At 38.1% G+C, this 144,179-nt stretch overlaps 1 protein-coding gene across 4 annotated transcripts; it reads right to left on the bottom strand.

Moving 5' to 3' along the window:
* Nucleotides 1-38,574: 38,574 nt before the first annotated feature.
* On the bottom strand, nucleotides 38,575-127,664 carry MDFIC (MyoD family inhibitor domain containing). Of its 4 annotated transcripts, none has more exons than XM_080666688.1 (5): nucleotides 127,372-127,664; nucleotides 126,692-126,844; nucleotides 105,944-106,066; nucleotides 70,384-70,659; nucleotides 38,575-41,935 (listed from the first exon to the last, which is right to left on the bottom strand). In XM_080666688.1, the coding sequence occupies exons 1-5, from the start codon at nucleotides 127,424-127,426 to the stop codon at nucleotides 41,688-41,690; spliced, it is 855 nt and encodes a 284-aa protein (XP_080522814.1). In that variant the 5' UTR covers nucleotides 127,427-127,664; the 3' UTR covers nucleotides 38,575-41,687. The 4 variants fall into 4 exon arrangements, with proteins under 4 accessions (XP_080522814.1, XP_080522815.1, XP_080522817.1 ...); XM_080666689.1 differs by lacking the exon at nucleotides 127,372-127,664 and adding an exon at nucleotides 127,125-127,258; XM_080666691.1 differs by lacking the exon at nucleotides 127,372-127,664 and adding an exon at nucleotides 126,934-127,127.
* Nucleotides 127,665-144,179: the final 16,515 nt, after the last annotated feature.

Genomic DNA, 144,179 nt, shown 5'->3' with positions numbered 1-144,179 from the left:
ATGGAGAGACAAAGAAACAATCCCAAAAGGAAAGAAAAGGAGGAATTGCCACAAAAATGGAAACTAAATGAAATGGAGGCAAATAATTTGTCAGAGAAAGAATTCCAAGTAATGGTTACAAGGATGCTCAAATGTCCTAATGAGAATTACTAGGTGTACCGGATAATAATGGATTTTGTAATCAAAGAAAACACTATAATTTCAAGAGAAACATCAAAAGTGATTTATTCAAAGAAATGTCCATCGCCAGCTACACTTTTCCCCCATCTTTCAGGTAATTTGTGGATACCGTCCCAATAAAACTTTTCTTGTCTTGAGGCAAACCATTCAGAGACCCAATTTTCCACTTCTTCATATGTTTTGAAGTGCTGCTCAGAAAGTACATGTGTCATATGTGTCATCAATCGGAACAAGTTGTAATCTCGTATGAGATAGTTTGGATTGAGTTCAGAATTTCTAAATGTCTTAGTCATTCAAGCTGCCTAAAATAGTACCAAAAGATATGTAGGCTTAAACTATACAAACTTACTCATAGTCCTACACTCATAGACTTATAGTATGAGATCAAGGGTTGGTTTCTTCTGAGGCTTCTCTCCTTGGCTTGTAGATGGCCACCTTCTTGTTGTATTCTTACATGGACACCCCTTGATCTGTGTATTTGTCCAAATTTCTCCTTCTTGTAAGGACACCAGTCACATTAGATTAGGGCATCCATATGACTTCATTTTATCTTAATCACTCCTTTATATTTTTTTCTTTGAAAAACCCATTTATTTCTCTGTATAGTTTCTCAGGGTATTTCCTGCATTGAATGATCTTATTTCCATGTCTCTTTCATTTTGTTAGTCTCTTATTTTTATTTGGGGAAAATTTTGTTTGTTTTTATCAAGAAAGCATGTTATTCTTGCTTAGATATTTATAATTACATTTATTGGTGTGGTATTAGTTAAAATTATATAAGTTTCAAATATACTAGTATAACTCTATAATACATCATCCGTATATTGTATTGTGTACACACCACCCAAAGTTGAATCCCCTTTTCTCATCATATATTTGACCCCCTTTACCCTTTACTACCCCCACATCCCTCTTCTCTTTGGTAACCACCACACGGTTGTCTGTATCTATGAGTTTTTTGTTTGCTTGTCTTGTTTGTTCTTTGGTGCTTTCAGTTTATATCCATATATGAGTAAAATCATATGACTCCTCACTTCTTCCATCTGACTTTTTTTCACTTAGCACAATATTCCCAAGATCTATCCATGTTGTCATAAATTACAGTATTTCAGCTTTCCTTATGGTTGAGTAGTAGTCCGTTATATATCTCATATCTTCTTTATCCAATCATCCACTGAAGGATACTTTGGTTGTTTCCATGTCTTGGTCACTGTGAATAATGCTGCAATAAGCATGTCTTTACAAATAAATGTATGTGTTTTTTTTTTAATTTGGGAGGTAGATACCCAAAAGAGGATTGTTGGGTCACACAGTAATTCTAATCTAAATTTTTTAAGAAACCTCTATACTGTTTTCCATAGTGCCTGTACCAGTTTATATTCCCACCACCCATTTATCAAGGGTCCTTTACTTCATTTCTCCAACATTTGTTAGTACTTGTCTTGTTGATAATAGCCATTCGAACAGGTATGAGTTGGTATCTCATTGTAGCTTTGAATTGCATTTTCCTATATAGCTAGTGAAGTTGAGCATCTTTTCATATATCTGTTGGCCATTTGTATGTCTTCTTGGAAGAAACGTTTCTGTTTAGATCCTCTGCCCATTTTTTAATTGGATTGTTTTTTTCTTGCTGAGATGTATGAGTTCTTCATACATTTTGGATATTGATCCCTTTTCAAGAGAGCTGTTTGCAAATATCTTCTCCCATTTGGTTGGCTGGCTTTGTGGATTTTTAATAATCTTTTTTACTGTGCAGAAGATTTTTAGTTGGATATATAGTCCCATTCATTTATCTTTGCCTTTACTTCCCTTGCCTTTGGGGTGAAATTCATAAATTCCTCTGTAAGACCAAGGTCCATAAGTATTTTACTATGTTTTCTTCAAGTTATTTATTGTTTCGGGTTTTATATTTAGGAGTTTGATCCATTTTGAGTTAATTTTAGTGTGTGGTAACAAATAGTAGTTTAGTTTTATACTTTTGTATATGGCTTTCCAATTTTCCCAGCACCATTTACTGAAGTGGCTTTCTTTTCTCCAATGGTTGTTTTTGGCTCCTTTGTTGAAAAATTTTAGCACATATACATGTAGGCTTATTTCTGGGCTCTCAATTTTGTTCCATTGGTCTCTGTGTCTGTTATTCTGCCAATGCCATGCTGTTTCAATTATTGTCACTTTGTAGTATAATTTGAAGTCAGGAAGTGTGATACTTCTGGCTTTGTTCTTCTTTCTCAAGCTTGCTTTCGCTATTTGAAGTATTTTGTATTTCTATTCAATCTGATTATTGATTTCTTTTTTAAAAAATGCCATTGGGATTTTGATGGAGGTTGAATTAAATCTGTATATTGCTTTGGGTAATACAGCCATCTTAACTATGTTGCTTCTTCCAATCCATGAACAGAGCATCTTTCCATTTCTTTGTTTCTTCTTCAATTTATTTTAACAATGACTTGTAGTTTTCAGTGCACAGTTCCTTCACATCTTTGTTAAGTTTATTTCTATATATTTTATTCTTTTTGTTTCCATTGTAAAATCAATTTTTATTTATATTTCTGAAATTTAATTGTGGGTATATAGAAATTCAATGGATTTTTGTACATTGCTTTTGTATCTTGCAAGTTAAATATATTCATTTATTATTTCTAATAATTTTTGGTGGAGTTTTTTAGGTTTTCTATATAAAGAATTATGTCATCTGCAAAAAGTGACAATTTTACTTCTTCATTCCCAAATTGGATGACTTTTATTTCTTTCTCTTGCCTTATTGCTCTGGCTAGGACTTCCAGCACTATGCTGAATAAGAGGGATGAGAGTAGGCATCCTTGTTTTATTCCTGATCTTAGAGGAAAAGCTTTCAGTTTTTCACCACTGAGTATGATATTAGCTGAGGTTTTGTCATATATGGCCTTTATAAAGTTGAGGTACTTTCCTTCAATACCATTTTATTAAGTGTTTTAATCATAAACAAATCTTATTTCCTATCAAATGTTTTTTTCTGCATCTATCGATATGATCATATGATATTTATCCTTTATCTTATTGCTGTGGTGTATCACAATGATCAAATTGCATATATTGAGGCATCCTGTTATCTCTGGAATGAGTCCAAAATGATATTGATATCTTTTTAATGTATTGTTGTATTTGATTTGCTAGTGTTTGTTTAGGAATTTTGCATTTTATTCCTCAGAGATTTTGGTCTGTAGATTTCTCTCTCTCTCTCTCTCTCTCTCTCTCTCTCTCTTTCTCTCTCTCTGTGTGTGTGTGTGTGTGTGTGTGTGTGTGTGTGTGTGTGTTATTCTTACTAAATTTCAGAATCAGGGCCATTGTTGAAAAAGTGCTAAATACTTAAAGGAAGTATCAAAAATCTATAATTATTAATGTTCATAGGAAATTGTGTACCAGTGCATTTAATCAAATTTAACTGTTTTACTCAAATAATTTTACAATTTCAGAATGATTTTTGTTTTGCACAATGCAGAATATAAATATTCATTAGTTTTTAAAAATATTTTAAATATTTTTAAAACTGACTTTTAAACATTGCTTGCAATATTTTTCCTTTCATAAAAAGTAGAAATTGGGAAAAACAAATGACAAAAGAACAACAGAAATCATAAAAAGTAGCCTAATATCACCTATTAGAGACAACCACTGCTAAGTGTTAATATATTTCCCTGAGAGAGAGAGAGAAAGAGAGAGAGAGAAAGTGTGAGCAGGAGCAAGAAAAAGGATTTTTTTAATTTGGCATTGACTGAAGAAAAAAACAATGTATTGACATGTAAAAGGTATTGATACTTTACCTATAATATTTGTTGTAACAATTTTCCTAGTCAGTCATTTTGCTTCATGATTATGTATTTGTGCTGTAGTCATTTAACTTTTTTCTGAATTCACATTGGTTCTTTTTCTTAATAATTTCTTCCATTGCTTTTAAACCTAAAGTCACTAAAGATTATGGTACCTTGATTAGAGCTGTCCTTTGGAGCAACAATTCTCTAACATTAAGTTTCAGGATCTCTTTATTGTCTTAAGAATTATTGAGAACTCCAAAGATTTTTATTTATGTTGATTATAGCTGTCAATAGTTTCTATGTTAGACATTAAAACCAAGAATTTTTAAAATATGTTTTTATTTACTCATTCAATAAAGCGACCATAAACCCATCTATAATAATAAAAGTGTAATATGCTAATTAGAACCAACAGCTGACGACCTTCCAGACCTCATTCCAGACATCCTTCTGGACAAAACCACACTGGTGGGGGCCAAAGCAGAAGCAGTTAGGGGTGATCAGGCAGGCAAGCAAGTGGTTAGGGGCGATCAGGCAGGCAGGCAGAGGAGTTAGGGGCAATCAGGCAGGCAGGCGAGCTGTTAGGAACCAGTGGTCCCGTTTTGTGATAAGGGTGTCCGACTGCCAGTTTAGGCCTAATCTTGCAGGGATTCTTGCAGGATCGGGCCTAAACTGGCAGTTGGACATCCCCCAAGGGGTCCCAGATTACAAAAGGGTACAGGCCAGGCTGAGGGACTTCCCTTGCATGAATTTTGTGTACCAGGTCTCTAGTAATATATTTAAACAAGAAGCATGTTTTTGAGAAAAATAACATTTTTAAGATAAAAGTATTCAGGAAGAAAAATTTCATTATTTTATATTTTTGCAAATCTCTTCTATGTCTGGCTTAATAGAAAGTAACTAGAATCTAATATCTGATTTTGTACTCAATCAGTTGCAATATGATGTTTTAGTTGATATATGGGAAGAAAATCCAGCCTCACATAGATAACTCAATAAAAGAAAAAGAGTATTATAATAGAACTAGAGGCCCGGTGCACAAAATTAGTGCATTCAGGGGGGGCATCCCTCAGCCTGGTCTGCACCCTCTCACAGTCCAGAAACCCTTGGAGGATGTTCGACTGACGGCTTAGGCCCTCTCCCCTGGGGGAGCCAGCCTAAGCCATCAGTTGGACATCCTTAGTGCTGCCGCAGAGGTGGGAGAGGCTCCCACCACCGCCGCTGTGCTTGCCAGCATGAGCCCAACTTCTGGCTGAGCGGAGCTCCCTCTATGGGAGTGCACTGACCACCAGGGGTCAGCTCCTGCATTAAGCACCTGCCCCTTGGTGGTCAGTGCATGTCATAGAGACCGGTCGTTCTGCCTTTTGATTGTATATTAGCCTTTTATTTTATAGAATGAGGGGCTCGGTGCACAAAATTCATGCATGGGGGTGTCCCTCAGCCTGGCCTGCACCCTCTCCAATCTGGGATCTCTCTCGCAAATCAGAACCACTGGCTCCTAAGCACTCCCCTGCTGCCTGCCTGATGCCCCTAACTGCTCTCCCCTCCTGGCCTGATTCCCCTAACTGTCTATCTGCTCTCCCTTCCTGGCCTAAACCCCCAACTGCTCATCTGCTCTCCCTTCCTCTCCACACCTTCAGACCCTGGCACAAGAGTGCTGAGAGCTCTCTGCCAAGGCCCCGTCCCCATCCTGACACCCCCTCTGGGCCGGGCGGTGCGGGGGCCTGTGTGTGCCTCCACCAGGGGGGCCACCCCTGTCCTGATGCCATGCCTCCACCAGGGGGACCACTGCAGCCCATCCTGACGCCCCCCTCCTAGCCGGGCAGCACGGTGGGCTTGCGCGCGCCTCCGCCTGGGAAGCCACCCCCAGCAGCAGCCTCATGTCTGGGTGGCGCAAGTCCTCGCCCCCGTCCCTGCCCACCAGCTCCTGTGCGCATGCAGCCTGTCGAACAGTCGTGACTGGGACACTGTTAGGACCAATTAGCATATTACCTCTTTATATATATATATAGATTTTCAAATAATTATGGATTTTTTTTGATGATTCAACTACACAGATACGCACAAAATACCAGTAGTAGTTTCTTAAAGGTTAGTTGAAATGAGAAATCAGAAGCCGTATCAGTAAATTCTGTGCACTTTTGCTTCAAAACCCATATTGATTCCTCTGGCACTTATCACAGTCTTTCACTCAGACATGATTTTTTAACATTATTCATTAGTTTTTGGAAAACGTGGTTTCCTAAGTTTTACAGATCTTCCAAATGTTGACACATCGTATCATAAAATACTTTTTAAATCACATTGATTGCTATATTAGCCAATTTCATTTAAAAAACAAACACATTTTGAGTATCAGATACAAGCTTTTAAAAACTCTAATTTCTACTTACAAGCTCAAATGTTATTATTGGCAACAAATACCAACAGCTGTGTTACCTGAAGTGATTTACTTCATCTATTTTCAATATAATGCCTGCCAGATACTCAAATCTGAATAACCATAGTTTGTCTATTAGATTACTTCAAGTAACAAATGGTGCACCATGGAAAAAAAAAAAAAGTGGCTTTTGCAGCTCATAGCTCAATCACACAGTGTTTTTCCTGAAGGTAATCATTTTATTGCAGCATGTAGTAGTCTAATTTTGTCAGTTTGTTTTAAAATACCTGTACCTAAGGGTTGAGATTTAATACTATTAATAATTATTACTGCTTCATCAAAGAACTTCTCAAGTGAAAATGGCACCATCTTTTAATTTATATGGGGGTTCATTCCAGGCAACCACACTCCAAGCAGATCACTCTCTCTATAGGTTTATAGCATCAGCCTTCCAACTGTCTCCTTGCATCTACTCATTTCTCACAATAGCAATAGTAATCAGAATGATCCTTTTAAAACGTAAATAAAACTTCCAAAGCATTGACTATGCAAAGGCAAAACAGGAACTTTAAGTGGGGGAATGTGGCAGACACTGCCATATCATCACCAATGAGGTCACTTGTGAATATTATACATGCTCTGATATGACATGACAGGATGGGCACTTCACTTTTCTGATATTACTTGCCAAAAATTGTATCTTCAGTCTAATCATAAGCAAAACATCAGACAAACCTAGAATGGGTAACATTGTACAGGATAACCAGGCCACTACTTCTCAAGATTGTCAAGATTATGAAAATAAGGAAGGCAGAGAAACTGTCATAGAGAAACTGTCATAGACCAGAGGAGACTGGGTAGCTATGCCAACTCAGAGTTATGTAGTACCTTGGACTAGGTCATCAAACACACTATTAAAGAAGAGTGTTAATGGAAAAACTGATGAAATCCAAATAAGTCTGGAATGTGCTTAACAGTAACGAAGCAGTGTTGGTTATTTACTTTTGACAAAGATACCATGTAAAAAGATGTTGATAATGGGAAAACTGAGTGAGGCCTATATGGGAACTCTCACTGCTATATCTACAACGTTTCAGTAAATTTAAAATTATTTCAAAATAAGTGCTGCGGGGGGGGGGGGGGGGGGCGGGAGTAAGGTTGATCACTTTACTCTTCTGCTCAAAATTCTCCATTTTGCTACCCCTCTCACTTAAAGGTTAAGCCAAAATGTTTAACAAATCCTCCATAATCTGGTAACCCACAAACTTTCTATCTTTTTGTACATAATCTCTCCCTAGCTCACTTTGATTCAGAAATACAAGGCTCTGTGCTGTTTTTCTAACACATTAAGTAGATGTCTTTCTTAGGACATTTTCACTTTCTTTTTCTTTTTTTTTATTCATCTGTCAGAAACATCCCTCTCCCGGATAGCAGCATGGTTTATTTTCTGGCTTCCTTCAGGTCTCTGCACAGATTCCACCCTACAGCAAATGTCTTCTTTGACCCTTCTACATAAAATAATAACCTTGTGTCCCACTCTAACATTCTTTATTCCATGTACTCTGCCTTATTTTTATATGCTATAGCATCAAAGGCTGATATATTTACTTATCCACTTGTTTATTATTTCCTCCCCCTGGAAGGTAATCTTTATGGAAGTAGGGACTTGGTTCTGTTCACTGCTGTTTCTCAGCATCTAGAACAGAGCCTAGCACACAGTTACTTGTTATTCAAAATAAATAAATAAACATATTTAAGATACATTTTGAATGACAAGTCAGCAATGACATGTTCATAGATTTACTTCCAAATAAGAAATGCAAGTAATATATATTTGTTTTGCCAGAAAGCTGGCAATCATTATTTCCTGGGAAAACCTGTAGCTTATGCTGCCATTATATCTTTGTATGTTAAAAATTTTTTATGATATTAACTACCGTAGTAGGGTTTTTTATTTTTTAAATGTGTTTTCTTAGCAAAACAAAATAGTCTAAAATCTTATGTTTGTTTTCAAAGCTGTTCCTGGAAAGTTCACTGGTCTAAGAAATCCAAAAATTTGGTTTTAACTTCTACATAGTACACGGTTCTAGAGAGATTGAGGAAAAAAATATACTGCTAAATGTCAGTCTGGGACTACATTTCAATAAATATAAACATTAATTTAAATATTGCTGATGTGAAATAGCAAGTTGTATATCTTGTAATTCTGGTAGCTTTTCTCAAGAATCAGGTTAAAAAAAACAAAAACCTTTCAATGAATCTTCTTCAAGGACATATTATTTTTATCTATCCATAGAACAGGAAATATAATCTAGAGATTTTTTTCTTAATACAATAATTTAGTTGAAATACATATTTGTTATGTTTACCTAATTTTTCCCTATATGAATATGTAGGTCTGCTGTTTTAAATATATATTTCTTATTTTAATTCATATTATCACTAGATAAATGATAAAATAAGTAAAAAGTTCACAATATTAGAGAAAAAAAGTCCTTCAAGGTCTGATTGCATTGTCCTTTACTAATTGTGTCTAACAATTTATTCAAATATTGAAAGTTTTTTTAAAAAAAATAAGCTTTACAACATTTATAAATAACAATAGAAAATGAAAAGCTATGTTATTGCATTTTGAATTACCATATTTCTTTTGTTTTTCATGCCTTCAAGCTTTTTTTGTTTTCAATTACAGTTTACATTTAATATTATTTTGTACTAGTTTCAGGTGTAGAATATAGTGATTAGACAATCATATACTTTACAAAGGTTCCCCCTGATATTTCCAGTACCCACCTGGGACCATTCAGATTTATTACAATATTATTGACTACATCTCTTATGCTTTACTTGACATTCCCATGACTATTTTGTAATGACTAGTCTATACTTCTCATTCCCATCATCTTTTTCACCCAGTCCCCCAACCACCCTCCCCTCTGTCTGTTCTCTGTATCTATGAGTCTATTTCTGTTTTGTTTTATCTTTTACATTGTTCTTTAGATTCACATATAAGTAAAACCATATGGAATTTGTCTTTCTCTGATGTATGTCACTTAGCATAATATTCTCTAGGCGCATCCATGCTGTCACAAGTTGTAAGATTATATTCTTTTCTTTATGGCTGGGTAATAATCTATTGTAAATATGGACCACCACTTTCTTTTATTAATCCTCACCCAAGGATTTTTTCTTATTGCTTTTAAGAGAGAGAAGAAGGGAGACAGAGAGTGAGAGAAAAACATTGATTGGTTGCCTCCCATATGTGACCTGAACAGGGATCGAACACACATACTAGGTATATGCCTTGAGCAGGAATCCAACCCACAACCTTTAGGTGTATGGGACGATGTTCCAACCAACTGAGCCACCCAGCCAGAGCAAAACCACCATGTTTTTCTCCACTCATCTACTGATGGGAACCTGGGGGGCTTCTATATCTTGGCTATAATAAATAATGCTGCAATGAACATAGGGATGCATATATTCTACAAACTAATGTTTTGTATTTCTTCACATGTATACCCAGGTGTGGAATGACTGGATCATAGGCAGTTGCATTAAAAAAAAAATTTTAGGACCTCCATACTGTTTTCCATAGTGGCTACACGAAACTGCATTCTCACCAGCAGTGCATGAGGGTTCCTGTTTCTCCACATCCTTGCTGATACTTGTTGTTTGTTGATTTATTCATGATAGCCATACTGACAGGCGGGAGGTGATATCTCACTGTGCTTTTTTCTAATCTTTCTTGTTGAAAGTATTACAGATGTCCCCTTTTGTTTGTCTGTGTGGTTTTTTTTTTCCCCATTGACCCCCTCCACCACATCCCCACTTCTCCCAGGCCTTCACCATTCTACTGTCTGTGTCCATGGGTTATGCATGAATGCCTATCCGTTTCCCTATTAATCACTGCCCTCCCACCCCTTCACCCCCACCTTCTCTCTGTAATTTGTCAGTCTGTTCCATGTTTCTACGTCTCTGGTTCTATTTTATTCATCAGTTTATTTTGTTCATTAGATTCCACATATGAGTGAGATCATGTGATCCTTATCTTTCTCTGAATGGCTTATTTCGCTCAGCATAATACTCTCCAGGTCTATCCATGCTGTTGCAAATGCTAACAGTTCTTTCTTTTTTTACAGAAGCTTGGTAGTCCATTGTGTAAATGTACCACAGCTTTTTTATTCACTCATCTGTTGATGGGCACTTGGGCTGCTTCCAAATCTTATCTATTGTAAATTGCACTGCTATGAACATAGGGATGCATATATTCTTTCCGATTGGTGTTTCAGCTTTCTTGGGATATATTCCTAGAATAGGATCACAGTGTCAAATGGGAGTTCCATTTATAATTTTTTTAGGAAACTCCATATTGTTTCCCACAGTGGCTGTACCAGTCTGCATTCTCTTTATTCCACATCCTCGCCAACACTTGTCTTTTGTTGATTTATTGATGATAACTATTCTGACAGGTGTGAGGTGATACCTCATTGTTGTTTTAATTTGTATTTTTTATGATTACTGATTTGGAGCATTTTTTCATATGTCTCTTGGCTTTCTGTATGTCCACTTTGGAGAAGTGTTTATTTAGGTCCTTTGCCCATTATTTTATTGGATTGTTTATCTCCCTTTTGTTAAGTTGTATAAGTTCCCTATGTGTTTTGGAAATTAACCCCTTGTCAGATGTATCATTGGCAAATAGGTTCTCCCATACAGTGGGCTCCCTTTTCATTTTGTTGATCATTTCTTTTGCTGTGCAGGAGCTTTTTATTTTGATGTAGTCCCATTTCTTTATTTTCTCCTTATTTCCTTTGCCTAGGACCGTGGTCGGCAAACTGCGGCTCGCGACCCACCTGCAGCTCTTTGGCCTCTTGAGTGTGGCTCTTCCACAAAATACCACGGCCTGGGCGAGTCTATTTTGAAAAAGTGGCATTAGAAGAAGTTTAAGTTTAAAAAATTTGGCTCTCAAAAGAAATTTCAATCGCTGTACTGTTGATATTTGGCTCTGTTGACTTATGAGTTTGCCGACCACTGCCCTAGGAGATGTATCGGTAAACATATTGCTACAAGAGATGTCTGAGATTGTGCTGCCTATGGTTTCTTCTAGGATTTTATGGTTTCATAACTTACTTTTAAGTCTTTTAGCCATTTTGAGTTTATTCTTGTGTATGGTGTAAGTTGGTGGTCTAGTTTCATATTTTTGCATGTACTAGTATGTGTCCAACTTTCCCAACACCATTTATTGAAGAGACTGTCTTGACACCATTGTATGCTCTTGCTTCCTTTGTCAAATATTAATTGAGCATAATGGCTAAAGTTGACTTCTGAGCTCTCTGTTCTGTTCCTTTGATCTACATACCTGTTCTTGTGCCAGTACCAGGCTGTTTTGAGTACAGTGGCTTTCTAGTATAACTTGGTATCTGGTATTATGATTCCTCCAACTTTGTTCTTCTTTCTCCAGATTACTGAGACTATCCAGGGTATTTTTTGGTTCCATATAAATTTTTGGAGGGTTTGTTCTAGTTCTGTGAAATATTCCATTGATATGTTAATAGGGATTTCATTGAATCTATAGATTGCTTTGAGTAGTATGGACATTTTAATGATTACCAATCCATGAACACAGTATATTCTTCCACTTGTGTATATCTTCCTCTATCTCTTTTTCAAGGACCTGTAGTTTACTGAGTATAGGTCTTTTATCTCTAGGTTAAGTTTATTCCTAAATATCTTGATTGTTTGTTGCAATGGTAAATGGGATTGTTTTTCAGTTTCTCTTTCTGAGAGTTCATTAAAAATGCTATCAATTTCTGGGCATTAATTTTGTATCCTGCTACGTTGCTGAATTCAATTATTAAATTTAGTAGTTTTTCTATGGAGTCTTTAGGGTTTTCTAGGTACAATATTATGTCATCTGCAAATAATCACAGTATTACCTCCTCCTTTCCAATTTATTTTTTCTTCTGCCTGATCACTATGGCTAGAGTGCTGAAAGTGGGCATCTCTGTCTTGTTCCTGTTCTTAGGGGAAATGGTTTTAGTTTTTGCCCATTGAGTATGATGGTGGATGTAGGTTAGTCATATGTGGCTTTTATTTTGTTGGAGGTATGATACCTCTATTTCGACTTTTCTGAAAGTTTTTTATCCAAAAAAGGTGTTGGATTTTGTCTAATGTTTTTTCTGCATCAATTGATATGATCATGTGATTTTTTCTTGAATCTGTTTATGTGATGTATCACATTTATTGATTTTCAAATATTGTACCAGCTTTGCATCCCTGGAATAAATCCTACTTGGTCATAGTTTATGGTCTTTCCAATGTATTGCTGGATCCGATTTTCTAATATCCTGTTGAGGATTTTAGCATCTAAGTCCATCAGGGATATTGACTTGTAATTCTCTTTCTTTGTAGTGACTTTATTGGTTTTGGAATTAGGATAATGCTGGCCTCATAGAAAGAGCTTGGAAATATTCCTTTCTCTTGGATTTTTTTTTTTTAATTCCTTGAGGATGATAAGTGTTAACTCTTCTTTGAATGTTTAGTAAAACTCCCCTGTGAAGTCATCCAGACCAAGGCTTTTGTTTGCTGGAAGCTTTTTATTATTATTACTAGAGGCCCAGTGCACGAAATTCATGCACGGGGACAGTCCCTAGGCCTGGCCTGTGATCAGAGCCATCCTCCCCAGCTGCCCACAGCCAGCCCCAAAACACGCTGCCACCCACCCCCCACCACCACCCATCCCTGTTTCCCCTTTCACCATAAGGGTGATCAGTGCCTGATGGCCAGGAGAAGGGATTGAGACATCGACTGTTACCGCCCACTCACCAGCCCCACCCCCGCTGTGGGTTGCCTTCTGTGTGGGAGGCAACTGGCAGGGCGGGGGCCTTGGCCTGGCACTGCCCGCATCCCCCACCACCCACCCCCAGTTCCTCGTTCATCATCAAGTGATTGGAGCCTGCCGGTTGGAGAAAGTAACTGAGAGGTGGTCAGTGCGCCTCATAGTGACTGGTCCAGTGGTCATTCTAATTGTTCCTCCTTTAGGGTCAATTTGCATATTACCCTTTTATTATATAGGATTACTGTTTCAATTTCATCAGTATTTATTAGCCTATTCAGGTTTTCTGATTCTTCCTGATTGAGTTTTGGAAAAATTTGCTTTTTCTCCAATGATTAATGACATTGAGCATTTTTTCATATGTCTATTGGCCATATTTAGTGTTTATTTAGGTCATCTGCCCATTTTTTATCTGGATTGATTGTTTTTTAGGTATTGAGTTGTATGAGTTCTTTATAAATGTTGTATATTAATCCCTTATCAGATGTATCATGGGCAAATTTGTTCTCCCATTAATTGGGTTGTCCTTGCATTTTCTTGATGGTTTCCTTTGCTGTGCAAAAACTTTTTACTCTGATATAGTCCCATTGTCTTATTTTTTTTATGTTTCCCTTCCCTTGGAACAAGTATGTCAAACTCAAAGGCTAACAAGGGCCAAATAAACTCAAAGGCTAACACGAGCCGACCACACAAAGCTGAATTTGCCTTAGCAGTGTCTGATGCCTGCTGGGATCTCCTTTTGAATGTGCCACTTCAGGAGCTAATCTGATCCTGCTCTGATGTTGTCTGAAGCCCGCCAGTGGGTGTGTTGGTTTTGGGGCTTCTTGGAATGGACTTTGTGGCAGGTCAATGCCAGATGTTGCCAGAGACTGGTACTGGGAAACCTGTTTAGAGCTACGAAACAATGAACATTTTGTGACTGCTTCTATCAAGGCTGGGTGTGCTTCAGAAGGACCAAGCAGCCTCCCAAGCCACTTCCTTCCATTCTGAGTTTAAGGGCAGTTCAGCAAAAGGCTGGAGACACCCTGAGATCAGCCATTGCTCAGTCACTGAAAGAGCCTCTGATGGGAGCAAGTTGTGTGAGGTAGGTTCTCAGTGAGTCACCAGGTAGGGGTGAGCGGTATACACCAGACTGATACATATGCAAACTTAGTGCCAGTGCTGGGTCTGAGGCAACTCAGCAAAAGTCCCAGGGTGCACTAAAGCCAGCTGACACCCGCTGAATACCTGCAGACCTTTGTGGTGGGGCAGGATAGGAGAAAGTTGCCAGGTTGAGGCCAGCAGACTTTATGAGGCCCCAAGAGACCAAGATTTGACCATGTGAAGGGAGGCTCTACAACACTTGAGGGAAACAACCCTCAGCCTAGAACCACACAACTAAGTCTGTCCCAGATTCTGCTGGAGAGCCTGAAGTTGGCAGGGTGGGGCTGCCCAGTGTTGAGAGGATGGGGTTAGTATATGTCCCGTGGGGGGAGGGGGTCCATGCCAGTCAGGCTCATGGGAAGGGGGAATGGAACTTGCCACAGAACCACACCACTCAGTCTCTGACACTCCCTTAGTCCACCTAGACCTCTACACTCTGGGCTCAGGTCGCATACTCCCAGTTCATGAGCTCTGCATGGTGAGGTCACAGGGTGTCTGGAGGGTGGGGCGATTGCACTCCCCCAGGCTGATGTTCTGGGTTTCTAGCAGACTCCCGTCTCTCCCTGACAGTCAAAATCCCTTTTGATTTTCACAGTCAGGTGTTATTTGGGTTCCTTTACCAAGCTCTGGTGCTCTGGGCTGGAGAGCCTGACATGGGGGTAAGACCCCATGCTTAGAGGTGACCTTTGCAGCTGAGATATCCCTTCCAATTCTCAGCTGCTACATATGGGTATGGAGCCAGTCCTTTTCTTGTCTCCACCCTTCCTACCAGACTCAGTGGGACTTTTCTGTAAATCCTTGGTTATAAAACCTCTGCTCAGGTAGTCTTCAGTTGGTTATTCAGGTTGATTTTTCTATATTTAGTTGTAATTCCAGTTTGGTCCTTGGAGGAGGTGAATATAACCTTCATCTCCTCAGCCACCATCTTGGATGCTTTGTTACCATATTTCTTAAAATACAATTTTCTCTATGTATTTTCAGAATTATCTACATATATATAAAATCCTAATATGCAATAGACTGAACGGCAGAACAACCAAATAACTGCTCACTATGATGTGTGCTGACAACCAGGGGGTGTGTGTGGAACATGGTGGGCATCAGCAGCAGGCAGCAGAGCGCAGAACATGGCAGGTGTCAGTGCAGCGGGATGGTGGAGCAGGTGAGTCGGGGCACCAGACCAAGGCAGGGCACAGATCGCTGTAATCAGGGCAAGCCTCTGGTGGTTACTGAAAATTCTTTGCTCCTGCATGCCATGATTTCACCCGGTGCTCACACCTGCTGGCGGTGCTGGCCCCACTTGCAGCCGCTGCCAGCACCAGAGCTGCCGCTGGCGCTCGCTGCCAGCACTGACCCCAAACACTCGGCACCATTAGTGAATGCGAACGGCGGCTGCCGGCCCCTGAGGGCTTCTCCACCTCCCTCTGCTCCTGAGGGATGATTGGAGCAGCAACTGCCACTCGTACCCACTGACGGTGCTGGCCCCACTCACACCTGCTGCTGGCACCAGCCCCAATCGCTCCACACCATCAGCAGGTGCAAGCAGGACCAGCGCTGTTAGCACATGGGAGTGGCGGTGGCAGGAGTGGGGCTGCCGGCAAACAGGGGACCAGGGGCCATGGCAGGAGGGGCCGGGCGAGGGCACGGAGGATGGGCCAAGACCTGCCCTTGTGCCCACTGCAGCCTCGCGGCCCACAATTCCTTTCAAGGTGCACAAATTCATGCACTGGGCCCCTAGTAAATGATAAAAAGCCTTCACTGGATGCTGAGCTTTATTCAAATGTTATTTCTTGTTTTTAATTGTTTTATTTGTAATCCACAGGTAGTTATGATTGAGCTAAAAAAAATAATGTTCATTTTTATAGAACCCATACACTTAAAAACAAAGCATACTGATTCCCTAACATTCCTTTTTCCACTGTTGCCCCTTCCCAGAAAATTGAATCTAGACCAGCCGTGGGCAAACTACGGCCCGCGGGCCGGATCCGGCCCCTTCGGCTGTTCTATCCGGCCCGCGGAGCCGAAAGAGCGGAGGGTTCTCTTGCTCTCCCCTCCGCTCCTTCACCAGCAGCAGTGTTAACATGGCAACGTCCGGGAAACACGGCCGCAGCTCCTTCTTCGGAGTGGGCGGATTTATATCCCCCCATTCAGTAGAAGGAACAACCTCTCAATCTTCCAGAGGCTCCTTGTAATGCCCGCCTACGTGTCCCCCGACATCACCCTGGGAATGCGTAGTCATGTTATCGTGGTGATGTAGGGAGACACGCCCCTGGAGAGCACAGTATCAGAGCATTAGCTAAAAAGGAGACCAACAACACTGTTCCCACTGAAGTTGATGTTTTAAAGACCAAAAACCTTTCAACCCAGTCTACATTGCCATCTACATCTACGTCCCAGGCATAATTTGGAAGTTGCACTAAAGAAAATGTTTAATTTACTGTTTACACATTTTGTTCTTTTCTATTTGTTTTAGTTTTAAATTATTTTATTATATTTAAGTTTAATTTGAAAGGCTTTTGTACCTTTCCTTTGTTAGGCAATTTTATTTTGCCTTTGCCATCTTCAATATAAGGTATGTTATTGTGCTATGATTCCTCCATTTTTTGAAGTTTCAAATTATAATAATTAGTGTTTACATTCTTCTTGTTAAAATGTTTGAAATGAATAAAACTACTGAAATAAAAAAAGAAGACCGTACCCTTTTATGTAATGATGTTTACTTTGAATTTATATTAGTTCACACAAACACTCCATCCATGCTTTTGTTCCGGCCCTCCGGTCCAGTTTAAGAACCCATTGTGGCCCTCGAGTCAAAAAGTTTGCCCACCCCTGATCTAGACTCTGGGTAATTGTGACTTGGTAGACCTGACAGTACTATTTTATATATGGAATGCATGTGTGTTTTAAGGTAATCAAATTATTAGGGCATTGAAGAAAGTTCTAAGGTTGGAAACACAATCAATAAAAGCTCTCCTATAGAAGAACTCTATTGTACAACCTAGCTCAAAACTAATCCTTAACTTTACATGTCAATTTATAACCTTGTGAAAGAACTACATCATATCAATTTTATATGCACTTACACAATTCTCTGTAAATTAACCTTTTTTTAAGTGGAAGTTTGTATCTTTTGACCACTTTCACCACTTTTTGCCCAATCTGTTCTCTGTATCAAGTTTGCATATATATATATATATATATATATATATATATATATATATATATATCCACCTATGTATTCAATATATAAGTGTGATAAAACAGGATTTGTCTTTATCTCTCTGGCTTTTATCATTTAGCTTTTCGACCTCAAGTCCATCCATATTGTCACAAATAGCAGGATTTCCTTCTTTGTAATGGCTGAATATCTCTCTCATGTGTGTGTGTTCATTGATTTATCAATAAACACTTGGGTTTCTTCTATGTCTTGGCTATTATAAAAGTGCTGCAATGAACATTGGGGTGCAGATACTTTGGCGTTAATGTTTTTATTTCCTTAAGGTAAATACTCAAAAGTGGAATTGCTGGATCATATGGTAGTTTTATTACTATTATTTTGAGGAACTTTCATGTTGTTTTTGACAGTGACTACACCTATTGTTATTCCCACCAACAGTGCACAGGACTTTCCTGTTCTCTACTTGTTATTTCCTGGTGTGTGTGTGTGTGTGTGTGTGTGTGTGTGTGTGTGTGTGTTAGATAATATCTCACTGTGGTTGTGATTTGCAGTTCCCTGATGATTAGTGATGTTGAGCATCTTTTAAAGTACCTTTTGGCCATTTGTATGACTTCTTTGGAAAAATATCTATTCAGATCCTCTGCCTATTTTTCAATCAGTTTGGGGGTTTTGTATTTGTTTGTTTTGCTAATGACTTGTATCAATTAACTTTTATAATGTTCTATTTGCTTCCAGTCAATGTAGCATTTTAAATTTAACATTTTAGGTCTTCCTTTGCTCGAGACAAGCTAAGTTGCTCTGCAGGATAGACCAGAACATAGAATGGTTATACAAAGTGGTATGTGAATCTGGGACTATGAGTTCATTTGGTTCCAGCCTTAGATCAAGATAGCAGGAAGTTCATTTACTGGGATGTAATGCATATTACATCATCCTCACTTCTTAAAACAAAGTTCTGGGGTATTGTTTTCTATCCCCTGTCCCATGTTCCCACTGTAGTTTGAGACTAGAATAAAAATAGCTGATTTGAATCACTAAGGATTGTAGCTTAAATGATGACACATGACTTCACAGCCATGAAGGAATGAACTCAGATTTGAAGGCAAGCCAGAACCCAACTTTACTCAGTGAATCAATTTGAAATATCTCCAATCAGGAGCCACTAGATATCAATCTAAGACCTAATTTTGAGAAGGTGGCTTTAGGAGACCAGATGGAACAATTCAACAATTTCTAAACATTAGAGAGTGAGACCTGGAGTTGAGAGAGAAAAACGAATAGGCACTCAAGAGAGATATAGAATAAGAATTAATAACACATGATAAAGACTGCTATTAAGAAAGATAGACAATAAAATAAAAATGCAGAAAAAGAGTTCCCATCAAAGAAAATAAAAATAATTAAACAAATTGACAATGACTTTAAACATTTGGTTTACTCAATACATTACCCTGGGAAAATAGTTAATCATTTGAGAAAAAAAAGAATTTGTTCTACTTTAACTATTAATGACCACTAATAGGAGATTGGTTAAATAATAATGTCCAAACCATGAAATTGTTTAAATGTGTTTGTTGGAAGACAATCCTCCATTACATCGCTCATGTTTCTGCATGTCTTGCAAGAATGTTTGTATAATGAATATCCTGGGAAAATGGAGGTACTATCTCCCTCTGGTCATAGGCCATGTTTCTTTACTCTCCAGTATATTAAACATGCAATATTCCTGAGGAAAAACAAACAAACAAAAAAACAACAGGTGTGCTTACTGGCAAATAAAAAAAGATTTGGGTTCTCTAAGCTTGGGACATTCAGCCTTCTGCATATGCAGCCATTGCCTATTCTTCTTTGTGTTACCTGTGGGGACAGGAACACAGGGAGTTTATATAAATGCTAATAGTGTGGATATTGCTATTGCTGTTAGAAAATTCTTTGTCTCTAACCCAGGAGTTACATATGTTCTACCAGCATCCATGACTTTGTGGTAGGCTAGCTTTTAACTTGCAAATAGAATAAAATCTCAATTCCTTCATAGTTGTGGACATTGTTAAAAAGTTAAAGTAAGTTTCTATGATATGACATGGGAAGATCTCCAAGACATACTTCTAAGGAAAAATATGTATATATGAATACAGACATATATCTCACAGAGTATAAACCCATATTTGAAAGAAAATTCTGGAAGGGCATATACCAAGTAATAAAAAGTGAATATTTATCTATTGGAAGAGAAATGTCATTGGGCATTGGACTTAGAGGTGGGTGGGACAATGAGTAGGGTATTAAGGAGAAGAGTTCAAGTAGTTGGCTCATGATCCATTCAGTCTCCTTGGGGGTGAGTGAAAGAAAATACAGAAAAGTGAATTGATCTAATCTCCTTGTCAACTGGACATGTATAATAATATTGCTAGGAGACAGAAAACTTAGCCACAGAATTGTCTTGGCAGAATGTTCCTGAGAAAAAGGATTACTACAGTAAATAAATCCAGAATATATCTTATATAATAAAGAGCTAATATGTTAATGGTTGTCATGCCATCATGCTGTAACGACCAATCAGTATGGGATACATGCATGGCAGGTGAGCGGAGCTGTGTGGTTGATGAGGTGCACGTGGGTGGGCAGGGACTTGATGCTGTGTCCTTTCGGACAAAGCCCCAGTGGCTGCCTGAGGCTCAGTCAAGCTGCCGATGGCTGCAGCTGCCCAGGGCCGGCCCGATGCTCAGGCAAGCCGCTGATGGTGGCTGCTGCTGCCCAGGGACCCAAGGCTCAGACAGCGAGGGCCTGCCAAGGCTCAGGCAAACTGCGGTGTCTGCAAGGGCCGAGGCTCAGACAACCGCATGGCTGGCAGTGGCAGCAGCAGAGGCATGATGGGGGCGTCGCCTTCCCCTGATCACCGGGTTGCCTCCCACAGAGGGGGCCAGAGGCAGCAGCAGCGAGGAGGTGATGGGAGCGGTGCTTTCTCCTGATTGGCCATGGGGAGTGGGCCTAAGCCGTCAGTAGGACATCCCCTGAGGGCTCCTGGACTGTGAGAAGGGGCAGGCCGGGCTGAGGGACATCCCTGCCCAGTGCACAAATTTTTGTGCACCAGGCCTCTAGTAGATTTATAAGGCATAACTCCTTGGAGAATGTACAATAAATTATAGAGCTCTCTTGGGTATAAAATTGATATGTTTTATAACTTAAATGCTACTGACTAGTCAGGTAATTCTTCAAAACCTTATTTGGAGACCTCATATGTTATTTTGGGCTAGAGATAGCATGTCAATGTGGAAGGAAGAGCCTAGGAAGCTATGTGGAAATCCCAGCCTTCTCTATTCAATCTGTGCTTTGATTGAGGGTATCCTTAAAATTATTTGTAAAGCTCGATATTGGATGAGATATCTGATTTGTATGAGTCCATTTTGTTAATCAAAACTTTACTCCTCAGTCTACTACTCTCCTCACCTCCTCTACCCAACCACTATACTTTGATTATTGTGGCAAAAGTCACCAAAAATTCAATGAATTCTTTCCAGCGTCCTCTCATATAATTGCCTAGTAAAAACTATCACTTGCTTCTTTTCAAGGTTATTCCTTGATTCAATTCCTTGGAATTTTTCTACTTTTCTGATAACTCATCATTTCATTAGCATTTACTTTATCCTATATACTTTGCACACATTTTCTATTTAATACTCATAACACCCATGTAATCTAAGTGTTGTCTACTTTATTATCTATTTTACAGAGCAGCAAAATGAGGATTAAAGGATGCAATAATCTGCTCAAAATCAAAGAGAGCCTAGATTGAATTCAAGTCTTTATGATTCCAATGCTTGGGCACTTATCACTTCTTTCACCACACTCTCCTCTCTGACCTTTAAATGTAGTTTTTCTAGTGGTTTGGGTCAATTTCTGAGTTCTCTATTCTATTCCATTGGCCTTTATGTCTGTTCTTGTGTCAGTACCAGGCAGCTTTGAGAATAGTGGCTTTGTAATACAGTTTTATATCTGATATTGAGATCCCTCCTACTTTTTTCTTTTTTCTCAGGATTGCTGCAGCTATTGGGGGTCTTTTTCCACTATGCTCAATTAATATTTGACAAAGAAGGCAAGAACATACAATGGTGTCAAGACAGTCTCCTCAATAAATGGTGTTGGGAAAATTCGACAGATATATGCCAAAAAAAAAAAAAAATGAAACTGGACCACCAACTTACACCATACACAAAAATAAACTCAAAATGGATAAAGGACTAAACATAAGACAGGAAACCATAAAAATATTAGAGGAATCCACAGGCAGCAAAATCTCAGACATACTAGTATGCCGAAGCAATATCTTCACTGATAGAGCTCCTAGGGCAATGGAAACTAAAGAAAAAATAAACAAATGGGACTACATTAAAATAAAAAGCTTATGTACAGCAAAAGAAACCATCAACAAAACAACAAGAAAGCCCACTGCATGGGAGAATATATTTGCCAAGATTCACCAATAAGGGTTTAATCTCCAACATTTACAGGGAACTCATACAACTTAACAAAAGGAAGATAAACAACCCAATAAAAAAAATGGGCAATGGACCTAAATAGATACTTTTTGAAAGAGGACATAAGGAAGGCCAAGAGACATGAAAACATGCTCAAAGTCACTAATCATATGAGAAGTGCAAATCAAAACGACAATGCGGTACCATCTCCCACCTGTCAGAATGGCTATCATCAACAAATCAACAAACGACTAGTGCTGGCAAGGATGCGGAGAAAAAGGAACCCTCGTGCACTGCTGGTGGGAATGCAGACTGGTGCAGCCACTGTGGAGAACAGTATGCATTTCCCTCAAAAAACTAAAAATGGAACTCCCGTTTGACCCAGTGATCCCTTTTCTAGAAATATATCCCAAGAAACTAGAAACACCAATCAGAAAGGATATATGCACCCCTATGTTCATAGCAGCACAATTCATCATAGCTAAGATTTGGAAACAGCCTAAGTGCCCATCAGCAGATGAGTGGACTAAAAAACTGTGGTACATCTACACAATGGAATACTACACTGCAATGAAAAAGAAGGAATTCTTACCATTTGCAACAGCATGGATGGAACTGGAGAGCATTATGCTAAGCAAAATAAGCCAGTCAGAGAAAGATAAATATCACATGATCTCACTCATTTGTGAAATATAATGAACAACATAAACTGATGAACAAAAACAGATCCAGAGATAGAGAAGCATTGATCAGATCGTCAAAGCTCAGAGGCAAGGTAGGGGAGGGTGGGAGTAAGTGGGAGAGATCAACCAAAAGACTTGTATGCATGCATATAAGCCTAATGAATGGACACAGACACCAGGGGGGTGAGGGCATGAGTTGGGGGAACAATGGGGATATAAGGACACATATGTAATACCTAAATCAATAAAGAGAGAAAAAAAATAAATAAATGTAGTTTTTCTAAAATGTATTTTCTTGCACTTCCATTCTTGCTCCATGTTTTTGTTTCTTAAATGTTTCTGGATCAAGAAGCATTTTGAGAGTTTGCTGAAAACTTTGCACTTATTTCTTAGAAAGGTGCATATAGAAATAATACATATTTCATCCTTTCTATCGGTTTACTCTAAAATCTGGCCATGTGAAGAGGTGCATGTCTACATATTCACTCTGGTGATCTCATCAAGATGAGTAGCTTTCCCTCAGACCTATTTCTGGTGACCTTTTTCAGCGAGCACATCTAGTGCCCTGACTTACATCTCTAAGTTCCACCTCTGTTCTCAGCTATGAATGGGGTAGATAATTCCAGGTGGGCTCCTATCTATTGCATGCTGACCAAATCCGACATCAAGCTACTAGCTTTCTGCACCAGGGTTTTGAGCAAGTGCAGCTTGGAAGTGTAGGGTGTTGACACCCTCAAGGGCAATGTTAGCCAATCAAGTAAGAGTTCATAGATTAATGTTCCTGCCCATTCTCCTTCAGGTGCACATTTCTGAGAAGCATCCTGTGCTCTTTTTCTGCTGGTACTGACATAATTGAGTCCTATGCCAACAGTGACAACCTCAGTAGAACTTATAAATTGGCTTTTCCTCCTTGCCTATCTGCCTCTCCCTGATGCCTCAGTCCTGCTCTCTGTATCATCTCCTAAATAAACTAAATATAAATTCTTGCCTATCCAAATTAAAACGATGCTCAAATTTACTTCTGTCAGTACTGACCTCATTTTTGAAAACCTATCTCTCATGTCAATCTGCCTGGATATTTTCATTTCCATGGATATGAGGCCCTCATTCTTAGCATATTCTGTCCATCTAGTATTCTTTATTTTAGTGACATTATCATAAAGCAGTTCTTCAAAATAAAAACTTTGGTGTAATCTTTGACTCACCTCTTCCTCATTCTCATATCCCATTACTAAGTTCCACCTGTTTGACCATGACTATATCTCCTGAATTGTTCATTCCCATTATTTTTAACCCCACTGCCAAAGACTTGTGATCTTAGATATTAGACAACCCTTCACGTCTCTAAAACAATAGCATTATATCAGGCCTCACTTTCTCCCTACCCTTTCTCATTTCCAATATATGATTTGCCCAAATGACTTCTCTAAAAAATAACTCTAAAATTGCCTTTTTTTTCCTCTAAATTATTATGCAGAGAGTAAAATCGAAATTACTTGGCATGGCACACACACACACACACAAAAAAAAAAACAATAAACAATTTGGGCACAGTTTATATTCACACTTTCTACCCTGTTTCTACTGTATAAATTGTTTTCCAGATACATTGCATGTTCCTCACAGCTTCATATATTTGTAGATGTTATTCCTTCTGCTTAAACTACCTTTTCTTCTCTCCCTTGTCTTCCAGGGAGACTTGAAATCATCCTTCAGGAACTGGCTCAAATATTTTCATCACAATTCTTTTTCCTGCTAAGCCTTAGTCATTTATAATCCTATACCATTTTCATATTTCTCCAAGTCTTCTCAATGCATTTCATAATTTGTTCATATATTTATTTCCCTTGGTCTACTGTGTGCTCTAGAAATGCAGAAGTCACCTCTGGTTTACTTGGTCATCCCATTGCCTAGAAGAAAGTTGCCACTTAGAAATGTGTTCCAAACTTAACTGAAAGGTACTGAGAATGTCAAGAGGGAATTAGACATTGAAGAAAAGCACAGGGCAAAGAGAATGATGAACTTAGGAGAGGATGTTCATAAACAGGCAGTGTGAGAGAAGTGACGAATGGTGAATGAAAATAGAGCTCAGTGAAAGGAAAGCCAGAGTCATAAGAGGAAAAATGACCTCAGATAGAATTCAAAGAGAAGAAAGATACAGATGATGCAGACAGATGTTCAGGTCCAGGGATGTTGCTATAGTTAAAAGAATATATAGCCCACAGGTTCATAGTGTAAAACTTTCTAAGTACTGTTGCTATTTATACAAACTTCTGTATTATGGGGATTAATTTAACATTTCAAATTATTCTTTAAAAATGATTGTGTATGTAAAGGCAACACGTACACAATAATGTCAAGTGATTTAAATGATAATTTCTACTTTGAAAATGTTTTGCCACTGGAATTTTTCTTTTGAGGATCTTGATTCTCCAGCCTTGTATCTAAGAAAAACTGTTGAGCATTAGTTTGTGAATAACTCATGTTTAACCTTATCTACGAGCCAGAGATGGAGCTCTATGAGCAGGTACCAGGCTGCCAAAAAGTGTCTGAAACTTTCACAATTAAAAATCTCAACATGCTTCATCATACAAGTAACTTCAGAGGAAATAAATTTGATTTATAGTATTAATTCCCTTCTAGACCATAGCAGGCAAGTAGAAAAGATTTGAAACTTTTAAAAATTTTAATAAAGAAGATATGTAGGAGAGATAACAGGTCTCTTATGATATTCAAACTTCCTGAATTCATATGAAAAAGGATTTCCCATGGTTCTAATAAAAAGAACCTTTTCCCTCTGAGTGCAGTGTTCTTTTTCACTGCCCTTAAGCAATATGTTCGTCTATGTGTCACAATTTGAAGTCCTATGAATCCTTTGTTATATATATATATATATATATATATATATATATGTATATATATATATATATATATATATACTGCCAATATTTTCTTGTACACTGTAATTATATTCATCTGTTCTCTACCTAACCATGTCTTCTGTTTATCTGGGCTATTTTGATATGGGTTTCTCATCTTAGAAGAAGACAACTAGGATCCTCATACCTACGTAATAGTCATATTTTGCTTCTTTATTCTGGATGTTCTTCAAGGAGCAGGGGTCCTCAAACTACAGCCCACGGGCCACATGCGGCCCGCCTAGGACATTTATCCAGCCCGCCGGGTGCCGCTGCCTGTCCTGCTTAGCAGCCGACTCATCCCGGACCCGCAGTGCATATAGGAATTTGTTCATAGTTTTTTGTTTTTGTTTTTAAACTATAGTCCGGCCCTCCAACGGTCTGAGGGACAGTGAACTGGCCCCCTGTTTAAAAAGTTTGAGAACCCCTGAATAGAGAGTTAAAACCAAAAGGATTTTTCCTTGTTTTTATCAAAATACCATAAAAACTTTATTGTTTTCTGGGATCTTTTTGTACTAGATCTTATCTTTGTATATGTAGCTTACCTGAATATGATAGAAATTTGTGTTTCTAACTGAATTGGAAGCAACCAGAATATATAAAAGGGAAATTGGAAAATGATATCAACACAGCCTTTAGGCTAAGTAGATACTGTTGATGTGTTGCAGATATAAACTTAGAAAGATATTGTATGATTTTTATTATTCTCCCTTGATGAAGTTTAATATAGATTATTAATATTTCTCCTGTCAGAACTTTTTTATATAAATACTAGTTTTTTCCTATTACCTTGTAAGAGTTCCTAGACCATAAACTATCCCTGTGAATCGATTCCACACTTTCTCAACTATGACTTTTCATAAGCCAACTCCTTTAAAAATACAACACTTCATATATTTCTCAGACTACATGTCAAATCAGTATCATGCAAACATAATACTTTCACTACTTTCATGGTGTTGAGAGGAAAAAATTTAATATATCTGTGCTACATCTACATTAATGCAATGGTGCATATTGAAACTGCTTTTATCTGCCACATTTCTCAAATGAAAGCAGCAGCTGAATTTTATGGTAGTTAAACTATGAACCTTGCACACAATCTTGCCTATGTGGATGTGGCCCTTTGGTATTATTATGGCAAAGTCTTTATTCTGTGCCTTAGACTTTAAAACTTGCCATGGATATAGCAAGCCTATCATGTGGTCATGTACATTCCATAAAGTCTTTCCAAAGTGTGCAGCAAATTTTTGATAGAATTCATAGGTCTTCCACAAAATTAGAGTAAAATTTCCCCTGGCATTTTCAAAGCAGGCTGTAGAGGAGACTGTGGTCTACCAAAGGTAATGGACATGAACTTGTCAATGGTACTTATGTGGTTTTGGAACAATCCCCCAATTGTTTGCATCTCCTGCTGTAACCTTGGACTTCACACACTAGGAAAGTGTAAGTTGTACTACCTATTTTAGGGTAAATATGACCTCTATTAGTTAGATTTCAGGTAAATATTCAGGGAGGCTTACCATTAAGGAAAAAAAAAAAGGGCTGTAGATAAACAACTTTCCATCCAAGATGTATGGATGGAAAGGAATTATGTGGCTTAAAAAGAAATTATGTTTTGCCAAAACCAGTTTGGCTCAGTGGATAGAGCGTCAGCCTGCGGACTGAAGGGTCCCAGGTTTGATTCCGGTCAAGGGCATGTAGCTTGGTTGTGGGCACATCCCTGGTGGGAGGTGTGCAGGAGGCAGCTGATCGATGTTTCTCTCTCATCGATGTTTCTGACTATCTATCACTCTTTCTTCCTCTCTGTAAAAAATCAATAAAATATATTTTTAAAAAAAAAGAAATTATGTTTTAAATATCCTTATTTTTTATGTACTTTGATTATGCTAGAATCCTTGCTGTGATGATTTTAAACTCCTTGTATCACCCACAGTCAACACCATCTTTTCTTTAGCTGTTCTGATGAACTGAGTGACATTCATATTGGCAAATCCCCCATGGAGAAACCTGAGCTCACATGTGCCTAACCACAATACCAGTAATGACATGATTCTGAGGGGATTTGAAACTATACCTCAACAAATTTATTTCTGTTTTTCAACATATATTCAAAGCAATATTTTGGCATTGTAATGTGATTTTTGACAGGGCTAAGGTAAATTCATCATGCTAAACTGAAATGTTTCTGGCAGATGTCTGCTCTGTAACAGTCAAATTGTGTGTACTGTATTGTATGACAACCACAGTGCTACTTCTAGTTATAAAACTTATTACTGTAATACTTTATTAATGTGAACTCGGAATGTAATTATGCAATGTATTATCCTACTGTATTTTCTCATGTGGAAAAACTTTTTGAAGACAATCTGTAAATTCCAAATAATGAGAATTTTTAGTGAATATAGAAAGAATATAACTTTTTCATCACAAAGCTATGCAGACATTTTGATACCTTTCAAAATTATATATTTTTTTAAATTTAAGAAGGCATAAATTTAAAATGTTTTTGCTTATTAAATATTAATTTTGCTACCCATGAAAATAGTCATTTGTCCTAGATGGATGCATTTTTTAAAATCCTATATAATAAAGAGGTAATATGCAAATTGACTCTCACACCATCGCACAAGATGGCCTCCCCCATGTGGTCAAAGATGGCTGCCATAAGATGGCTGGCAGGGGAGGGTAGTTGTGGGCGATCAGGCCAGCAGGGGAGGGCAGTTGGGGGGGTACCAGGCCAGCAGGGGAGGGCAGTTGGGGGGGACCAGGCCGGCAGGGGAGGGCAGTTCAGGGTTACTGGGCCAGCAGGGGAGGGCAGTTGGGGCGATCAGGCCATTAGGAGAGGGCAATTGGGGACAATCGGGCCACAGGGGAGGAGTTAGACATTGATCAGGCTGGCAGGGGAGTGGTTAGGGGGTGATCAGGCTGGCAGGCAGGCAAGCAGGCAAGCGGTTGGGAGCCAGCAGTCCCAGATTGTGAGAGGGATGTCTGACTGCCAAACATCCCCGAGGGGTCCCAGATTTGAGAGGGTGCAGGCTGGGCTGAGGGACACCCCCCAATGCACGAATTTCATGCACCAGGCCTCTAGTTTAGGTATAATTAACAATATACTATTATATTAGTTTCAGGTGTACAACAGTAATTCAACCTTTCTGTGTATTAGAAAATGATCACCATAATGTCTACTTTCTATCTGTCACCACACAAGTTGATACAATACTATTGTCTATATTCCCTGTGCTATGTGTTACATCTCTGTGATTTGTTCATCTTCTAACTGGAAGTTTGTGCCTCTGATACCCTTCACTTATTTTGCCCATCTTCAAACTCCTTCTTCCCTGGTAACTACCAGTTTGTTCTATCTGTCTATCAGTCTGGTTTGTTTTTTTTGTTCAGGGTTTATTGTCTGTTTTTTACATTCTAAACATTGGTGAAATCATATGGTACTTCTCTTGAATTCTCTTCTTTAAAGAAGAAATGATCAAAATACCAACACTGACATTGAAACATTTTAAAACAGGTAGGTTTGGGGATAATGTCTGGCTAATTATATATACCATCTATATACTTCACTACAATTGTCATATTTTAGGTCAAAGAAGCTAAAAAAGTGTAAAAAATATGTAATCCAGATGAATGGCAACCTTTTGACTTCATAATATTAGAAAAGCTCAGCACGTGACTTCTTTATTCTAAGATATGTTCGTTCACTAAAAATAAAATGCTCAAGGAATCAGAATAGACAACATTTTAATAATCTGGCCAATTTAAGTTTTCATTTTATGCTTTGAATTTCCATCGCCTTGTCCTCCATACTTTCAACAATTAAGAAATAGTTTCATGAACAGATAAAAGCCCACAGCTCATATTTTATGATTCAGTTGCCAGATGCAAATCAGAGTTCTGTCTGGGCAGTTGCATTGCACCAGCCTCTACCAGTAGGAACAAAAAGAACCCATGTGGCTTCCTTTTGCCCTGGTGGCTCCCCTTCTCCCTTATTATTCTTGCTGTGAACAGATATTTTAAAGACCTTTTTAAATTTTTATTAGTACTTGCAATGTGAATTTAAATACTTATATTTTAACATAAATATTTTTTAAGAAAATAGAATTTCATTCTATAATCCTTTTGCTTTTAAAAAAATAAAATAAAATTGTTAAAGTAGGATTGGGTCATTTTATTAGAACCAAAGAAACATGATGTGTGATGCACAGAACTTAAGACAAATTAGGCAACCTCTTGGGACCAGTAAACACCCTCCCAGACTAACACAAAACTGGGAACATGCCCAATTGAAAATTTGAATCAGGTGGCGCAGAAAGACAAAGGCTGACAAAATATAACTTTGTAAGATTTACTCAGTATTTTAGAGCTGCTGGAGGCCAACCAAAGAGATTTAGGTCATACATTATGTAAGACTTATAACTGGACTTGACTTGCTTACTAAGCCAATTAGAGAATAACTCAGTAATCAGTAACTGGTTAGTGATCTGTCCATTTTCTTAAAAATGATCAAACCATTGTGATTATAGTGCAGTGGAGATTTCTCTTCTTTTATAGTTATTATGCTAGTTGCTAACTAGTGTGTTGTAGTAATACATATAGAATTTTACACATTAAGTTTTTCATTATATATATGCATATATGTATATATTCATTTATTTTAATATTCATCAATTAATTCAACAAATATATAAATGAACACCTTTTATATGCCAGATACTCTGGAAATCCTTTGTCTATGTCTTTTTCTTCTGTTTTTCCTCAGTTCTTTCCCCCACCCCCTGTATTAGCATACATCCCTAGCATAGTAGAGAGCTAGAAGATTTTGCTCTGCATGTGTCTTACTAGTTTACCCATCTGAACACCATGTATACTACTACTCCCACCATGTAAGTCCTAAATGGAACTCTGATGAGGTTTCCTAATATTGGTGAAACCGTTTACAGGGTCTTTCAGGTTCATTATCTCGCTTAATAAAACCATGGCATTTGTGGCCTGAAACATGAATGTACTTTAAAATTTCTCTAAACTTTACTTTTATTTAACATACATACAGTTTGTTTTTTGTGCAAACAGTAGGCACATTTAACATGCCCATTCTCCTCGGTCATTTGTCATTTTCCTTCCAGAAATGGGTTTAATTTACTTCTCCCTCCTCCATCTGCCCTTATAGTCAGTGCCTTAGTTTAGGTCCTCACGATTTTTTTGAATTTAACTTATCAATTTATATGTTTTTTTGCTCCACTTCTCTTTTATTGCATTTATTGGTGTAACAGTGTTTAGTGAATTTATATAGGTTTCAGTTGTACAATTCTATCATACATCTGCATATTGGATCGTGTGTTCACCACCCCAAGTCATCTCCTTCCATCACCATCTTTTGTGTAAATGAATGCACAATCTTTCTACTTCCTACCCAAGTTTATTCTTAATCCCCACTAGTCTATCATTCATACCACTGCCTCTATCAAGATATAAGTTTGATCTCACCACTTCCTTGATGATCATTCTCAGAAGGCTTTGCATTGCCTACAGGTTAGAGCTCAGAAGCTGTAAGCAAGTCATTCGTGGTGCCACCTTGTTATACTCAGTTCCGCTTCTTCCCATCACTCTCTCCTCTCTGTGCTTCCCCAGAGTACTGCAGCTTTGGAATGCACAAATAAATATTATTCTTTTCCAAATCCCAGCTTGAATGTATACTTCTTCTGGGAAACCTTCTTGCCTCTCATGAAGGCAAGCCTTGTTTACTCTCACTTCTTTGTTCTCATAACAAGTATACCTGTCTCTATTACAACTCTTTAATTCTATCAAACCAGTGTGTGTTCTCTCTCTCTCTCTCTCTCTCTCTCCCTCTCTCTCTCTCTCTCTCTCTCCTTTCCCTGTAAAATGAGAACTCATCAATGGACACCTTGATATCACTAGTACCAGCATATGGTATGACACAAAAAGGTGACTAGTAACTGCTCATTGACTAACTGATTGAATATTGGAGGTGTCAATTAAAATAGTGTCAGTTTACTAACTTAGTGTTGAACTGGATGTCTAAGGTTGATACTGGACTTACTTAAGGCGGGAACTATTTAACTCTAAAGGCATATAGATGTCATAATAAATTGTTTTATTTCTACCGGTTACATTCATATGGTAAGATTAATATCCAGGCTCAATTTTCTACTATGGGACTGCTTATGGTGATTATGATGGTTGAATCATTTTAGGTTGTAGAGAGCAAATAAAACCTCATCATCTCTAGGGATCCCAAAGCTTTGTAAACTCAGTCATAAATTTTGGATACCCTCTTTCCTTCCCTCTCCCAACCCCAGCTTGTTACAGTGTTCAATCTTAGCACAGAAATGTGTGAGCATCAAAACTGTAATTGCTAAGCAAATTTCTAGAGTGTCTAGTGTAGTTCTTGTGATACTAGATTTGACTAACTGTTCATGTTATAGAGACAAACATCTAGGAGACCACCAGGATTTTCATTATTTTAATAAATTTTAGAAATACATGGTAAGAAGATTGGATTCAGACAACATGTACATTTGGGTACACACCAACAGTCTTCCTTACTACCTCATCGTTAATCAGAGTAATGGCAGGAAACAAAGAGCTTAATTGAAGAGCGTTTAATGAAAAGGACTGCTTACAGAGGAACAACCAACCGTAAGGTAGCCAAAAGGGGATGTGAAGTGCTGGGAACCAGCCACAGTGGGAAACTTCTCGGTGCCTGGAGGGGCAAGAGCAGGAGCTGTGGCTGTGGGAGAGGGACCACTGAGCAGGAGCACCTCATATGCAGGAATGGAGCTGTGAAAAGTCACTGCCTGGCAGGGAGGTGGGTAGGAAGTAATACTTTGACTTCACTCTATCCTCCCACCTTCTGATTTCCTGTCAGTACTTGGCATCAGCCAAAGCCACCTGGAAATCAGAATGCACAGGAGCCTGGCACAAAGCAGGCAGAGACAGAGGGCTGGTCTGTAGGAAGAAGTGGACAATGATCAGCAAACAGTCTTGGGAAAAATATCTAACTCTTGACTCCACATCCAGCTTGAAAACAAAACAAAACAACAATAAACAAGTCATTGATAAGTAAGCATAGGGCAGAGAGAAACTGCGGGTTAATTGGCTTTTGGGTCAATTCATGCAATGAGATAAGTAGCACAGCAGCTATGATTTTAGTCTCCCTAAGAGCCCACACCAGGATACCCACTCAAGGTAGGAAAGATGGGAGGTGAGACTTTAGATCCACATGCCTCCACCCCAGCTTCAAGGTGAGCAGATGTGATTAAATCTATTTATTATATTAAGTTATATGTGAGATAACTTAAGAAGTATACTATTCTAATGGAAAGATGTGGGAATAAAAATCCGGTTTCTTGGGTCTCTCAGGAACTGTGTTACTTTAGGAAATGGACTTACACAATCTGTCCCAGTTTTTTCATCTGTAAAATGGAAGTAAAAATATATATGCTAGATGAATCATAGGGCTGTGCAGATCAAATAAGAAAACGGATATAGTTTCCTTTTGAAAAGTTAAACAAGCTCTACAAACAGCAAGGACTATCACTTTTGGATGTTACCTTACAAAGCTGGTCTCTGAGTATATGTTTGCCAATCACCACATCCTCTCCTTTTGGCTATCTTTCCTCTACACATGGAGCACTTCACTTAACTCCCACTTAAACGTCACATACAAAGAGGAGATAAGCAGTAAGAAAATCCCAATGTGTTGCAATATCGCTGCATATTAAAAAGAAAGAACTAGATTCTACTGAACTCTGTTTGCGTGGTGCGTATACCCCCTTTCCATAGGTCCTATTAACTTCAAAGGGAACTTCGTGCATGTAAATGATTATATTTATTGGATGTGCCAACTCCTTTTTATCCTCTGGGCACAATTAGAAATATCATAGAAAATTGAATGTTAGAGACTTGGACCCATATTTGATATTCTATAGGAAATGTCCCATAGTTACAATGTTGAAAATCCTGCCCAATGGTAGGGTTGTGAATTTCTAGTATTTCTTCTTCTATAACCCTTCAAATTATTTTTTCTTTGCTTTTTGAAGATTCCTTTTTACATTGAAGGAAAATAGCTTTAGGTCCAAGTAAACTAGTGATAAAGCATATATACTTGTCATACAACTTGGTATAGTCATAACAATTTAGACTGCATAGCTCTCTCTTTCAAGAAATCATTCATGCTTCCCTGAGATTATATCTTTAGTACTTAAGGCAATCTTGTCCCTACTTCAAGTTAACTCTGGGAAGTGCTGGTAGAGTCTGTTTCTAGGCATTAAATTTCTGGTGGCCCAGCTTAATATCCACTAAACCACACTGTAATTTCAGTGTTCATTGTACATTCAAGCCATTATCAATATTCCTGTTAGGGTAGCTACAAACTTAGATTTTCTCCAGTTGAAATCACCATAATCTATGGAAACAGATAATAGGTGTATGGAGAGCTATACTTTCACACTGATTTGTTGTCTGTTTTCTTTATTTTTAAAAATTTATTTTTCAGCCAGACCAGTGTGGCTCAGCAGTTAAGCGTCAACCTATGAACCAAGAGGTCACTGGTTCGATTCCAGTCAGGGCACATGCCCAGGTTGCAGGCTTGATCCCCAATAGGGGAAGTGCAGGAGGCAGCTGATGAATGATATTTCTATCTCTCTCTTCCTCTCCCTTTCTCTCTCTCTAAAAATCAATAAAAACATATTTAAAAAAAATTTTTTTTCAGTTCCAGTTGACATCTGATATTAGTTTCAGGCATATAACATAGTGATAAGACATTTATATATCCTAAGAAGTGATCACCCCAATAAGTCTAGTTGTTTGTGCTCTTTAAATTCAGTTGTATCAAGGCTTTTGGTGGAAGTGTCTTTAGAACTAATTCTGACGATCAGTTTAATTATCCCATCTTATCAGTGCATATAAAGACCTTGCAAGTGTTATAGAGATGGCTCCTCAGCAATATTATATCTATATCTATATATCTCTATATCTATCTATCTATCTATCTATCTATCATCTATCTATCTATCATCTATCTATCTATCTATCTATCTATCTATCTATCTATCTATCATACTTCCAAGAGAACAGCTTAGCTCTTTAATTGTTTTTTAAAGGGACAAAAATAAAAAGAGAAAAATGAAAGAAGCCTCTTGAATCAAGTATTTAGAAATATTATGAAAGAAAATGTATGCTATTAAATGATGAAAACCTTTACAGGAAAATGTATCTGTGTGTGATGGGTGGTGTGAAAGATAAAAAGATTTTTATAATATTTTGGTAGTATGACTTACAAAAGATTCATTTCAACTAGCCTCATAGACAAACAAATAAAACTATTTCAAATTAATTTGGATGCACTTTACAATATTTGTGAAAAGTGAGTAAGGAGTCTAATTTTAGTAAATATTTAGAGAGAAAAACAATACAAAGTATATATATATATATATATATATATATATATATATATATATATATATAAAATTTCTAGTGAAAATGTGTGTAAGTAGGTTTATTTTGAAAGGAAAAGTTTTACTCCCAGTGTCATAACCAATTAAATTCTCCAGGTAATGATCCCATTTGCATAGCGAGCGAAACCCACAAGTGGGAATTTTAATGGGCATACCACCTGAGTACAGTAATTGAGAGTGACACAACTTGAACTAGTTTTGTGCTTACCCCACTGAAAATTCTACTCATATTATTTTTAATGTCAACCTACAAGTCAAATTTCAATATGATGGATTTGTTCTTTTTTTAAGCACTGAGTTTGAATAAAAGAAAAGCTTTAATTCTGTTATGCATTGCATATCTTTGCTTTAACTAATCTGTAGTTCTGATTCTCAACATTGCTTCATTTCTTAATTTTATTCATTAATATCTGAATAATTAGGTTAAAAAGTCCTTAGCAGCCAAATTGTTTCGGGGTTGCAATTTAACGTCCTTTTACCAGAATATGTATTACAGTTAAGTTGGTATATTAGTTTACTGAAGTGTAATTGTGTAAATATGCTCAATTATTCTTTTTGATGATCTAACAAAATCTAATACAACATGTGTTCATGGTTATTTCCCTCCTTCGCCTCAATAGCAGTAAAACACAGTTCCTGCAGAGCTGATCACACATGCCTTGTCATCTGAAGTTGTTACTTTTGAAAGGTATTCTCCTTATCTCTCACTCACTGTTCACATCCTTGAAAGAACTGTGCATTCTGATTGAGGGATCCACATTAAATTATGTAATAAAAGTGATCTCAGGACTCTAAGAGTCAGACACACAGCATGCACTGTGCTTTCGAGGTTTTGAGATGACATTTTAAAACTTTTGTTTCACTCTAGAGTGCTTGAGAGCCTAACTATTTGTAGGTGTTTGACACCACTCAACCACGTCTGTAATTGGCATAGCAACCAGCAGACAGGCACTGTACATCTTTACACAGCAACCTACCAGGTTAAGAAATGTATTGGTTCAATATAAAACAGCAGGCTGTTTTTAGACATAGTTACTAGTGCACAAGCTTTAATATGGCTTCGCTTCATCCTATAATGAGATCTTTTGGTTCCCTGCTCAACAGGCTTTTATTCCTTCGCAAAAAGCTATGAACTATGTCGTGAATCAGCTGCCTTTGTACACTCTCTTTCTTGGCTTTGGAATGCAATTCCTTTGCTTCCTATCCCTTTATGCATCAGACAGAACTTAAAGAACCTTTTCCATTTCCAAGCTAAACTTAGAATTTGTTTGAATTTGCTTTTCACCATTTTCCTAAAAATTACATTCTCAACTGAAACTCACACAAAGATCTTCCTGGAACTGAACACTTGATTACAGAGCTATACTTTTTCTTTAACACATATATCAATACTCATTAGGAATGGGCCAAAGGATGGTTATCTAAACTTAATTTTTCATGGTCACTTCACAACTAAATCAGGAATCCTATAGTGAGCACCAAGGTAAGTAAGGGATAGAGGGTATAACAGCCAAACAAACAATGGGACTAGAACTAGTAGCCAAAGTCAGTTGGAAGCTACTCATGTTGACATCTGACAGCTTGGGCTGTAGCCCCTGTGGAAAATGTCACACTGTTGTCCCAGTTCAATAAAGAATGGGCCAGCACAGATTTCTGCTTGCCTGAAGATCCTGCTTTCTAGGTGGGGCTGGGCTGAAGCTTTTCTTATATTCCTTTCACCTCCAGATTAACTACTGCCTTCATTAAAATTTTATCATTTATACAATACTTTCATTCCCAGTCCTTTAAAGTAGAGAGAGCAGCCATTGTTCACTTGGGGATTTTGTGACATGAAGATACATGGTAGATTTAGTCATCAGTGATAGTTTTTGGAAAGAGAAAAAAAAAAACCCTCCACATTAGGGCTCATCAAAATGTTATCCCTACTCCACAACCCCTTCCATTTTAACCAAAAATCTCTATAAGTAATCCTAAATAAGCAAGTAAATATTAGTAGTGTCACTGTTGAAATGAAGAATTTTCTCATGGGATGTGCCAAACTTCTTCCATGGTGTGAAACCTCCTGAGGGTGACAGGACTCTTCTGAGATGCCTAGAGAAAAGCCACTAAAAAGTTCCTGCTTACAGTGGGCCATGGAAATGGTTAAAAGGACCCTCCTTGTAGTAACTAATCTTTGATTTAACAATATAAATACAGTGTGGAATAAACCTATCAATATATTTACAGCCTTTGAAAACAAAAACGGTATGCTTCGTTACATTAGTGTAAAGGAAGATAAAAATTGCTATTTTAGTACTTGATCATTTTTTATCGTGCCTGACAGATTAGGTGTAACAAACCTACAGACCTACAAATCACAAGTAATTGTAAAGGGCATAAAGGCATTGAATAATTTGAAAATTAATATTATTAATAAATAAACTTATTCATCAGGTGGTTGGGTAAATCTAAGCATTTAAACTGAAATTCAAGAGAGTAAGCCATGAATCCCCTGGACCTGAGTCTTACTTGTTTTAGGCAGTGACTCTGATGTTTACAGCATTAGAATCTAGGGCACTGATAGGGTTTGTGTGGATGAAAAATGGGATGCTATTTCCTAAGGTTTCCTTGATTACTCCTTGAACTGTTTAGAGCAACAACTTCTTCAAGTAAAGAAAATGAGTATAGTTGATATACTGTAAGGACACAAAAATAAAAGTATTATATTTCTACATAAAAAACCTTCTCCTATGTAATTTTGGAGAGGTTAAATACTAACTGTAAAAAAAAAAAAAAGAAAAAGTCCTACTATTTAAAAATTGTGACAACTGAAAACCCTAAACGATAATATTTCTGATGATTTACTTTTGGGTAAAACTCATTAAATCTAATACCTAACTTCATAGAACTTTCATGTTTAATCTAAGCAATGTACAAAATTACCATGCCCTAGCTGGTTTGGCTTAGTGGATAGAGTGTCAGCCTGTGGACTGAAGGGTCCTGGGTTTGATTCCAGTCAAGGACACGTACCTCAGTTGCAGGCTCCTCAGGGTTTATGCAGGAGGCAACCAATTGATGTGTTTCTCTCACGTCAATATTTCTGTCTTTCCCTCTCTCTTCCACTCTCGCTAACAATCAATGGAAAAATGTCCTCGGGTGAGGATTAAAAAAAAACACACACCACCTTAATTTTTATAAGTTGAGAGATAATTCCAAAACAAATATATAAAAACAAGTTACTTTTTAAAAAAGGTACAAAACTTGCATTTTGACCTATTATGGAATACTATGTTTTGAAATCAATATGTCAACTGTGATTTGCAGTATAAGCTGAACTGATATTTTTCATAGTTCATTATGGGTGTGATTTACATAAGGAGACTAGAAAATCTTCAAAAAAGGAATGAACATGATAAAAGCCTCAGGTTTTAAAATTACAGTTGAATTTTTTCAAATAGCAATTAACATATCAATTACATAGAACAGAACATGTCTACAAAATATTCTAAAGCACAAGAAAGAGGTCCTATTTTTATTTCAGAATAATGTATTCAGGATAATACAGGTCAAGTTTAAAAATGAGATTGTTTCTACATTTAAAAAGAGACTAAGTCTATAACTGTAAACTATATCACTTAGTCACAATGGCCATATCATTCAACAAAACATGTTACATACAGAAATTCTAAAACATATTGAAATTATTTTCACAATTGCTTACTTTTATTTGTTTCCCATTTATTTTTTAAAAAGTAATACAAGTGATACCATTGTAATTATTTAATAGGAAAGGAGTTAAGGGAAGACTGGATGATATAGGCATGCCATTTATACAAGTACAGCTTTGCTAGAAAGCTGTCATTTAACACTCTCCGAGTGTAAGACCCGATGATCAAAGGGGTAAGGGACTGAACAAAGGCAGTTTGGATGCATGCCCAGCGAGGTCTGGGAGGTCTGGGTGACATGGGAAGGTGCTTAGCTGTCAGTCACACCTGGAAGACAGTCAGTGGCCAGAACAGGCATGGCCACAGCAAAGGCGTGAGACCTGAATAGTTAAACTCCTAGACAAAGGGAGTTTCCACGTGTGGCTCCCTCGCTTGCTGTTTGTGCCTGACCCCTGTGCAGAGGGCCATTTCCCTGCACTCGCCCACGTGGTCCACGGCCATGTGGGCTCCCCATGGACTAACGGACTTTAACCAGCCTGATGCTCTTCCGGAATCAGCTGCAACACGGACATTCTTGGCTCTAATAAGACCCTAGCGACACCATTCTCAGGACTGGCTTAAGGGACATGGGAACTTTGGAGGCCAAGGAACGTAACTCCCTGCAAATAGAGCCTTTTTCCGCATCTCATTCTTCTGTGGGGTCTCCTGAAAATGTTTATTGCAGAGGTACCCCAAGAACCCCACTCCCACGAGTGACAGGGAAATCTGGCCCACTAATTTCCCCAGTAACACCAGGTACTTTATGGAATGACTGCAAAGTACACAACAGAGGAAAAGTACTATGGGTACAAATATGAAAAAAAGATTCTATTAGTGTTCTCTGTTAAAGAGAAACATTATTTTAAAAGTGCTAATATTTTTACTGCAAATAGTAGCAGAATATATTTAAGTATTAGACGAACCACTTAGTTGAAAAATTTTGCAGGATAAAAAGTGAAATATTTTAATAATTTTAGATCATTAGAAGGTTTTATAGGTCAATACACAGATGACACACATCCTAATATGGTATATGCCTAAGGTAACTCTGGGTACATGTAAATATTCAGATTCTGGTTACTAAGATGTTCTTATATTTGATGTAACAACTAAAACACAAGGAAGAGAAAGTCAAGGAAGAGAAAGACAGATGTTTACTAGAATTCTATTTAAACCAGACACTTTAAAGTTGTGAGTGTGTGTATGTGTGTAAACGAGGGAGTCAACTACTTTTTAAGCCTAAAGATATAAGTAGAAACTAGGTTTCATCTCAAAGAAAAAACCATAGGTAGCATTGCCATGCTTTAGATTTAAAATTTATCTTAAAAGGCTAGGTTTGCTTAAAAGCTTCCTAAAAATATGCACTTGTTTTTACTCTTAATTTGATATTCAACCAGAAAAATTGAAAATAAGTATTAATCCAAAGTATATTTTCAAAATTTCTACAAGAAATGACACTACATCAAACCAAACTACAACTTCAGGACGATCAAATTTAGGAGACCACGTAGTGTGAACATTTCCTCTTCCTTTTATCTGCCTAACACGGTCTCTATCTCAATAGCAATATACTCCGTCTTGTAATTGACTTATTTCGGTACACTTAAGGTTTCATAACCTGCCGTGTTAGTTTAATTTTACATAAAACCACAATACTGATATTGGTCACAGTAGTGGATGTCGAGATTCCTACTATACTGGAAGAATGGCTTGCTGTTTATAAAATATAACATTGCTTAAGAAACAAACCAAAAAAACAAAAAAAACCATGAAGCCCCTTAGAAAACAACAAATTCTCAAGTTAAAAAAAAAAAAAAAGAAGAGGAAAGCTTTTGAATAAATCAAAACAAAAATACTGGGAGTTTAATATTAAAAAATCTCCTAATTTAAATGCAATTTGTCAAAAGTATTTCTTTAGAAAATATGGTTTTTAAATAAGGCCTTATGTTTTTATCCAAAACTTTAAAATAACTTTTAAATTAATGTAAAAAATGTATATTTTAGTTAAATTTTATAGTGTTTTTTTTTTTTTTAAAGCTATAGGTTTTACAACTAAAGAAAATACATACTTAAGGTCTTTTTTCTTTAACTACTTAAAAATACACACATTTCAAGCTATTCACTTAAAACTTTGCCCTAAATCCAAATAATTCATTCCAGCAGCAGATGAATCACTCATTCGAAGAGGCTTCCTCAAATGTCACATTCTCCTTGAACCTTTTGAACATTTCAGCAGATATTAGTTGTTCTTTTCTGTGTATTACATTTCTATATCCTTTTAAGTTTCTCTCTCTCATAATCCCCACAGTATGCCTTGTGGTTCATTTTTTACAGGTCTCTTTCCTCCACTAAACTCTATTCTCGCGTGGGTGGAAACTGAATGACAGCCATCTCTGCATCTCAGCAGATGACACACAGTAGGCACTCAATGTCTGTTCAACAAATGGAGAAAGTGGAGAACAGAGCATAAAGATAAACTTGGGGCGCCCAACTACTATTTCAATTTGTTTCCCAAAGTTTACTTTAAAGTAAAAATGTCTACTGTTAACCATTAATAGATGCACATCAAAATTAGTCTGCTTTTAATACCCATGAAGAAATAACACATTTGGAGCAAAAGTCTTCTGAAAATGATTAAAAGAAATAGAAATATGTATGAAAAGGAGGAAATATTTAGTTGTGTTTTTTTTTTTTTTTGGGGGGGGGTTGGTCAAAATGTCCTATTAAAGAGTTTAAAAGTAGTTAAAATTTCACATATTAAACCATGTAGATTTGGTTAGAGGGGAAAAAAGGCTTTCAGAGATTACTAAAATGAGTTAACAGTGCAAATACAAGGTTGCTTGTTTCATGAAATCTTACCATGTGCTTTTTTTCTTCCTTAAAAGGAAAATTTAAAACACTCTCCAGTTTTAACACAAACAAAAGATAAATATTTATGAAGGAAAACAAATTCCACAGCATTCCATACAGATTTCCAAACAGTCTGATGATTCACAACAGGCATCCATGATGCCACAGTCCATGTCACAAGGGCAGTTACAGTCATCCCCCATTTCATCTCCACAGCAACAGCAGCAGACTTCTGAGGTACAGATGCCACAGGAAGCTTGTCCCAGGACAATGTTGCAGAGGGTCAGGAATTCACAGAACAAGCAGGCCAGGATACAGTGGACACAGCAATCTTCATTTTCAATTGGGAAGAGACCGCAGAGTGGAAAAAAAGGAGGAACACAAAATATATAAATCATCAATAGGCTGAATAATAATTTGGTCAAAATAAGTAACCCAGAACCCAATGATATGCTTTCCTAGAAGTCTTTTGTGGGCTGAAAGCTCAAAAATAAATTTAAATTCTACATGAACGATCTTTAGAATACTCCATATGAGAAAAAAAAAAAAAGGTTGTAGCTGTCTAGCTGTCTATACATGCAGGAGTGGATGTGGGTGAGATTATTACTGTCACACACTATGCAACAATCCTTGGTACGAGGTTCCCCTTTCTGTATATCCATCTTCCCTATATCCTACTGCTCTCTATAACATAGGCTAAAATGATTCCATGGCATTGAAGTCTTTCAGAAATAGAAAATTCCTTCAACTGGTCCACTCACCTGCTCCAAAAATTGAGAGAAAAATGACATATTCAGTATATTATTGAATAACTAGTGGCCCAGTGCACGAAATTCGTGCACATTAAAAGAGGATTAATTAGAGGAAATAATTTAATATTGCTACTTGCCCCTTCTCTATAATAGAAGTGTCAGAGATGAAAGAAAATTAGTAAAACGTATATGAAAACCTTCCTCCTGTTAGAGTTTGGGGCACACCACGGGACCCAGAGTCAAGTCCCCGCCCACGCACATGCGCCTCAAAATTGCGTGAAACCCAGACCCGGCCCCCATTGGGCTAGATCCAGATCTGGCCAGTTCCACCCTTGTCAAGCCCCGCCAGGCAGGGGAAGTAGCCTCAGGTCCCCTGGCCCAGCGCCAGGATGGGGGCGTGGCCTGAGGTCTCCCAGCCCAGACCACGGCGGGGGGCGTGCCTTGAGGTACCGCGTCAAGCCCCGCCAGGTGGGGGACACGGCCTGAGATCTCCTGTCAAGCCCTGCTGGGTGGGGGACATGGCCTGAGGTCCCCGGTCAAGCCCCACCAGGCAGGGGGGCGGCAGGTTCAGGTCCCCTGGCCCGGCACTGGGAGGGGGGCACAGCCTCAGGTCCCCTGTCAAGCCCTGCCAGGCAGGGGGGTGCAGCCTCAGGTCCCCTGGCCCGGTGCTGGGGCAGGGGAGCAGCCTGAGGTCCCCTAGCCCAGCACCAGGATGGGAAGCGCACCTTGAGGTCCCCCATCAAGCCCTGCTGGGTGGGGGGCGTGGCCTGAAGTCCCCCGGCCTGGTGCCAAGGTAGGAGCGTGGCCTGAGGTCCCCTGTCAAGCCCTGCCAGGTGGGGAGTGCAGTCTGAGGTCCCCTGTCAAGCCCAGCCAGGCAGAGGGGCACAGACTCAGGTTCCCTGGCCTGGTGCTGGGGTGGGGGGCGCAGCCTGAGTTCCCCCGACCCAGCAATGGGGGTGCACCTGAAGGTCCTCTGCCAAGCCCCATTGGGTGGGGGTCACGGCCTGAGGTCCCCTGTGAAGCCCAGCCAGGCAGGGGGGTGCAGCCTCAGGTCCCCCAGCCTGGTGCTGGGGCGGGGGGAGCAGCCTGAAGTCCCCTAGCCCAGCACCAGGATGGGAAGCACACCTTGAGGTCCCCTGTCAAGCCTCACCAGGAGGGGGGCATGGCCTCAGGTCCCCTGGCCTGGCGCCAGGGTGGGGGGCATGGCCTGAGGTCCCCCAGCCTGACACCAGGGTGGGGGGCAAGGCCTGAGGTCCCCTGTCAAGCCCTGCCGGGTGGGGGATGCGGCCTGAGGTCCCCTGTCAAGCCCTATGGGGGTGGGGGAGGGCGTAGCCTCAGGTTCCTGCTGATTGCTCATTAAGGCTCCTTATGGGAACTTGGCTTCAGCTTTGGGTGCAGCCATCTTTGTGATGGTCAATTAGCATATTCCCTCTTTATTAGATAGGATTGAATCAATAGTTAAACTGGAATCTATTAAACTGGGATCAGCATGCTTTACTTATCAATAAAACTGACTCAATTTCATGGTATCAAATATTTTTAGTTTCACAAGAACTAAAGAAAAACTGAGACTTCTGTTTAGGTCCAACCATTTTTCCTGGAATCCAAGTTCTTCTGCCTATTTCTATCAAAGGATTTGTCCTTTAACAAATGTGAATGACGACACAGTGACACTGCTTTCCCACTCCAGTGTGGCAACGTACTTTGCATTTCTATTACTTCCTGAGACATCTCTAATAATCCCTCTTTAAAACAATCTTTAACAAACTTCACGAACTGATATAAAAAGGCAAGAAATCAGAGATCATAATCTAGAGTTTTAGTACCATATTCTAAACTTCTTTCCTTTAGAATAGTGATTTTCAAGCTTTTTCATGCTATAGCTTACATAAACTAATTACTAAAATTCTGCCGCACACCAACAAATATATTTTTTTGCTGATCTGATAAAAAAAAATAGGTATGATTTTGATTCATTCACACTGGACAGTTATTGTGGTGTTGGTTGTTGTCATTTTTTTTTTTTTACAATCAGGTATTGCATGTTTTAAAAATTCTTGCAGCATACCGGTTGAAAATTGCTGCTTTAGAATTTTGTGGCAAGTGAGAGGAGCAGTTGAAGAAATTTTCTATTTCTGGAGGACTTCAACATGCCTCATAAAATTATTTAAGACCAATGTTATAAGACCTTTTTCCAATTTCAGAAATACTTGTGAATTTTTACCAGGACTATTTCTGGGTTTGAGTGTTGTTGTTGGTTGGTACTGTGTTTTGCTTTTTCTGTATTTTATACAATGTGAGCTTGAGGAGGGGATTCTGCTTGCAGGGGCAGCAGCAACAGCAGCAGCAATGCGGAGCCGCCCCACCCCATCCCAGTCACACCCACTGTGTTTCAGTATTGGCTTGAAAACTGAGTGCCTCTGAGGAGTTTCAGGAAACTGTGTGATCATCCCATAATAAGCTCCCCAACTCCTTGAATATGCCCGTTTCTCTATAGTCTCTAACTTCATAGAGAGTCTCTAACTTTGTAAAAGTGGGGAATGTGCAAACACAAGGTCATATTCTAAATGCCAGATGGCAAAGTATGGAGGGTCCGAAGAGATTTCAAAAGAGAAACTCCAGAGCTGTTTGTAGAATTTAAGGCTTCAAAGAACGCAACAATCTTTCCTTTCATTCCTGGGCCCACTCTGACATACAATGGTCTATAGAACAACTGGAAAAAGATCACAGAGTTGTAAGGGTCTGCAGGTTTCTCTCCATCTTCCCTGATGTTTTAGTAGTAGCCGATCATATCAGGAGAATGTGGAAAGCATCCACATGAATCCACGTTCATAACCTTGGAAAGTACTGGGTTTCTAGAGTTTGTCTGTGGTTTATCTCTTTATAAACTTTTATCCTAATATCTAACTTATATATGTCTCTGTACATTCGAGCTTTTACAGGAATCATATTATTATCATTTGTAAACTATTAAAAATGTTATAAAGAGCTAGCTTTATTATCAGTATTATTATTATGAAAATAGTGGTGAACTGGCAGTAAGCCACACTTCTGATCTTAACTTTCTTTTCCTCTGCTGAATGCTGTATTTCAAGACTGAAAGAGGGAGGCTACAAAAGCTCACTGACGCTGAAGAACCTTTAACTGAGTAATTTTAAAACAACACCATAAAATTCCTATGAGTAGCATTTTTGTTCAGAAGTATGTGTTTCAGATTTACCCTTGTTGATTAATGTAGCTTCAGTCCACCTACTTTCCAGGTGTATAGCATTCCATTGATTTAATGTACCATCATTTATCCATCATACTATTTATGAATATTTGGTCATTTCCAGTGTTTTGGTATACTAAACATGACTGTTTGAAACAGTTCTGTGCAAGTCTCTTAGAGCATGAATGCTAAATAAGTAGCAGGATAATGGCTGGGTCATAGGATATGCATATGTTTAATCTTATTAGGTAATTCCAAATTTGTTTCCAAATGACTGCTCCAAAATTTATTCCCACCTATCAAGTATGAAAATGCTCACGAGTGCATATCCTCACCAACCTTTGACACTGTCATAATTTCATACATGCCAATTAGTTGAGTATGAACAGGTGTCCCACTGAGGTTTTACTTATTTATTACTAAGTTTGGACACCTTTTCATGTTTCTGTGCCATTCATGTTTCCTCTTCTTTGAAATGGCTGTTCAGCGTGTTCGTGCTTTCCACTCACTTTTCTATTGATTTGCCTCTTTTTTTTCCTTATTGATTTGTAAAGTTTTTAATATTCAAGATATCAGGCCTTTGTCAAATATGATTGTCCTTTCTCAGTATGTGGCTTTTCAGTTAGAATGACAAGAGACAGATGAATTAATTTTTAGATCATGAGAAATTGAAGTTATCAACAGAAATCCAAATTGTCTTATAATTAGCTGGAGATATGGGGTTGGATGGCTGAGGAAGTGAAGTGCAGATGGACAAGTCTGGCAAATTAGTGAGAAGAAGAGGAGGCATTAATAAGATTTGGTAGCCTAAAGAAATAAAAAGTTTTTGTGTCTGATTCTAAACAAGGGAGTCAGTCCGGCCTATATACAGAAAGGGAGAAGACACCAGTAAGTAATCAGGAGGAACAGATTGAGTGTTACTGGTGTGAAATCAACAGTCTTGGATGGAGAGGTGGAATTGACATTCCAAACTAAACAACTCATTCCATTCATAGGCTATATTCCTTTGAAAATTAAAATATCTTCCAGATTGTAGACAATAATGACAGTTGTCACACAGAAATCAGAAGTCCTAAGCCAAGAATAAAAATCTCTCCAAACTCCTACATTTAGCCAACAAGATCTACAAGTTAATTTAGTTGGTTACTGTCTTTGTATTTTTAGTAAACAAAGAAAAATTTTAAAAAGTTCTTAGCTCTAAATAGATCAAACACTCCTTTTCTGGCCTGTCTCCTATAACACATGATTTCTATAACTAATAGGTATGAGTGATGGTTTTATATACATGGGAAGCCTAGCATTAATGAAGAAAAAGTATTTATTGGCTGTTGTCAGAATTAAAATAGGTGTTATCTTGGGACAGTGATGTTTTCATCACTCGTTCATTAAAAAAACTAAGAAACTTACTTTATACTGAATTCTGCTTTAAGGTCTTTATAAATATTAATTTATTCAATTCTAATAATATTCCTAAGAAGCAGTTATCCCCATTTTAGCAATACCGAGAAAGATTTATAGGAAATTTATCCAACTCATAGAGGCAATAAGTAGCAGCTGCCACTTGGAGGGAGGGGTCACTCCTAATACTCACTTAATCTTCCTGAGGGGACATCAGTTATAAATCCAAAACATTCTGTTGATTTGTCTTGCTGATTTGTTTTTGGCCTTGAGTCAAGTCCCTTTTCCTTTCTAAAGATGATTCTGAATTTAAATTTTAATGAAGAGTTGATAGTAAATGTTAACCTTCAACAAGTAAAAGTTGATGAATTGATGCCAGTCACATTGTCAAAACAGACATAAGAAAGAGATATCACAATCAAAAGAAAGAACTCTGTCTAATTAAAATATAAAAATTAAGGCCTATAGTTATATGAACAAGAACAATGTTGCAATTACATAGGAACTCTAGTGGCAAAACTAGAGTGATAAAATGACAGAGGTCTCAAAATAATAAGCTCTTTATGTAAATATTAAAACTTACAAAAATAGACAACTTATCTAAACATACCTCCTATATAATTTACTGGAAAAGCACTTTGGGCTACTCTGAAAAACCAAACCTATTAACAGGCCCCTAAAAAACCCACAAACCAAAAATGCATTCTAGAGATTAAAGTGATATGAAACAAGGTGAATTTACAGAAACATCTACCAAAAACTTTTATTTCCTGTACTTTATAAGTAGAAAAACACCTCAATATAACAACTAAAAAGAAAAAATGAATCCCTAATATCAAATCAATAATCTGACTTTTCATTCCTTGCCAAAAACATCTTTCTTTTCATCTGTGTTCTAGAAAGAGTAGTTTATTTGTGACTTGGGGTAATAAAAGTTAAATAAACTAAGAAAAAATAGTTGTTACAGTTTCTACCAACACCATCCCCACCCCCTCCCCAGCAGAATCAAAAATCATAAAAGGCATTAAGATGATGGTTTTATTTGAAGCAAAGAGAGGATTATAAGAATTATCAAACTAAGATTTAAATAGAGAAACAAACTGTAAAAAAGATGATTCCTCCACATCCATGAAGTTTTGTTTGAAATAATTTTTTGCCCCATTACTGAAGTTTTTAGTTTTCATGGTTTTATTTAGTCATATTTGCAGTTTATAAGTGTTTAACCTCTGAGAAACCCACTAGATTTTAGGAAGAGGTCCCTGTCCCAAATTGGGCCAACCAAGAACTGCACAATTTAGTGGACGACTGAGAGGAGAACACAGCACAAGATGGAAAATTACTGCAAATTTGGGGGAGGGGGTGGAGGGGTTTATACCAGCAGCCAAGTAGCTAAAAAAAAAAAAAAAAAAAAAAAAAAAAAAAAAAAAGCATGAAAGGAAATCTTCAGCATGATGTTTTATTACTTTAAAAAGTTATAAATCACTGCAGACACAAACCCAAACAAAATCTTTAGGTTTTATAAAAGGTCATCAGTGTTAAAGCCATGTAGCTGGTATATCTGGAAATCAGCTGCTAGCTTCCCAATACCTATGAAGGTAACACTGGGATCTAAACAGCATCTCAGATGACTGACGAAAATATGTGACTAATCCAAGGGGCTTTGTTGTGTTTAAAAATGAGAGTGAAGATTCATTTCTTTAATAGCATGTTAGTTTAATAATGAAATGATCCCCAACTGATTTACCCAATCATATATGGCCAAAGCTACTAGGAAAATATAAGGAAAGCAGTTTGTTATAGTAAAAGAAACCCTGACCAAGAGCCAACAGGAAACTATCTGCAGGGTAAACTCAGCTCTAGTCTAAACTCGTCTCTATTTCTTTAGTTTCCTTCTTTCAAGATGTGGTATGACTTGCTCTTGAATTTCTTTGAACAAAGACACTAAACAATGGAGTACAGGGAAGCCAAAGAGCAGTGAGTTCTGAGAATAACCTACAGCCCCTTTTTGAGCAAAAAGTAAAAAAAAAAGGCAGATGTGCATGTGTCTTATCTTAACTAATCTCAACTAACATTTCCTAAGACTTAGCACGCTTGAAAATACACTCTGAATTAGATCCCTGTCACATAAACTATATATGGAGAAACAGAGGTTCATTCTCCTTTTGAAGAGGCCAACAGTATGCCAAAAAACCAATACAGATTAGAAGATGAAATCGTTAGAAAATGCGTAATTAGTAATTTAGGAAATTGCATGGAGAGAAAACCTGACTCTGGAGCTTCAAAACTACAGAGAACCCAAGGGTGTTCCCATGTCTTTAGTTGTTAACGCTCCTATCTGCCTGGTAAGGGTGCAAGGGGACTCACGGTGCAGAGAAGCTCAACTGGGTGAGGCATTCTTCCTCCCAGAAATTGCTTCATTGTGACTGTTATTTCTCAACACAAAATAAAAAAGCAGGCCAAAAGTAGGTTTCGGTAGTCCTGAATCCTAGCCAGAATAGCTAAGTTCGTGTATGGCCTCTAGGAAAAGCCAGCTGTGAGGAATGAGACACAGACATCCCCAGGGAGTTCTGCTTCTCAAGTGCTCGTGGGGGCAGGAAATATTTACTAAGACAGCGCAGTAGCTCAGCTCCAAGTAGCTCCCTGTCTCTAAGCAAGAGGACTGGCAGCATCTGGCGACCGCCCTAGTATGACCTGCTGCCTGCATAACTGGAAATGCACCTCCCACACAGAACCCTCTGGCACATTGCTTGTCAGTCAGAAAACCATCACCACTTACCTGTTGAAGAAAGTGAGTTAGGTCAGGAGATAAAATAAAGAGCACTACATTTTACACTGCAAAAAAAAAGATGACCACACTTGGCCCTAGCTGGTTTGGCTCAGTGGATAGAGCATTGGCCTGAAAACTGAAGGGTCCAGGGTTTGATTATGGTCAACAGCATATAGATCAGTTGCAGGTTCCCCGGCCCTGGTTGGGGTGCGTGAAGGAGGGAACCAATCAGTGTGCCTCTCTGACATCGATGTTTCTCTCTGTCTCTTCCTCTCCCTTCCACTCTCTCTCAAACTCAATGGAAAAATATCCTCGGGTGAGGATTAATTTAAAAAAAAAAAAAATGACCACACTTGTTGGACAACAACAATAATATTTACTATTATCTTTCATCTCAACAAACTCAAAATAACCTTGGGAAAAAACTGCACCATTCTCCAAGACCCCACAAAATGACTCCTCAGTAAATTTCCTATCACTTGTCCAAACTCTAGAATCCATCCTCCTCCTATGGGAGGTGCATTTGTATTTTAAATTACGGTAAGTAGATAGCACAGCTTCTTTGCTTCTCTTATTCGTTTAATCTGCTGCCTGACCTGCAGCTGATTCATTAAATATTCCAAACTCCCAAAGGGTTTGGTCCAGTAATTGGGGCATGACCTAACTAGAGCACTGATTCAAGTAGTCTTTTCTGAAGAGATGCATTTTACAAAGTTTCGGAAAATAATATATATACCAAGATACCTTTTGTTTCCCAGGTGCTTTACACAGAAATCTGAACAGGAGCAAAAGCTCAGTGAGTAGAGTTGTTTATTTAAAACACTTTACAGCCCAGTCGTTGTGGCTCAGTGGTTGAGTGTCAACCTATGAACCAGGAGATCACAGTTTGATTCCAGGTCGAGGCACATGCTCAGGTTTGGGGCTCAATCCCCAGTAGGGGGGCATGCAGGAGATCAATGAATCTTTCTGTTCATGAATGTTTCTCTCTCTCTCTCCCTTCCTCTCTGAAATCAATAAAAATATATTAAAAATAAATAAAACACTTTACATGCTAAGAGGGGGAAGACAGGAGGGAAAAGAAAAGCTAAAAATATTGATGTACAAATAATCGCTACATTAATTTGTTGAACCTCTACAATACTTTATGATTACAAATTTAATAGCTGGTAATAGAACTGTTCTCATAGTGTTATGGTGAGGATTAAAAGACACAACACATATAAAGTTCTCAATAAAGGATTTATCATGTAAGTACTTACTAGACGTTATTACTGTGATAGCAACAAGAAACCTACAAATGTTTCTTTCATTCACTCTGATTACCACAACAAAATAGGGCCGTTCTGTCTTAACCTAAGGAGAGTTATAAAGGCTTGAATCTAAAAGGAGAGAAGCATGAGGCTACTCTAAGAGAATGTGCAGCTTAGTGGAGGAGAAATCTGCTCAGAAAAAAACTAGTAAGTCTTGTGTCTGGCTACAGAACATTTAAAAATAATAACTTGTTTCTATATTTAAATTATTACCCATTTATCTTCTCAGGAAGCTAGAAAGCAAAATAGTAAGACCATACTTTACTTGAACCTATTCAATGCTGACTGTATTAAAGTTGGCCAGTTGAAGTATCTCTAATCCAAAAAGTTTTATTAATAACAAGGTTAAATATAATTTTGGATTAAAAAATAGTTTAGATGTTGAAAGCATTTTCCTAGAAAGAATAAATGTCTAACATTCTACTAAAGTTGGTCAAAATACCATTTATGGCTAGGACAGCATATAATAAGTGAATCCTTTACTTTTAGTGAAAATATATATTTGTATAAAAATTATCTAAGAAATATCTCCCAGAAGCTTAGTTTAGTATTTTTCCTATTTTTATTTTTGCAACCATGTTTATTTCACAAATCACATTTTAGTTTCACCTCTTAATTGTCATTGTTTAAATACTATGCAAGTGTACATTATAAAAAGAAATCAGCTTTTAAAAAAGACATATGGTAAGCACTGGGGTAATCCTGCAAAAGGTGGTGATAATGATAATTATAAGTTAGCATTCTTGCCATAGTGGACACTTTTTATTGATTTATTTTTATTGAGTTGTAACTAACTTATAACATTGTATTAGTTTCAGGTATACAGAATAACGATTTGATATTTGTAAACACTGAAATGATTACCACAATGTCTAGTTAACATTCATCATCATATATAGTTATAGATTTTTTTCCCTGTGATGCGAACCTTTAAGATCTACTCTCTTGAAAACTTTAAAATGTGTAATACAGTACTATTAACTATACTCACAATGGTGTAAGCTACATCCTCTTTACTTGTTTTATAATGGAAAGTTTGTATCTTTTGAAGTTTGTTCATTTTGCCCACCTCCAACCCCCACTTCTGGCCACTACCAATCAACTATTTATATCTATGAACTCATAGTTGTGTTTCCATTTTCATTTAAAATATTTATTGATTAGTATACTAGATTCCTCTCTATGTGTCTACTTCTATGTATCTACTACAAGTTTTTGCTTTGTGGTCAGCATAAGGCTTACATATAACAACATATATTTCAACAGTTTATTTTAATTTGATAACAATTTAAGTTTTAACATATTCTAAACCTCTACATTTTTACTCTCCCTAATTTTTATGTTTTTAATGTCACATTTTAATTTTTTTTATTTATTGCAGTTATTGGTGAGCAAAATTATGACCTTTTTTTTTTTTTCCCCAACTCTTATCAGGTAAACCACCTATTTCTGTTCAATTAAGGACTATCTTTAGGTTTTGTCTTTTTATTTCTTTTGGAACATATGCTTTGTTTCTTCATTTTCCTTGACTGTGTTGACTTCTATTCATGGATAAAATGGCCACCTCTCCCAGGCTGAAGAAGCAGCCTCATGTATGAGTTGAACTTCCTTGTACAAACCTGCCCCAAGTCTCTTCTGTCTCTCATACCTTTGTGATTGTCCAACCGATATTAATTTTATTTTTTTTAAATATATTTTATTGATTTTTTTACAGAGAAGAAGGGAGAGGGATAGAGAGTTAGAAACATCGATGAGATAGAAACATCAATCAGCTGTCTCCTGCACACTCCCTACTGGGGATGTGCCCGCAACCAAGGTACATGCCCTTGACGGGAATCGAACCTGGGACCCTTGAGTCCACAGGCCAATGCTCTATCCACTGAGCCAAACCGGTTAGGGCCGATTTTAATTTTAGTGACTCCCACTAATTGAAGGTGTGCCACTACCTGTCACTGTCTCAAAGGGGAGGATCTGCAGCAACTACATTCAGACTGATTGGAAGCCAGAATGTCAGGTAGCAGCTTTTAAAAGTTTGCAAATCTATACAGTCCTGTGGAACCCCACACCGAAGTCCCACTGCCTTCCAGGATCAGATGATCTACAGGTGTCTCCCGACCACCATCTGAGTGTAGTTTCCTTTCCAGGGGCTTCCAATGACCTGGAGTAAGGCAGAGGAGAGCTCAAAGATGGCATCCACTGGGCTGTATCCCCAGAGTGCATATCATTAGGTCCCTCACTGTGTGCCAAATCTGAAGACTGCCCAATGCTAATGCTCAGGTCAACCACATAGGCCTCTTTCACAGAATCACTGCAAATGTTTTAGTCTCTATCTGTGCAGTGCCCTATAGGTGACAGTTGTCCAAGCACTGTCTCTCCCAGGAACTCAAGCCCTTGGCCACCAGAACTAGGTGATCAAGTGGTGTCCCTGGGCAGCAGCAGCAAAACTCAGGGCACAGGACACATGTACAAGCTTCTGTGGACCAAAGGGGCCACATGCTGACCTGACAAGCTCAGGGGAGGCCAGCATGGCAGTCTTGCAAACTCAGAGACCTAAAGTAACCACAAAGGATGGTCTGAAATTAAACTTTAACTAAACGCAGTTATGGTGGGCAGTTATGTCTTAGGCTGGTACCTTCACTGACAAGGTCAGCCTTTACCTTAACTGAGCCTTATCTGTGTTTTTGCATCTATGATAACATACCCTTGAAATGTCTGGGTAACTTGTAACTTCCCTTTCTCTGGAGCCCCTGGGGCACAACCAAATGTATTGGGCACCAGGACAGATACTACAAATTCCTTCATTATCATGTTAATTGCTCTTGCACCCACCTAAGTATGTGTCCATCATTTTACTTTTTATCCAATCCCAGGAGTTCCACCCCCACCCCCTGCTCCGCTTTGCTATCAACAATGAATTCATGTAACCCACCTATGTCCCTCTTTTGACTGCAATGTATAAATACAAATGTAACCCACCATTCTCCGGAGCATTATCTCAATTCTTTGAGGTTCTGCTTCCCGGCATATGTCAACATTTGGCTCAAATAAACTCACAAAAATTCTTTACAGGTTTCAATGTGTTTTTTTGTTTTGTTTTGTTTTGTGTTGTTTTTTTTTTGGTTGTTTTTTTTTTTTTTTTTACATTAACACTTCTCTCAGGAGATACTAATAATATGAAAAGTGGCAGAAGAGCAAGAAGATAGTGCCTACCCTCTTAAGTCTCTGAGGAGGATTCAAGTTGATGAGCTGGGGAGAGAGAGAGGGAACATAAAGATGATGCCTGCCAGCCACCATCCTCAGAGAGTACCTGAGCAGGCACCTAGATGTGTGTTAAACTCCTGACCCTCAGGCCAACACGTTAAGATAAGCAAATGAGACTCTTTTACATTAAGTCTTGGGTGTCTTTTGGTTGGCTGGCTCTGTGTTGGGCCCTGGGGGTGGGTCCAAGCCTGTGAGCCCTTTAAGAGACATTCTCAATTCACTACAGCCTTGAGAATCTCAAGGATCCAAGACCTGGTGGTTTTCAAAAGTAGGTGTTTTGGGGCTCATCTCTCAGATGCAGGTCTTAAAAGTTGAGGTGCCCAATGTGTAGTTTGAACACTTCATTCTTTAGAGAGAAACTCCAGGTTTTGAGTTCCCTCCTGATTGTGGGTCATCACCCCAGCATTTGGATTTATGGCAGGATTATGTCTCAGCCTCTTCTACCAGCTATGATGTGTTTGTTTGTTGTTGTTGTTTGTTTTTTCTCATTTGCTTGATGTGTAGGATTCAACTGACTAGATTTTAGGTTTTTATTTTTCAGAAGAATTTGCTCTATATGTAGCTGTAATTGCACAGATGTCTATGGGAGAAGGTGAGTTTAGGTTTTCCCTACGTCACAATCTTGAACCAGAATTCCTCATACCAAATGCTTTAGTTACTAGCATTAACCTACTACAGAGACCCATAGGGTTGGCCAGGTCACCTGTGACACAAGGTCTTCATGGTAGCCTGGGAGTAAACAAACACACTAGGAGGAAACTGATAGTATTCACAGGGCTGGTTTAAGGCACAACAGCAAGAGACCAAAGGGCAGAGGCCAAGCAGCAAATGTTCTGCAGGCCCCCATGAAGGAAGGGGCAGCCTCCCCAGCAGGAGGTACAGGACTCTGAAGGCAGGAGAAGCTTCACCTTGAGAAGGCCCAGGAGGCCCTCCCTGGCTCTGGCCAAAGAGGCACAGAAGTCTAACATATACTCTAGGCAAGATGAAGAAGAACAAACCACATGAAATGTTACAGCAAAATAAGACACCAAAGCACATTTCAAAGGGTGCACAGGAGGTAAATCCTGTTATGTATGGAATTAATTTTTGAATCAATGATTGAATTGTTACTCTTGCCACATCCCTCCCTCTCCAACCATGTTCTCTATTAACACTTTTTGATTTCTTTAAGGCACCATCACAAGCCTCAGATAAACAGGACAGCGTGACATTGAAATTATAAGGTATAAATACCTCCACCTTACTTTACTGTACAAACAATTTCAGAGCTAAGAAAATCTCTGAACATGTTGTTTGCAAGTACTCTAAAACTGAGAAAAGTAGATAAACAGCTTTCTCGTAGAATAAACATTTTTTGGCCTAACTATATTACTTTAAATTGCAGGAAAGAAGATAAAAACCCTCCTAAGGAGCTGTTTCCCAATCCTCTGCACTTCATCAGGGCCACCCCCCATTGAGGTTTTCCTGAATCACAGCTCATCACTTATGATGGCAATTCAGACAAGCCAATGCTAGAATTCCTCCCCCGCAACACCAAAAAAAAAAAAAAATCCCGTAAGTGCCTGTGGTGTTTGTTACTGTCTGTATATTTGGTTTCGGTGAGGCTTCTAACAACAGAAAAACAACATTTTGGGGGGCACAAAAACAAAGATGAATCTTTCATAGCATGCACAAACCTCCTACATAAAAAAAGTTCACCTTGCAAGTGTTTCAGAAATATGGCTACTTTATACCAAAAGCTCCCCTCTATCTTAATTTATTCTATACTAGCTGAAATTTAAACAAATTATAAAGTATTTTCAAAAGTGTAATAGTTTAATACTATAAATATAAGCATTAAAATTTGTAAAAACATTTCTCAGTGAAATTAGAATTTCTCTTTCATTTCAATCATTTTTAGGAGTCAGACAGGTTCATTTGCGAATGAGAATATATATATATATATATATATATATATATATATATATATATATATATATATATAATTTTTTTTTTTTTTTGGTAATCCTCACCAGAGGATACTTCCCCCTGGCACCGCCCCCCCCCCCATTTTTTTTTAGAGAGAGAGAGAGTAGAAGGGAGGGGGAGAGACAGAGAGAGAGAAACATAAATATGAGAGAGACATCAATTGGTTGCCTTCCACAGGTGCCCTGCCAGGGATCATGCCTGCAACAGAGGTATGTGCCCTTGACTGGAATCGAACCCACAACCCTTCAGTCCATGGGCCAATGCTCTAACCTCTGAGCAAAATCCACTGGGACAAAAATAACTTTTAAAAACCAAGTAATGAAAAAAACATATGTATTCTGAAAGAAATCAACTCTAGTACGATGACAATATAATTCAATCTAGAAAAAAAAATAATTATTTAAAAAGTCTTCCATCTTAGATAGAGATTTTTGGAGCTATTTCTTTTAAGCTATGTCCTCATACTCTCAAACACACAAACTCAAATAAATCTGTCTGAAAACATTATTATTGAAAATGTAATGAATCAATGCCATTTGGGTTCTCCTAAATTGTAATAAATTGTTCAATGAAATCAGGCAAAATATCTAACTGAAATGAATCAGGATGTAGAGAAAGTATGAAAAAGAGAGAAATGAGAGGAGGGAGAAGTGGGAGTGGGGGAGAGATGGGGAAGCGGGGAGAGAGACAGACAGATGGATAGACATATAGAAGGTATACTTGGAGTAACAAGTAGGCTTGCAGGCTAGATCTTCAAAGGTGAAAGCTTCTCCGAATAGCACACAAAACATAGTCCTACATGTGAAGGGCACCCTTTCGTTCCTTCTCCTTCAGAATCTTTTTTAAAACTCTATGTTCAAAGTTAATTTTCCCCTAATTATTTATTCTTAAACATTTTAGTGCTATTTAGCCAATTTGAATACATAGAGATAACTGAGGGGATACACACAAAAAGGAATTGAAATAATGTTGTAGTAAAACACTGGAGGCAAAATAAGAAATGTATGAAGGCACTGAAGACAATCATTTAAAAGGTATAAAATATAATATTACCAAAATAGTTTTAGTAAAAGACAAAGGGACATTAATATAATCCTGTTACGCTTATTTTGAATTTTCTCTTTCCTACACTGCCCCTGGGCTGAACACATGGCATTTGGACAGGAATTACAGTATGGATGACACAACAGTATTTTTTCAGTTCATCAGCTGATGTCAGCATTTATATTCTTCTATTTTTTTCAGTTCATCAGCTGATGTCTTCATTTATATAGTTCCTCAAAAATGGAACAAATTCTTTCAAAGGTAAAACACTTTAGCTAAAGTGATAAAATTTAGGTAAAGTAAAATACGAAACATAAAGAAAATGTTCTGATTTATTGTGAGCCTCTGAGATAAAGTTTTACTGTGACTGGTCACCTGAAATATTTGAAGACAAAAATTATACTCAGTGAACAATACTCTGATACTATTTTCCCTGTGTACACACTTCATAAACTACAAGAGACTCATGAGTCATCAGCCAGTTTTTGTCAGAACATTCAAAACATCCTGAATATCCTGTATCTCCTCTTCAAAACTTCCTTGAGAATTATAGTATTAAGCAATGTCCAATGCCATCATTTTAAGTATGAATTAACTTTTTGAAAACCTTCTAAAATAAAAAGAAACTTTAGTATATTTAACGTCATTTCAAATCAGTAACTACAGCAGGGAGCACTTTATAATGTATCTCTGCCCTCTTGCCTACTCAAGGACATCCTTCTCCTGTATCATCAATATCTTCCCTTCATGAGCTCATTACCAGCAACACTCAGCCAATAAAATCCTACCCCTAAAAGCATCCCCCTTTAACTCGCAGCCCTTTCACTGTTCTTCTTCAGGAAAACTTCTTGAACAGAGTAGCCTACACTTGTAATCTTTCACTGCTCTCTTTTCATTCTCTCTGGAACCTACTTCAATCAGGCTTTTATCCCCATCACCAAATCAAAAGTATGAAGGTCACCAATGATCTCCATAGGACAACGTCAGTGGTCACTTCTCATTTATCTTATTGGACTTCTCATTTGCATTTGATACATGATCATTCCCTCCATCTTGAAACACTTTTTTTTCTAAGCTGTCCCTCTTTGTTGGTTCCTTCTCCATCATGGTTTATTCATCCTCATTTTTCTCATGGTTCTTCCTTATTTTCTGACCTCTACATATGGGAGTAGTTCAAGGCTCAGTTCTTGGAATATTTAACTTTACCTACTTCCTGGACAGTTCTTAACTCTGCATACATATTAGAGTGAATCACGTGGGCAGCTTCTAAAGAAAGCTGTTGCCTTGGCCCCATTCCATTGCATTCTGGGGGAAAAAACCAGAAGTTCTTATTAAAATATGCAGGATGCCAGGGTTGAGAACCCCAGTGCCAGGTGACCCCATCCACTGAACATTCTGTACTCTGATGATGCACAAAACGTGTCCCAGGCTGCAGATTTTTCCTCTAAACCTCAGACTCCTCTATCCAACCACCGATTTCACATCATCACTTGAGTAGATAATGGGCAACTCAAATCCAACATGTTCCAAACCAAACTCCTGATCTTCCTCCCAAACCCTGTTCTTCCCACAGTCTGCTTATCTCTGTTAATGGCAACTCCATACTTTCAGCTGCTCAGGCCAAATAAGTTGGAGTCATCTTTAACCCCTGTCTTTCTCTCACACTGCAATCTCATCCTTCTGTTGATCTTACTCTTCCTTCAAAGAACATCCATGTGCAACAACATCTCGCCACTGTCACTTGATCCAACCCTCTCATCTCCCATCTGAATTCCTGCAAGAGTCATGCAGCAGGGCCTCCCTTCTTTGTCCTTGTGCACCGGTACAAAAAGCAGGTGATGCTCAAAAATGGTAAGTCAGATCATGTAAGTTATCTTCTCAAAAGCTGCCTTTGCCTTCCTACTTCACTCAGATCGGAATCAAAACTTGACTCATTAGCTCCCCTATTATTCTCCCCTTTTCATTGTTCAGTTCTTAGAGATATTTAACTTTAGAATAAGATATCAAAGGTATCCAACATCTGTGATTATTTCCAGAAACAACAGAAGAGGAACAGTTTTCTGTTGCCATCTTTCTTAAACACTCTTGTCAGTTTCTCAAAGAAGCCCATGAACCAAAAATGATAGAATCACTGCGTAAGACACTACCACAATTAATCAAAATTCCAGTTTATTATAGGTTAAGTCTTAACCCTTTCAAGCTTTTCAATGTGGCTTATTCTTCACTTCACAAGCAAACATAAATTTACTTTAAATACATTTTTAAATTAAGTTATAGTTTTCTATTTCTCTAAATTATGCAGTTATTTACTAATTCATCTTTCCTATACTTTTTTTCTAACTCTTAAAGTGCTTGTTTACTTGTTTATGTGTTATATCTTTTCTAATACTACACTATGTGTAAAAGCTATTTTTAAATTCAATTAGGGACCCTAACAACCTAAAACATGAGAAGCTATCAATTTCCATCAACTTGTGGTCCAAAACAAAGTCAGAAATTTGGAATTCAGAATCATAAATGCTTGCCCTGTCAATGCCTTCCATTCAAATGCAATTACTGCTCCTGGAATGAGGTGGGAGTAGGACTTGAGATAGGCTTTTAAATCATTTTAAAGGTTACATTTCCTCATACAAAGTTATTCCACAGAAGTTACTCAAAGGCTTCTAAGATTAATCAACCACTCAACCCACACAGAGTAGAGTCATCTAGGTTAACCATTCAGTAAAGGCTTCCCTGGTTGCTCAGTTCTCTTGCTTTGATAATAGCTGTGCATTCACATAATTCAGTATATTGAACTCTATATCTAAATTCTAAAAAAATAAAATGCTGGCTTGTCAAGAAAGTATATTATTACCTTCTTAAAAATCTTCAAATGTTCTCTTTCCTGAATTCCTTCTTAAACACACTCAAACCTTTCCCATATTAAAACAAAACAATACAAAACAACCTCCCTGACCCATGCTTTCAACCTGGACTTTGGCCTTTCTGGAGCTATTGTGTTTCCACACATTCCATAACCCATATTATTCCGGATTCTACATGAGAATAGTTCTTAACTTGGTAGCAGAATGACATCCACACTGTTAAATCCAATGGAATTGTTTCAGTACTCATCCTACTGAAACTGTCAAGAATATCTGATGCAGTATCTGGTACAGTCCTTTTTTTAAAATATAGTTTTATTGATTTCAGAGAGGAAGGGAGAGAGTGAGAGAGATAGAAACATCAATGATGAGAGAGAATCACTGATACACTGCCTCCTGCACGCCCCACACTGGGGATTGAGCCCGAAACCACAACATGTGCCCTTGACAAGAATCGAAATCGGGACAGTTCTGTCCGCAGGCCGATGCTCTATCCACTGAGCCAAACCAACTAGGGCCAGTCCTTCTTACAACACTCTTTCCCCGGCATCCATGACATCACTGAACTTTCCAATTTGTTTCTTCTCTCACCTGTTTCCTCTCAGCATGGTAATCTTCCTACTCTCTTTGCCCTTTGACCTCTCCCCTAGACTGTTTTATAAGTGACACGGCCTCACTCTGACTTACTCTGACATCACCTGTGGAGAAAAGTCTACTCAAGCTGAACGCACATTCCCACCCCACCAGACTGGCTAGCCTCCAGTGATCCCTGAGTCATGCCCTGTTCATCCATCTGACCTTTCCTCTTACATCTCTGCTCAGGAAAGCACATTCAGATTACATTTCAACATCCCCTCTATGAAAACAAATATAAATTAGTATGCTAGCTTCTAACTCCCTTGTTCAAGCTCCAGTGTATATTTTTATTTTCAAATGGTCTTGGATTGTGTATCACACTTGAAATTGAACAGGTCTAAAATGCAACTCATGGTCAGCCTCAAACTATATCTAGCTATTCTCCATAATTTCCCAATTTCTATATTTTCCCAACTAATTGAGCTGAAAGATTAATGACAGTCCTGTTTCGGATGCATGTCTGACTGCTGCTCCACTTCTATTCAGAGTTAGCCCTGGGCTCAGACCCTTCACTCAATCCTGAAACCCTAAAAAAAACCTTCAGAACCTCCATTACCCACACTTGGCACAGCTCTTTGTATTAAATACAAACTTTCATTCTATAGAAGTGTGACTGCCCTATCCACCTAGTACTATTTGACCTAATAAAAACATCATCTCAACCTTTCATCACTGTACAAAGAAAAAATTACAATCTTAAGAGTGTTAATAGGGTCTTAAGACTTGTTCCATTCTTTCCATTTAGCCTATTATTCTGCAGCTGGGTTTCTAAATAGTCTCTTCACTCGGATGCCCCACACCCCAAAGCTTCCTGGCCATTCTATCTGTGTCTCCATTGTTCTATTTCCTCCCCACCCGTCTCCTGAGTAAATGCTAAGCTAATATAAATAGTTTGGAGTACTGGCCTAAAACAGCTTATCTACAAAACCAAAAACCAAAGGTGGAGTCCATAATACATAACTGATAGCATCTATCTCTTCTTCAACATGGCCTGCAAAAGTGAGATATTATCAAAGAAGCACTCAGATTTGAGGCAGATTGGGAGGTGTTTCTATATTACAAATGTTAAATTGTATGTATTTCAGAACCTTATAAAATCTTTACTTTTTGCTCCTCATCAAATGAATAGGTATAACAATAATTTACTGTCGGGCATAAATTATATAGTTAACCTATTTCCCTAAAGGATGTGTTTTTAAATATTTACTTCCAACCCTAAATTAACACTTACCATTAATAAATACTTTGGATAGAAAATTCTTTATTTTTAAGAAGAGATGATTAAATGTTTCAAATAAATAAATATGATTTATAATTGCAGGATGATTTATACTTTGACATACTCAACTTTGATCATGCCTGTTCTCCCTACACATACACACACCCTACTCTTTGTACTACTGTTTTGTTCCATGTAGTGTATTGGCTAAGCAGTGAAATTTATTAAAATCCTAGTTTCCAATAAACATATTCTAACACAGAATAGAAGACACTGTGCCTCAGAAAACACAACAAAACAAAACATCATCCAAGCAAAATAAGTATCTGAGGAATGCAGCAACATATCTTGCCAAAGTCCCAGAAAATTAGTTTCTGGGAGATCAGATTATTACACAGTGGTCATATGATAAAGTCCTAATTATCCTTCTACTAAGATACTAATACTTTTACAGTTACAGGCAAAACTGAGAAGTTTGTTTATTTGTTTAAATATATTTTTATTGGAGGGAGAGGGAGAGAAACATCAATTGGTTGGCTGCTTCCTGCATGGCCCCTACCTGGGATCAAGCCTGAAACCCAGGCATGTGCCTTGACCTGGAATCTAGCCAGCAACCTCTCAGTGCATGGGATTATACTCAACCAACTGAGTCACAGGGGACAGGGCAACACTGAGAAGTTTTTATGGGGAAAAATGAATAAGATTTTGTAATACTACTAAAATTAAGAATGAATCATTCAATTTCAATTTTACTTTCCTAATTTTTTTAGGATTTGGGAATGTATATTTGAAAAACATATAGAATAATGAGAACACTTAATGGGGTGGTCGTCAGGAGTTCTGAGTTCTAATCCTGCCCCATTTGAGTTTCTTTTTCCATTCCTTAAGTTCAAATATTAACACTCTCCTTTACCTCCCTTTGAGGATTTCAGCTTTTCTGAGGTTTTAAACATAATGTTAAAGAATAAGTATAGATGTTCTCCAATTTATATTCCTTTCTTACTTCGGCATTTACTGAACACTCATTATAAACCAGGTACTAGGCTGTGTGCTAGAAATTAAGAGATGAATAAGACGAAGTCTTTGCCTTCAATGAGAGTTTTTAGTGCAGAAAGACCCAAAAAACAGGTCAACTTTAGTATTATTTTGTATGTGGCAGGTACTGTAGGGACCCAAAAGAGGGACAATTAGCCCAAAATTGGGGCATCAAGATATGATGCCTGAGTTGAGGTCTACAAAAAATGTGCACAGATCAAGAAGGCAAAGAAAGTTATGAGAACATTCCAGTCTAAAAAGAAGTAAAGGCACTCAGCTGTGTCACTTAATCATGTGTGCAGGGACCTCTACGCCTTGCAGCAAAGGCACAATTTCAAGTTCAAGGAGTTAGGTCAGAGTTGTAGATGATGTGGAAAGAAAAGGAAGCCGTTAGGTCAAAAATATATATTTTTACCATTTTATACCAGTGATTCTCCAAGGAAGGAGGGGGCGGGAAGTATGTGAACTACCTAGTGGGCTTTTCAAACTGTCCTGCTCCATTGTGGCCCATCCCTTTGATGGCTGTGCACCCCATCTAGACTGACTCCCATAGAGTCATGGCTATCCTCCTCCTTACTGAGGGTATGATGCCTGTCCCCATGGTATGTTGTGAAAAACAGCTACACTATGAACACAAGGGTAAATACGCTGAAAAGAAGGGAGAGAGAAGTTTAAAAAGGAGACAGAGAAAGATCACAGAGATTAGAAGCCAAGAGAATAGTTTAAAGAAAGGGAAGGAGAAAGAACCAATAAAATCAAAGGACTGGGCTTAAGTCTCTCCATATGTCCAAAGACTTTGTAAAGAGCTTGTCAGCATCACAAAGTCAACACGTCTAAAACCAATTCATTGGCTTTATCTATGGTAATAATTCTTACATAATTGAACTAAAGAATTTCTGCAGTATGGAGAGACTAGAAAGTATAATGCTTCAAAGAAATATACACTAAACTAGATATAAAATGATGGGCTTTGCAGAAGTCATATATATCTAGCTATATAGCTTCCTAATACAGGGCATCCCAGGTTGCCTGTGGACTGTCTTTCTTACCTTTCCAGTCTCATTTCTCCTAATTTAGCTTCTTAGCAACAACAAATGGTTTATGGTTCTCTGAACAAAATACATTATGTCATAAGCTCCTTCAGCCTTGAATGCCTCCCTCAAATCCCTAACCTAATCTTATCTTTCAGGTCTCTATGGAGGCACTGCCTTCTCAAGGAAGCGAACATTCCTGACCCCTCCCAGTGTGCTCCTTAATGATGATGATGAAAACAGAAGCTAACATTCCAAATATTTCCTCTGGGCCAGGCTGTGTTCTAACTGGGCTAAATACAATATCAACTAAACTCCTCTCCACAGCAATCCTATGAAGTAGGGACTAATAATATCCCCAGTTTATAGATAAGACACTGACACATAAAGAAGTTAAGAAACCTACCCAAGGACATATCACCAGTCAGCAGTAAAACCCATTTTTGCACCCAAGCAGGCTGGTTCCAGAGCCTCTGTGTGATGAGATATTGATATGTATATAATATTCCTGATTCTCTTGTTCAGCATCTGTGTGCAATGAGCTGCTGGGATTGGCTATGCATTTCTTTATAAATACTAAATCTGTCAACATGAAGTGTATATTATCAAAGATTCCTGAAAAGCATAAAATCTCTTCTAAAAATATCTTTGTTGAAATTTAATTTTTATAAAACTACTAGGGGCCTGGTGCATGAAATTCATGCACGGGGAGGGCGAGTCCCTCATCCTGCCCTGCACCCCCTCTCCAATCTGGGATCCCTCTCGCAATCCAAAACCACTGGCTCCAAAGCGCTATCCTGCCTGCCTTTCTGATGCCCCTAACTGCTCTCCCCTCCTTTTCTAATCCCCCTAACTGCCTATCTGCTCTCTCCTCCTGGCCTGATCCCCCTAACTGCCTATCTGCGCTCCCCTCTGGGCCTGATCCCCCTAAGCAGCTATTGGCACTCCCCTCCTGGCCTGATCCCCCTAAGTGCCTATCTGCTCTCCCTCCCAATTCGCACCTTCAGACGCAGGCACAGGAGTGCTGAGAGCTCTCCAGCAAGGCCCCGTCCCCGTCCTGACTTTCTCCCCTCCAGGCTGGGTGGCACGGTGGGCCTGCGTGCACCTCCTGTGGGGGGGCTGCCGCAGCCCATCCTGATGCCCGCCTCCGGGCCGGGCGGCGCAGCAGGCCTGCGTGCACCTCCGCCGGGGAGGCTGCCCTGGCAGCAGCCTCAAGCCTCGGTGGCACAAGTCCCCGCCCCCATCCCCACCCACCAGCTCCTGCTGCATGCGCAGGCTGTTGAATGGTCATGAATGGGACACTGTTAGGACCAATTAGCATATTACTTCTTTATATATATAGACTAGACATAACTAGATATAGCTCGGGCACACCTAAAATGTGTTATGATTTGTCATTCCTATAATAATTATCTTAGAACCTAATGAAAACCCTTGGTAATTTCAATGCCATCCTATCTTATAAAGATGGAATATGAAAATTGACCATCACTCCGTGACAAAATGGCGGTGCCCACAGCCAATAAGGAAGAAATATGCAAATTGGTGATGACGCAGACATTCTGCCCCACCCCGGCCACTCCGGGCCTCTGGGCAAGCGCATACATGCAGGAGTGGAGCAGCCAGGGCAGGGCAGGACGCCTGCTATGAAAGTGGGGGCAGGGGTGGAGGAAGCTAAAGGAGGGCGGCAGTACTGGAGCGAAGGCAGAAGGTGGCTCTGGCTGGAGCGAAGGCGGAAGGCGGCGACCAGAGCAAAGGCCCAGGTCCTCTGTGCCAGAGAGAAGCCGGTCCTGGCAGCCAGGGGAAGGAAGGCCTATTCTTGCACGAATCTTCATGCATCGGGCCTCTAGTATACTATAATTATTTCAAAGGTCAAGAATCTTAAAACATTTAATCTTAAAACTCTACACCTGGGTGATACAATCAGAAAATTAAAGTATTATGAAAATATTTAATTAAACAAAACAAGTAGAAATCTACTAATTTAAAAACCTTTAATTGTGTATTTTCCTACATGGTACTTTTTTTTTTTTCTACTGTATATAAAGTACTTTTTAAAAGAACATTTTTTAAATGAACATGTGCACACATTCTCTTTTTCAGTGCTAGTTTCACAGAAGAGTAGGATAAAGTGATTTGGAATAAAAAATGTATCACTTACTAACTCCTGGGAAACTCTTTGAAGCTAATGTAATGGGCATCACTGTAAATTAATAACAACAAAAACTTAGACACAGTCCAGTCTTTCAATATTTTAGAGTCTAGTAGGGAAGAAAACAAAACCCAGGTATAGGTGTGAGAATTGTTTTAAAATTTTAGTAGGTAGTGCTTCAAGACAAATCTATAGTAATAAGACAATCCCTATCTCACGCACAGTTGTAACACCAATATCTGATGTGGTGGTGGTATGGCAGATAAATTAGCTTTCTCTGAGGATTTTTATAAGCAAAAATATCAGGAGTTAGTAGCATAGACTGTGGAGCCAGAATTGTCTGGGTTTATATTTCAATTCTATCATATACCAATTGACTTTGGTGGTTTCACTTAACCTCTATGTGCCTCAGTTTCCTCATTTACAATTTGATAATTACATATTGTTCACAGAATTACAGTGCTGTTGGGAGGATTAAATGACTTCATGTGAGAAAGCAGATAGAACAATACCTGGTACATAGAATGAATCTAAGTAACTAACTACATAAACCAAAACAACTTAAAAAGAGACTCTGATGTCAGTCTATATGTACTCAAGCTTTAGTGTACCTACAGTGGAAGAAATATTAAAACATGTCACCAACCCACTATCTCAATCATGGGGCTGGGTCAATCCTTACCTTTGTATAAGCAATGGGCCCACCATATCTTAGCAGTCTTTTCCAAACTTGATCAGCAAAAAAGTCCTTAGTGCTCTTACTAAAACACTATGAAATTATTAAATATTTAATTCCATCATCGGAACCACAAAATGCCCCTCTACTTGTCAACAGTATTTATGTGCAATACAAAATCATAACCAGGAACACCATTTATTCAGAAAAAAAAAACAAACAGGGTCAAACTGGGCATGGTTAGCTAATTTTGAAGTTCTCAGTGAATATTCTTTTACTATTCATTTGCTCATTTTGCTGTAAGAAGAGCAGACATAGGTGATGAAGACTAAAGAAAAATGTAAAACAAAAAGAAAAACATAGAACTGAGAAAATGTTAGCTATTAAATCTCCCCATTGTTATTGTATTTTATTGTTGACAGTATTACAGGTGTCCCCATTCTCCTCCTTTGCCCCTTCCACCCTGCCCCACCCCACCCCACCCTAGGCCTTCACCGCATTAATGGCTGTGTCCATGAGCTATGCATATATGTTCTTTGTCTAATCTCTTCCCGTCCCCCCACCCCCATCACCCTCCTCTCTGAGATTTTAAGTCTGTTCCATGTACCCACACCTCTGGAGCCCATTCAAGACTTATTGTCCTGGAATCAGATCCTATGTCTGTTCATCAAAACCCTTTCTGGTGTTGCCCTATTCTATTCCACAGGTATGAGATTTCTTCTCAACCAAGGACCCCATTCTATACAGTAAGAGACCTGTGTGTAGAGTTCATGAGGCAGCTTTGCTGAAAGAACTGAATCATAGAATCTTGGAACTGAAACTTACTTTGAAGATTCCTAATCCACACCTTTCACACCATTTTCTAGAAAAAGCATCCCCAAGGAAACTCAAGTCCCCTAGCTAGCTGGCAGCAGAGCTGAGACTGTTTTCCTTTTAATGTGCCATCTACCAGTTTTATGCTTGTTTATTTAGCTACAGTTCACTGCCAAGAAAAGAGACTGAAAATCAGAAAAAAACAAAACAATTTCAGGTCACAACCTTAAATAGCAGCAAAGAAAAAGAAAACATCAAACTCTGAGTAAATATGTACCTGGACAATGGCATTTTCATCTAGATTCAAGCAATCAAAATAAAATAAACCTACAACTGGCTAAATTCTATAGCTTAACAGCAAAGTCATGGATAGACACTGTACAATATATTTAGTCATCTTCATTTGTGTTTCATATTTCTCATGCCCCCCAAGCCCTGCCTGGGACAGAATTTGTGATAACGTCAGGATTACAAGGGACTTTCCCATCCATCTATTTGTGGTGAGCCATAAGCGTGAGTATGTATGTAAGAGGGAGAAACAAAGATGGAAAAAAGGAAAAGGGTTTATAGAACTATATTTCATACATATATTGATTTTCCTCTTTCTTCATATGCAGCTTATGAAGCTGCAGTCTTACATCAGAAATAAATTGACACATATTAAAAGTAAGCAAATAATAAACACTTTTATTAAAATGCCATAAGCAATTTCAAGTGGAATTGATATGCAAATATTACTATTCTTTATAATAAGTAAATAGCAAATGGAAAACAAGGGGTTTGAGACATAATAAGCAAATTCAAATGCAAAAAACAAGTGGATTTCAATTGCATCCAATTATTTCACCCAATCACCTAAAAATGAAGATCTTCTCAAGAAAATTGCATTGCCTTCCCAACTCCTTGGAGATCCAGTTTAGTTAACAGCCTAACTATGCTTCAGAGATGACCATGTAGCTAACATGTCAAACTAATTTTAAAGTGTCAATCACGTCCCCTTCAATCTAATTAGTTTGGAAAGTAGTGTCACTGACCTGGAACCATGCAGACCCTTTATTATCATATTATTTGATCACCTAACACTTTACCTCAGTTGAATTTGAGACACCTGTAACCAAAATGTAATATCCTTTCTCCCACACATTACTGGTACCTCTCTGTACAATTTTCTATTTACAACTCAATTTATCTCTATAGATAAGCACAGCCAATTTCACAGAAACATCTGCAGAATGTCCCTTATTTAAGATTTCCTGGCAATTAAAATAGAAATGTAAAGGGAATAACAAAAAAATATACATATTGGGTGGAATATTTAAGATGTTTTGAAGCTCAAGAACTGCTGAAAGTGGAAAAGAGGAAGAATGAAATAACACAGATATGCTAGGATAAATCTGGAACCTTCAATGTGGGAGACGACTATTCCTTTTTTAATATAATACAGCAAGCCATTTTTATTTTAAAAAAAGTCTGTACATTATAAACCCAATGTCATCACATGGGTTTATGTTATAATAAAGAAAAGGTTTCTCAGGCTCATAATATTTAACCTGACTTTAATCTGACCAAGTGCAGGATGAGGCCCAGTTGAAGGAGGTAATAACTAGTTCCTGAGAGGAGCTGAAGGCCAGACCACAGTGAGTCTGGAACGCGGTGGGTAGCTGGAGGATGCTAGTCAGTCAAGCAACAGAGATCACCTGGCCCTCTCCCTGGCAAGAAAATAAAATTACCAGATCTTTTTCCAGCTTTGTTTTGCATATTTAAGAACTAATTTGCAAGCAGGTGATCTTATCTCTGAACCACAGAATAACATATTAATCCAGGAACAAAAAAAAATAATCACATACGTTTGTGTGCCACCACAATGTTGTGTTCATATTTTCAAATGTGGTATTAAAAAAAGTATAGAACAGTGGTTCCCAACCTTTATTTGTCCATGCCCCACCTAAGCATCTCTAAAATCCTGATGTCCCCCCCCACACACACACACTGTAACATATAATTCTTATTATTCAAACAGTGAACTCCTATTCACATGGAGGAAGCCTAATAGGCCATTAACTTGGTCTAAACAAGCTTCCAAAGAACATGGCATCCATGAAAGGGAAAAATAAAAGAACGAAAGGACAGCTGAAGTACTGAGGAAGAAATCACTAAGAAATTGTTTTTAAAAAATCATAATATGAAGTGATATGAAAAATAGCAAATAAAGTTTCAAAACATATAATAGAGAACTGAAATATATAAATATGTCACAATATATATTTATATACTATATTTGAGGCCCCTAGAGCCATAAGAAATGCAAAAAATTCAGTTAATAACTCATTCTCGAATCGCCCCCCTTAAAAATCAAATTGCCCCCCTGTGGGGCATGGGCCCACGTTGGGAACCACTGGTCTAGAAGGTATAGTTAAAGTAATGACCATTCCCTCTAGCAGACAATAAGCAGGATGTCAGCTGCCCAGGCTTCCTTTCATAGCCTGTGTTCTCCTTTGGGGATTGAAGCTGCATTTTACCAAAATTCCCATTTGTCTTACAGATAAGCGAGATTCTTCTTGTATGTTTGCTTGAAAAAATAATTATTAGTGAATATGATTTTACACATGGTCAAGCAAAATATGTATTTATCTCAAACTTACCTTCAGGTGAGGAGCCTGACTTTTGGGAAAAGACTGCATTTACTTTACTCTTCTTATTGATATCACTATTTACAGACAAGCTGGACTGAATTTTTCTATGCATTTTTTGAGAAACAGGTGCTGAAAGTCTTCGATTATCCACAGACACATGTTTGGCTCCATTGTGAATTCCATTTCCATTGCTCAGACTTTTGTGGCAGTTCTTTGTCTTGTCTATGTCCTCCTCACTTGGTCCTTGTGCTGAAGTTTGAAGCTGAGGCAAGCGCTCAGGTTGGGCTAAGTTAAAACGCAGGAAAAGTTTATCAGGTTAAAAAAGAAATTAATATTTTAAAATAATCCAAATACATTCAATAACAGACTGCTTTGAATTTTATCCATGATACTAAAAATGAAATAAAAAAGAAAGTAAAATACTAATACATATGGGTATAATAATGATAGGAAAATATCCTTTCCTATATAATAAAAGGTTAATATGCAAATCAACCAAATGGTGGAACAACTGGTCACTATGACACACACTGACCACCAGGGGCAGAAGCTCAATGCTGGAGCTGGCCCCTGGTGGTCAGTGCACTCCCATAGGGACAGTGCCACTCAGCCAGAAGCCAGGCTCACGGCTGGTGAGCACAGCGGTGGTGGCGGGAACCTCTCCCACCTCAGCAGCAATGCTAAGGATGTCAGACTGATAGCTTAAGCCCGCTCCCCACAGGCCTAAGCTGTCAGTCAGACATCCCCTGAGGGCTCCCGGACTGCGAGAGGGTGTAGACCAGGCTGAGGGACACTCCCCCCCAAGTGCACGAATTTCATGCACCGGGCCTCTAGTGTAACATCAATAATAAATACTATGCTGCGGTAAAAAAGAAGGAATTCTTACCATTTGCAACAGCATGGATTGAACTGGAGAGCATTTTGCTAAGCGAAATAAGCCAGTCAGAGAAAGATAAATATCACATGATCTCACTCATTTATGGAATATAATGAACAACATAAACTTATGAACAGAAACAGATCCAGAGACAAAGAAGCATAGATCAGACGATCAAACCTCAGAGGGAAGGTAGGGGAGGGTGGGGATAAGGGGGAGAGATCAACCAAAGGACTTGTATGCATGCATATAAGTCTAACCAATGAACACAGACAACAGGGGGATGAGGGTACGAGTGGGGGGTTGGGGGGACAATTGGGCAATAAGGACACATATGTAATACCTTAATCAATAAAGAAAAAATAAAAAAATATTTCTGATAAAAACATAAAAAATAAAATAAGTAAAAAAAAAAAAAAAGAATAAATGTAGAGAAAATATCCCTACTAAAGAGGAAAATGAGAAAAGGGGTCATCAAAAGTGACTTTATGAAAGGGCATAAGAACAGAAGGGAAAAGTGTTTTGGTTTTTAAAAAATTAAAGTTAGAAATCTGAAAAAGTAATTTGACACTCTTTCAGCAGAAAAAGTGGATTATTTTCTATGTATCGGGTCTTCTTTCTGGTGCCAGAGACATAGAAGTATTATCTCGCTATCCCTCATAATGGTTGACTACTCCATTATCTTTTGAAATAAAATGAAAAGAACAATGGATTTGGGTGTGAAAGCTGGACCGTATAGAGAACTATTGTAGGGTACAGCATTTGATGCCCACTTCTCAGCAGACCATGGGGCCAACAGTGCACCACTGAGGTTTTCATTAGAAAAACCCCTCTGAACGTAACCCTTAGCTGGCTAACTCTTGGGAGGATCTCTGTGCTGACAATAGATTTATTTTTCATTTAAATTAGCCAAAATGCATTCTGGGTACTGAAGCTTAGAGCTCTGATCTCCCCAGAAAAAGTTATCTGTTTACACTGGTTAAATAATGAAATTATTAAAATCGACATTTACTAACATTCCTAAGCAATGCTATCAATGAAAGCATTTCTTCAGTTAAAAACAACAGCAACAACAAAAACATTCATTGTCAAAATTTCATCTCTTGTAATTTCCCAGAATTTCAGATTCTAAAACTGCTGTTATTAGTCTTTTTATGATTATGAACAATTAAAAAATAAAATTAAGTCTGAATACTAAGAAATCTTCAACTTAGAAAACATAATGTATAAAAGCCACAACAGTTATACATGTCTAAAAATGAATGAGTATCTGTGATCTAGGGACTAGCTAAGACTTGGCATATATTTTTGACAAAGAGGACAGTTTGCATTTGAGTAGGGCTTTAGCACACATTGTTTACTTCTGTCCTTGTTCAATATCAAAATATTCTATTTATGAATGTACAGATTTCAAGAAAAAGACATATTGATTTTTTACTTAATAAACATGGTTTCACATCATCTATTAACATTAATACCTGATTTATAAAACTAATATATGAATCCCTCTTACCGTTTTTCAGTTGTTTAGTAAAGAACAAAGGAGAATAATTGTCAAAAATTAAATATTTGTGAATATCACAAATTAATAGTTGTAAAATATATCAAAATGTTTTGTTTTTCTCCTAACTTCTGATGAAAAGAAGAAGAAAAGGTTACTTCTCAACTTAGAAGCTCTATACACCCTTCTTATAACTAAAATTGGCAGTCCAGGCATCTGCAAAAGGAGAGCTATTTCTTATGGGTGAGTAACCATTTGATCTAGAGATTAATTTGCTGCTCCTGTAACTCCTTGTATCAAAGAGAATGACATCCTAATGACTGCTATTGAACATCAAGCTAGTTATACATATTTATTTAAAGGGATGCCAAAGAAGACAGTTAAAGAGAGTTAAAACTAATTTGGTGTTCTTTTCAGAGCACTTTCCAGTAATCTTGCCAATAAATGGAATGTATTGGGCCACTTTTTCTCTGAAAAGAATAACTCAAGCAATCGGAGAGCTCAGTTAAGTTGAAATGTCATTGACCAGTGCTGGGGAGACTTCTTATCAATCAAAAATGTACTGTCATATTCCATAATCTAAGATAAATTTAAAATCACTATGTAATAGTTAAACATTCTCAATAATTAAAAATAAAAGAGAACTATATCTTGCCACCAAATTCTAAAACTGACAAACTGACAGATCCTGTCTTTTTCTATCAAAACTGACTATATGCAAATTACTGGATATGGCTAGAGTGATATTCAAACACATCCTTAATGATTTACCTACTTTTCAGTTTTCAATATGATACCTATTTTGGTTGGCAGATAAGGAATAGTACATTAATTTTTGTTTCACTGTCACCTAATTATTTTTTACTATAGTTTGTATTATGATCAAGTAACCAAGTATTATCTCTTCATTTTAATTTTTTCACATTAAAACTTCCTTAGTTTTATGATTTTGTCAGATGCATGCACTATGTAAGTCAGATCAAAACTGGATAAATCCTAGATATATTAGTTATCTCAACAGACATTTATTTTCACTTCCATTGATAATTTTTCATGGATATGATTTGAATCTTACAGTAAAATTCACCTAAAAGTCAGAAACATGATTTTATTCTCGGATAAAGATCAAAAACATCTGATTGAAAAAAAAAAACATAACTACTTGGCTTTAGACAGATTTCTTTTTCTTATTGTGTAAAAGTTGTGTATGGCTTTAAAAAAAAAAAACAACACACAACATGCTAATATGGGAATGACAACACAATGCCTCTTAAAACACTAGTGATGCCTAGGGACCCTCGCTCTCCCTTTAACGATCCACTGCTCTCATTCAGCTGTCTTTCTTTTTTCAAATCTTTACATATGTGACAGCTCTCAAAAGTAGACCATAGACCATCTGGCATTTTCAGAGGTGTAACTTGTGCAAATTCAGCTCTATTGGGAGTGCACTGCTATCTTCTGCCTGCGTTATAAAGGGACAATAGAATGTAGAACTTAAGATTTGTTTTGAATTATTCATTTTTAGCCTGTATATTCAAGAAATTTTACAAACTCTGCATTTTGTACTACATAATCGCATGCGTTAAAGGTACAAAGAAACTTTTTGACACCTTTTTTCTACAGATAGCTGGCATTTTGTTTGATATGTGAACATCCGGGCATCTGTTATATCATTCTAAACAGGCTGGAGGCTTCTACAAAAGACCCCATTTTAAACTTACTCTATATGAGCAAAAAAAGGGTATTCTTGATATTCAGTAACAAATGCAAAACACATCAAAAATTTAAATACCAGTTATATGAACATTCAGCATCTTCAAACCTTGATAGCTTTGGTAACCCGATTATCATATGTATTGTAAAGAATTTTTTTAAATCATTGCTCATACAATGCAGCATGATTGTAAGTTTAAGATCCATAATGAATAGTTACAAATGTCTTAAGAAACCCTGTGCTTTCTAGGTTCAAATGTTTTCAATCAGGAAGGAAACCAATAGAATTAGATCTACTGATTTTCAATAATAATAATAAATATGGGAGTAATGAGTCAATAGCATGAAATTCTTTTGATAATTTTTTTTTAAATGTGTGATATTGTAGCTTAGTAATAACTATACTTGGAACTGCGCCTACTGGAGAAGCAACAAAAGCAACATTTTTCCATGGCATATAATCTATTACCATGTGCAAATCATCTGCAGTTGCTGGTCTCTTTACATAAAATTTAATAAAACTACAAAAGAATTATGCCATTTATTTCAAAAGGTCGTTGTACAAAAAAATCAAAATTAAAAGCTTAAGAGTTTAAAATTGTCAGTAACAAAATGATCTAAATAGAATATTTGGGGGGAGGGGAGTAAAAATGACTTGGTTCAAATTGAAATTATTTTTCCTAAAGACAGTTATAAGCTTTTACTGTGTACCCAGTAACTGCTACTCTGTAGTCACTATGAGACTGAGACAAACACAAACACACACATAAACACACGCACAATGGTAGAGATTTTATTTATATACACACACATATAAAACAAAACTGTTTTATCTTATAAATATATATAATATGCATGTATGTAAAATATGCACAAATATAATAAAACTATATTATTGTACTTATTATTGTAATGTAAATTTAGGCTAAAATAAATGTATTAATGGACAACTCTGTTCATCAGCTTGTTGAAAACCTTTCTCAGTGGGCAGACCCTGAGTGGCCCCTGCATCCTAGCACTTACACAGTCTGGAAGATCCTGGCATTTTCTACCTCTGTCTCCTTAGTTACACTCCAAGGGCTTCCAGAAATTTTGTATTTACCTCTTGAACTTCTGAACTCTTTCATCAGATATTGTATCCCATATTCATTTTATTTACTGTATATATTAATATATTAAAATATTTTGGAATTGTGACTTTTTGGGAACATTAACCAATTTGAGAATACCAGTCAAATTCTGTGACTGTATGACTGGGAATTTGTGGGATGGAGGGGATTTTCTTAGGATGATATCATATGTCTAATAGTATTTCAGCAGTAATTCAGTTTTCACTATTTCAGTGTAAATCACTGGTGGCAGGGGTTGGAAATACTTCTTCCCAAAACAAGACAATAAAACTTAAGAGCTTGTTTGGAGAATCAATCATTTTTCTGCATTTGAAAAAAAAAATAGAAAGTACTTAAGCATGTTTAAGTCAAAACTGGAAGGGGGAGACTACTAGCTTTCCCACATATCCATTCTCCTCATTGTTCTGGGCTCTTGGATAACTCATTTCCCAGCTTTCCTTGCATTTGGTTCAGTCATGTATCCATGTTAGCTCTAAGTAATGAAAGCAGAAATTACTTCTGCCACTTCTAGTTCTTGGCCTTCCGACTTGAGTGTGCTCTGCCTTTGCTTTCTTTCTTGCCTTTGGCAGCAGCCCAGCTGTGACCACAACTGAGGGCAATATCTTAAGGGATGCTGGAGAACCCAGACAGAAGGCATCTGCCTGTCAGCGGGAAGGAGAGCCTCTCACCGATGTGGAATGATCACCTCATACTACTGCATAAAAAATAAACTTTGCTTTAGCCATGAGATTAATGCTCGGATTCACAGTTAGAACACATTAACAGCTTCCACCAAGGCCTTCTAACAACCATGTATGGTCTATATACATCTACTTAAACTACCTCTAGCCCAAGTGACCCCAAAAATACCACATTCATTAGAAAATAAAAAAACAACACAGTATATTATTAGCAGAATAAAGGCCACTCCCAAATCTACAGACTGTGGTAGAACTCAGCAAGCAGCAGCTCAGCTGTACAATGTAGGAGCTGATGATCATGAGGGTGGCTAAAGCATCGTGGAGTTTGGAGGAAAGGTACGCAGCCCTACTCTGCCATTTGAAGACAACTTTCTAACTCCCTCAAAGTTCTCTCCTTACTATAGCTGGGAGGAAGCCAGGTAGGTGGCCAACCATCCCACTTTGCTTGGGACAAAGGGAGGCGCTAGGACGCAGAACTTTCAGTTTTAAAGCGAGGACAGTCCCAACCAAAATGCACGAGTTGGTCACTTATATCAGGAGCAAATGTGCACAACTGCTTTCCTCAAACAGACGGTGGGACACGCATAGGCTTTGAACAGGACTTATTATGGTCTGAATTCTAGGGCCAGTGTTTCCTGGTTCTGTGAACTTGAGAAACTTACCTCATCTCCCTGGTCATCTGGATCATCACTGGCAAATGAGAGCAAATGATACAGCCTTACATGAATGGGTTAGTTTAACTTCCCAGTTCCATATCATTTTTTTTTTTTTTTGCCCTTTCCTACTTTTCTGCCATTTATTTCTGATTTACTATTTGCTTTCATTTTTTATTCTGTGTTATCAGGTTTTTTTTCTTTTTTTTCTATACAGCAACCCAAACCTTCTTGTAAATGAACAGGTTTTAAATAAATACAAAAACATTACCTTCATTTTTTTCAGAAAAAAAAAAATCATGACTTGATAGAAAAATAAAATCAAAAGTAAAGATTAAGAAATTCAGTCAGACTTTTTCTTTAAAGATTTGCATGTATTACTGAAAAGTCCCTATACAGTAAACCAATGATAACAAAAATCTTTATTTTATCTTCTCCAAGTGTAACTTTACTCATGCTTGTTTTCTTTTTGTTTTGTTTTTAATTTAATAAATCTTTATTGTTCAGATTATTACAATTGTTTCTCCTTTTTCCCTCCATAGCTCCCCTCCAACCGGTTCCCCACTGCCCTTACCTCCCCCCCACTGACCTCATCCATAGATGTACGATTTTTGTCCAGTCTCTTCCTGCACCCCCCATACTCTTTTCCCCCTGAGAATTATCAGTCCACTCCCTTTCTATGCCCCTGCTTCTATTATATTCACCAGTTATTCTGTTCCTCATATTTTTAATTCACTTGATTTTTAGGTTCACTTGTTGATAGATATGTATTTATTGTTCATAATTTTTATCTTTACTTTTTTCTTCTTCCTCTTCTTAAAGAATATCTTTCAGCATTTCATATAATACTGGTTTGGTGGTGATGAACCCTTTAGCTTTTTCTTATCTGTAAAGCTCTTTATCTGCCCTTCAATTCTGAAGGATAGCTTTGCTGGGTAGAGTAATCTTGGTTGTAGGTTCTTGCTATTCATCACTTTGAATATTTCTTGCCACTCCCGTCTGGCCTGCATAGTTTCTGTTGAGAAACCAGCTGACAATCATATGGGTGCTCCCTTGTAGGTAATTAACTGTTTTTCTCTTGCTGCTTTTAATATTCTCTCTTTGTCTTTTGCTCTTGGCATTTTAATTATGATGTGTCTTGGTGTGGTCCTCTTTGGATTCCTTTTGTGTGGGGTTCTGTGCGCTTCCTGGACTTGTAAGTCTATTTCTTTCACCAGGCGGGGGAAGTTTTCAGTCATTATTTCTTCCAATAGGTTTTCAGTATCTTGCTCTCTCTCTTCTTCTAGCACCCCCATAATTCTGATATTGGTACGCTTGAAGTTGTCCCAGAGGCTTCTTACACTATCTTCAACTTTTTGGATTTTTTTTTTTCTTTTTGCTTTTCCGGTTGAGTGTTTTTTGCTTCTTTGTATTTCCAATCTTTGACTTGATTCTTACGTTCCTCTAGTCTGCTGTTGGGTCTCTGTATAATATTTTTTATTTCAGTCAGTGTATGTTTAATTTCTAGTTGGTCCTTTTTCATATCTTCGAGGGTTTCACTAAATTTATCGGCCTTTTCTAGGATATTCTTGAAAAGCCTTATAACCGTGGTTTTGAATTCTATATCCAGTCGTTTGTTTTCCTCCATTTCTTTCGTTTGTGATCTATTTCTTTCTCTCCTCATTTTCGCTGCTTCCCTGAGTTGGTAGGGTAGTTTTGTGTGCTAGGTTTCCTATATGGCCCAGTGTGTCGGCCACCCTAGTTAACCTGAGGTGGACACTCTTGGTGCACCCCTTTGTGGACTGTGTGTACAGCCTTGTTGTAGTTAAGTCTTGATTGTAATTGGTATCACTGGGAGGGATTGACCTCCAGGCCAGGTGGCTGTGAGGATCACCTGTGTCTACGCTGGGAGAAGTTTGGTGCTGGAGACAGCCTTATAGGATTAGACTTGCAAAATTGCAAAAGCCTCTGTGCTCAGCTTGGATGGGGCGGAGTCTCAGGGCGGAGCAGACAGTCTTGGCTTCCCATCAGCCCTGCCCTTGCGCACACGCCTCCAGACCTCTGTCTTCCACGGCTCCCCTGAGTTTCTGCCTGACAGTCCAAATTCCCCCCGTAAGAGCGTGGGTCCCCAGGGGCTCACCCGGAACTGGGGTTCAGTGCAGTTGGAACTAGGGTTCAGTGCAGTTAGGAGCTTCCGACTCCCTTCCGCTAGGGAATGCCTGCGGCAACCTCCGCATTCAGTCTTCTCTGCGAGCACTAGTGCGTGCGCCTCCAGACCCCTGCCCACCACGGCTCCCCCGGGTCTCTGAGTCTCCATGTGCCTTTCTCTCTACCTGACAGTCCAGACTCCCCCTGTATGAGCCTGGGTCCACGGGGTTTTGCCCGGAACTGGGGTTCAGTGCAGTCGGGGGCTTCCTTACCCCGCCTGCCAGAGAAAGTCAGCCAGGCACTCAGCCGCCCTTCCTCTCTGCGCGCACATGTCTCCGTACCTCAGCCCTTTGCCGCTCCTCTGATTCTCCGTGAGCTTTTCTCCTTCCTTCTAGTTGTAGAATTTCCACTCAGCCAGCCTTCTTGTGGTTCTGGATGATGTCTGTTGTCTTTTAGTTGTAGTTTTGAAATTGTTGTGCGAGGCAGCAGTTTAGGTGCTTACCTATGTCGCCATCTTGGTTTCTCCCTAATGCTTGTTTTTTTTTTTAATTTATCTTTATTGTTGAAAGTATTACAGATGTCCCCTTTTATTCCCCATCGACCTCTTCTAGCTGCAGTTCCCTGCCCCCCCCACCCCCACCAAGCCTTTACCATGCTATTTTCTGTATACATGGGTTATGCATACGTGCACTTAAGTTCTTTGGTTAATCTCTTCCCACCCACCCAACCAAGCTTTCCCTCTGAGATTCATCAGACTGTTACATGTTTCTATGTCTCTGGATCTATTTTGTTCATCAGTTTATTTTGTTCTTTAGATTCCACATATGAGTGAGATCATGTGATACTTGTCTTTCTCTAACTGGCTTATTTCACTTAGCATAATGCTCTCCAGGTCCCTCCATGCTGTCTCAAAGGAGAAGAGATCCTTCTTTGGTGTAAACATACCACAGCTTTTTATCCACTCATCTACTGATGGGCACTTGGGCTGTTTCCAGATCTTAGCTATTGTAAATTGTGCATAGATTCTTTCTGATTGGTGTTTCAGGTTTCTTAGGATGTATTCCTAGAAGTGGGATCTAATGCTTGTTTTTATCCTCAAATGAATGACAAGTTTGGCGTTATTTAATGTCAGCTATTGTACATTATAGTTTCTAGTTAATTTATCAGGATTACATGAGCCTATCAGTCATATATTTGAGAAAAGAATGTTGTCAGTTTACATTAGCAGATTTTATTATGGATTGTTTGTCTGCGAATTTTATTTATACATTATATATATTTAGTATATATAATTTATATTTGCTGCATATCCTTTGTTCTTTGACTCAACTGTCAAAGTTGCCCTCTGCTTAGAATTATTTACAACTCTATAATAATTTTATCTAAATGAATGTATATATACCTATATTATACAGAAAATAAATAGCCTAAAGAGTGTTTTTGTATGACAGAAAATGTATTAATTCAATAAAAGGAGAGCACAAAGAAATAATCTTTCAGCAACCTGTTGTACATACTGAAAATTTTATAAGTTGGTAACTTTACAAGGGATAATATCTTAATGGTCTTTTGAAGAATCACTCTTGAGTTTTCTCATAGGTAATAATGGACATATTCAGGACAAATGTTTTTAAGATATAAAAGGCATTTATTTTGTTTTGAATGAATCAATTAGTGGGCAAGCAAAAGTTTAAAAAGTACTTAGAGAAAACAAGCTGCCATCAGTCCTTGGGACACAGATCCTATGTATAATAAGTAAAACTGGAGCTTTAGGGTAACTCTGTAGAAAACTACTCACATGTCAGTATATTGGACTTCATATGGCTTTCAGTACACAACAAACTCCATTATAACTTGCCAAGGTAAAAGCCAACTGAAAAAGTAGGCAACTTTTAGTAAAGAAAGCTGTTTTTAAATGCAAGCAACATATCCCTAACCAGCAAGTCACATAAGTAAATTGAAGAAGATACTGCCCTCTGTACTGACAAATTTCAAAAAACCTTCCTTGCCTGAGAGCAGGCCTTGGTGAGCAGAGCAAGGGCTGAATTGCCTTTCTGCAATTCACAGATATACAAGCATAAGCAACAGCCCTAGCCCATGACATGGAACCTTTAAAGTTCATATCATTGTACGTGTTAGCTGAGTTTCAGCAGCCAAATTTTTTCTTACATTCTAAATTAAGTGCACTGATTAGGCAAATGTGAAGTGCTGAAAAATGGAATAGGGAATATTAGGGAGGTGCAAGACCTGTGGAAGCCTAAAGCTCCAGGCTCTCTCAAGTGCCTCACCCGCCCACTGCCCATCAGTGTTCATATAACTCATTCACAAGGGATACACCCTGGGGAAGGGGCAGCCATCCTTGGGTCAAGCCTTACCACTCACAGAGGTAGATCTAGTGACAGGAAGCCATTAAATTGAGACTAAAGGAAGCACAGGGAGCTCAGAGCTCAAAAACCAGTGTGGCAAGCAATGGACCACAGTCAACGATCATTATTTGACACAACTTTTGGTGGCAGTTACCAGAAAATGAAGTCCTCTACCAACATGTCCAAAAAAAAAAAAGGATATTGATGCTAATAAAGATGTTAAAGAAATTCTAGTGCTAGAAAAATCCCTAGCTTAGCAAATAAAGGCTTGTGATTGTTCCACCCTAAAGCAATCCCTGAATCTAATCCCTGAACCCCGTATTACCAACAAGAAAAGAACTATTAAGGCCCCTGCAATAGAGCCTCCTGTAGCCCTTCTCAGAGATGGCCGTGAAGTATACCCAACAAGGGAAATCTTAGCAGGTAATCCTGGGGTAACCCAAGCCAAGTTTAAGGAAGAAACCCAGTAAAGAGATTCTGATGATAGTTCAAGGCCACATCATCTTTTATACTGTCCTTACCCAGGGAATATGGATATTCCTTAGACCAGTACTATGCTTGAGAAGTTACAGTATGACTACCTACCCTATACTTCCTTCACCATTATCAATCAGATATGTTTTAAGCCGTAAATTGCAGGATCATAAAGAGCTACATCCAAAATTGATCAAGATCAGATTTTCCAATTATTTCAGAAGAATACCATCACCCAGAGTCTGGAACAATGACTGCCTAACACTAGCTATAGATGCATCATCTTGATGTGGCTTTCATTTGTCTCTCATTAGGGAGAAGCAGAGTACACATGTGTTTGTTGGAAGGATAACTGGATCTCATTAGGTAGGAATATTTTGAAAGTATATGTACAGACCCAAAAAATGTCTATGCAAATACACACACAGAAGTCAGTGCTGGTCAGCCAAGAACTAGACCATAATAAACACCTACTCTTCATCCATCCAACATCATACCCATTATTCTGGCAACAGTATAAATTTAGTGACAACAACTCTTCAATAATAAAGTACTTTTAGTTACATACATTTTGTACAGAGAGCTTAACACTGGGGATTTGCTGACTTGCCTTTGTTATATAGCGAGCGCCTTAAGGACAAGATTCCATCTTCTTAGAGTTCCATCAACCTTATCAGGCACATACCTGCTGACAAAGAGCCTTGTGCAATGTTCAGCACCCAGTGGACACCCAGTGAAAATTAACTGATGATGATGAATTATACCAGCTTTCAAGCTGTCACTTGATCCCAGTATATAACAACCTCTCTGAATAAATCAAGCAACAGTTTGGTATTCAATACCATTATAAACTTCATCCTTCACCTTCATCAGTCTAGGGAATTGCTGTAAAAGCATAATATGTGGATAGTGGAGTTATAGAAATGATTCAAAAATTCTTTCTGTTATAACAAGGGAATTAAAGATTAAGTTATAGATTGCACAGTATGTATAGGGAAATTCATCAAAAATATTAGTTAAGTGACATTTTTTAAAACATCAGAAAAAAAGTCAGTACCATATCATATATCAAAAAGCCCCCCCCCAAATAAAATTAAATCCAACTTAATGTATAAGTAAAGCTGGTATCTCCTTGAGGTTAGAGCAGTGGAAATGCAGATGAAACCTCAGAAGATATGGAATTAGACAGAGGAAAGTATGAATTGCTACCTTAACACTTAAAAAGTAAATTTATTTCCAGTAGCTTATTCAAGGTAAATCAGAAGAAAAGTAAATTTTGTTCTTATGAATTCCCCAGAGCTTTAGTATAGCTCACCTTCAAAGTTCATTGGTGAGTATTTGTTATTAGAATAGCTTTTCACTCTTCAATAAATTCCTTTAAGATATGGTCTGACACCAAGAAACCTTTGTGCTTTAGTCCTAATAGCAATTCTCATTATAGATGAAGTTTTTCTGACATAATTTGAAAATTTATGATTCCAAGCAAAGCTTTAAGAATTGACTCTAAGACAGGGATGGTCTTAATTATCATGGCCAACCTTGATAGGTGATCCTGACACGTTTCCAGTATAAGGAAGTAATGAATATGCTGCTTATCTGATATAATAACAATATCCAGAAAAATGGTGCAATAAAGTTTTCTAAACCTGCAGAGATATATTCACATATACAAACATTAAATTATTTTATTATAAATTGCAGCTTAAAGATAATGGAAAGCTTTCAATATATAAGTGAGTAAGTAACAATAAACTATTTGCTCATTAGTCTCATCTTGTCTTTTCCTGAAATGAAATCTCTCCCTCCTGCCTCATTACAGGGCTGCTTTAAAATCTGAGGAATGTGAATTTTAGATTGTCTTCATCAATGTATCAAGGCCATTTTAACCTCTGTGGGAATAAAATGTTACCCAAACTTCAACACCAAGAAGTGGCTAAACACTAAGGAACAAAATCATTAACCATGTTTAAATATTAATACGAGTGAGACTATTTATACAAACATTTCTTCTTCTAATTTTGCATTAAAACCCACTAAATCTGTCGAGGTAAGTTTGGCTTCAAACTAAAGTTATTACAAAATACTAGCGGCCTGGTGCATGAATTTGTACACGGATGGGATCCAGCTGGCCAGCCCGATGGGGACCCATCGGGCCAGGCCAGGGGCTGCAGGCAGTTGGCTGGCTGGCCCCGCCCCCATCAAGGTGTTGAGGGCTGATTAGGAGAGGGGCTGGCCAGGGGGAGGGGCTGATCGGGGCCCGGATCAGGCTGCTGCAGTACATATCATAGCCACCAGTTGTTCCAGTCGCTGGGCTTTTATATACACTGAGTGGCCAGATTATTATGATCTCTTAATGCATACTAATCTGGCCACTCAGTATATATAAATATATTAGAGGCCCAATGCATGAATTCGTGCATGGGTGGGCTCCGGCCAGCCTGGCCAGGGGGAGGGGACATGGGCGGTTGGCCGGCCTGCCTGCTGGTCGAACTCCTGGTCGAGGGGACAATTTGCATATTAGCCTTTTATTATATAGGATATATACTGAGTGGCCAGATTATTATGAGTTCAGAGAGCCTAATAATCTGGCCATTCAGTGTAGATAGATTTGTTGAGTATATGCTATAGTGCTGGCCACTATTCCTGGCATAAAGGATATTTTCTGACATAATTTGAAAATTTACAAACACCTTGCCCTCAAAGAGCTTACAGATATTTATTATCTCACATAACAAGAAATCCAAAGACAGGCCACCTCTATTATGACTAATTTTGCAGGTTCAATGTCTTCACTGTCATCCTCGGCATGTCAACTCTCCCACCTGACTACCCTCTCATAGTTATAAGATTCTCTGATGCAACTCCAGATATCACATCTAGAGATGATGACAGCCTTGATAAATGAAGGTACTCTTTCTAACCATCTCTTTAAGAATACAAAAATTCCTTTTCAAGAAAGCCTCTAGGAGACATCCCATTGGTCAGCACTGGGTCACATGCTGACCTCAAAGCTCCTTCTTCTCTGCCCCAGAACAAAAATTGTTTCAAGAACTGCCCTCTCCACAGGACTATATGCTCCTCTGAGGCAAGAAGCATGTCATTCACTCATTTGTATAGTCACTCAATGAGCATTTAAGTGTTATATCCAAGTGCCCAGCACTTTCGAATATCTGCTCCAGCTCCTAGAACAGTGGCCACTTAGAAAAATCAACAAAGGAACAATAGGAGGAAAAAATACTATTCAACAGCTCACCATTTCAATCATTTAAATACATCTTAGTAAGTACATATTACTTACCTAGAAAAGTAAACAAGGGGAACACGCACAATTGCCTTTTCCCACACCTCCCTGATAATTGCTTCTGTTTAACCTAGATGATTGTAGACCCTCTAGCCAAGAATCTTCATCCTCCAAACCCCAACAACTATGCCACACACATTGTGCAATTAAAAAGCCAGTTATTATTTGGAATTCAACTGAATTGGAAAAATTATAATGTCATATTTATTCATCATCACAGATCTCATGTTTATTTCATCAACATTTAGAAGATTATTACTCTCTCTGCAACAGTAGACAAAAAGCTATAAATAACTGGAGCTATTAAAAAACCAACAACCCAAACCATAAGAGATCTTAGCACTTGAAAAAAAAAGAGTGGGTAGAAACGTTCATTATATATGAAATATGTTTGTATGTGTTACTCATTCTTTTATCAAATATTTATTGAACATCTACTATATATCAGACATAGTGCTAAGACTAGTTAAATAGAAATATATTAGATATGTAACTAAACAAATAGTAAACAGGATATACAATCTGAAATTATGGTAATGCTATAAAAGTACTACTATCACAAAGAATAGCAAGGCCAACTATGTTGGTCTGGATAGCTAGGAATGGCATTTCAACAGAGACCTGAGGGGAAGAGGCCTTCAAAGAGAATGAGTAACAGGTTTCAGGCCAGACTAACAACACCAGCCATGCCCTGAAGCAGACCAGGTCAGCATATTTATTGAACCTGTTGTAAAGCCAGTGTGGCTACAGAATACTTACATAACCATACATTTACTGCCCAATTAAAATTATAAATATTAACAAATATATTAGAAAAGCATGAAATGTGCTTCTATAAACCCTTCTTGTCAATATTCTTCTGGATATTGTGTTTCTTTACCATATAAACTACTACTATAATAAATTATTTACTTACAAGACCACTCTCAGTATAACTGATCAGAAATCAGCTTAAATAAATACAGTCAATCAAGACACTCCCAATAAAAGAGTTCCTAGGAAGTTATATAAAAGGGCCATCAATTGCATATAAATGTAAACTATAATCACAATTTGGAATATTAAGAAACATTTATAGAAACTTATCCTTTGATTACTTTCAAAAAGAGAAACACATCCATTTCTCTGCAATGTACAATCTATTGATATTGAAATAGGGTAAAAATTGTTCTGAAGCTCGAGAAAATAGCATGAATTTTTTGATGTTCCTTAATAGTAAAATGAATGGTTGTGAGGGAATCTTGCTATTATTCTTATGAATCTACTCCGATTTTAGAAATGAGACTATCACTCTGTTTCGTATTTATCTTCACATTTTTTAATTCCAATTTCCTAAATCAGATTCCTTTATTCATTTAAAACACAATTCTCTACCAGTAGCTCTCAACCTTGTTCCAACTCCACAGGGTTTATTTGAACAACACACACCCTTTAGTGATACCTTGTGTGGTTTCAAAAAATATACTCCCTCTCCAGGGATTACTTTATCTCTTGCCTTGTGCACTACCCTGGAGAATCATAATTCTAATACTGGAACTACAGATGGATAGAAGGCTGACCAAGAGCAATTTTTATCATAAAGGCAAATTCTTAGGGGAGAACAAAATGAGCAATTAGACAGTGAAATGAATAAGTCTGTCTACCTGGGGCTTTAAAAATTCCTATTAATTTCTAGTAACTATTTTCTATTAATATAGCCTTTCAAATGCCACACACACCACATTGTGGTTCACAAATTGCAAGTGATAACTACATGTTCTCATTGATAATCAAAGACCATTTTCAAAAATATAGCCCTGCTTTTGCCACTAACTACCTGGGCATCTTTGGACAAACTGTTTACCTGTTTCTGCTTCAATATATCAACTAAAAAAACACAGAGGTTGAACACACTGATCTCTCAGGCACCTTCCCTAACTTTAATACTGCAAGAGGACAGGTCCATGATTCACTGTCAACATGTAGAAAATAGACTGCAAGGAATCGATGGAAGCACCCACTTTGTTGGGGTCTTGTAATTTAGGATCTAAGCCATCTAGATAATATCTATTGACATAATTATTAAAATTTTCTTTTTCTAGAGAAAAACATAGAAGAGGGTGGAAGGTGTGACACTTTAAATAGGAACATTCATTGGAAAAAAAGATTAACCTGAAGGAGTTAGTGACTGAGCACTTGTCTGTCCACCTGCAGACAACAATTACTAATGTAACAAGGTTCATAGCCCCTGTGCTCTTAGCCAGGTGTCAGGGGCTCAGGGCTGATACTAGTGACAATGGCAACCTGTAGGAAGTAAGATTAAATAGCTTCCTTTTTTTTTTTTTTTTTTTTTTTTTTTTTTACAAAACTGGAATATTAGTGAACAAAAGAGAATATGAAAATAAATATTGTTCTCTATTGGTTTGCGATTTCTGGATCGTGACCATCAATGCTTAAGGGAAAAAGAGGATAGGACTGCGTATGTGTCTCATCATTCAGGCAGTCGATTTCACTGAGCACCCTGTGATCAGAGTGCCTCTCGCTCCCACGCTCTGCTATGCCAGATGCCCAGGGTCTGGAGCCCCTCTGGTTTAATTCTCCAGAGTATCACTTTCTTGTGCCTTGTGAGGGTCAGTGTAAGAGTAACACGGCTGCTCAGATTTGGGGGCAGGAGGTGAGCCAATGTTTTAAGTCTTCTGTACCCAGACTTTCAAATGACATGTTTCTCTAATCTTAAATTCATCCCGGTTTCCACATGCCTATGCCTCTAGATTAGAGCCTTTTGGTATACCATAGTGTGTCACATTAACAGTTAGGTTCTGACTTCTGCTACAAAGTCAGTTATTATTTCTCCATCTACTTTCCATCTTTCAGAAAATACTTAACATTTATGATTTGCCATTGTTTCCTTTTCTGTTCTCTCTCCTTAAATTTAAGTATTTTAAAAATTATTATTAACCTACTATCATTTAGGTGTGATTTCTGAAAAGAATGGAATATATTCAATCTCCCATAGTGAAGAAAAATGTTTCTTCTTCAAAAACAAACAAGAAGATTCATGAAAATTTGGCAAAATGTTACTTGTTAAATGAGTGGTTGATACACAGATGTTTGCAATAGTCTTTTCAATATTTTAATACCTAACATTTCATTATATTACTATTGGAAATTAATTTTAACTTAAAGAGATGTCACCTTGACCAGTGTTCTCAGTGGTTAGAGTATCAGCCTCTGCACCTAAGTGCAAGGGCACGGACCTTGGTTGCAGGTTCCCCGCCACCAAGTGCAGGAGGCAACCAACTGATGTGACTCTCACACCAACGTCTCACTCTCTCTCTCTCTCCCCGACCTGCCCCCCCTTTGCACTCTCTCTAAAATCAATGGAAAAAATATCCTTGGGTGAGGATTAAAAGTATAACAATAAAAAATAAAGAGGGTCTAACGAGTGCAGTGTCTCATTTGTTTCCTCATGTTTTTGTGGGAAACTCTGTTGATGTGTTTTGTGGTTTTTGCTTTTAAGATCATGTAACTCCTCAACTCTTTCCCCTAACTCCTGGATAACCAAGGAGAGAATCCAAAAGGTCATGCTCTACTTTTCTCTGCGAGGTACTTCGTGTAGTATCCCTGGACTAGCCTGACAATGCAATGAGAGAAGAGGTCTTACTCTTGCCAAGGAATAACTAAGGATGATACTGTACTTCTCCCTTTAACTTAGATAACAGGTATTCTCATCACTGTGTATCACTAATATCCACCTAGATACTTAGTCTTAACATTTCCATTTAGGTTTTCATGTTTGACCCTCTACCAACTTCATGAGGTAGCGAGGGCAGGAGTACCTCCACCTATATTCTAAAGATGCAGAAGATGAAGCTGTAAGAAAAAAGTGGCCCAATGCCTCATGGCAAGTAAATTTTAGGCAGGATTAGAATATAAATTATAGCATTTCACACCTCACTACACACACACAGCCTTTTTCTAAGCACTGGCGTTGAGTGCTGCCCTTTAACTATGTCTGACCAGGAGCTGGCTAACAAGTAAAACAAGCTTCTGGCCATTATTTCATTTTCAGTTTTCCTCCATATGCTATTTTATTATTATTTAGAACATGGTGGTTAAGCTAATTGGCTTGGCACATGTGTTACCTTCCCGTACAAAAAAAAAAGTACCATTCTATGTTTGTACCTGTCATCTGTGACACCTCCAGTTCTTCCGGTCTTCATACACAGTCATTAACAGGAGGTGAGATTTTAAGTATTTTAAAATTGTAGGGCATACTAGGATGAATTGCATCAGGCCTGACTGACTGGAAACACTTTCAGTTGAAGCAGCCCTTATGAAGTCTTATAAAAATTAAGTTACCTGAATAACAATAATTTTCCAAGGGACTGAGTTTTAGTATTTTGCCTGAAAAATACTATAGGGATTCATTGTCTCTGAGACACATGTAATAATAAGCCTCTCTTAGAAATAGACCATCCGCAAATATTTCCACATTTGTATTAATATGAAAAAAAGTGAAAATAACACTGTGCCAGCAAATAAAAGGGAAAAGAGTAAAACCATCCTAAAATGTTCAAGATCATACTTGCTCCCCAAGAAATGCTATTCTAGGACTATAAACTACCCATATTTTCAATTCATTGCAATTCAGTGTTTCATGCACTAAAATGAACACTAAAATATGTCATCATTACTGACATATAATAGATGCTATAATCGCACCTACTCAGCCTACCAGAGCTGTAGGTTCTGACTCTGTGAATTTTGTTATCCTATTTTGTTTTTTAGGTCCAAGAAGTGATAGTGGGCTTTTGTGAGTTTTTAGTAAAAAAAAAAATAAAAATTAAATGTGGAAATGAGCACTCCCACACGTTTGTGCTCTTTGCACGTTAAATAAGCACTCTTCGAACTGTTCCATTTATATATTTTTACTTTAACACTGTAGATGTCATCAGAAAAACAAACTAAATTAAAGACTTCTTTCCAGTGAGTGTTATAACAAACGCCTGGTTTAATTTAGGCTTAAGGGGGACAAGGAACTGATCATGTACCCAATGTTTATCCAAATAAACAAACCTGAAAAAGATTCTCAGCCAGGAGTGATGGCACCCTTGGCTAAGTAATGGGCTGTTTCTCAGGAAGAAAACTTCTGAACATATTTAAGATAACAATGATAAACTGCACCAATTTCAGAGTGCAAAAAATGAGAAGGTACAGTATTTTGTTTATGTGTCTCAAAACCCCAGGAGTAGGTGGTAAACTGCTTGCATAATATTTTATACTACATATACTGTGTATATTATAGACTATTTTCCACGATAGAACTGGAAGCTTTGATGGAACTCCCTCAAGGTGAGAATGATTAGATATTCTACAGTGCAAGAACAATTTAGTTTGGAATATTTATTCCTGATAGCAAAGTAATTCCTTCTATAGAGGCAGTTTTTTCAATTTTACTTAATAAAATGAATTTATTCCAAACTCTGTTCCTCCCTTCCTCCCTCATAATATATTTATTCCACAACTCTAAGTCTTCTTACTCTGTGAGTGCTGATTTTTCTGGAGAAAATCCATTATTCAGTGTTTTGTAAAAGAATAATTCTTAATAATTAAATTACCAAATCCTTTTAAATGCTTCAATATTGTGATACTGACTATTATTACACAAGAAATTTATTATTATTGTTTTATTGGGTGCAAACAATGGTGCCCACAATTATATAGAACTAATGTTTTCCCAGCAGGCCTATAAATATGTGTTATTCTTCTTCTTTTAGTAGCTACTCCTAAGTGAGCAAACTATAAACTTTTATACAGTAAGAATGGTTTAAAATTGCCCCTAATAAATCTTCTCAGTGTTATGCTATACTTCCATACCATTGAAAGAAATCGCTGATATTGCACAAAGTTTTGAAATACACTGTTCTCCAAAGTATATGCTTCATCAGCAATTTATTTTAACATCCACATCTTCCTCTCAAAGGGAATTCAAACTAATTATGTATTGTCCCAAATGCCTAGATACCACTGATACCATATGAATTCATATATTATTCAAAAAGCTGATCTTTTTTTTACTTATTAATATGACTCTTAGGTAAACTGTATCTCTATTACAAGAGACTTTGCTTTACTCCAAGAACAAACTCTAGCTGTAATAGTTAAGGAAATACTCTTTCCAATATATCTGCAAACACTTGATTAGAAAGCTACTTATTCCAGAGATTTTTAACTGAAAGAGACAGCTTACTCCAATTCTAGATAGAATGTCAAAAGAAGATGAAAGAAGCAGACATTTATAATTCTTCAGGCAAAAGGACTTTTATTCTTAAAAAATAGACTCATATGTAAGATACTAGTAAACCTTGATTTTGGTTTAATATATCAATGTTCCTAATTAATAATTCCTATAGCTACATCAAGTTTCATTGTGCCACCAACCTCGTGCCATTTAATGAGGCTCCAAGTACAAATTATAACAGTTATTTTCCCAATATTATGAAACAGATTACATTTATACCTTCATACCACAAAAAGAACAGCAGATGCTAAGATTCTCTGTCTTGGAATGAGACCAAGTTTTCATGGAGGCAATGAGTCAATAGTTCTGAAAACTAAAAAGCCCTTTTTCTAAGATATCAAGTACATATTAAATATATTTAGAGCAGAAATTGCCTTGAATTACTTACAACAAAGATAAAATTCTAAAGGAATGGGGTATACCATATTGCAATTTTCCCAACTTTTTTTCTGACCCAACACTAAGGCAGGATACAGTCACATCATTAATAGTGATAGAGTGGCAATAATTTCCAACGAGGGAAATATACTATAGAATTTGGGGCTTTAAATTAGGTAATACTTTGGGAAAACTGCCAACTCCCCTGTGATTTTAATGCAATCGCTAGGAGACCACAACCACAAAGTCTCTACTCTTCCCTCTATTAGCTTGATTTGAGACTCACTGCTGGGTGATCAGGATGCAGCAGCAGAACAGCTACTTGACTTTCTGAGCTCAGTGTCATCTATAGATAATACTTATCCATCTGCCTGATAAAGTTGCTGATAGGCCCAGTTAGATCATCAATTTGAAAATTTTCATTTAAGTATAAAAAAGTTCTAAGTAATAATATTGTCAAATTACTGATAAAAAGCATCCTTTGGTATGAATGAACTGTAGACTGAGAAAATTAGTTCCTTAAGAGAAATGAAGGCCCTAACCGGTTTGGCTCAGTGGATAGAGCATCGGCCTGCGGACTGAAAGGTCCCAGGTTCGATTCTGGCCAAGGGCATGTACCTGGGTTGTGGGCACATCCCCACTAGGAGGTGTGCAGGAGGCAGCTGATCGATGTTTCTCTCCCATCAATGTTTCTAGCTCTCTATCCCTCTCCCTTCCTCTCTGTAAAAAATCAATAAAAAATATTTTTAAAAAAAGAGAAACAAAGATAGTCAATCCACATTTTAAGGCAATTTACTACAGCTTAAACAATTCAAAGTTGTCAGTCTTCTACAGAGAAGCTAAACGTTGTCAAAAGGTACAGATTTTCATTCATTCAACAATTAACATATAAGTATTAGGAACAAACTCTGTGCATGGCCCTGGGCTATGCACTGTGCAGGCTACAGAGCAGAATGAGATGCCAATCCTGCCTCTAAGCGGCCTTCCGTTCAGTGACAGGAAGAGGCCCATCACAATGTACACTGTGATTTTGAATTAACAAGTCCTTTAGGAGAGATGAAGATAAGCACTGTGAGTCCAGACAAGGGGGAAATCACAGAAGGCCTGCCCATATGTCAGGAGATGTGAGGAGACAAGTAACTTGAGTGAAGTTTGAGAGAAGGAAAATACCAGACGCATAGTGGGAAGAGCCAGGGATGCATTTTCGCGATGGCAAAAGTTGATAAAGGAAAGTAGTGGAGAAAAAAAGCACAATTTATTTTATTCCCACAGCCAATCAACCAAAATCATCTACTGGAAGTTTACTGTGGTCCTGGGATGATGCTAATTGCTGGGGATGCAACTTAAAGCCGGCAGACATTAGTCATGGAATAGCAAAAATAAATTTAAAATTGTGACAATGGCTAGGAAGGGAAAGGGTTCTATGGGGAATGAAGAAACTCATTTTAGATTGAGAGGTCTGGGAAGGCCTCTTTTTGGAAGTGACAATTAAGTCTGGAGGGAGACCTGGTATGCAAAAGCCCAGAAACAGAAAGAAACACGGGGCATTGGAGGCACTGAGAGGAAGCCAGTGCAGCTAGAGAAGCAGAAAGGGGAGGAGAGTGGCAGAAGAGGGGTGAAAATTCAAGCAATAAACACATCCTGTCAAATGCTACAGAAAGAGTGAGGACTAAGGGAGGTCAGTTGGGAAAACTGATGCAACAAGTTCAAAGACTATTTTAGTTGTATTTAACCCTTTCAGGGCAGAGATGAAGATGGGCTAATATTATCAGCCATATGCCCCAGAACTGGTGTTAATATACCCAGGTACCGATGAGCTGGTGGTAATATAACTTTAAATGTCTCAGCAATGAAGGAATTAGAATATAATCTGAGTCTTTATAAAACAATGTCATAACAGCAAAAGGCAACAATAGACCAAAAGGGGAAATTAACTAGAAATGAAAATACAGGTGAATAGTAGAGATGACTTGGTTACGATTAGAGAACACACATTTATACTACAACTAATCCTCTGTTATATAACACTAGAGGCCTGGTGCACAAGATTCGTGCACTGGGGGCGGGGGCGGGGGTGTTCCTCAGCCTGGCCTGCACCCTCTCGCAGTGAGGAGCGGGCCTAAGCCGTCAGTCAGACATCCTTAGCACTACTGCTGAGGCAGGAGAGGCTCCCGCCACTGCCGCTGCACTCGCCAGCTGTGAGCCCGGCTTCTGGCTGAGTGGCACTGCCCCTGTGGGAGCACACTGACCACCAGCGGGCAGCTCCTGAGTTAAGTGTGTGCCCCCTGGTTATCAGTGTGTATCATAGCAACTGGTCGTTCTGCCATTCAGTCGATTTGCATATTAGCAATTTATTATATAGGATTTTTTCTCTGTGTTCCACAGTCCTTGGAACCTCAACTGATGGTGGAGTCTGTTACCTTCGTTTCAGCATAAGCTTGGCAAATATGGCATAAGGTCATAGAATTTAGGAGATAATGAAAGATCATTTGAGGTTCTCATAGATGGTCATGAAAAAAAACAAGGCAGATGAAGTTAAGAAGGAGAAAAATTAATAAGGGTTTGAAAAGAACAAAGAAGATTAGGCATAATTATTAAAGCAGAGAAGAAATGAGACAGTAAATGGCTGATTTCAAAATTTTTGAATGGAGCACAACTCTGTGATAACAAGGTCCAAGGTGTGTCCATATTTATAAGATGGCTAAAGTGAAATGGATGTAAGGTCTTTAGAATTAAAAAAGGCAAGAATCAATGTGATTTCAAATAAATTTTTAAAAATCTACATTAAACACTGGGAAGTCTTGACTTAGAGGACAATTAAGATACTCCTTAGGGATCAAATAATTTATGCTAGAAGGTGGAGGAGGCATGAATAAAGAGTTACAACAACATCACAATCAACACCACTTCACACTTCACACAGTGCCTCATTTAAGGTTCTGCCATCTGATTTTCAGTTTCCATGGGAATTAAAGTACTACCAGCATCCCTTTACATCAACTTTTTAGGTACTAGGTTGGCAACTAGTTCAAATTTAATGTTGAAATAATCAGATGATATTATAGCCTGAAGATGTATACCCCGCCTTGAATTAGTCCAAGCAAATTTGGACTTTATGGCAAAAGTCAGTATTGTTTAAATCTCTATAAAATATTTTTATTAAATATATATTTCATTGGGAAATAATATTTGAAATTTAATATAAAAGTAATTCCTTTTGTTTAAAAATTAAAAGGCAAGTTTATAAATATTTAAATAAAAAATACCAAATGGCTTTTCTTCTGTTTCTTTCAAAATGTAAAGTCAGACCAAAAAATCAACCATCTTAAACTAGCTAAAGTAAAAAAAAATACTGAAAACTAAATTTGTAGGAATATGGATTTAATTTTACATTTCTAATAGTAAATATTCATATTCAGATCTACGAGATTTTTGAAAATTTACTGAATATGAGAGAAGTGCAATAAGAAGGACTGAACTCAAAGAAATGGTAGGAAAATTATAATTACACATGATCACACTGTTCCATGGGTGTGTTATTGTCACGGCTGCTGCCTACATTATTAATCACCTTTGTGATTATGACAGCACCTTCGTAGGCTGAAAGAATATGGAGAATATAACCTGCAAAGCTAGGCCTTTACATAGATGATACATTAATATATTTTTCATAAAGACAGGAATGATGGGCAGCATCCATAGATGAGATGTGTAGTCTTTTAACAATGACATCGGCATGAATCAATTATATATTACAATTTGAGATGGAGGGAATCTTTTTTTTTCCCCTTAAATTTCCCAGTCCAAGTTCTAAAGAACCATGGAAAATGTATTTAATTAAATAATGTTCCACAGCAGAACCAATTTCTCCACCCACTCTCTTCTCTGGTTCACTTAATACAATTTAACCCTCTAATATTAGCACTAAGGGTTTTAAAAGAGATTTCTCTGACTTTTGTGTGTCTTGCTGTAGAACTCAGGGATCTGGGAAGAATCCAGCTTCTAGTGGAGCATGGATTTATCACCAAGTCCTGAAGGACTCCTTTAAAGAAACACTGGACAAGTGGTAGTATTTACTCCCAGCTGCGCTATGGCAAAGGGATAATGGAGCTTCTAAGGGGAATGCAGAGGGACTTCCACCAATGTTCCTTGTTCGGATGCACCCCCTCGCCCTCCCGACTGAGCCTATGGAGCTAGCACAGTCTCACCCCTTCTGTGGCTGCATAAAAGTAGAAACCACTACCTTTAAGAATTTGCCACATCGCAGATGCTCCATATAGCTACACAAACTACTCATGCTTCTGACTACAAATCAACTGATTTGCCAAGTCCAGAAAGAATTCCTTCATTCCTGACCTTCGGGAATTTACTGAAAACAATTATAAAATGTGTGCAAGGTATTCTGAATCCTTAACACCCTCACTGTCTCTATGGGCACAAGCCCTGTGTTTGTGCTTAGAAAGGCTTACACTCTATTTAATGTTCTGCTCTTGCCATCTTAAAATTTATAATTTTTAACAAGGGGTCCTGCATTCTCATTGTGCACTGTTCTTCACCTCCAAAATTATGCAGCTGTCCTATCTTTGCAGAACCTGAAGGAAATGAAATCTCCTGGCTTATCTTTCACCTGAAACATTTTCTACAAGTGACTGGGTTCAGATGAGGCTTTGAGAAGTTGGGCCTCATTCTAGTAATTTTTTCTATCTAGGAGAATTTTCTTTTTAAAATATTATTGCTTTTAATATAATAAAACAATTCACCTCGTGGGCAAAAAATAGACAACAAAACCGAAGAAAATATACAGAATAATAATTGAACGTCTTCTTCACCAATAAGTTCCCAATTTTACATAACTCCCTAGAGGTAACTATTGTGAAGAGAGATACGTCATCCATTAAGAAAAATCATCAATTTTACATAACTCCCTAGAGGTAACTATTGTGAAGAGAGATACGTCATCCATTAAGAAAAATCACAAAGACACACACACACACACACACACACACACACACACACACACACATACTGATATATATCTTTTCTAAAAATCCCAATCTTTTTTTGGCTACTGAACTAAGTGGTGAAGACCCTTTAGAATGTTATAATAAAGAAAACCAAGGGCTTCAAACAATATGTACTATCATTCATTCTTTACAGGGTCCTCAGCTCTAGAGAATATCAAATTACTATTCCATTCATCTACAACAGGTAACTAATCTTAGGGCAAAGCAACAAAGAACTGGGTGGCTTCTAAACCATTATGGTTTAATGAGGAATCCAAGAGATGCGCGCGCGCACACACACACACACACACACACACACACACACACACACACACACATACCATAGATAAAGACCCAGATTTACCTGTTTTGGGTCATGTTGATTAGGCGAAAGATCTAGGTTTTTATTTCCACACGTGCTAAATATGGTAATTTTTATGAAGCCTCCAAAACCTCTTCTAAATCTAGCACTCTGATGTAGGAGAGGTTATTTCAGTCACCCCTCATGTCCATACCTTGGTTTAGTCCTCACCTGGGCTTGTTCCACCTCAGAAATCTTAAATTCATATTTCTAATTACCACACTCTATTTTCTCTTTCCACTTATCCCATTCCCTTACTGTAGCTATACCCTTTTTGTTTCTTAAAGTACAGAAATCTTTAGGGACTGTTACCCCCTCTGGTTTTCTTCTTACTTGTAATACCCTTCTTGTGTTTACTTCCTTCCCTACCCATCTGACATCTACCACCTCTCGCTGTAAACTCCCTTTGAACAATGTCCTTAAATACTTGGCCCCATTGTCCTTTTATCACAACTACCACTTGTCCCTTTTATCACAACTACCACTTGTCCAAACAAAATCTTGGCCTCCTATGCAGCAACTGCTATTCCCATAACCCCGTGATCGGCAAACTGCTTCTCGCGAGCCACATGTGGCTCTTTGGCCCTTTGAGTGTGGCTCTTCCACAAAATACCATGGCCTGGGCAAATCTATTTTGAAAAAGTGGCATTAGAAGAAGTTTAAGTTTAAAAAATTTGGCTCTCAAAAGAAATTTCAATCGTTGTACTGTTGATATTTGGCTCTGTTGACTAATGAGTTTGCCGACCACTGCCATAACCCATATGTCTTACTGAATTATACCCCTACTTCTTGCAATCCTACCTGCCATTACTTCAGTCCAAGACTGCTTCCTTTCTCAACTGGAGTAATGTAAGTCTCCCAGCTGGCAGACCTGCTTTCAGTTCTTCCCATTCTTGTTTTCTAACAAATTCAAGAGTAATCACCCTAAATATAGCCAAACTACAATATTAGTTTGATTAAGTTGCTAATCCCTTCAACATTTTCCATCTTCCTTTAACCCATTCTTTCCCTCCCACCTCTCTCCATACCTCATCTAACATTTTACAACCCAAATTACACAAAACTACTCCAATTCTTCTCAAACTGGCCAATTTATCTCTTATCTCTAAACTATAGGTGTGCTGTCCTTTTTGCTTAACACACTCTACCCCCCCCCCATGCTATGCTTGGATTGGCTAACTCCTTTAGGTATCATCATAGACATCACTTCCTCCAGAAAGCCCTCTCTGACCCCTCCTTCATACAAGAATATGTGCTTCTCAAATGTGAACATACAATAGCCTACACTTCCCATCATAGCACTCATTGCCACTTCAAGGTGAACTGTCTGTCTCTTCCACCAGACTGAATGCAGAGATCACACCTTAATGTTCATCACTGTGTCCCCATCATAACACTGTGCGAGCACACTGTAAGTACTCCCTTTTAAGGCAACTGATTTTTTATTCAGTTTTCAAAGTTATATTTCAACTGCTAATCCTGAAAGTTCAATATAACAACATATTCTCCAAAAAATAATTTATGTGCAAATTCACAGACTGTTCAGATCCAGGAAGTTTGAGGTTTGAGAACTAAAATTATCTAGACCGCAGCATTTACGGTCTTGATCACTGAATGTAATTTATTTCTTCTGTGGTTAGCAGATTCAGAGTGATCTCAAAACTAATTCCCAGGCCTCAGCTATTCCCTGAGGCTCAAAGAACTCCTAAATGGGAAAGGTATATATCTGGTTTCCTCACAGAGCTTTCATCCACTTGTACTTCAATACCATCTCTTCTTCCCCCAAAATGAGCAAACAATTTTAGGAGTATCAGGAAGATTCTGAAAATCTTTGACAAAGTGTAGAAAAATATAGATTGGAAATTGAATGAGCCATGGTTCATGATAAGAGTGAATGGTAAAGTAATAAATTAGAATAATAACATTAAAAGTAATAATAAGGACAACAGTAACAACATACATTGTACTTTATAGTATACAAAGCATTTAAAAACCAAATTAGAAAGGCAGAGAAAGATATGAAAAGGAAGAAGGGAGAGAAGTAAGGAGAGTGGGATGATAGGATGGTAGGGGGTAAGCAAGGAACGGTGAAATGATGAAGAGATGGAACTAAAGTACTCTCAAACATTTTTCTTACATATAGGAAAGAAAAACAAAGATTAAGAGTGCAAAAAAAAGGGCCTTGATAAAGTGTCATTCCTACCCACTTCTGTAGACAATGAATGTTACCAGTGCACTGCTAACAGTTCCCTGAGAACTCTTCAGAATAGCCTGACCAGTGAATAGCAGTCAAAACTAAGGGCTTGATTGCTTTAATTTCATTAGGTCATCTATAAATACTGAAATGACATGAATAAACCATATGTGGCTTGGGAGTAAGAAGTGGGATAGAAGGAATAAGAAGAAAAATGTAGTGATTTAGAATCTTTGTCATAGGACCTTAAAGTCTGAAATAATAGAAGCAACACGTAGAAAACATCTCTGCCCTCCCCTCATTAATTCAATACACTTCAGTCATCATTTATTAAGTATAAATCATGTAGTATCCACTGTGCTATTTGTTGTGGACATAAATATCTATCAAGGGTCTCAGAAAGGCCTGGTCTATTTACCTAGCATGTCTAGATATATAACCCAATGGAATGATGAAGGAAATTATATATATTTGTGTGTGTGTACACACACACACACACACAGCCTTAAAACTGATATTTAAATCCAAGAACAATAATAACAAAAATGAATAAATTCATGAGTATTTGCTCACTTAGCTCTGTACTAATAAAGTACACAATATGCATTTTCTTGTATAATCCTCAAAAATCACAATGGGGCATCATAAAGTATTGGTACCCTTCATCTTAAAATGAGGAATTAGAATTCAAAGACATTAGACAACTTGCCCAATATGTATAGTCATAAGACATCCAGGTTCTGAGTCCTGGTAATTAGTTTCCATTGGTCTCCAGGACCCTGAATTGAAGATGTTAAAAGAAAAAAGATGGTCAATAGTTCTCTCCAGCTTCTTGGGCAGAACCCAGATTGGCATGGAAAATGCACTCTGAGAAAGAAGTATGTCAGGAAATTTGAGCTCCATTCTAGAATATAACCTAATGGTTGTCTTTGACCAATAAGATAAATACAGGAAGCTATCAAAAATGGTTTATGATTAACCATGTGTTGGATTTAGGAATAATTGATGGTTAAAGATTGCTCTTGCCAGGCCGGTGTGCTCAATGGTTGAGCATCAACCCATGAACCAGGAGGTCAGGGTTTAATTCCTTGTCAGACATATGCCCAGGTTGTGGGTTCAATCCCCAGTAGGGGCTATGCAGGAGGCAGCCAATCAATGATTCTCTGTCATTATTGATATTCCTATCTCTCTCTCCCTCTCCTTTCCTCTCTCAAATCAATAAAAATATATTTTTTTAAAGAATCCACTTTAACAGCAACAATCAAATAATCTGCACCACAGCCACATAACTGTCTGGTCAGAATACTGAAAAACAATTTTTTTTTGAGAGACAAAAGAAGAAGGGAAATATACTAAGGTGAAAGTAACATGACTTATTCCCAAGATGGGCTCCTAAAATGAATGAGCATGAAGTGTTAGAGAAAGAATCTTAGATAACCTAGGAAATGTCACACAAAAACTATGTATCCCAGTCTTACTGGGTGTTACATATCTGGTGGGGCTTGTTTAAGGTCTCTTTTTATATAAATTTAATTCTAAAAAAAACAAATAATACTTAATCTAATGTTCAATCAAACATGAGAGCCACTGAAAAATTTAATCCCAACCTCTTGGTGTTCTTTCCTTACCTTCAAAGTAAGAAATGCCCTACCTGTATGGATTGCACACTTGAGGATTTGCCTTTCTTTCAATATTTTACATAGAGGAGGTATTCCCCAAAGTGAAACAGTATTCACTAAGGAGTGATCAATGGCAAGTTGGCAAAGGCTAGGAAAAGAAATAATAGTATTTCTAACAACGGAGCCTGTTGATGTTGAGAGGATGCCAAGAGTAAGGTTTCAAGCAGCAGAACGAGTGAAAAAGCATGATGCATAAAAAGGAGGCAAGTGTGAGTTAGAGAAAGAAGGCTTGCATTCTACTACCAATTAAGTGCTTACTATTATGAGAGCTAAAAACTCCTCAAAATGAATAAATGGGTTAAATAGAATGGGGATTACCATTTAAATAGAACATTCTAACTTCGCTTCAGATCTTGGGAATTCTACAAACTCACAAAGGAGAAAATTAGGTGAGCAAAATAGTTTAATTTAAATTTATTTCAGAAGAGAAGCTGAAGAAAATTTCTGCAGTTAAGTAATGACATTTTGAATTAGGAGACATTTATATAAAAGCAATGTCCAAGGATAAAGTTAAATAGTAAGAAATTTCAGAAAGACCTAGAAAAATCTGAGCTAGAGACCTGAGGCACTTTAGAAAGAGGAACAAAGAAAATGCAAGCTCTCTCTCTATATATAGGAAATAATTAGAAAAGTAGAATTTGACCTATATTAAAGGAAAATATTACACATGCTTATGAGTAAAGCATAGGAAGACACACACACACACACACACACAAACACACACATTCCTTCCTACCTTAGAAGTCCCCCTAAAATCTTAGATCATAATGCTACTTTTGTTCCTTTACTTGTCTAATTAAAAAACTAATTGTTGCCTATTGCCTGTTATCAGTTTATTCATACTGTGTGTTAAATAGAAAAATTAATATTAATTGAGGGTGCCATTTTTCTGCAACATTTATTTAACTAAGTCAGAGGCACAGTGATTATTAAAACAAGGCATAGTTCCAAATTATGTACCGTGTCATATATGCTAATATGACAAGAAAAGCCAAAGTCTTAACTAGTGTTCCCATTGAAAGATGCCCTTATAAACCCCAAAATATAATCCCCATTCCAGAAGTTAAATTAGACAGCAAAATATTTTCTCAGAATATGAAAGCCTTGTATACTGTAAAAAGAATAAAAGTTCACAGTGAAAAATAAAATCTTTCTAATTATAATTTCCAATTATAAAGTCTTCTTACAAAACTTCAATTTAGTTGTTATTTATTTACTGATCTAATTTAGGTGTTTTGTGTGTTTGCTTTTTTAACAAACTTGAGTGGTTAGGATTATCTTTTTAATTTAAATTTCATAAGAAAGAGAATCACAATGCACATTCCCTGACCAGATTGTATGTGTGGCCTATTTATTCAAAATGTTTGATTCCACATGGATTTCCTCTCTTTTATTTATAGCTTCCAGAAAGAATTCTAATAAATTAGCAACTCAAGGGCAACCAATTAGGGCTCCAGGCCCTGAGAGCACAGTACCTCCGGCCTGCCACCTGCAATGTTTTCTAGAAGGACCAGGGAAGGTAGACAAAGCCTGAACTTCTGTGTGGAGCAGGAACCAAGTATGAGCCACAAGTGGGTGGTCCAGTTGAGGTCAGGATTAAAGTTCACAGAATAATTTGGAAATTATTCTCAGTTTGGATCTCCTTTATGAGGCCTGAGAATACACCCTTTAATTAGAATACAATTTCCAAAGCAGCCACTCCCTTGACTTTCCAGAGCTCAGTTATTCTCAGAAAAGTAAAAACAGCCTCATCATACTGACAGCTAACAGTCCCCTATAAATTATGCCTTAAATGTCCAACAAAGCAGGCAGCAGGCATCTGGGACAAGGAGATGTTAGCTGTCAGCTCTCACTAACCACGCTCAAGAATAGGTAGAGAAAAAGAAGTCATATTAAACAGAGCCACTCTCTTTCACTTCTTGCTTATACAGCTGAGTTGTCCCATGGAAGCTTGGAAAAAGAGTGGGTTATACATTTGAAAATGTTCCCACACCCCAGCTGGCCTCATTTTTCTGCTGATCCCTCCATCCAGTTAACCTCACACTACAGTGGGAACACTGAAATCAATTCCATGAGAGCCAGCTGTCTGCCTCTTCCATGGTGCTCAGGGCTCCACACAGGACTCCTGGAACGGGAGCCAGTCTGATCCTGACTCACCACAGATGTTCCCCTCCTCCCCCACACAGCTCTGAGCCAGAGCCTTCTTTCCAGGGCTTATTGTTATTACGAAAGATTTAGTGGGCCCGCAAAATGTGCCAGATGTTGAACCAAGAGGGAAACACACATCTCCCTAACTGCAGGGTTAAGAGAGACAAACATTAAATTACATGGAGATGGCCAAATACTCTATGGAAAAGGCTAAAGAAGGAAATTCAGGCAGCTTTGTAGAGCTTCATATTAAGGAGTTGGAATAGCAGAAGCTATCACAATATCAAACTTTCAAATGCTCTCCATACTTGAGTCTGGTTTAAAGATGATATAAATGTTCCATTTTGGCAAATCCAGATATGTAGATATCAAATCCTTCCTGTAGACCCAATAAAATCGCCTTTGTCAGGAACAGTGTGACCAGGAAAATAACAAAAAGATAGTTTTTTAAATTTGTTAACAGAATTCAGAGTCCAATGTCACCCACAAATAGGTTTAGAAATTATTGCCAGTTTATGTTTCAGGAAGGAGAAGCATTACTGTCATTGGCCATTATCTTTTGAATATCCATTCATCTGTCAGTTTTCCCAGCAGCCCTCTCAGATGGGGCAATACATCTCAATATCTCTCTCTCTCTCTCTCTCTGCATTCCTTCAATTAGTAGGAAACTACACAATTGTCCCCAAATGCTCCAGTGTCCCATGGTAAAGGCTTCGTCATCTCAAATTAAAATAAAATAAAAAGATTACATGAAATTTACAATGTTTTAGCACTGTACACTTAATCAATATTGACAATAGAGTACTTCTTTTAAATCCATTCCATTTATGGTATGAATTTCTGTTACTATAAGTTTTATCAAATAGCACAAAAAATGTTAACACATTAAATATGACTCTCCAAATTCTTATGCAGTAGTGGTTGTATTTAGGTTTTTGTCTTAAGAGTTCTTATTCACGTTTTCTTTATGTGGGTCTTGGGAAGGGAGAGTAGGGAATTAAATCAATTAAATGAAACACACACACTTAAAATTCTGTAACTATGAAATAAAATGAGAAACAATCATGCTCCCCAAGGTGGAGATAAAATTGTTTCTGAGACCTCTTCTAGCTCTCACTAACTCTCTGGTTGTTAGGAAATCATAGATAAAATATGATTTTATCAATATCTTAAAAAACTATGTTTCATAACAGCAGAGTCAACATTTAAATGGAAGACAATCAATATAAATGTTTTGGGAATAAGTGCTTACTTGAAATAATGTTTATTCGATTCTTTGGAAAAAGCTATATAAATTTTGCTCGTCACTAATTTTTTGTTGTTGTTGTTTTTAATCTTCACCAGAGGATATTTTTTCCACTGATTTTTGGAAAGAGTGGAAGGGAGGGGGAGAGACACAGAGAGAGAGAGAAACATCGATGTGAGAGAGAGACATATCAACTGGTTACCTCCCGCCTCTGCCTGCGGGCCAACACTCTATCCATGAGCAAAACCAGCCAGGGCGCTCCTCACTAATTTCTAAGCCTAATTTCCTTTCCATTCCATTCTCTAAGACAAAAATTTTTAAAAAAGAAAAAGAAAATGTCCTAAAATTAAATTAAAATACATTCACTTTTAGAGTTTTTGTTTGAAATCTTTATATTTCCTTCAATAGTGTTTTTATTGCTACTTTATGTTTTCTACTAAGTTGGTTTTTTCCTGTTTCTGCTTTCTTCAGTTGAGGACAGATAATGGGCATTCTAGAGAGGAAAAGAAACATTCAAAGATTCAAAGTAAATATAATATGTAACACAAGAAAGGGTCTATATAATGAGGGTGTCTGAACTGAAGAACTAAATTAAATTAAATTAAAAATAATGCTTGATTTCCAGAAAATAATCATTTCCTCTGTCCATGCTGGGAATAGAATAAGACATGGCAACGTGGTTACAATGAAAGAGAATTCCAAAATATATATTCCTATGCTCTTCCAGGTGAGGCATAGCAGTGATCTTTATACTTATTCATTTACTACAGAGAACAATTCATTACCTGGTCAATTCATCGTGAACCCATCTGAGGGAACTTAGTGACTGGAACCTAAGCCCCAGAGAAGAACCCGACAGGAAATCAGCATTCTGAATAGCACCCAAAAGATACTGCTATTTCCAGACATTCCCAGAATAAAATGAAAATATGCCAAAGCTTTTGTATGCATTCTACACAGCAATCTCAGGAAGAGGAAGAGAATTTTTAAAAAAGGAAAAAGAAGGAGGAGGAGTGATAAACATTTTAATTATAAAAAAAAGTTTGGAATCATTTGACTTACAAGAACAAGGATTAAAATGGCATCACCAAAGTATTACTAATTGTCCTTTAGCTCTTTATCTTTTTAACTTCATAGTCACTTAGAATTGTCTGACTTTCACTTAGTCACTACTCAAATAAGAATTAAGTTTTCTCTAAATCTCTCTAAGAACTGAGTCCAAAATTTACAGCTCAATAACTTCTTTTCTAAAGAAAGGATGAAAACTGAGAGAGTATTATTTATATCCTAGTTTATAGCCCTATTATTGTAAAAATTCTAGTGAAAACACTTTCAGATAAATTCTGAAAATTCTGATTTATATATTTTCAGAAAAATAATATGGGACAATTAACTCAGAGCATATTATCACAGTCACATCCCAAAATCACTGCAATTTGCTCTAAAAGTACTTACTTCTGATGAGTTCATCCTCTGAACAATTTCCCCAAATGAACTGGTCTTGCATCACTCCATGTGCGAAGCAGCTATTCGTAGCATGAGTTATATCTCTCTCAGTATTTTCTTTTTCACATTTATCTGAATAAAAAAAAATATATATTTATCATCATTAAATGTTGCATATCTTTCTCTACTTTTTTCATTGTATAGATTTTTTTTTTCTAAATGCTTCTGAGTCTGCCAAAATTTAAGAAAATGGGAGCAGTAACTCTACTGACTGTTGCATACATATTGACTCAATAACATTTTTATTGAGCACCTACTACATGCATAGCACTGAAGAAACAGAGATGTCTACAGGAAAAATAATCTGTCAAGATTATTGTAAACAAATCGTCAGAACATGGTAAGTGATCTGCCAGGTCAGAGAAATGTGAAACGGTTATATCAAGGATGAAAATGAGTAAGTCCATAGGGTGGGAATAGTAGAGAAAGCATCAAAGGAGAGGAGAGTCCAATGAGGGGTAGAGATGAAAGTCAGATGGCAGCTGAAGGAGAAGTGAGGAGGTACAGAGTTGTCTTCATAGAAACCTGGGAAAGAGTCAAAGACTGTGCTATAAATTCTCAGAGAGGAACGGTGTTTAGGATGAGGAATCTATATGTGGATTTATGAGTTCTCAGGGGGGAATGCCAATAAGTAAGGAAAAGGAATAGCTTATTGGAAACATAACAATGGTCTTTAAAAGACTAGGGGGGATTCTAAAAGTAAAGATGGGAGAAAAGCCATTCCAGGTAGAAAAAGGGCGTGGGCAAACTCCAATAGCAGACTTGGGCAAAGGTTCCAACTCTGGACTGAAGTACTCTAAGAGGGATATTAGGAGATAAGTTCATAAAGGTTTGAATAGAGACATAGAATGAATCTTTTTAGGTGAGAAATCTACTAGTAGATCTAATTTAAAAGCAAGAAAGGTGAGTGAAAGTAGCCACTGAAGCTTTATGAATTGCCTAATCAGAGTCGTACTTCAGGAAGATTAGTAAATTTGTATACACTAGTAGTTCTCAATCCTGACTGCACTCTAACTCACTTGGGCCTCTTTTTAAAAAACAGATTCCTAGGCCCATCACCAAAGATTCTATTTCAGTTTAGGGGAGGGGTGCTTAGGTTATTCCACTGCACTTACATCCTTGAAAATCACTGTAGCATGGGAGTAACCAGGAGAACAGAGTAAGGAGAAAAACGGAGACTTGGCCAAGTAGAAGTTGATGAGAATTTAACCAAATGGATAACAAGATGGGAAAGGGGGTAGATGTGAGAAACTAACTAGAGGCTTGCACAGATAATTGGGAAGATGTGATTTGTGTGGATTTGACAGAAAACCTGGAGACCAGGAAAATAATGTATGAATTTAAAAAATTATATATATACATACATAGTAGATGTTTAGGCAGTGTGCTGGGCAATGAGGATACAATGGGGATACTAGATGCAACCCAGGCCTTCGTGGAGTTTACAGTCTAGTGGATGAGTTTAGTGTTGGATATTTGAATTTGCAAATCACAAATGAAGTTATAGCTAGAAACAGTCATTTTCCTAAACTTTATTGCTAAAGCCGACCAAATGACTAGGCTCACCAAAAGAGTGGAATATATGAAAAGAAGTGTCTCAAGTGGGGTCTGCCCAATTAGAAAGGATCAAAGAAGGAAGAGAAGCTAGATGATGTCAAGCCCTGGAAGCAAGGAAAGAGATTCAAACAGAAGTTGTTAGTCAACTGTATTAACATTCCCATTGAAAGGAAAAAAAATCTTGCACATGTACCATGGGGATTTCACAACAACTTAAAAACTCTGATACAAAACACATTTCAGCACATGGAAATAGAGGAACACTGACTTAGACTAAATCCAGAGGCTAAGAACTAAAAAAATAAAATAAGGTCTTCAATGCTTAGTATCTTTAGTAAGCAAAACCATATTCAGATGGCAGTAAAATATAAATTAGAAGCATGCTAAACCAATATGTTCTAGATTTATGTAACATTTACTAAGCATTATCATAGAGAAAATGTAATCTTCCTGAGATCTGTTATTTTCAATTAAAATCTTTACTTTTTTAAACAACTCCAGATATCTTTCCACTGCTGCAGTCAGCTCAAGGCCTTTCTGAGATTATCAACAGAAAAGGCTTTTATATAAACTCACTTGTACATGTGAAATCTCTCATCAGTAGAGTCCAACATAACTTGCTATCACTGTTATGTAGCTGACTGCCGCCAGGTGTCGTGCTAGTAGGCTTATTCAATTAGTAACTTTAATTGAAGCTGAATGAAATTAATTATATAATTTTGAGTTGTTCAAATATAATTCCATTAAAATTAATTCATGAAACCAGGGCATTATGAAGCATTGCTGACTAAAAGGTATGAATAGGTATGAGTAAAGCCTCTAGACACACTTGACTTAAATTTGAATCATGTCCAATATTCAAGTGCTAAACAGAGAACCTCTCAATTCTCCACTGAGTAAATGAAATTGTCACACAGATTTAGTACTGACCTCTCCTAAGAGGAAAATAAAGTTCTTAATGCTCTAAATATAAATTAAGAAACAGTTTATAAAACATGTTATTGGTGGGATTTTTTTTTTCAGTTTCCTTATTTGTGAAACTCTAGAATTAGGTGATCCCAGAATCCTTCTCAAATTAAAAAAACAAAAAAATATCATTCTCATTCTCTAGCTTATTATGTTCATGAAATAATACATGGTATGTAATTACTACTAAATCACAATCATCAGTCTATCCAACTTTGCCTCTTTTAAAAACTAAATGTCTTGCCTCAAAATGTCAGGCTTTTGCTATAATCCTCAGCACCCAGCCCAAAGCAAGGCTCAGAAAGGATTCCGTGTATAAAATTTAAATTGGCCACTGCTAATTCTCCACTCTATAAATGAAACTTTTGTGAGCACTTGACTATCCTATGACTTTCTAATGTATGTACATTATTTTATGAACATTTCTTTAATATTTAAGAAATACCTATATGACAGCCTTATAAATGGTGCACAGTTACATCCAATATTGAAGAAATGTAGGGAGAGAGAACGAGATCTAATAGATAAACACTTGTAACATGGGCACCATGATGTCCAGCCACAGAAACAACCTTACTATAACTTCCAACAGGTTAGGTCAGCCACTACTCATCACAATGACTAAAGAGCAGTTTCTGATAGCAAATCTCTGTGTTCACTGTATGTTTACTGTGTCACATCTGTATTGTAGAAGCAGAGGCCATGGCCGTCAGGTTTAATCAGTTCCTTCCCGGATTTGTGGACGTTTATAGTTGCAATTCAACTATCCCAGGGGCCTGAAAGACAAATCCTACAGGCAAGCAAGTGATTTCAATGATGCATGAAATCAGTCTATACCTTTCTACAAGATTTCTATATATACCTTCAACAAGCATTCCTACACAACTTCGCAATTTTATCTTAAAAGGAAGACTTCATCATCTCAATTAGGCTATTCTAAGTCAATGGTTCTCTTTGCCTTTTTTGTTTTGTTTTGTTTCCTTTCTTGTAGCACTCTTTAAACATAAAAAATGCACAGAATTCTCAATTTGGATGGTGTGAGGGTACAGGGATATCATTATCATATGACAGATTAGATGTAGGTTATCTGTCCTAGGTAAGTTCTTCTGCACTAAACAATTAGAGAAAACTTAGAAGAGCCTATCAAATATTGATATATATAAACCTTGCTTCTTGTCACAGTATTTCAAGTAATCAGAATATACAATTTTATCTAGTCACTAATTAATAGAGATATAAAGCAGTTGTACTAGTAGATGAATATATAATATTAGAGGCCAAGTGCTCGAAAATTCGTGCACTGGAGGGGGTTCCTCAGCCAGGCCTGTCCCCTCTCACAGTCTGGGAGCGCTCAGGGGATGTCCTACTGATGGCTAAGGCCCGCTCCCCATGAGGAGCAGGCCTAAGCCACAGTCTGGCCTCCCTCTGAGGGAGGCGACCGGGCCAATCAGGGGAAGGCGCTGCCCCCATCACCCCGCCGCTGCTGCTGCCTCTGGCCTCCCTCTCTGGCCGCTGTGGCTGCCAGCCCTCCTTGGCCCTCGCAGCTGCTGTGGCTTTGTCCAGAAGGACATCTGGAAGACGTCTGGTCTATCCGGTCTAATTAGCATATTATCCTTTTATTAGTATAGATGTTTTAGATATATTAAAATGAAAAGTGAAGACAATTTTAAAATAGCACTAGACCAAAATGTACTCTTATATCACTGGCATTTGCTTCTGAAAGGCTAGCTCCCAGGTATTCTAGTTTGCCTACTCTAAACACAGAAGTACAGAAGAATCTTTGGATAAAAAGTTATGTCCCTGCAACAAATCTTCTAGCTGGGAAAACCAAACATACTTATAAAACAATCAAGCAACTACAAAACAAAAGATAATGAAAACTGACCTGGGTCATAATTCTGGCTCAAAGACTGACCAGCTGTGTGACTGGGGCTGGGCCTCATTCCCTTAAAGGGGAAATGAGGGCATTGAGCTGGATGCTTACAGAGGCCTTTCTTCGCTCTAAAATTCTGTAAATCTGACTCGGCATAAGATCTAAACAATAGAGCCAAACTTCCTATCTACACTGAAGGGTGTTTAGAATGAAGAAGAGGGAATCACTGAAAATCCTTTGTAAAGGCATTGAATTTGAGTTAAAAGTGACAAGCATGAATTAAGCAAAAGAATCAAAGAAAAAGAGTTCTAAGTGATTAATTTAAATTCAATATGTCCTATTCAGAAATGACTGTCTTACGGGATCAATACTCTTTATTTTATACTATTTTTCTTAAGAAGGGCATGAATGGTAAGAAGCAATCTCTTTCCAATCTCGCTGAAGGAGCATGAGAAAGATTCAGGTAAGTAGAATTTCCATTTAGTTGAAAATTCTATAATATATTACCTGGTTGGCATTACCCAAATTTAAAACTTTGAGAATTTCATTTATCTCAGACAGTTGGGGAATAAAATAACTGAAAGGGGATTAACAAGAGAAAAATCTAACAGCATTAAAAAATAAGTAAATTGGATAGTAATATGTGTAAAATATTATATGTCATAGAATAGCCACTCAGCTGGTATGCAGTTGTTAAATAAATACAAATAAAAAACAAAATACTTCCTTTTGTTGAAAGAATACATCAATGAATTTTTGCAATTACAGTATTAACAATTTTCAAAGGACTTTTACATATAATATTTATTTGATCTTCAGAACTATGAATGATATAAAGAAAATGTTAGCTTAATTTTACTGCTGAGAATACAAAAGTGGGTCTCAGAGATAGATACTCAGTTGGAAACAGGATGTTAAAATCCAGAATTGGAAAGGATCTTTCAAGTTCAGCTAATTTAATATCCTACCTAGTATAGAAAGTCCCACTGCAATGCTCAGCCCTTCCCCAAAACTATAAGGAAAGGGAACACATTCTGTTCTTCAGTCAGTTGGTTCATTAGGAACTTATTCTTCATTTGGAACATGCATCTGTTGTCAGGTAATTTGCAACTAGTTTCACTTCTGCCCACAGTAGGTAGAAACAGTAAACTAAACTTTTCTGTAAGACAACCAATCCTATATAATAAAAGAGTAATAAGCAAATTAACCATCACTCCGCTACACCCACAAGCCACGCCCACAAGCCAATCAGGAGCAAATATGCAAATAAACCCAACCAAGATGGCTACGGCCACAGAGAGCAGGAGGGAGGCTTGGGTTTCCCTGGCAATGGAGGAAGACAAGCTTTCCGCCTGCTCTTGATGGCCTAGGCCTCCACTCAAGACTACAAAGTTTCAGTGATAGAAGATACATAAACCCAAACAGAAATGGCGGCAGCCACGGAGCTGGAAAGAGCAGGAGGCTAGGGTTGCCCCAGGCGATGGAGGAAGCCAAGCTTTCCGCACACCCTGGCCAGCCCAGGCCTTCACTTAAGGCTACAAAGTTTCAATTATAGAAGATACATAAATCCCAATAGAAATGACTGCCACCAAGGAGCAAGCAGAAGGCTTGGCTCCGCTCCAGGCTACAAAGTTTCAATTGTAGAAGATAAATAAACCCCAGATACCAGGGCCTCCGCTTGGGTCGCCATGGGGCGTGGCCGGCCTGCAAACCACCACAGGCCCCTCTCCCAGGCCGCCCCACGCCCCAAGGGAACCCCCACCCTGATCTGGGACACCCTTCAGGGCAAACCAGCTGGCCCCCACCCGTGCACCAGGCCTCTATCCTATCTAATAAAAGAGTAATATGCAGATTGACCATCACTCCAACACACAAGGTGGCTGCTCCAATGTGGTCAGAGATCCTGCCCCCATGTGGACACAAGATGGCCACCACAAGATGGCCAGCAGGGGAGGTCAGTTGGGAGGGACCAGGCCTGCAGGGGAGGGCAGTTAGGGGTGACCAGGCCTGCAGGGGAGGGCAGTTAGGGGTGACCAGGCCTGCAGGGGAGGGCAGTTAGGGGTGACCAGGCTGGCAGGGGAGTGGTTAGGGGGTGATCAGGCTGGCAGGCAGAAGCGGTTAGGGGCAATCAGGAAGGCAGGCAGGTGAGCAGTTGGGAGCCAGCAGTCCTGGATTGTGAGAGGGATGTCCGACTGCCCATTAAACGGGCAGTCGGACATCCCTCGAGGGGTCCCAGATTGGAGAGGGTGCAGGCTGGGCTGAGGGCCCCCGCTCCCCCTGTGCACGAATTTCATGCACCGGGCCTCTAGTCCAATATATTACCTCAATAGCTAAATGTTTTTAAATTGACAGTGAAGATGAAATTAGCTTTCAAAGTTACTAATGAACTTTCAAATATAGTAAAAAATTCTGTATAGTCCAACGTTTTCCAAAAAATAGGACAATATTGTCATTTAAAAGTCCAGTTATCTAAATCCTTCCTGATAATAACAAGATTCTCATTAGGTTCTCTTGGACGGAAATACTATCTCTAAATTGTACTTTGCACTGGAGAAGTGGTTAAGAGCACAGGATCTGAAATTATGGTGTGGTCCACCACTAGCAATATGGATCCTGGGAAAGTTAATCTTTGTCAGATTCTTCATCTGTACAATGGGAATAACAAGAATTACCTACATCATAGGGTGGGTGTGGAAATAAATGGAATCATTCCTGAAAAACAGAGTGTCTGGTATGTAATAAATGCTTGGTTCACACTTGCTATGACTAAGTGTTATTGCAATAAGCACCTTTTTAAATCCTACTATGAATTTATCAGTGAGAGGCTTTTGAGGGCAGTATCTATTCCATAATCCCTAAGTAAAAAAACCATAGAAGAAATCTGTTTCCAGACTGAATACAGGGAAAACAACTGCTTCCACCAAGAAGCTGCATATTATTTTTTTCCTTATGGACAATGAAAACTATATTAAAGAAAACACTTCATTCTGATTCAAATTTACAGACAAAATTGAATAAGTGGTTTTGACCCTACAGTCTAAGTTTGTACATTTTGATTTTCCCTCAGTTTCAATCTCCTAGGCTACCTATATTTTCATTTTCCTGTTTTAATCTTTTTTTTTTTTACTAGTAAATGTAGTCTTATAAGCCACCTCAAATATTTTACTAAACTAGGCAAAGGAATGTGTAAATGCAAAAACTAGTCATCAAATACAATTTCTATTGTTATCCTTACTTTATATGCTTACTTCATGAAAGACTAATATAAATGACAGCACTTAGCAGATATCCTTATAAAATCTTTTAAAACCTCATAAAATATAATCAGTGTTAAATACCTTTATTTCTTATAGAAAGGACTATACACACCTTTCTTTGTGCTTACATTTTGGGCCTTTTTCATATGTTAGATCTCATCTACTTCAATTAAATATTTGATGATAACTTAGGACAGACTAATTTGTTATCTATGTAATATGTATATTCTTGTTATGCAATATATATTCATATCTCTTTTATGAATAAAGTTGCTTTAAACAAAGTTGCTTTAAGCAATTTCATTTTTACTCTTCCATTCAAATACCATCATTATTTCAGATGATCTATGTATATTCTGGTTTATGAAATCTCAAGCAATCTGAGACCAAAATATCTGGGAAACGTTTTTTAAAAACTCTGGGTCTGTATTTCCCAGAGGCTCAGAACAATGTGGAAATCTACAAATGCTTCCCAAATGTAACCTTTAAAAAACCAAAGATAAGGCAGCATTCAGGAAGACCTGAGGCTCTGGAATTTTACTTCTTCACTGATCAAAAAATAAATAAAAAGTTTCTCAAGCCAAATGACCTTTTAAAAAACCTACCTGCTTTGTCTAATGTTCTAAAAAAGATTAAAATCTCATTGTCCAAAAAACATGTTGAGTTAATAAAGCAGTTTTAACAGCTGAATAAGCATATGAATAAAGTTTCATAATTTTATAAATATAAAAAATTATTATATCACAGACATACTATAAATGTTTTTAAATGAATTAAATGCTTAGATCAATGTAATTTAATCAAGTAATTGTTATTACCAATATTTTGAAAAATAAGACAGCAGAATCTAAAATGCATTCCTTCAAAGAGCTTCATATGCTTTTAAAAGCTGATAGAGCCCTGGCCAGTGTGGTTCAGTTGGCTGGAGCATTGTCCTGTACACGAATACCAAAAGGTCATAGGTTTGATTCCTGGTCAGGAAATCCAGGTTCAACCCACCCCATGTCGAGTATGTACTGGAGGCAACCAATCAATGTTTCTCTTTCACATTCATGTCTCTCTCTTCCTCCCTCCCTCTAAAATCAATAAAAAACATATCCTCAGGTGAGAATTTTAAAAAAATAAGTGAATAAATAAAAGATTATGGTGTGTTTAGATCCAAAAGAATTAAAAAATTCAACTAGTTTAAAGGTTGGGAGTGGGTAAAGAGGAGTGGGTCATATATACAGCAAAGGGGGTTCATCTATAAAGGCATTTCAAAGGTGCAATTTGAATCTTATCGCACATAAGGTAATAATAAGAGAATTAGAAGTATATTGAAATGTATTTCTTAGACTTTAGAATTATGAATATGGATTAGAAACTTGGATTCAACTAGTTTAAAGGTTGGGAGTGGGTAAAGAGGAGTGGGTCATATATACAGCAAAGTGAAAAACAATTACAAAATTACATGCATAGGCAATTGAATATGAATATGGATATGAATATGAATATGATAGGTACAAACTGCAGTATTTGTTTAAGTAATATCTCAATAAACAAGGGCTCTAAATAAATGGAAGGGGGGGAATTATGCACTTTCCACTTCATAAAAGTAGTGGGAAGGCTAAATGACAGCAGGCTGATATGGAGACCAAGACACATTATGTCAGTCATCTTAATCCCCTGCACCTTTTACATCTAAATCTAAAGTTCCTTATCTTAAAAGTATTTTTTCAGGGTGACTGACCCTGAGGTATATTAAACCCCTGCCTTCTCAATTACAGGTTCAGTTTTGCTCTGTCTACCAAGTATACTCATGCTAAAACCAAACACAGACTCACAGAATTTGGAGTTTGATGGGCTCATAAAGTTCTCCGATAACACCAATTCAGATAAAAACATTCAACATCCAACAACCCCAAGAATAAGCCAAGGAGAGTAGTGATAAGTACTTCCAGGAAAAGGAAAACAGCCTCAGCAGACAGTTTATTCCAGTTTGGGAATACTTAATTTTTTAAAGACTTTCTTCGCAATCATCTAAAATCTACTTCACTGATTCACCATATTTTGCTCTTTGCAATTCAAAGTCTAATCTTACCTCTGTGTGACAGTCTCACATTAGAAAAGATCTCCTGTTTTTGTCTTTATCTTCTCTTTGTTAAATACCCTCAATTAGATCAATGGTTTTTCAGAGCCTTCGAATTCTATTCACTCTTACGGGCATGAGTCTTATCACTCTTGTCTAGAGAGCTATCATGAGAGTCTCCTCAATGCTTGCTTAAATCCAGCTGCCATATCTATGGCAGTTCCCTTACTTTGCAGTCAATGAGCTCTATTACTGAAAGAAACTGAGAACTCGGCCATCTTCCCCTTCTGAAAATGACACCACACATTCTTTTTCAGATCACTGTTTTAAGTGCTGCAATTTTTAAAACTTTTGTTACCTCTCAGTTATACCAAGTGATTTTACCAAGAACACTTCCTTTTACTCTGGTTAATAAGAATGAAGGACAAAGGAAATCAAAGGTGAACCAAAGGGGGTTCATCTATAAAGGCATTTCAAAGGTGCAATTTGAATCTTATCACACATAAGGTAATAATAAGAGAATTAGAAGTATATTGAAATGTATTTCTTAGACTTCAGAATTATGAATATGGATTAGAAACCAGGGGATGTGCCTTTACCGGTAATTTTTCTAAGGTCCAAACCTGGAAGCCCCTCATTAACTCAGTAACTCAGCATCTTGCCTTCTGGGTCATCCCTCTGGGAAGCTGTCTTCTCTGGTTCAGTAATCTGGTTCCGTTATCTCCAAGAGAACAACTTGTAGATCCATGACCCTAGCTCTGATTCCTGTCCTGACCTAAAGATTTAACATTTTAACTCTACATGAATGTATCTTTAGCAAATCAAAATCAACATTTCCTAAAATTCGCCTCCACTTCTCTTCAGTCTCTGCCCATTTCTCCAACTGTGGTCCATATCTTGGTCTATCTTGGTCAATGGTATCCACAGAATCATTTTAAAGTCTTTTTTCCCCTGCCCTAACATAATCAAGTACGACATCCTGCTAGTTACAACTTCTTGATTTTTCTCAAATCTGTACTTCCTTTTCCATACCCACTAACAGTGTTTCAATACTGTTCTTCTCCAACCACAAACACTCCCCTGACACAAAGTATGAGTACATTACTCTTTAGCTCAAGTATTTTGCATATTGTTGAAAAACCGACATAATTTATTTTGACAGTCTACTAGTACATATGTTAATGTGGCAACTCCTATGCCTTTTTCATACTCTATAATTTCATCTTACAGTTCAGAAAGAGATAAATAGTACAAACCCTCAGAAAACCCTACTAAAATCCTGCAAGTTTCTTAGGTGATGGAAGAAATAAGAACAGCGAAGGTCTGTGTTCATGGAGACCCAAAAGATCAAGGACTGACCTCCCATGAAAAAACAGAAGGGCCACATCTTGGAATAGAAAAAGTGATTAGAAGAAGCTGGTTCCTTGGCACTCGGCCACCTACCTACAGAAGGCCTGTCACCTGCTCAACCAAAAGATGCCTGCCTTAATTTTAGTGCTCAACTCTGCATAATCCCAACCAAAAACACTTACAAACTGTGTACTCTTCAGCTGGGAACACTAGAAGCCCAACCCAGACAAAAACCAACTTCTTTTTGCCATCCTGAGTCTCCCTTACCCTCTAAGTTTATACGCTCCATTGTGTACCAGTCAGCTGGCAACTGGCCATAAACTAATCTCTCATACGGTTCTTGTGGTAATAGTGAATTGATACTTAGAGAAGGGACTGCAATTTAATTTGGTACATCCTCTCTCTCATCTAGTTTATAAATTCCTTGTGGGCAAAACTATGTATTAAACATTTTTAATCTTCAAAAGACTTTGTACATTGTAGGCACACACAAAAATAGTTGTTGACAGGGTTTCTCCTTCAAATAAATGTGTTGATAATAAATTGTATGTGCTAGCATGAAAAATTATCTCAGACTTTATTTCTGAAACTACTAAAAACTCAGACACAAAAAAAGCACATGCATATGAATCATCTTACTTCCGAACACGTGGGTGTGAATCTGAAAACAGAAGTATACTGCAAGTAGAAACCACAAAGGAAATTAATGTTAAAATAACTCTTCATAGTTTCTACTTAGTGAACCCTAAGTTATTAGAATTATAATATAGAAAATATGACTCAACTTCAAAACTTAAGGCTGAAAAGTTTACCTCAGGGTATGTACGCTGTTAAAAAATATATATGAAAAGTTTAAGTAACTTCAGTAAAGTGTTAATGCAAAGGGTTCAGAGAGGGAACAAAGACAGAGACGGGGAGCAAAAAGAAGAGAGAAGAGAGAGAGAGAGAGAGAGAGAGAGAGAGAGAGAGAGAGAGAGAGAGAGAGAGAAAGGGAGAGAAAGCATCCAAAACACTGGTGCATAAGCATCAACTGATCAAGACACAGGACAAGGCGCAGCATCTTTAATCCTGATTAAACAAGTCGCTCAAGTTAAACTGTCCACATTTAGAATCTAGTCAGTGCTGAATCAGTGCTCCTTTAATACAAACTGAACATAGATTTTTGGAAATAAAAACATAAAAACCACATCTCCTGCCTTTACAAAGTAGAATAATTAGAGTCAACTCAGAAAGACAACTTGGTTGTTTTTTCTCTTTTTTTTTGTTGTTGTTCTAGTAATTTTCCATTTGCAAATGGCATAATTTTAGATTGTGTCAATTTATGTTTCCATAATCTTTTCTAATCCTTTATTATTACAAAAATACAATGCTACTGCTCTGGCCGGAATGGTTCAGTTGGTTGAGCATCAGCCCATGTACCTAAAAGTCACAGGCTCCATTGTTGGTCAGGGCACATACCCCGGTTGAGAGTTTGATCCCTAGTCAGGGTATGTTCGGGAGGCAATCAGTTGATGTTTCTCGCTCACATAGATATTTCTCTCCCCCCCTTTCCTCTCTCTCTAAAATCAATACAAACAATGTATTTTTTAAAAATTACAAAGCTACTCAAATAATTGCACACTGTTATTAGACCTTTCCATGAAATGACTTCAACAAAATCCAGGAAATATGGTTGAAAGAAAGAGGCAAGTCCCTTACACACCCAAAAATTCCACAGCTTCCCCAGGAGCCCTATAAAGGTCACTCAATTATATACTATATATTAAGTCCTTGAATGTGAACTAACCAGACAAGGCCAGCGAGGCATGATTCTTGCGGGCCAGAAACCTTAACCCACAGCACTTGTGGTTTCTTTGGCTTCTCAAGCAGCCTGAAACACAAGATCAGTTAAGCACATGTGCACTCTTCCCACACATGAGGATCCTATTCCCTTGTCCCCACACTGCTACCACCTTGCCAACCTCCAACCCTGCACAAACTTCAAAACTCCATTCTATTTTCTTCCATTCCTAAGCTCCTGCATGCTCCTTGCTGAGAGGAAATCCACTGTACTGATCATGTCCACTAAAAATTCATGCCAGTCATTCTTAGCTAACCCCTTGGTGTTACTGAGCAGCCTTTTGTTTGCCCCAGATTGAATCCCTCCTGAATTCTTCATTCTTCTAGATTTTTTCTACACATCTCAAGTTTCTTGACTCATCCTAATGCCCTTAAATATTCTTTTTCATATCAAATTTTCTATAGATTATCACTCAGACTTCTCTCATCCCCATTTCAAAGGTGAACATTGCCAACTTTCCTAAGAATGGTCTCTTCATCTCATTCCTTCCCAGAATTCTACTCTCACTTAAAAACATCTACCGCGCCACCGCTCCACTCCATGCACTTTCACCTTTAATCTCTCTCTATCCCTGGCTTTCTTTCTATTAATGTGTGATGAGCATGCTCAAAATCCATGCATCCAAAAGAATACACTGTTTTTTCTTTAAAACACCACAACTCTCTCATCTTTCATGACCACTAAACATCCAATGCTTCTGTGACCAATCCTAATAGACTCTTCTTCTGTATTCTTTTCTTTCTCCTCCCTATGGTATTCCTCCAAATATGGACCTCAGTCCTCTCTTTCACTCTTGTGGGAATCCATCAGCTACCTGGTGATGAACTCTTTTGATCTTGACCCTCACCACTCTCCTAGTTACAAATTCCCTTTTTCAATGGCCTACTCTTATCATGGCTAGGATAAGTTCTGTGGAACCAAAATGATCAAAAGAAGACTCAACAGCTACTCCTACATTTCCACTCAAGCTGAAAAGTAAACCTACAGATTACCTTAAATTTCTGCCTTTTCACCATCTCCCATATTAAATAATTTGCCCGACCATATCAATTCAATTCAATATGATTTGGATACTGTGATCAGTTTTAGGAAATTCAAAAATAGATAAGTAAAAATCAATGCCCCCTCGGGCTCTCACAGCTATGTAGAGCTCCTACTTTTGCTATTGTTCTTAAATCTGATTTTCTCAATTCCAGTCCCACTGGGAGAACTGTTCAGGGTATTATAACATCCCTCTGAATAATCACTGCCTTCACTCTTGTGTCTCCCTCCAAAATCATCCTTTGAATTGCTACCAGATTTATTTTCTTAAAGGCCCCACATTGGTTCTGTCCTTCCCATTTTCAAGAACTTTTAAGGGCCTACTGACCACTGACTAGGGAAAGAATATACAAACTCCTCAGCAGGGAAATCAGGACTATCCTCAAAATGACTTTAACCTATCTTTACAACTTTACCCCATTCTCTGTTCCTTCACACAATCCATACAACTTCTTAGTGAAGTATTTAGCATTCTGTAATAATTCCCTACAAACCTTGCTTTCAATTACCCCTCTCCACAGAGCTGAGTCCTATGACCATGTTTCTTGGTCAAACTCAAATCAAATATTTCCTTGAGGTTTTTCCAAATGCCCCAGCTAGAGATGCTTTCTCTCCCATGTTCTGCCATCACACTTTCTTTGTGTCTCTATTACAGCACCCATCAGCCCATCTGTATTATAGGTATGTGTGAATATTTGTGTTTCTCGCATCATCCTGCAAGTCCCAGATTTCATTCGTCAATCTGTTTCTCTGGGTACTTGTCATATATAAGGGTTCATTCATTCTCTCTCTTCCTACCTTTTCCCTCTCTTTCTAGAAAGATAAGAGATGATGATAGATAGATAGATAGATAGATAGATAGATGATTGATAGATAGATAGATAGATAGATAGATAGATAGATAGATAGATGATAGATAGATAGATCCTGAACATTTATAAAGCATCTCAGTAGGATAGAAATCAACAAGACAAAAAGGATATGATAGAGATACAAATCAATACTAAAATTAAACCTCTATACAAGTGCCCTGAGTTACAAACACACATACTTTTCCTATTCCCATCCTTCACCCTGACCCCAAAACTGTTCCTTTTCATTGTCTTCCTGCCCTGACTCACACTTGTTCTGGACAGCAATCAAGCCCTCCATTTACCCAATCATTTATTCAACAAATATATATTAGGACCTGTTTCAAGGTTAGTAGTACTATCTACCTAACTCAAGATTTTACCCCATCATCTCCTTCCTTAACATGCCAGCCACCAGATCATCTCATACCATGCTATCCCCTAGAACTTTTTTCCATGGTTCTCAGCTCAAACAGTTTAACCTTTCCAAACACTTTCTTAAATTTAAAGGCATCTTCTTTAATCACTTCCTTCCTCCCTCCCACCTTCCCCTCGTAGTTTTTTCCCCCAGCTACATCCTCTTCTTACCCATGTGATTCTTTTTCTTAGCAAAGGAAATATACCTAGCTGATAAGCCTTACAATTCTGTAACTATACTTATAAAATGCACATTAGTTCCTTTAGACATAAAAAAAATGGGAGTATAAGTTCTAAGGTGCTTGGAAATGCCCCTAAATTATCTTCCAAATCTAGACAAGTTTCAATAGTTTTCTAATTAAGCCTGTCCTTGCTCAAGCTCCTATATTCAAAAGTGTTCCAAAACAGTCTCTATCCAACTTAGTTTTATTTTTGGTTATTCATATTTGGTTGCCAGTATAATGTTCTCTATGATTTATCATTATAAACATATAACACTAAATAAAATTTAATTCCGACAATCTTTTGAGATATATAATGGAACTGAATATAATTTGTCACTCTGTTTCTATCAGAAAAGATAGTCCAGGTTCCAAAATTCCAACTCACAAATGACAACAACTCATGTGCAAATTCTGGACTTATTTCCTTATTATTCTATAAAACTGAGATCATCAAAGAGAAGTATAGGGTGGCAGGACAAGAATATCTACTGAGGTGGTAGAAGAAAATAGTAACAAATCTATTTACCTACTTATTTTTATTGTATCCTTTTTAATTTTTATTTATGTATTTTTGCTAATATTCAAAATATATTCGTATTCAGTACATGTAATTTTGAAAATAAACTTTTTTGAGGATGAATTCTCAGAACTATTTTTTAATTAGAGTATGTGATGAACGTGCTGGAACACAAATAAAAAGTATACGTACATGGAGTGATATGATTTAAAGTCTGAAACTTGAAAAGAGAACTTTTTTTAAAGTTTCTTGAAGTTTTTCTAATAAAAGAATACTTTTTAAAAATCTATCAATTTCTACAGATAAAAGCCTCTAAAACAATGACTATCAACTAGAAATAAAGAGCACCTGCAACTTGTAAAAAAAATGCAGATTCTTGAGTCTTCCACCAGGAAATTTGGAGCCAACAATGCCAGTGGCCTTGAGATTAGGATAGTATCTCAACACTCCTGACATTCTGGGCCAGATTATTCTTTGTTGTGAGGGGCTGTCCTGTCTGTGCATTGTAAGATGCTTCGCATTATCCCTGTCCTCTACCCACCAAGATGCCAGAATCACCCACCCCATTCCCGGTTATGACCACAAAACCTGTCTCCAAGCTTTGACAATTGTCTCCTAGAGGGCATAATCTTCCCCAATTGAGAACCGGAGACAGAAGTTGTCCAAACATGACACACTTTGAGAAATACCACCCTTAATCAAAAAGGATGAAATAATATGACAAAAAGTAGAATAGAGATATTATAAGCATACATTAGATCCAGTGAAATAAACAGGCTTCTCATAAAGGAAATATGATTAGCCACTATAAATTCCTGACAACTCAGCTATGCTTCTAAGTCAAATCTCTTCTCCTGTAATTTCAATGTGAAGATTTTCTCCCTAGCTTCTATTTTAAATTATTTTTAATTAACTTCACTGGCATTTTGCATCCTGCTATGAAAAGTCCGCCTAATACTCTCAGAGGACTCTCCCAGGAGAGGAGAGTACATTAAATCACACATTATCACATTAAAGTATATCCCAGCACTCCAGCCCAACAGGCTAAGTCTTGACAAATGCAGTGAGGTGGGGGTGGGGTGTGCCCGGGTGGGAACAAGCTCAAGTGATTCACAGTATCCAAACCCCATTATCTTTAATTCATCCATCTATTGGGAAAAGTTGTATTGATTCTGTGCTTCAACCACATTTATCACCATGACATATAATATACTTTACAATTTGTGCTTCCACCCTGGTTTCTAGTGACTGGCTATGAGACTTTGGGCAAGTCACTTAAATTCTCCAGGCATCCTTTCCAAAAAATGAGCCAGTTAAACTAAATTATTTCTAAAGACCCTTCTAGTTACAAGTTGCAAATTTATGAATGAAGCACTTAATTAAAAGGCTCTTTTCAACTATATGGATTCTAGTAACTATAGCACCAATAAAACAACTACTTATATTTTCAATGTTGATAGCAAAATTAATTTTAAGATGCTTAATCCAAAACAATAAAAATGACAATTGGATGAACCATGTTTATAAGATCCATTCTCTCTTAAAACAAAAATAAATTTGACCCAAATTGTCCTTCACCTATCAAGATACTTACACAGGTATTTTGCATAAGATGGCAAATCAAATGAATCTTTCCGAAGTTAGTCACAAATAGGGAAATAGTTTGAAAGTGTACCTTTACTTTTTATTCTCTATAACAGAGGTCACAAATCAGCTGCTTAGAGGCTGTTTCCAGCCTGCAGGTGTGGTTGTTTTGCTTGGCTTAGACAATAATTGTATTTAATTAGTTGACAACTCTTAAAAAGGGAGATATGTTACATAAAAATCCGTATTTCTGGTATCTTGTGGAACATTGAAAATTATTTTTTTAATTTATCTTTATCATTGAAAGTATTACAGATGTCCTTTTTTTTTTCCCCACTGACCCCCTCTAGCCCTCACCACCCCCTGCCCCAAGTGTCTGTGTCCATGAGTTATGCATATATGCAAATAAGTTATCTGGTTAATATCTTCCCACCGACCTTTCCTCTGAGATTCCAGTCTGTTCCATGCTTCTGTTTCTGGATCTATTTTGTTCATCAGTTTATTTTGTGCTTTAGATTCCACATATGATGAGATCATGTGATACCTGTCTTCCTCTGACTGGCTTATTGTGGGGAAATATTAACCCAAATGACAAAGATGAGCTGGAGCTGAAAAGTATCTCCTCCTGGCCCGGGAGCTCTCCAGGGGCCCACAATCCCCACTGCTCCCTATCTTCTGATACCCATCCTGGTTCCCACTTACAGACCAGAGTATATGAGCTTATGTCCTTGCTCTGTAACAATTTTTTCAAAATTCACAAAAAACATTTTTAATGTTTTCAAAGCAATAGAATTTTGCTCGCAGAATCACAGCTAAAGGGTAGACATTTTAAAGAGACAGAGCTATGCTGGCAATAAGGAAAACCTTCCTAATAATGCTATTGTTGAAGGTATTACAGATGTCCCCTTTTTTCCCCATGTAGAATGCACTACACTGTAGGTTTCTAACTAACCACCTAAAAGAATGGAGAAAGAAATTCTAGACTTGAGGGGGAGTTCAGACTAGAGAACCCCCTAAAATTACCTTCAACTTTACCATTCTCTATCTTTAGTCAGTAGTATAAAGTTCATATACATAGGTCATAATATCATATGTCTTCATACACATATTTAACTTTGCAAAAGACATTGTGTTTTATAAAACATTCAATTTTTCTCACTGATTTTAATGTTATTTTAAAATTAATTTCGGTTAACTAAGCAGCCACATCCTACCAGAGAATTATTAAGCTATTCTTCAGAAAAGATAAAAAATTCAAGGACATAGGGAAAAGAATTCGAGGAAGGGCTAAAGAGTTGAGTTGCCTGTTAATAAGCCTTCTTCACCAGTGTGCTTACCAGTAAAATCAACCTAGCCAGCCAGGGAAGCCTACATCTTGCAGCTTTTTCTCTACCTACTCTCCTCAACAATTTTTTTTCTTTCAATACACCTTATGAAATCTGCCTGAGACCCAGTATTTTAACAAGATCCTGATCATTTTATTTAAAAAACAATCAACTTTACCTTCTAGTTACAATTAAATTGGTACCTATTTAAAAGGATGCTGTGATTCGAAGTAAAACTAATTTAAAAAACAATTTTGTTGCTTAAGTTAAGCCAATTTTCAGTTAAAATCTAACCCAAGAGTTTCCACACTGATACTGTGTGTGTTGCATGAAGCCAAGATTAGTCTTCAGCCCATTCTAGATGCCTGCTTCTTCAAGTCAGGTCATGTGATACCTTACAGCATGATGTCTGCACAATTAGATCAAGTATCACTGTAAGGTCTTTTAGGTGATTTTAAAATGCCTACTATTCAAGTTGGACATGGTAAACATCAAAAAAGTCCCAAATCAATCATTTTTCTAGTGTTTGATGCTGATTTTTGACATAAGGAAGCCTTATTTAACAATAGTGATTAACAGCTGAACTGTGAACATAAAAAGCCCATCAATAAGTCTCTGACTACAGGGGACCTGCCTAAGGGCAGGAAAATGATTGTGTTGGCAACACAATGTGTAAAACAGGGGCTGCTTCTGGAAAACTGGTTTTTCATTCTAGTTCTCTCGTTTTCTCATTTTCTCATATTTTATCTGTTTAGAAAAAAAATGACTTCCTGTTTAGAAGCAAAAAAAAAACAAAAAAAACAATGATAAACATAATTCAATTTAACAGCCTGAATGCCAGAACATTTTGACTCAGCCATGGATGTTTTCTGCTTTTACCTATTGAAGGTTCAACATTCACTTCTTTTCCAATTTTTGCTGCCTTTAAAATAATATGCCAAAGACCCCACTCCATTACTGTTGTGGGGAGGGAGGTATCACATATACTTAAAATCAAGAGTATAAAGTAGGTTTTTGAGCTCTGGAAAGTCATTGAGTTCATGCCAATATCAAAAGTCTTTAAATAAAAACCACCCTTAGATGAAAATATCTCAAGAGGAGTAAGGTCCTTGCTCTTTCATGGTCGCCTATGAAAACCTGTTGTTACCTTTAAGAACAGAAAGACAATCTGGCTTGTTTACAAGCTTGTTGTGGAGCCTTCTCAGAAACAAGAGAATTTGCTCAGTCTGTACGTGTTTACACTTCATAAGAACACAGAGGACCTATTTCATTCCTGGAAAGTGTTTCTTTAAAGGAATATTTATTTTAAAACAAAAGTTATTGAAAACGTATGCATGAGCCATTCCAAAGTAACTGGTCATATAAACCTGGATTATAAACCCAGGTGCGGAGTAGCCCCCAAGAAACAGCAAGATGAAGGGAACGCATGCTTGTGCAGAGGACGTGGGCAGGCCTGGAGCTGATGAAGACATGAAAACTGAAGAGTCGTAGCGGAGAACTGTTTCAGATCTCACACCTTCGAGGCCCCTCAACGCATAAGCTTAAGAAAGAAGCAATCCGGCCATCCCGCTGCTCCACAACCAAATGAAGGGGGAGTGGAGGGACCAGGGATCCCGCCCTCTTATCCGGTGCTGGGCTGGGGCAGGGATCCTGGAGAACTGGCTTTGCGCACATAACACTGTGCAAAAGTTCACAACTCCCAGCAGGCATAAGCCCTCACCGCACCCCCGTCCTCACAAACATGCACACCCCAATCCATACATGTGTGACCACACTGTGAAAAGCAACAACAGAAACGAAGCTTGCAACTTGCGAGTGCGCACTCACCCTGGGCCGGGGCGCCCAGGCGGCCCTCGCCAGCTTCGGCCCCCGGTCGGGGCCCCGGACTCAGGGCTTCGCCGGCGTCGGACATGGGCCGCTCCACCGACAGCTGCCTAGCTGGCCGCCCCGCCGGCGCTGGGTGCAGGGAACGGGCTGCTTCTGGACCGGAGAAAAGGAGTTGCTGTAGCAAAGCACACCACCCCTGCACACCATGCCCTCCCCCTCCGCTGCCCTCCCCCAAACCCCACCCCGGGGAAGTTTTGATTTGAAACCAGGGAGAAGAACGGATCGCCCGGCCAGCTGACGGCAGCGGAGTCTCAGGAAGTTGCTGGGGGGCTGGGGGGAGGGGGGGTCCTCCGGGAAGAGGGGAGTGGATTTAGGAGAAACTCCAGGGAAAGGACTAAGCCCTCTCCTCCTGGCCCGGGAGACCACCACCTACCTCGGCATCCTCCCACCCACAACTCGGTCAAAGCCCATTTCTCCTCCTCTTCCGCCCGGAAAAGTTAGTGAGGCTCCGGCAAAGCTCGCATCTCGCCCCGGGGGCCTGACGGTGAGGGCCGCCCCCGCCGGTCCCGCCCGCCTCCCTCCCTCCGGCTCAGCGCGGTGGCGGCTACGGGCCGGGGCTGCCCCCGGACTGCGGCCCCGCCCTCTCCCGCGGCTCCCCGCTCCCTCGGAGCCTGCTTTACCCCGGCCTCCACTCCTGCCCTCCCAAAGCACTTCCTCGTCGGGCGCTCCTTTCATCACATCCGGACGGAGGCCTGGGACTCTTGGCCCGCGGCCCCGACCTGGCCGGCTTCGCGCTCCCTTGCGCCCCACTCGGCCTGGGTCAGGAGGCCGAAGCTGGGGGCAGAGCGGGGTTCCTCCGCAGGTTAGGGAAAAGGCTTAAAGGGTCCCGGGCTGCCCAAGAGTAGTTTCCCCCACCCCTTTACATCCCACACCCCCACCCCAGCCATCCTATCCCCAGTCTCCCAACTACTCTTCCCAGCACAGCCCAGAACAACTGAAATTCGGGGGGTGGAGCGGGGAGGGAATGAAACTTCGGTGGAATAAAGTATGGTTGTGTAACCTTGACCCCTAGCTGTACAATCAGAGTTACAGAGTTTCAGTGTATAATCTCTTGATCTGTAACTCTGAAATTCCCATTATTCTGTTTTTCAGTTCTTTGTTTATTTGGGTCAAACTGGTTTCTGGATCTGGTAAAACCAGTTGTAGTTGCATGAATGCACTGGAGGCATCCAGGCCGGCAAGGCTGAGGATGCCCGGCCCAAGGCAAGCCAGGCCCATTGCAGGTCCAATGCCTGGACTGTTCACTTCTGTGTGGCCAGATAAGCTGGTGATTGGAAGCAAATAGCAGATCAACGCTCCACTTATAAAGGAAACTTTCTGATTGTGTAGGTTGGTCTGATAAGACAAGAAAAGAATAAAGTAATTTGCAGATATAAAGTGTTTAAATAATACATTCAGATAACTTTTGCTCTTTATTGAATTGCGTAAAATGTGCAATTCGTTTATTTAAAGCTAGAACTAAGTCATTTTTTTAATTTCTAGAACAAGAGAGGAATAAGAGTAAAGTTATCAAAAGTGAAGAAAATGTACATTGGAGGAATCTTTCTGGGTGTTTCATTAAGTAGCCCAGCAATATCATTTCTAAAAAAAGAAAAGAAATTGTAATTAATTCCAATTGATTGAGAAGAACAATTTTTTTTAACTTTTAAAGAGTCAGTGCAGCCAAACTTACTTTCAGTTAAATATGAAAAACACTGCCTTTGAAGCTTCTAAAGATAGTTACTCAGACGATACTCCTATAAGACAATGACATTTTACCTAATGACCTATAACAAACAAATGCTTTTTCATTATCTGTTATTTAGAGATTTCAGAAGTGGTGTGTATAAAAGTGCCTTCACTCTTCTGAAAACTTGCCTAGGAGCCTGGACTATTTGGAACCTGCTTGATGGAAGCAGAACAATTCCCAGGGTGAACTCACTGCCATTAGATGATTAGAGAATAAACATGTAGGAAGCATCACTGTCTACTGCAGCATAACCTGCAACTAGAAGAGTGGGCTAGAAAGCAGTGTCCCAGTTGTGTGTGTGTTTTATCCCCTCACTAAGATGTTGTAGGGTGGAAACAATTATCTTCTTCCTTTTTAAGTTCTTCTGGCTGAGCTAATAATAAAATTAACATGGGACAGGTTGATAAAATGAACACATTTTTTACATATGACATATGGGGATTCCATACAAATATGAGACCCAAGAACTCATTGGACAATAGAGAACTATCTGCCATTTTAGATGTAAAGAGAAGTTTGGGACTTCGAAGGGCAGGAAGGCGATTCATATGAAGATGGGAAAGCAAGTGTTTGGTAAAGAACTGTTTGCTGGACCATCTTTAACTTTTTGGACACAGTGGCAACGTCAATCAAATGGGCCTTGCTAGGTTACTCCCTATCACATATAGTTCATATTAAACTGCAGTTCACTACCATGATAGTGCCCTTCCTAGAGTAGGTCCTCTATTTAAATTATTTTAGGCAGTTAGGGGGAAGATGGAAAGTTCTTTCTGAATCTTTTGTTTAGTAAAACAACCAGCTTAAAATAATCAAAATAAATATTTTGGGGTGGCAACTCTGCTTCCCCCAATGTTAAAGTCCATGGATATCAGTAAGGTACAGCGCTCCTTAAGGAAATCATAGTTAGTAATAAATAATTGTTCATTCAAATTCACACAGTAATTAAGGTGACACAAATGGTAGTTAATTCAATAAATACTCTTGAATTAAGTTTAAACATCTTAACCTTTAATGGGGAAGAAATAAATTCAAATAAAAGCATTAAGAACAAATGAAGATTGTGTGGTAGAATTACTAAGATAGTCAAATGTTGTATCTTGCTCCGCAGTGCAAATTTGGTCAGGTTGACCAACCTCTCTGTGCCTTGGTTGCCTCATTAAGTGAAAATGATAAAAGCACCTCTTCATCTGATCCCATTAGAACTAAATAAAATAATTACCTTGTGTCATCTGGAAGAATATCAGATTTGAGGAAAGGTGCTGAAAGATACTGATTATTATTTTATGGCAGAAGCATTTTGATGGGTAATGTAGAACATGGCATAATGACTATTTCACAAGGACCACATCAAAATACCAGGTAACCATGCACTTTACACAAATTATCCCCATGAATTATTTCATCAGCCCTATCAGTAACTTGCCAGGATTGTACCTCTAGAATTTAGAGCTCAAGTCTGTCTGCCTGCAAGGCTATCCTACTTCATTAGGTTAAACTCAGGTCTCCCCTCTGGGAGGACCTAAAAGTCCATAAGCTTGGTATCTGATACACCAGGAATTAAGTATGGACACATATGCTTAAATTTCCCATTTACCCCATCCCTCGCTGTATCTGTTTAGTCTTTCTGACTAATCACTTAGCCTGGCTCCCAGTGAGCACTACAATGTCCTCATCCTCTCATTCTTTTATTCGACAAACATGTATGAAAGTTGAGGGCCCTGTCAGGGGTGCTAGGGATGCAGCAGTGAAGATGATAATATGTCCATTGCCCTCATGCACCTCACAGTCTAGAACAGTGGTTCTCAACCTTTCTAATGCCGTGACCCTTTAATACAGTTCCTCATGTTGTGGTGACCCCCAACCATAAAATTATTTTCGTTGCTACTTCATAACTGTTATTTTGCTGCTGTTATGAATCGTAATGTAAACATCTGTGTTTTCCGATGGTCTTAGGAGACCCTGCTAGCTGTTCTCAACTTGTGGGCCGCGACCCACAGGTTGAGAACCACTGCTACAGAGCCTAAGACCATCGGAAAACACAGATATTTACATTACGATTCATAACAGTAGCAAAATTACAGTTATGAAGTAGCAACAAAAATAATGTTATGGTTTGGGGGTCACCACAACGTGAGGAACTGTATTAAAGGGTCGCGGCATTAGAAAGGTTGAGAACCACTGCCTTATGGACTACTTAACCTTCATCATTCACTCATTTAATGTTCATCAAACGTTTATTGTATGCCTCTATATGCTAGGCCACATGTAATGTTCTAGAGTGAAAAACAAATAATTTGATGTCTTAAAAGGAAGCTAAATTAATTTTCACATGGGCAGAGACCTAGGAAAGTCAAGGTTACTATCATTACATAGTTATCTGAACCAGAGATCTACAAGTGAGGTGTGTAATTGTGCATGTATCCCAGGAGGTACACAAAACAGTTATCTGGAATGTGAGGAGAAAATATTAGAATGAGCATTTATATTTGATTTCTTACTTGTATCTTTTATGTTCAAGTATGTTTTATGATGTATATAACATAGTAGTTCAAGAGTACTTGTGTATAATTTGTAAATAAACATTTATTAGGGGTTTTGCTCAAAAATATTTTATTGTTTGCTCTGTGAAAAAAAAAAAAAACAGTTTAAGTGCTTTAAATCACTTAAGGTACATTCATTCAGTTATTCCCAGATTTTACCAATGTTAATTATTAAAACACACACACACACACACACACACACACACACACATGTATATACTGACCTCATTTATGTAGGAGCATGACTTTAAGAAATTCCCAAACCCAAAAACATAGAAAACAGAAATAACCCTAGGCCTCTAAATACCTAAAATAACCTTAATGGTCTTCATATAGTACCAACATGATGGCCACCGACTTTCTCCAATACTATTTGGCAGGAGGGGGAGGTGGAGAGGGGGGACATACACTTCTAAACAAACTTTATTTTCTATTGTTTCAGCTCACAGAAAATTTAGGGCTCAGGGGCTTTGAGAAAAAGAGGTTAGCTAAGGGAGCTATTAGGTCAGAAGAAATGACAGCAGAAGAAATGACAGTTGACAGACATGGAAGATACAGGAAAATAAACATGTCATAAGAATGCCTTTGTGAATTCAGCTCAGGGAAACAGTGCAGTGGCTGTTCCTAATGAGGGCCTGAGTCATTAAGGAGAGTCAGTTGCCTTTGCGCTGCATTCAGTTTAGGGAAGCAGGTCAGTATTTTTACATTTTAGGAAAAATTCCACCATAAAAAAAAATGTTGCTACTTGAAAGAATAATTTTTACAGAATTACATTTTTATAGCTGCAAGGAAAATGAGCAATTGCGGTTCTAGGGCAATGTGTTTAACTGTATATTCCACCTCCTAGTGCTCTGTTTGAAGAGAAGAGGTCAAGTGGACAGGTTCTTCAAATAGAGCACTAAAAGCCCATTCTTCAAATAGAGCACTTCCTTTGTTTTCTACCTCATGTAGTGGTCCTTCCCCTAAATTTTTAACGGAGGAAACTGGTTCTTCCACTTTTTAAACATTTGAAAACTATTTGTCTTGCCCAAATGCCCCATATACATAGGAAGAAATATAAAGACGTAAAGTTTATTCATTAGGTTCGACAAACATATATTGAGTGTTTATGCAAAACCATATGCTGAGCACTAGAATTTCAACACTAGAGGACATGCTGGCAGCTCCTGTGTAAGGCTAGAGGTGAGGGAAGAGAGCAGCATGAGAGAGTGGGAGAGGGATAGTCATATAAATAATTACTGTACTACAGGAGGACAGAGGAAGCAGCACCTAACTGTTCAGGCGTAGGTGGGGCAAGTCGGCCTTATTTCAAGGGGGAAGGTGACACCAAGCTGACTATTGCTGATGAGTAAAAAGTTTGTTTGTCAAAGACTTTAGGGAATTCCAGATAGAAGAGGTGATGCCTACAAAGGCACAGAGTGTGAAAGCCCCAGAGTAGTTAAATGACTTGGTGAAAGTCCTGTTGTGTGTTCATTACTGAGCCAGCACTGAGAGCCTGCGTTTCTTTAAAACCAGTTTTCTTGCTCCAGTCATCTGGATAAGGCATGTAAAGGACCCCTTTATTTTTAAATGGTGGTGAAGCTAGGGCACACCTGATCTTATTCTTAAGGGTTTCAAAGATCTTCTGTTGTAAATGCGTACTCAAAGAACTGGACACAAACTCTCCTGTTGCTGAATTAGCTTTCCTTATCCTTCCCCTCCAAGCTCTCAGTTGGCTGACTCCGATGGCCTGGGGCATTGGCCTTCAGGGTATTTCCTTGCTGTCACTGTCCTTTGCTGCTTGTGTTTTGAATGAAGGGAGGGAGATGTTAAGGCATACTGTGGCACATGTCAGAAAAGAACATTATGAGTGAAGACAGAAATGAAAACGGGCATATCATATGCAATAGACAATATGAAGGCATTTTCTGGGTACATAGAAAGTAAACCTAGGTATGCCAGGTATTGTGATCAACTACAAGATGTTAGGTACTCTGCTACACATTGGGATAAAATGGAAAGCAAAGCAGATGTGTCTTGGACTTCATAAAGTTTTAGAGTCTTGAGGCAGGTAGACATAGGTCAAGTAATCGCACATAAATATGTAACTACAAGTAGTGGTTAGTGAAGAAAAATGATGGAGTATTGTGAGAGAGTGTAAGAGGGACATCGAAATGAAGCCCCTGCTCTAAAAGAACTTAACAGCAGAGTAGATAAAAGTATCAAGTAAAGCCCAGCCCGTGTGGCTCAGTGGTTGAGCATCGACCTATGAATCAGGAGGTCACGGTTCAATTTCCAGTCAGGGCACATGCCTGGGTTGCGGGCTCGATCCCCAGTGTGGGGCATGCAGGAGACAGCCTATCAATGATTCTCTCTCATCATTGATATTGCTATCTGTCTCTCCCTCTCCCTTGCTCTCTGAAGTCAATAAAAAAATATCAAGTAAAATTAATTTTAAAATATAATGTGACTCATACTATTAAGTAGGACACAAAAGGCAGCACAAAACCCAATCTGGAGAGAGAGGAATCTGAAGAATCAAATATGTCTGAGGAAAATCCTAGATGAGGACTTCACCACAGGAGCAAGGAGAAGAAGGAGGAAGGGCAAGTGCAAAGGTACTGGGAAAGGTGAAGCGGGCACATTGAGAGAACTCCAAACCTTATGTATTTCTTTCAACATGTAAGCCTACATCAAAATAGCACCACACTTCCACATTGTTGAAGCTGTTAATTCATCTCAGAATTATATTAGAGGGGTTTATGGCTAAGGTTTTTAACCCCTAACAGTGAGCCTTTTCACTCAGTTTTCCCCAGGGGATCAAACAAAAACTCATTTGAAGTATTCCCAAGATGCTATTGGCTATATACACCCGATGGCAGAGAAAGAGAGAGAAAGAGAGAGAGAGAGAATGCTTAGAAGGCTCACTTGTATTTACACCATAATCTGCAACACCACCAACAGGAGAAAAATGTTGCGCATAGTGTTGTGTCATCACTTGGTGTCATCCGTCTCTTTTTAATCTACAGCCTTTATTTTTTAGACTCTGAAGAGCAGAAAAATCTCTTATGAGACTTTCTATAACCAAGAAGGTGGCATTTGGAAAACCCTCTAATATGTAAAAGATAAAATTTTTAAATAAAAGAGGGAATGCTCCTTATAAAGGTATGATTATAAAATTATCCTATAATAAAAGGCTGATATGCAAATTGATCAAACGGCAGAATGACCAGTCACTATGATGTGCACTGACCACCAGGGGGCAGACGCTCAATGCAGGAGCTGCCGCCTGGTGGTCAGTGCACCAGAAGCCAGGCTCACGGCTGGCAAGCACAGCAGTGGTGGCGGAAGCCTCTCCCGCCTCCGGGGCAGTCAGACATCCCCCAAGGACTCCACAGCAAGAGGGCACAGGCCAGGCTGAGCTCCTCCACCGTGCATGAATTTCATGCACCAGGCCTCTAGTTTCAAAATAAAAGAAAATGAATAATATAAAACAATCATTCATGACTAAGATAGTAAGAAAGATAAGGTTTAAACAAAGTATCACCAAATGAAACTCCAGTGTTTTCTACTACTAGAATAGCGCATTGGGTCTGTGCTGAGACCTGGAGTGCCCTTTTCTTAGATGCTAGCTGACAGACACTGCCTGTGGTCATTTAGTGTTACTGTCGCTAAACCTCTTTCATACAAGGAAGTGAATACCTTCACAACCAGAAGGATGCAACTTCTTAAGACCACCAAGGCTTTCATTTTCTGATAAAGCAGTCCTTGGAGAAAGTCTGGGATTTTCTTAGCATCACTTTTTAAAAGCCATTTTAAAAATTGAGTGTAATTCCTAAAGAAAGAATAACAATAAAACAAGGCTATACAGGATTCTTAAATAAGTCAAATCATGATTCTCAAACTTAGTTAAGTATAAAGAACATAAATTACCCCCCTTCTTTGGCTCTGCTAAAGTCATGCTTTCCAATACTCAATGGTTCTTAAGTCAAGGAGCCACATCTGTCCCCCAGGCCTTCACACCAGTCACAGTACTGTAGACAATGGGGCAAGAGAAAAAGAGAAGACTTTTGATAAGAGAATTTGAAACCTTCATACAAAAGAAAGATGAAAAGGGCAATAAAACAATTAGCAATTTGAACTATTTCCCTAGTGGCCTTTGAACTAAGGTTATAGATACAGAAAAAAAAAAAAGCACATTTTAAGCAAGATGAAATGAAAGAAATCCATTTTTTGGTCTCTGACAAGCTTTTAACATGATACTTTTGGTTTGTTAAATTTCCTCTAAAGAGTGATAACCTCTACTTATAAGGCTCTTGCTTCTGGGATTATGTGTAATACAGAAGCTTGACTCACAAATCCCATATAATAAAGAGGTAATATGCAAATTGACCATCATGCCCTCACATAAGATGGCCGCCCCCATGTGGTCACAAGGTGGCTGCCACCATGTGGTCACAAGATGGCCACCACAAGATGGCCAGCAGGAGAGGGCAGTTGGGGGTGACCACGCCGGCAGGGGAGGGTAGTTGGGGGTGATCGGGCCAGCAGGGGAGCAGTTAGGCGTTGATCAGGCTGGCAAGGGAGTGGTTAGAGTGTGATCAGGCTGGCAGGCAGAAGCACTTAGAGGCAATCAGGCAAGAAGGCAGGCGAGTGGTTGGGAGCCAGCAGTCCCAGATTGGGAGAGGGATGTCCAACTGCAGGTTTAGTCCTGATCGGGCCTAAACCTGCAGTCTGACATCCCCCAAGGGGTCCCAGATTGGAGAGGGTGCAGGTGGAGCTAGGGACACCCTCCAGTGCACAAGTTTTGTGCACTGGGCCTCTAGTATATTAATAAACATTTTTACCTGTCTATGTACATGTAGTTTAATGTATTCAGTAGAAGCCCAATGGTAATTTCAAAATATTGAGTAAAAGAGACACAATTTATTCTTATATTAGAAATATTTTCAAACTCATTTTGTTTCTACATTTAAGTGCACAGTAGAAATAATGTACGTAATAAATTTTTACAAATCAATATTTTAGAAAAATAATTTTTAAGTTAAATAATGACTTTTGGTGATTTTGGATGAGTTCTGTCACTGAAAAATCAAGCCAATAAGTAATTAATTGTCTATACAATCAAGTTATATCTACTATATTATAAAAACTATTATAATATACCATATACAGATTTATATTTCTGGAAAATGATCCAATTGTCTAAGAAAATTGAATTAAAACAATTATTTAAGCCATATTTCTTTTAGTACTTAACTTTATAAGCTGTAATGCAAATTTAATAATTTATAACTTTGAAAGATTGCTTTGTTCCCCTGTCAATTAATGTTTAATTATGTACTTATAATTATATACTCTTAAGGTACTGTATATACAAAGGTTGTTATATTTTCTCTTTCTGTTATAAATTTCTTAATATTATTAAATAAAATAGCTCATGCTACTGAAGGCTGGAAAATTTAACTTTCTATAAAATAGAACTTTACACTTAGTATGTCTTATGCTAAACACATTAGTAAGTATCATGGCAAGTAGCATTTTAAGATGACATTCCTGTGTAGAACCTTTTTTGAGTGTGAGCTGAACCTAATAATTTTAAAGGCTCCCCTGGTGGAACTAATGAGCAGCTAAGGTTGAGAACCATGGATACAGATAGACATATAAGATTCACATACAAATAAGTTCAAAGGTCAGTGACTCAGATTCATTACTCATTACTTCAAGATATCATGGACCAAGGATTCTTCTATCTTGCTGCTCTACCATAACTTACTTTGCCCAGATCATCTCAATGTCCAAAGTGAATGTGCCAGCTCTGGCCATCGTGTCCACCTTTTAGCCAGCCAGAAGATAGAAAACAAAGGAGAGCATGCCTTCTCTCAATAAGAAAACATCTCAGAAGTTGCACCTATCACTCTCCCTTTCATTCAAATTGTAAGAATCAAAATACACTAGATAACTCTTAGATAACAGAGGCAGGGAAATGTAATTTTTATTTTTGGATAGTATCTTCTCAGTTAAAAGTCACAAATTATATCACTACTAGGGGTCTGGCACATGAAATTCGTGTGCAGGTACAGTCCCTAGGCCTGGCCTACGATCAGGGCCATCTTCCCCAGCTGCCCACAGCCGGCCCCACCCCCTGCCACCACCCACCCCCGGTTCCCCATTTGCCATCTGGTAATTGCTGCCTGACAGCTGGGTGAAGGGACCGAGAGGTCGGCTGTTCCCTCCCACTTGCTGGCCAGGAGAAAGGGACCAAGAAGTGGTCAGAGCGCCTCATAGTGACTGGTCCAGCAGTCGTTCTGCCATTAGGGTCAATTTGCATATTACCCTTTTATTATATAGGATAGAGGCCTGTGCACAAGTGGGCGCAGGCTGTCCTGTCCTAAAGGGGTCCCCCAATCAGGGTGGGGGTCCACACTGGGAGCAGGGTTGGCCTGGGCAAGGGGCCATGGGCAGTTTGCAGGCCAACCACACCCGCAGCTTTGTCAGGAAGGACGTCCAGAATGACGTCCGGTCTATCAGGTCTAATTAGTATATTACCCTTTTATTAGTATAGAGAGGAAAGGTGAAAATGGATATAAAAAATAACATAGTTATTTTCTCATGAAGTTAAAATTTGATTGTAGTAGGTTAGGCTATAATTAGTGAAGAGATTGGCAAATGAGATTTCCAGTAAAGTTTCTGGATTTGCGTAGAGAAAACTAATCTTTCTTGCTGATTTTCTCACTACTATAATTTCAAGATAGTATTTTTAAATATTACTACATTAACTATAAATGGAAAGTGTTGGCCTCCCAAATAGCAACTTCACTTTCAAGACTGTACCTAGGCAAAAATGATATTTTCTCAAATTTAAATGTATTTGCTTTGTTTTCTTGCTTCTTATCCACAGGCCAAAATCATAAATATGTGAGGTACTTTTCTTAGACTGTCTCTTAAGTGTTAAATTTAATGTTAACTCTGTAATGGGAAATGCAGGCTTGGCTGTCTGCCTGCAAGGAAAGCCAAACTTGTGATACTGGTGCTGATGCAAAAGGAAAGAGGTTTATTCAGGTGCTGTGACCTAGGAGAATAGTGGACTCCCATCTCAGAGACCAACTCTTCTTCCTGCTCAAGCCCAGGGATAGGAGGGGAGAGCTTTCATTTTTTTCTATCCAATTATCTTGCTAGATTTAATTGTTGGGCATATCCATTCATTTTTTTACCCTTTAGTGCACTCAGTATAAGAACCTATCTTTGTGACATCTTGGCCAGTTGGAGAGACTCCTTGACTGTCTACAGTAGCAGGGTCAGTGGGAGGAGGGTCTGCAGGACCTACTCTCAGGAAGCCTGGAGATGCTGCATCTCTCAATCTAATTAGGTCTCTGACATGTCTCCTCCTCCCCACAATCTGGGGGAACAGATTGGAGTCTGAGGGGTACCCCTGCATCCCAGTGTACCTGTGTCCTCTGAGTAGCCCCCTTCCCTGCTTCACCCACCACTCCAAAGTGGTGAGCCCTGCTGAGCACACTCAATTGTCTATGGTAAAAGTATAATAGATTCTGTAAAATGCATCTCCTTGACTTTCTGGAGACAGGTTTGTAAGATACCAGTCTAGAGAACTACTTTTAGCAACTCTTAAATGTGGTTAACAGAAACCAAAGACCAAGCTGAGGGTATTTAAGATGATTCATTTTCTAAGATAATGGTAGGCAATGTGGAAGGACTGGATGCCACCAGAATCCAATTTTAGTAAATAAATCATCAGATGTGAGAATGATCTAGGTGTAAAACTATACAGGGGCAAGTGCACTGATACTGTTATCAGTCAAGTCCACAACACATGTGTGGTTTGGGCCACACAAATACTTTTATTTTTCATAGACAAATGGCATTTAAACATTTCAACATAAATTTATTTCCTTCAACAACATTTTTAGGTTATTTTCAGTAACTTTTTTTAAGTACAAAGAGGAGTGATGGAAAAATCTATCAGAGAGCATGTGAACCATGTGAGTGAAGTTAACTTCAGCTGTAATGGGACAAATTGCCTAAAAATATCACTGTTGTGATATCATTGTCCAAAAAACAAGTAAGTCATAATTTAAATGTAATCATGAAAAACATCAGTTTTATTCAAAGTCAAGCTAAATATAGCACTAATATTCTGTAATCTCTAGTAGCTTATCTTTCTTTAGCATTCTAAGGAGCCCATTGCTTATAATTACTCTTCCCTTTCAGAAATTCTTTTGTTATTCTGGGTGATTAATGCCATTCTGTTTAGCTACGTAATTTCTTAATCCTGGTCTACACAGACCTGATGGAGCATCCAGATCCTAAAAACTTCACATTATTCTTCTTCATGGGCATTTCAGAACCCCACCTCATTCCACATCAGAGCTTGGATATCCACACCTTCCCAAGTTGCTATGTAGTAATTAACTGTGGGAATTGCTCAATGCATATCAGAATGGAGAAAATAGAAGGCTCTGGGATATAAGGATGAAGTGTTCTAAAGAGACACATGGAAAAAGAAGGGAGCAAAGTTGTTGAAATGAAACTTGCTAAGTCGGAACACCAGAGATATAAAAGTATATTAAGCCCTCAATTTTGCAAACTTAGATTTAATGTGTGTCACACCAGCACAGCCAAGGGTTCAGTGATCCTGAGGAGGGGCAGTGAAGGATTAAAGAAGACAGACAAGAAAATAGAACTGGGGCTTGGCGGATCTCCCGTGCCTGGATGAGGACACAGAAAGACCCAGCCTGCAAGCCGAGGCTTTATTTTATAGTGAGATTAAAACAAGGGAAGTGGTCAACATGTTTACAATGTTCTTGCCAGTTTCACCTTGTTTTGGCAGCACTTGCTGCACCTCCCACAGCCCATTAGCTACCTAGGAAGGAAGTAGGGAGGGCTATAAGGTCAAGCTTAATTATACAAAGAGGGCTCTGCCCTCCAAGCTGGCACTTGTGTGTGGCCCTGTCACAGGTCAGTCCGAGGCTTAACCCTTTAGCCGTTCCCTACGTAATGGACTTTGGATTTAATGGACAAAATTTCTGGTCCGTATGTCACATGTGAAAATTAACACCCTGTTAATTTTAAAATGCTTTTAACCAAGATTTGCTTATAATTAAATTAACAGGTTATTAATTCACTGTTATTTTTAACAAATCTTAGTGAATAAGACATATGTTGGAGAAAAAAACACTGTGTTAATATCACTGACATAAATAAATATTGCACATCTACAACTGTTTTCTACATATTTAAATCCAAGTGTCACTGCTTGTAAACTGTGTTTGGCGAAAGATTAGCATGTGATCACACCGCATCGCCCAAGGTGATTGGTTCTGTTGTCACATGCAGTGACTTTCTGCAGCGGTTTTAATGCGCACAGGCCAATGTTCTGATGTTGACTAAGCCATACCCCAGTCTTGTGCATTTATTTATGGTGGAACCTCGGTAGGCTATTCGAGAAGTTATTTGTTCAAAAACCAAATCATTTTTTCCCATTAGAAATAATGTAACTCCTTTTTGTTTATCCAAATCAACAGCAGTTTGTCTACCTCTTCAGTTACCTGGGATCATTGTTTCACACCATTAGCAACATTAGCACTCTTGATGGCCTCTTTATGTTTTGAAATTATGGTAATCGTCCATCTCATAAGCAACAAAAGCAAAACAACAAAAATTTCACAGTAAAATTTCCTGAGATGTTAACAACATAAGGTTTAGCAGTAAACTGACTCTTACAGGTACATTCTCTGTAGAGAGCCCCCTGGGAAGGCACACGGGCATTCTTTAATTATTGTCAGCTGAACCCAAGGCGACAGGCAAAGCCACGTCTTGGATACACATTTACCAAAAAGGCAGATGTGTTATCAGCACTGACTCTTACCTTTGCCCAGGTGTCGAGGAATGGACTGTGATATGTAAATCCAGTCAAGCACCAGGAATGCTCGGGCCTACTCAAGAATGCAAATAATCTCCTTTGTCTTGACTTTCAGTGAAAATTCCTGGTATTTGGGGTATAAAATAAACGTGCTATGTTGGCTCTGGGTCATTGTCTCTCCAGCAGAAGAAGGCAGCGGTCCCACCTGGTTCCCAGCTTTTCCTTCTATCTTTGTGTCTTGTCTCTTTCATATTTCCTCAATCTCCAGCCCCTCTACTCGAAGAACCAGATCATCTCTCTTTCTGTGCTGGATGTGGAAAAGAGAGACCCCGTCAATTCTCTACTTTGTTTGTGGCCTGAAAGATGCTATTTGTCATGCTGATATGTCAGCATGAAAGGGTTGTCAGGTTGAGAATCAAAGTTTGTTCAACAGGGGAGACATTTTTTAGGTGAACAGCTTGGTCAAGAATGGAATTGTTCAAGATGGGAGACATTTGAGAACTAAGGTTTGACTGTACTCTTGGTTACTGGTGAATGCATGCATTTATTAGACTTATTCAGTATAAATTTAAAATTACAGTAATACGTATAGAAAACTTTTCTGTGAAATTAAACTTTTTACACATACTTAATTTTAATTACACAAACGTGTCTACATAAGTAAATTTTTGTACATAAGGTGAACTAATTCTCTTCCCTCACTGGTTTTCTTTCTCAGGTGATATTATGTGAGGAAAGTACATAATTATCTCCAGGATAAGCCTTTAAAGTTTTTAGCACAGTCCCTGCAGGTGCTACCACCGCACCACAGGCACAAGGGGCATGAAGTACAGAAAATCTCACCCTTCCCAGTCCTTTGTCTCAGGAGAGTTTCAAGACCAGTGAGCTCCTACAATGAGAACAATTTTGAGCTTCTCCTCTTTTTTCAGGGGCCTTCTCCACAGATGCCCCCAAATTCTTCTACAGCTCAGATAATTTGGACTGCCCTGACCTTCTCAGACAAATGTACTGACAGCAGACACTGTCACATTCCCATGGACCAAAGTCTGGACTCAACTCTCATAAATAAACTAGGAAGTATTCATACTAAACCCTTACCTCACCTGACAATCACTTAGGGCACTTACTTAAACCAACATTGATGTTTGACAGATCTGTGGGGAAGAACAGATGATAGTTTTTGACACTTTGCAGGAGATCCTATTTAGAAGCCTTGGCTGAGAACCACTTTTATAAACATTGCTTCTCAAGCTTTAATTGCATAAAAAACACTTGGTCGGATGTTAACTAGACTTATTATGACGATCATTTGACAATATATACAAATATCAAATCATTATAATGTAAACTTAAAATTAAAATAATGTTATATTTCAATTTTATCTCAAAAAAATCACTAGGAAATAAACAATAAAATAAAATAGAAAATTCAAAGAGGAGCATTAGTCTTTCTTGCAGCTCTTAACCCTAGCCTGGAATATGACCTTGATTAGTTGAAAAAATAAGACTCTTCTAGGAAGGAAACACCAATGAAAATAACACTTAAAAGAGGTCCTAGATTATACTTTGTTTTCTTTTGCTCAAGGTCTAGGCTACATTTGAAGAAGAGAAAACAATTCTTATTTTTTTTATTTCAAAAATAAAAGTAAATGTGGTTAATATAAGAAAACAACTCTTAAGTTGCTATCAGATGTTCTAGGCAGTAGTGTTGTTGGAGAAGTAGAGGTATTCCTTTCCCCACTGAGTGTTGTGGGTGGACTCCATCCTTACAGTATCTTGAGAAAAATAAATTTTGCATGGGAGGACTTTGGGTTTCTGAAGTCCAATTTCTCTTAAGCCAGTTCTAGAAGTGTAGCTGGGGATTCAGTAAGGCTAAATTCAGAGCCATGTCCAGAGTTTTCATTTCATGTTACAGCTGGGTCCAGTTCAGCATCAGGTTGTTGCAGTCCATCATTCAATTGTGTGTATGTGTGGGATCCACATGGCTGTGGGCCAAATGAGAGGATGCAGGGGAGCAGGAGTGTGAGAGCCTTGTGAGCCAGAAGTCAACCAAGAGAGAAAACTCCTTTGTTTATGGGATTAAATATCCCAAATTTCATGCCCTTGCATTGGCCACACCTATTATGGTCAATGGCCTATTCCCAGGTGTGACTGACACGCAAGTACCTTCCCTGTCACACCACCTTTACTGGGCATGTGTCTATCTCTCACCCATTGGACCCCTGGGAGGTGTAAAGTTATAGCTTCCTGGTAAAGCTGCTCACATGACATGTCTATAATATCTGGCCTTTCCTTTGCTCCTTTCCTGTTATTAATAACCAGGTTAATTACAATGGTATCAGTAGTAGCTGCCCCAGTTATAGCCTTTTCTATCGCAGGAACAGGGATAGAAACATTGGGATGGGGCATTCAGCTAGGCCCGTGGTCGGCAAACTGTGGCTCGCGAGCGACATGCGGCTCTTTGGCCCCTTGAGTGTGGCTCTTCCACAAAATATCATGGCCTGGGTGAGTCTATTTTGAAGAAGTGGCCTTAGGAGAAGTTTAATTTTAAAAAATTTGGCTCTCAAAAGAAATTTCAATTGTTGTACTGTTGATATTTGGCTCTGTTGACTAATGAGTTTGCCGACCACTGAGCTAGGCTTTTATAGTTTTATTGCCAATACAAAAACCCATTTATGATCACTAACTCCTTTCCCATCATAACACAAATAGAATATGATTTTTAAAAACCAAGAATTTTTCAATAGATTCTAGTCATTTTTAATATAAATTAGTGTTTGAATACATACTGCACCCAAAGTTTCAGTTGAAAGACATGGTAGTGTCCAATCATGTACAGATGCCTCCAATTGCACCAACTTGGAGTGTGCCATTGAAACACACTGCAGGGACATTGAAACATGCATTTTTTCATCCAGATGTTTTAACTGCATGCAGGCACCATAGTCGACTATTAACACTGATGATTAAAAAAAGGCCTCACTCTTCAGTGTGAAGATCAGATTTTGACTTTTTATTCTCCTTTTATTTTGGCCTTATTTCATTTTATTCTGTATTATCTTATGACAGGAAAATGAAACAAAAGAAAAAGGAAGTTTACACACATTTTATTTTAAATTACAGTTTATATGAGCATCAAACATATCTGTTTTATTCAATTCCTCAGGTTGCTACTTCCTTGTTTCCTGAAATGTAATACCCATTGTAATCCTTGTTTGCAGACACCTTGAAATATTTATTGAATAATACAATACAGATCCTAAAACATAATCTTCTTTTATGAATATCGGCGAAATTTCA

The sequence above is a fragment of the Plecotus auritus genome, assembly GCF_963455305.1.
Source record: "Plecotus auritus genome assembly, chromosome: 4".
Lineage (NCBI taxonomy): Eukaryota > Metazoa > Chordata > Mammalia > Chiroptera > Vespertilionidae > Plecotus > Plecotus auritus.
This window is presented reverse-complemented; position numbering and strand designations above follow the sequence as displayed.

Excerpts from the sequence above, each read along its gene's own strand:
- MDFIC (XM_080666688.1), bottom strand. The coding sequence starts at position 127,426 with ATGAAAGGAGCGCCCGACGAGGAAGTGCTTTGGGAGGGCAGGAGTGGA. Across the intron at positions 126,845-127,371 it reads GGGCAGGAGTGGAGGCCGGG|AAGCAGCCCGTTCCCTGCAC; the intron begins GTAAAGCAGGCT and ends TCTCCGGTCCAG. Across the intron at positions 41,936-70,383 it reads GTCAGGCTCCTCACCTGAAG|ATTGCTGTGTCCACTGTATC; the intron begins GTAAGTTTGAGA and ends TTGAAAATGAAG.